Here is a 112,957-nt window from a genome sequence, read left to right as displayed (position 1 = left end):
CTTATAATGACAGATTATACAAGGTGCTTTTCAGACAAGCAAACTGCTGTATATTTAGTAGAAAAGCATATAATGATATGCGATATTAACAGACTGAAATTAATAGTCCATTAAAGCCCTTTGTAACTGTAGTTTACTGTTTAATTGACATGCTTAAGATTTCGGTGAAATGCAGGTCTGTTACGTGTCCTCTTGTACATGGCAAACTTACACTAGTACAAAACACGTGTGTTCAAGATTCAGATCTGATTTTTAATGGTGGACAGATACATGCTAAGGGAGGTAACTCCCAGGTTTGAGATAACATTGAATACCACTGACACGTAACAGATCTGTATGTGACTAAATCAACATTAAACATTTAAAAATCAGACAATTAAAATATCAGACAAGTGAGCTTTCATGGTGTCTGCTCCAATATTTCTGTATCCATTGTGGTCAATTCAAAGGTTTTGAAGTGCTTATCTCCCATTATTCGAAGGTGAAGTCTGGCCCTGTTGTCCTTGGCGCCATAGTTGATTGCAGAGTTGCCTCCCTTAGGTGTGATAGGAAGATATGATTGTGGATTCAAATTCTGGTTCACCTTAATTATTTTTCAATACTCGTCAGCACCATGCCCAGGCTCGTGGTAAGTATCAATAACCTGTATCAATTCAGGCGATTTCTCACAGGTCAAGCTGACATGCCCTGACGTAACTAAAATACTTCATAGCGACTCACTCATTCAGGTCACATGGTCTGCATTCAGAGTCAGAGTTGTTAGCTGAGAATTCCTTTTTTGGTTTTGTTCGGAAATGACCTGATCTTATTTTGTGCCCTTTACAATGACTTTCTCAACAATGAAATGAATGCCTCCAAATTTCAATGCCTGTGAAATATACTTTTAAAGAATGTTGGCTGTCTGATTTAATGAAGGAAAAAATAGAAAATCACTTTCGAGTAGGAAGTAACCCTTTCACATTTTCGAAACCACAACCCTTTTTTAATTATTTCAAGATTTCTTGCAAAATATTTTAAGCATTAAAGTTTGAATTCTTTCAACTAAGAGCATGTGGTCCTATTTAAAATAAAGATTTGTTAACAAAGTAAGTGAAAACTGACTGATGTTATTGCTTTCATGCCTGGCATCCTTGAATACTTGTTGATCATGAGAATGCTGAAGCAAAAACTACTGGAGACATTACTCGCGAATTCTAACAGATATAAAGAAGGGATGGCAAGTAGGTTTCTCTTTGTTGATTGTCTGATGTGTGTTGATTTTTACATTATATACCTACATTTATGTCTGTAGCCAGAAGTTTGCATTTGCAGAGGTTTATGGTTAAGATTTATATTTATCGGTTTCTCATATCGAGACTTACCTGTTTGTTACAGTATTGGAACATTGTTGTCGTGTTTTGTCGTGCCTTTGCTTACCCTCTTGAAGTTACTTTATGGAAGATTTTCCACAAGATTCCACAATACTTTGAAGGTAATGTTAATATTTCAAGATTCCAAAATGGTTTGATTATAACCTAAATATGTCAACAAGATTGTGAAATGGTTTGATGGTGACTGGAATATTTAGACAAGATTCCAAAATGGTTTGATGAAAACTTGAATGTCTCATGTTTCCATCAGAATTCAAATTGTGTGGAAGGGAATTGCTGTTTCAGCAATATAATATTATATTATTCTAATGTTGTTGGAAATGGTTTGGTGCCCCCTGCTGAATAATGGTGCAAGCTACATAAGCCATTACGCTCAATCATTAGACTTGATTTAAGGTTGCTGTGCAGAGTTATGGCCCTTACCCAATTCAGGATTTTATGACCATTGCTTTGATCCCAAATTTGCTTTGTTTATTATCCTTGCTGTGGTGGCACCATTCCTTGGCTTGTGGGTTTCAGTGTCAAAGACCTGCACCTCTTTTCTCACACATGTAAACAATGATTTAACAGAAATATTATTGTTCCATGCATTACTCTACCAATCTCTCTCAAATCTTAATGTATCAAATATAGAGGAAGAGGATGGATAAGAGCCCTGATTGGTCCATTGGAGATGTAAAAGTATAAAGTCTCAGATGACTTTGTTATTAAAATTATCACACTTTCTCACATGCAACATCAAGCCTGTTTATTATTTTATGAAAGTATGGTTTGAATGTCTGTCATGATATTCATAATTATGGCTCAGATAAGTGAAAAAGCCTGAACATTTGTTGCTGAAGACCAATTCTAATCAGCTTCTTTTGTAAAAAAGTAAGTACGAGCCACTGTGTCACCCTACATGACTTTTTACCAAACATTTTTAACTGTTTATACGTACATCTCCTGTGAAATCAGTTGAGTGACAGACTTGATCATGTTGTGTTATTAGAAAATTGATTACTCAAAACTGACAATTTAACCTCATGCATAATCTGAAACAATTGCTTCATTCATCACGCTGAAGACCTAGGTTCAATTCCCAACATGGACACAATGCGTGATGCCCATTTCTGGTGTCCCCCGCTGTGCTATTGCTGTATAAAACTAAACTCACTCACACGCTGAAACAATTTCTAAAGATTTGGCGCATTCAGTAGAGTTTGCAAGCCTCTGGGCCAAAAAGAGGCTTATCCTACCTCATCCTTGGCAAGATTCTTCTTGGGTCAGAATGAAATACTTAAAGGACTGTTCCATGTTATCATTGGTATTGTTCTTCATATGGTGGTTGCTTCACTGAATAAGTGAATTGATTTCACATAATCATAATAAAGAAAGTACAGCTACAATTTTAAATGTTTTGGAATTATAATAATATGAATTAAACAGACTGAATATTGAATTAAGTCATTTCAAAAATGATTTCATTAATTCAAAAAGAATGTACTGAAAATCAAGTGGGCTTATATGCTGCTTGTCCCTCCTGCATTAAAAATATCTTCTCATTAGAAATCACTGCACCAGTGAAGTTCAACCTTCACATGACTGACACCCAAATTTGTTCTAGAGGTTTGAATCTGATTTTGCAATATGGCTGCCAACTTCAAGTATGTTGCTGTATTGCATGTCAATATTGTTGATGATTAAGTATTTATACAGTTGAGATAATGTTTGGTTATTTACTAAAAGTTCATCTGTATTTGAGATCGTTTGCAAGGTTTTCAAACTGTATTTCAAATCAAATTTGGTTGCAGAATGATTTCAAAACAGTATTCGATAAGTGATGTCATCATCTCCTACTTGACAAAACCATGTCTTCATTTTGTCCAAAGCATTATGGGATTACTTGGATGACACACTGTTTCACATACAACATCGTCACCTCTGAGGGATAACGTATCTCAGAACAGAGCTACAGATAACTTTTGGGGTCATTGAGTTGTGTACTCGCTTGTGTTCATCTCAATTGGGTATCCTAATTTTCCTTTGAGTATTTTGAGTAACCAAATAAATTGTACTCACCTCACTCAAACTCAATTGGGTATTTTGCCACTTTCTATTAATTTTAAAAATATGATAAAGTTTAAATGTTAGTGTTTGTAATGTATATTTGATCTGTAATATCAGAAACGATAAGACAAACTGCAAGTTGTCAAGTCCGTGTGATGAAATAGAACCTCTCAATATACCTGTTATTTTATCTATCCGCCGGTATGCAAGCTAAGTTTTGACTTTTTTGTATGTACACATGTAAGATCACATATATTGAGTATTTACAAAAATTCAAGCATACTTGTACGCAATAGACTTAATAGGAACTGAGTTTTCACATAAATATTTGCGTAATTTACGCAGATACGCAGCTTATCTGTACCTCTGTCCGAAGCAGATTTATTCCAAACGTGCCATTATGTCTTTTCGAGAACCTGTTCCTTTTGCAGTATGAAATCATCTTTCTGCAGCCTATGATCTTTGCCTTATCTATTTTTCTATCTTTCATAACAGACATCAAAACACATTTGCCTTGTATCAGATAAACACCATTGCAAGAGTTCACATCTGAACGTTGGTTATCTGAAGGATCCAGATACAAGACAATATGATTGGTGTAGATCACATGGTGGGAACCATAGCAACAATATCAAAATGGCTGTTATTTGATATATGAATACTTAAACCAAACGACTATTTTATACAATGTTTTTTTGTCATATTTTGCTCAAACCAAAACAAATTTTCATTCACTGCTGCAGTTATAAAGAAAATAGATGTGTAAAATATATTCTCTTTGTACTTTGAATCAAACTGCCAAGATACTTTAGATGGACGTGATTATGGAGAACACCCTGTCACATGTATGGTGCTGATAGAAAAAAAATATATTTTAAAAGTCATCATTTAGATGTCAAAAATGACCTATGTTGAACATGCTGGTTGACCAAATGTATATCTACACATTTCATGATCTCCACTGGCCAATGCTTAATGGTTAGATGTTAGATGATGAATGTGATAATTTAAACCAAAGTGAAGGATGTGATTTCAAGATGTTCAAGTCCAAGTATTTCAATAACATGATGTCACAAGAATTGCATTTTAGGAATTTAAGGGCTAGTTTTTTTGTTGTGTGACCATCAGTGTCTCAATGTATTTTAAAAATATTTATTATTCATAATTTAATACCATTTCTATATTCAGACTTCTCTATTACATATCCTTAGATAATCAGACATTTTCACTAAATATATTTTTGCACGTTATAATATTTGTACACAAATTCAACAATTGTGACTTCTGCACCATGTTGTAGATTTTAAACCATCTGGATGTCCATTTTATTCATTACTTTTTCATTGAATAAAGTTTCAACAAAATATAATGTCTGTCCTCTTTTATGTCGGGAAGGTGGGGCAGCCCAGTGGTTAAAGCGTTTGCTCATCGCGCCAAAGACCCATGTTCAATTCCCCACATGGGTACAATGTGTGAAGCCCATTCTGGTGTCCCCCTGCCATGATATTGCTGGAATATTGCTAAAGGCGGAGTACTGACTGACTGAGTTTGGTTTTTCGCCGCTTTTAGCAATATTTTAGCAACATCACGGCGGTAAAGGCGGAGTAAAACCAAACAACAGTGTACACATGAACATGTAAGGATTCCTGGTTAGAACTTTTCCCCATTTTTATAGACACATGAAAATCCAGGTTAGAATTGATCTTCAGTAACCCATGCTTATTGTAAGAGGCGACTAACGGGATCGGGTGGTGAGGCTCGCTGACTTGGTTGACACGTCACTATGTCCCAGTTGACGGTACAGACCGTCATCATATAGCAGGAACATGTAGTGATATAGTGCAAACCAACCTACATACATGTGACACACACATGTGACATACATGTGACACACAGCATGTCTACCTCAGTGTATTCGTTGTAGCCCTTGTGTACAGTACCAGTGAATGACTGGTCTGGACTTGACCTGCAGGTTGCCATCATGGTATGCTGTAGGCCCAATGGACGAAGCTCTGAACAGCTTACTGCCTCACCTAGGACATCTCGTCCACCATTGTCCCAGACATATTGTCACAAAGCTCTGAACAGCTCACTGCCTCTCTGAACAGCTCACTGCCTCACCTACGACATCTCGTCCACCAGTGTCCCAGACATATTGACACGAAGCTCTGAACAGCTCACTGCCTCACCTACGACAACTTGTCCACCAGTGTCCCAGACATATTGACAAGAAGCTCTGAACAGATCACTGCCCCAGACATATTGACACAAAGCTTCTGAACAGCTCACTGCCTCACTGCCTCACGCTGACTGGTCCACCAGTGTCCCAGATATATTGACACGAAGCTCTGAACAGCTCACTGCCTCACTCACCTAACCACAACTCGTCCAGTGTCAGACATATTGACCTCACCTCTGAACACACTGTCCTGCATCACCTAAGCTCTGACATCTCCACCAGTGTCCCAGACATATTCACAAGAAGCTCTGAACAGATCACTGCCTCACTAAGACAACTCGTCCACCAGTGTCCCAGACATATTGACACGAAGCTCTGAACAGCTCACTGCCTCACCTACGACATCTCGTCCACCAGTGTCCCAGACATATTGACACAAAGCTTCTGAAAAGCTCACTGCCTCACCTACGATGACTGGTCCACCATTGTCCCAGACATATTGACACGAAGCTCTGAACAGCTCACTGCCTCACCTACGACATCTCGTCCACCAGTGTCCCAGACATATGCCTCACCTACTTTTACAACTCAAGCTCTGAACAGCTCACTGCCTCACCTACGACATCTCGTCCACCAGTGTCCCAGACATATTGACACGAAGCTCTGAACAGCTCACTGCCTCACTTACGACATCTCGTCCACCAGTGTCCCAGACATATTGACACGAAGCTCTGAACAGCTCACTGCCTCACCTACGACATCTTGTCCACCAGTGTCCCAGACATATTGACACGAAGCTCTGAACAGATCACTGCCTCACCTATGACAACTCATCCACCAGTGTCCCAGACATATTGACACGAAGCTCTGAACAGCTCACTGCCTCACCTACGACATCTCGTCCACCAGTGTCCCAGACATATTGACACAAAGCTCTGAACAGCTCACTGCCTCACCTACGATGACTGGTCCACCATTGTCCCAGACATATTGACACGAAGCTCTGAACAGCTCACTGCCTCACCTACCACAACTCGTCCACCATTGTCCCAGACATATTGACACAAAGCTCTGAAAAGCTCACTGCCTCACCTACGATGACTGGTCCACCATTGTCCCAGACATATTGACACAAAGCTCTGAAAAGCTCACTGCCTCACCTACGATGACTGGTCCACCAGTGTCCCAGATATATTGACACTACCTTTGAACGTGAACATTTCAGACATCAACCATCAATTTTGAGTGGTCCCAGTGACCAGTCATCATGGGTCTGAATCGAATATTTACCCTGATTCTGTTTCTCAGTTTAAAATACAAAAAACAACCACCCTCCACTCACTCTACACTTGAATTTCACATCATGACTGAGCGAAATATTCACAACAATTAAGGGGCGGTGGGGTAGCTCGTCACACCAAAGGCCCAGGTTCGATTCCCCATATTGGTCCAATTTGTGAAGCCCATTTCGGGTGTCCTCCGTCATGATAGTGCTGGAATATTGCTAAAAGCAGCGTAAAACCCAACTCACTCACTCACTCACTCCCTCACAACAATAAAATAACCATTCACTCACTCAGCAGTTGGGTTCAGCATCAATAAACACATGTTCACATCAATAAGAGAAAATGAACAAATAATGTATTTTTCATATATGTTTATTCCTTCACCAAAATGGCTTTGAATAAAATTGGGTAAAACATCTCAAAACTCAACAAAGTCTTCAGAACATGATCTGGGCCAGTAATGTTCAAAAGGCACTGAAATATATCTGTGCAGATAACGTTGTGGATGATATGTACAAATAGTAAAACCCACAGTGTAAGGCCATGTGGTTGATATGTACACATACTTGTTTCATAATTCAACATTTTGTCACAGTTGCTAGTCACTTTGCTCTGGAATGATACATTAAACTGACAAAACAATGCAACAAAGACACTGACTAAAACATCATGATCTTGTGCTAGAAACAATCAACCTGTATGAATTTTAAATGTTTCAACTAACAGCTAAATGGCATCTTTCATTCAGATAAACAGTGTACTATGTACAATTAATAAAACATACATGTTATTGCACATCCAGTGATTCCACTGATAAATGTATTCTTACAAAATATATTAACTGTACACAGTGAAACTCAAGAATGGATTTCTAATTCTATATCTATGAAATTCTTTCAAACCTGTGAAATCTGGACACAACTTGACAAATATTGCCAACAAAGAGTGATCTTCAGCAGTAATGGCAGACTCCCAATATGATGAGATGGACAGCACAGCGTCAATATACATGTGGGAAGTCAAGTTCACACACCCTGCAAGACTTGGAAAGGCTTTTAACTTATTCAGGTTTTGTGGGAGTCAAGCAGTATTGAGGACCTGCCCTGGAATCTAGAGGTGATGGAGGAATAGTCCTGGATATGGAAGAGCTTGAGGACCTGCCCTGGAATCTAGAGGTGATGGAGGAACAGTCCTGGATATGGAGGAGATTGAGGACCTGTCCTGGAATCTAGAGGTGATGGAGGAACAGTCCTGGATATGGAGGAGCTTGAGGACCTGTCCTGGAATCTAGAGGTGATGGAGGAACAGTCCTGGATATGGAGGAGATTGAGGACCTGTCCTGGAATCTAGAGGTGATGGAGGAATAGTCCTGGATATGGAGGAGATTGAGGACCTGCCCTGGAATCTAGAGGTGATGGAGGAACAGTCCTGGATATGGAGGAGCTTGAGGACCTGTCCTGGAATCTAGAGGTGATGGAGGAACAGTCCTGGATATGGAGGAGATTGAGGACCTGTCCTGGAATCTAGAGGTGATGGAGGAACAGTTCTGGATATGGAGGAGATTGAGGACCTGCCCTGGAATCTAGAGGTGATGGAGGAACAGTCCTGAATTGAGAGGAGACTGAAAAACAGTCCTGGATCTGGAGGTGATGGGGGGGACTCATCAGAGGCAGTTATGGCTTCATGCAGATTGTCATCTCCATCAAGATTCTGTGTCCACAGCAATTAGCTCACGATCTTGTGATGGCATCCCTTATCCAACATTTCATCTTTCCCATTACAACAACTTATACCCTGGAAGAACAGTTCAGTCAGTTGTTTCAGACCCTAACAGTCCATCATGAAACTTTGCCTATAAGCATATGAGTATATGAGATGAGTAGTACTAGGATGAAAGACTCCAGGTGAGAGGTGCATTGTCATCAATGTATGGATGCAAATACTCATTGACAAACATCAGTGTCCGTGACATGGATTAACTGTAAACCTGGAATCTATGTCTGAGTCCAGTTTCAAAGAGATCAACAAACATATCTATTGCTGCCATAATTGTTGGCCTGATCTTTGAACGTGACCTTTCCAAGTTCATTTCTTCACTCTGAAACTCTTCCATTAGCATAACAAGGTAAAAGTTGCCTCCCCTTCTACAATATCCGTTATTTCACTTAAGATCATGGATCATTCAACTAATTCCCATCAGCAGATTAAAAGCCTTCATATAATAACCACATTTAAATCCCTCCAGTGGTAATTCCTCTTACATCCCTTTCTCTAATATCTGTTATCTCCTTCATGGGAAGTCACAGTTATCTCCCCTACTGTGATATATCAGTGAGTTATCTCCCCTGCTGTAATATATTAATTATGGGCCTATTTCAAATTCAGTTTTCTCACTTCTAAATATATCAGAAGTTTTCTCCTGTGAAAATCAGTTACCTCTGTCCTGCAAGATGTCAATCAGTAAAAGCCCCTGCTATTACATCAGTTATCTCCACTCTCGTAGCAGTAACAGCCTCAGCTATCTCCCTTCTGGTAATATGAGTTATCTCCCGTCTAGTAATATCAGTTATCTCCACTCTAGTAATACCAGTTGTCTCCCCTCTAGTAATACCAGTTATCTCCCCCTCTAGTAATATCAGTTATCTCCCCTCTAGTAATATCAGTTATCTCCCCTCTGTATCACCCATTTACACATTGTCTTCTATCAAGAACAGCATCCTTTCTTCTTGATGGGCCCTCCCTCAAGTTTCAGGGCATTTTCAATGGACTTGTCCTCCTTCTCCCGTAGCATGCTGAAACACCAACCAGATGAGACAGTGAATATTTACATAATTTAAGGCTAGTGGGGGTGATGATGATGATTTTTATGGAGAAGCATGTACAACGTGAATGACCCCCCTAAAATTTATGTACAATGTAAGTGACACCCCCATTGCATGTCATGTACAAAATTGCTGCCCTCCCTCCCCATACCTCCCCAGAACAAAATGGGTGACCCACCCTTAAAATCACCCCCTAGCCATAAATTATGAGCAGTCCCTGACTGTTCACAAGTCAACATTGACATATCGCCCATTGTTGCAAGGAGGTGTGATAACTTCAATACTTGGCACTGAATATCATAGTTTCATTCTGAATGGCTATTTCATGACAGTTGTTCAGTTGCTTTCACATATCCAACAGAGATAATGCTTCTGGTTTCAAATTAAGTGTCAAGGAAACATCATCAAAACTAACTGTTTGATTGGCATTCTAGAAGCTGGGGCAGATAAGAACTCACACCACTTATTGGACCAGGATTTCTGGTTTAATGGTTAAGCAACATTTCAAGGTAAATTGTTACACTTTACTCCAGCTGTGATGTCTAATAATCTACACTGACATGTTGCAAATGCGACTAACCAGATGTTTTCAATCATAAAGCTATGTATGTGCCGTCTTACTTACAAAACTGAAAACAGGATACTTTTATATCCGAAATAACAGACTAACCATGCCAGTGCCTCCATGGTTTCCTTGACCCCGCTCCCCAACTTAGCACTGCTCTCATAGAACAGAGCATCGTGCTCCTGAAAGACAAAACAAATACATTGCAAAAAATAAAACATTTTTTTTTTTATACAAACAGAGGGTTTTACTTTTACCTTGGTCTATGTTGCATTTACCACTTGTGTTAGCTTCAATCGCAGACTTGTTTTGTAAACAGAGGCTTATGATACAGGTGGAATCGTAAAATGGATTACTTTTACCAGTCTCCTTCAAGAAGAGTGGGTGAGTGAGTTTAGTTTCACGCCGTTTTTAGCAATATCACAGTGGGGGACACCAGAAATGGGCTTAACATTAAATAAATAGTGGATATTATATGAGTGCCCATGTCATACTATGTTTACGACACGAGTGCCTAAATGTTGGTATTTCTCAAGCGAGAGCAGGGATATACCGATATTTAGGCACAAGTATATATGTTCGAATATAATATTCTGTTTATTACCGAAGTCGTCAAATTGAGGTAAATAGAACCCAAATCTACTTTCAAACATAGGCTGGCTACCTGCTGCCTCCGCATGTAGAACGCAACTTCACAGATGAAACGTGATGTCATAGCATTGTTCATGACGTCACGTCACCATGACAAAGTGAAATTTTGCCTGAAAGCATCGTATAAAAAATATCAACCCCGATATTTTCGCCCTCGAAGGTAATAATGATGGTTATGTTGCTTCATATACATCATGAGTGAGAGAAAAAGAATAAAAACATAGTTTAGTCATACAGGAATCCTCCTAGGGCCGTGACGTAGCCTAGTGGTTGAAGCATTTGCTTGTCATGCCAAAGACATGGGTACAGTTTGTGAAGCCCTTTCTAAGGGTGATATTGCTGGAATATTGCTAGAAGCAGTGTAAAACCCAACCCACTCACTCATTAATCCTAATGAAACACATCAGCATAAAGTATAGCATACTTAGATGGGTTGGCCTCCATCTTAACCAGATAGCAATAGTTGGTATTAGAATACTTTTGACAATGAAATCAAAATCATAGATCAAACTTACATCAGCAAACTTAATGCCATCCTTGGTTTTGATGACACGTTTGTTGTCGTCTTCAGTGAGATCCATCTTGTTACCCACAACCACTATGACTGCATCCTCGTCCACTCCTTCCTGTAACATGATACACAGAGTTATCTCCCTTTATGACATTGACATTATGTCCTTGTTATACAAACAGAGCTTCCATATGGCTTTCAACACAAATGTGAGCACTGGGTGTTTGGTAGTAAGGAGGACGTTTCTAACAATCTAGCAATTAATCTGTAATGGACTATGATATTCATATCTTTTAGCTAAATCCAGGTGCCACTGGATGGTGGGGTTAAATCATTTAGAATACCTTGACACTGTTCATCCAGTTCCTGATGTTGATGAAGGAGTTCTCGGACGTGACATCATACATGACAATAACGCCATCTGCCTTCCGGAAGTATTGCTTGGTGATACTCCGGAACCTGCAATGGACCAGAAAAATGCAAGGGAGTGCAGTAGTTCAAGTCATCCTTGTTTTAAAAAAAAGTCACTTACATTCTACTCAAAAAAAGTTATGGATCACCTGATTCTTGTACATAACTAAAGTGAATCTACATATATATTTTTATAGTCAGTCTATCTATCACACTTGAGGTCATCTAAAAATCTTTTGAAAATTGTGGAAATGTGAAATACACAACATGACATGACCCCCACCTTTCTTGTCCAGCAGTGTCCCATAGCTGCAGGGCTATCAGCTTCCCCTCACTCATCATTGTTTTGATCTGGAAGTCCACACCTGGGGACCGTATCAAAACACTTCAGACATGTTTGAAAGGAATACACATCCTACTATAGATGTACACTGATCTTAATACATAGTCTTTTAGGCAGGATGTGTCCAAACAAAGGGAAAAGGTGCTTGAAATAGTTGTACCATTACATCCATGCACTCAAAATTTCCTGTTAAATCATAACAACTCTTAACTGAAAGACATTAAAGGGAGTTTGCATTTGGTAAAAAGAAACCATTTTTAATCTCTGACATGCTTACTGAATCACTCAATAGGAGATAAGAAAAGCAATATATCCTTTGATCTTTAAGGTATCACCTGTGAGAGCAGTTGACAGGTAACTAACACTGAATCTACATGTGTTGACTTCACTTCCCCCTTTCCTGTAGTACAAAGCAATGTGCAGCATGTGGAGAGATGCCGTGACAGAACCTACCACTGGATGACAGCTTGAAGCTGCCTTGACAGAACCTACCACTGGATGACAGCTTGAAGCTGCCTTGACAGAACCTACCACTGGATGACAGCTTGAAGCTGCCTTGACAGAACCTACCACTGGATGACAGCTTGAACCTTGACAGAACCTACCATGGATGACAGCTTGAAGCTGCCTTGACAGAACCTACCACTGGATGACAGCTTGAAGCTGCCTTGACAGAACCTACCACTGGATGACAGCTTGAAGCTGCCTTGACAGAACCTACCACTGGATGACAAACCTTGGCCAGAACCTACCATGACAGCTTGAAGCTGCCTTGACAGAACCTACCACTGGATGACAGCTTGAAGCTGCCTTGACAGAACCTACCACTGGATGACAGCTTGAAGCTGCCTTGACAGAACCTACCACTGGATGACAGCTTGAAGCTGCCTTGACAGAACCTACCACTGGATGACAGCTTGAAGCTGCCTTGACAGAACCTACCACTGGATGACAGCTTGAAACTGCTTTGACAAAACCTACCAATAGTGGCACTGAAAGTCTGCTTGAAGCTGCTGTGACAAAACCTACCAATTGTGGCACTGAAAGTCTGCTTGAAGTTGCTGTGACAGAAGCGATATATAAAGCTGCTCTTCCCCACTCCTGAGTCCCCAACAAACACGACCTTGAATATCCTTTCAGGTCCAGACGGCTCTGCCTGTAACATGGAACGGAACATTATATACACTATGCCAGGATTCTACACATCATCATCAACACATCGGGCAGTGGGGAAGCCTAATGGTTAAAGCATTCGCTCATCACGCAGAAGACCCGAGTTCGATTCCCCATATGGGTATAATGTGTGAAGCCCATTTTTTGTGTCCCCTACCGTGATTTTGCTGGAACATTGCTAAAAGCAGCGTAAAACCATACTACTCACTCACATATTAACACATGACAGCTACATGCACAATATGTTCTGGTACTATTTCACCACTAGAACCACTGAACAGCAAGTTTCAACAAAAATATTCAATGGTCTAGAATGTCTTCTCGAGAAAGGGGAAACAGATGACAAACTGACCACCATGCTGATCATTATCGCTATATCCCCACATACTTCAAAGTGTGTGGAATATCAATGTATTTTCCTGGAGCAAGATAAACGATAATTATAACATTCTTTTCACCATATATCAATCAAGGCAACAGGTATGACAACTCAGACCCTTAACACAAGGCCACACAACATAATGGGAGCCAAAATTTGTGGACTGAATTTGAAATTTAAATGGTTTAAAGCTGCACAGACAGATATTGTCAGCAAAGATCCACATTCTTGCTGACATGCAGTCAAGTGAGAACCTGGTCACCCAATCCATTACTTTGGCTTTAATGTTTGTTTGTTTGTTTGTTTGGTTGGTTGCATGGTTGGTTGGTTGGTTGTTTAATGCTGGTCTGTAAAGAATTGAGTCTGGACCAGACAATCCAGTGATCGACAGCATAAGTGTTAATCCATGCAACTCAGATACAATGACATGTGGCAACCAAGTCAGTTAGTCTGACCACCTGCTTCTTACGACAAACATGAGTTGGCATATAAGACAAGTGTGGGTTGCTGGAGGACAATTCTAACCATAAATACATACAGACACAAAATGTAATAAGTCAAAAGCCTGGGACAATAGATGTAAAGTTTTCTCACCGGCTGAAATCCCCCACCACCACTCTCTGCTGTTGCTGTTGCTGTAGCTCCCACTGGCTGTCCACGCATACCACCCACAAATAAATCACGAGAATCCCCATTTCCTAACCTGGAAGCAAAGGAGAGTTGTAAAAATAAAAAAAATTAAAGTATACATATTCTACATAAATACCATAAGCCCTGTATGCTTAATCCAAAGACAAAAAAAGGACTTGTAGAAATGTGTTTCCACCAGTGTCATGATGAAGTCATATCAGGTGACTGAACAGAATTTTAACAAAAACTTGAATTTCAACACACTCACTAGTGGCAAAAATTACACAAATACTTCTCAGCAGTCATTTTAATCACTGAATATGCATACCAATTACACAAAATACTGCCTTATAGCAGCAAACAGAATTAGCTCACTTATAGCAAGAAAGGATCACCTAGATTTATGTCCCTTTGCTGCAACTTCACTCTCTGTATCGCTTGAGTAGACGTCCCTGCCGTTGGGCCGTCTCACATTGTATCCAGATTCCCCATAAACTAAACCAGCATCTCCTTGAGTACTATACATCTCCTCATTCAAAGATCCATTGACAGAGCTGATATTAGATGATGATAACAATGACTGACCACTGATGAAGTCATCATCATCACACTCAACATCATCCTCAATGTCTGCAAGATGTCCGTCTACATCCTCGGAAAATGACGCACCGGGCCTGGAAAATTGTAAATTGGTTTCAATAGCGAACTTAGAACTTAAGTAGTCTGGACAGATATTTCAAGGCTGGATCATCCAGTTTGCAAATAAGGGACACCTACTCTGTGAGACACTCAATATACTGTGCAGCTCAATAGGTGGCGCTACTCAATTATACATGGCACATTCGACAAGGGGAAGCTACTCAATAGGCAGTGGGAGTCACCTTCAAGTTCACCTTTACATTTTATTGGTTATGCTGTTGCTATTACTATTACTACTGCTGCTGTTACTGCTGCTACCACTACTGCTACTATTTCACCTTACAACTACTGTCTGAAGAACATGGAAAGTATGTGATGTTGTTATTTACTTTATTTAACGTCGGACTCACAACTAAGGCGACGGGGAAGTATGTGAGAGATATACCTCTGTTTTATGAATTTGTCACCAGGTGGCTCTACTCAAAAGACGCCACCAATCACAATGGGAGTTACTCACAAGGGGGAACTACGCAGTATTACTCACTAGGACAGGATTTCCAAACAGGATGCTACTAAACTAAGTAACACTACTCACCAGGTGGCTCTACTCAAAAGACGCCACCAATCACAATGGGAGTTACTCACAAGGGGGAACCACGCAGTATTACTCACTAGGAGAGGATTTCCAAACAGGATGCCACTAAACTAAGTAACACTACTCACCAGGTGGCGCTACTCAAAGACGCCACCAATTCACCAATCACAATGGGAGTTACTCACAAGGGGGAACCACGCAGTATTACTCACTAGGAGAGGATTTCCAAACAGGATGCCACTAAACTAAGTAACACTACTCACCAGGTGGCGCTACTCAAAAGACGCCACCAATCACAATGGGAGTTACAAGGGGGAACTACACAGTATTACTCACTAGGAGAGGATCTCCAAACAGGATGCTACTAAACTAACTCTTCAATAACATTGCAAAAAATAGTTTATAATTCTAATCCTGTCGATAATAAATGGTCATTTGAAATTTAATAAGTGTTTTCAGACATTGTGAAAAGTGATAGATTTCATGAAAGAATCATATGATAGATAGGCTCCTAAAATTATAGATCATTTTGATGCGACTACTGCCTGGCCGGTTTACCGGCCTACGGCGTCTGGGGACTTGTGACGTCTTGGCCGGTTTTCCGGCCTACGGTGTTGAATGGGCTAAGTAACACTACTCACCAGGTGGCACTACTCAAAAGACGCCACCAATCACAAGCAGGAGCTCCTCACAAGGCAATGCTACTTGCAAGGTGGCCACACACAAGGGGGCGCTACTCACCTACTTCTGTCTGTAGACCCGGGGAAGTAGTTAGAGAGGACGGAGCCCTGCTTTGTGAGCTTCTTCCTGACCGGCTCGGTTTCACTTGGATCACTGATGCTGACGGTTTCACTGCGGTCCGGGAGAGCCTCAATCGTTGTGAGTGCCTAAATGTTCACAACATCAACTTCAGTACAGAAGCCTCACTGAAGCAAGTCACCTACACTAAACAGCCAAATTATTCAGTGAAACACTCACAATAGTATATTGTAAATCAACATTAAATAAGTGCATGTTTCACAATACAGACATTAAAACAACCCAACACATCACAAGCTACCCTTTAAACCAACTCACTGACAAGTGCCATTCCTGCCTTAAAAGAGACAATGCATATAATTTCAGGGTGTTCACCCCACCCTGTCATCCTTGCCAAAAAGTGTCTAAATGAGATATTTTAATGATATTCCAGTTTTATTTGATTTTCTTGACACCACTGGCTTCTGCCAATGCCATCTTGAACGTTCTACAAAGCTACTCCTTCAGAAGACTTACCGTAATGGGCAAGTGCACACAACAGTTTTTTCAAGGCTTTACAAACTGATGTAGGATGAAAGACCGAAAGGATGTAGATCTTATACATGTACCACTCTGGTTAAACAAGCACAGGTATGAAGCTGACAAACTTGGAAACATATTCAGAACAAATCCAGGATTTGAACCCTATATCACAGGAACACTTCAGGGGGCAACAAATTCCAGCACCTCAGACGACAAGGATACCCATTAGACTAACGCTTAGTCTCTGAATATATATAATTTTGATAGTAACAAACAAGCCCATTTAAATTGAAAAGGAGCCCCAGGGCTGACCAGAGATTGAGGAAATTTTATTTAGGGCTTTAGCATTGCAGATAGGGCTTGGCAGTAGGGAAAATAATGTGGATCAGGGACTGTGAGACAGACTAGGATACCCATGTACACCTCCCAAGTGCTTCCAGGAACCGATGATATTTGGTAACGATCAAATACCAGCAAAGGGCACCTTATGTTGTATTCAACTCATGTAATATGGAACATGCAGGGTTTTACACAGTACTCATAGTTTACAACTGACAGAAAACTAACTGACTTTTACTGTTACCTGAATCAAGATCTACCCTTTCACCGGTGGTACTTTAACTATATGGTTAGAATACTACAAACTGTTGAAGTAGATCATCAATGCTAGATTAGAGAAATTCAAACCATGTTAGCATGATCAGCCCAAGCCCATGCACAGTTAGTATGAAGTAACACCATCCTTGATGTTCAGTGTACCATGTCTCCGTTCCATTATTATACTACTCAAAGAAGTTAAGAAACACAATATCTGTTCCATGTCATTGTAGGTAAAATGTATCACAGAGTCGTGTGTTCTTAACTTCTTTTGAGAAGTACACTTGAACATTGGGCCCTGTTTCCCGCTGACATAGTTTCGTTTCAAAGTGACGACACCAACCCAATATTTCTGATTGATGACTCACAGACTATCAGTCACCATCCAATCAAAATGCCTCATGCAAATGAGAGTTATGTATAGATGTAAATTCAAAATGGTGGCCTCATCTGTTTGAGGCCTGATTACTTCACTGAATCAGATGACTGTTCAAAATTATTCTGTTTGCATGAATTTGAGATGAATGAGGGAAGTCTAAGACATTCTGGTCTTTCTAAGACAGTATACACGTTGAATCGGCCATTTGCAATCTCAAGTCTTATTTCAAATGCTTTGTAATTTCACTTGTCGTGTATTTTAGCATTAGAAAGGGTTGGTGAAAGGGTCCATTAATCATAATAGAATGGAGATGTATTAGACTGGACAATCAAGGATGCAATAACACCTGTCCCTCTGACCAGCCGAGCACGGCCAATGCCAGCATCATGCAAAAACCATCAGTTCCAACAACAGCCAAAGCTGAAATGGTAAGTTGTAAAGAAAATAGAATCCCACCACCAGGTCACATGACCCATTAATTCATCACATGTGCCAACAAAAATGGATAGTTTAATGTACATGAATTTTACTGAAGGCTATGTCACCTTAAATGACTGTTTTTGTGACTGATTAGGAAGACAAATGGATTACATTTCTTAAAGTAAAACATATTTATAGATTTTTAAATGTTTTTACAAATTCTTTAAGTTGAATTTTCATTATAACTTGTATTTCAGTAAATCTAAATCAACCTGCACCTTAAAATTTTTCTTTGAATTTTGGCAACTGTCACGTGGAATATTTTGGTAAAACTCTGTAAAACAAGATTTGTGCCTTACTTGTTTTGTCAACCTTATCTAACTTGATAACAGATATGATTCCTAATTCCAAAATATTTGGAAATACACATACTAAAAGCCTGCAGGTACATAATTCTCTTGATCCTGAAATTAAATGGTTCCTCATAATATTCATCATATTTTCTGCAAATCCTAAAATTGCTGACAAAAATTATTTTCAAAAAGAAAAGATAAGGTATTTGTGTAAAGAAACGAAAATTGTTTCTGTAAAAGGAAAAATATCAGCTTTCTTGTAATTGAATATTGCAAAAAATGTATAAAGAAAAAGACTGAAGTCTGCAATAAAGCAAGAGCAAACTAATGTATAAAATCTGAGACTTCTAGAGAAAAAACACCCCAAATAGAACAATACAAAGATAACACACGGCCCCTCAACTCTTAGATAACATACCTTCTTTTAGTTTCCATTTGAAAAAAATAAGCATAAAAGTATACCTGACATATGTTATTAATAATTCAAACTTTTATTTAACACCTTTAAAAGAAATTCTGATCATGTGACAACATTTCAAATTTTGTCAAATTTAGGGCATTTTATAATAAAACTAAATATGTTTTGCTCAAAGGATTTATAATCCAGACAATATAGCTGTGAGGTCTCTATCCCTGTTTTAATGAAAAAACAATTTATTTTACTGTTTTCATATTAATTTTGATGTGCCTTTCACGTCACAATATAAATGCCTATGGTCCCAAACCTAATCGTAAACCCACCAATCTAGAATGTTCCTACAATTGTATTTATTGTATATTACGTGTCAAACTACAAAATCCTGTTTTTGCAACCATGGTTGGGTCTGTGAATCTTCACAACATTCAACAACAAAATGAAACTCAATGTGGGATTAACGTGGACAACAAAAGTGTAAACACCAGCGAACAACATAGAGGTGCTTCCAGCGCCCGACTACGGGGCACATGCACGTGACAAGATATACCTGCTCAGACAGTTCTCGGTCTAGCGCATTTGGGGATGGATCCTGACAAGGAGAACATGTAAGCATGTGCAGTTCATAGGCACAGATTTAGTTAGTACAATGTCCACTGCCAGAGTTATCTCCCCTCTGAGAGTTATCTCCCCTCCATGTTCCAATGATAATGTTGTAACATTCTCCTCATAGTGTAAGCTTAACTCTGATATATCTGCATGATATCGTTGCAAAATCCCTACCGATACTTTAGTCATTCATTCCCATGTTAATGAAAAGGTAATTAAAACTGAATTTATTATTTTAGAATTACTGAAAAATCCACTAGATTAAATGTTACCATATCTAAAGAGGAAAATGTTACAACAATGTCCTTGGATATCTATAACACTGATTAACTACATTAATTCATGCATGTAAACACCTTTTAAATCTAGCTATTACAAAGGCATACTTGCATCTACATGCAACAACTATACAACACCCATTAATTGCAGTTGCCATAGTTAGTTGCAGGGAAATAGTACAAACAACCATACTAAAGTTACATTGTACTAAAGCTATACACACACACTCAGGCACTCACGCATACTCGAGCACACAAACACACACAGTTATATTGTTACATATTTGCTTGAAAATTTGTATTTTAATATAACCATTCCATAAGCCATATCTTTTTGAAACATTTATTCAATGTTCTAACATTTTCATAAAAATAAAACATACCGGTACGCGAGTAGTTTATGATCATGCCACAAGCCTTACTGTTAATTATTCTTCAAACACACATAGTTGTTAGGAAACCCTGATGAGTGATACATGGACAGACAAAGCAGAGAGGAAGCAAAGCGAAAACACAATACCCGCCTTGATTCTGCTGCCTCAGCTTCATCTTTGTCGTCTCGCAACTTTCGGTTCATATCCCTGGCAAGTAAGGAATGGATTCATGTATATATAGCCCCAAAAAGTAGCCAAAAACTTTTATCAGTGTGACGAGGTGCACTAGGCTACCCCACCTCCAATCAAGGAACTATCTGAGTGAGTGAGTGAATTTAGTTATATGCCACACCCACCAATATTCCAGATATATGCCGGCGGTCTGTAAATAATTGAGTCTGGACCAAACAATCCATTGATCAACAACATGAGCATCAATCTGCACAATTGGGAACAGATGACATGGGTTAACCGAGCGGACCTGACCACCGATCCCGATCAGAAGTTGTGCCTCTTCGATCTTCGACAAGCATGGGTTACTGAAAGGGCCCTAGGCCAAAGTTCCCCATGGAAAGTTTGTACTTGGCCAAAGTTGGAAGGTTTGGCCAGGGGGAAAGTTTGGCCTGTTACACCGGATCCTCACGGGGAGGAACTATCTGAGCTTCATTGTCTGTTTGAGTGATTGTTGTCTTCTTCACAAGCCAGTTGTCAAGTAAATGAGTTATGCTGTCTATACAGTATGATGGAATATATGACAGCTAACACCAAGAATTGGCTTCACAAGCTGTACCCATGTAGGGAATTAAACCCAGTTCTTAGTTCATGGCAAGCAAACACTTTCACCACTTGACTACCTCCTCCAAGGTAAACCTACCTGAGCATATCGAGCTGCTTCACAAGACTCTCTCTCTCCATGGCAATGCCCTCAGTCATCCTCATCGCAGCTCTGATACAGATGATCATGATAGTGTTAGTTATCACCATGGCAACCAAATACTTCACCAATCAAAATGCAGTAAACATTTGGTGTAATTTCATGGTATACCAAACCCTTCAATTTGGTGCACGAAATTTTCTGAAAATATCTAAATTTACTTACCTTGTGATTTTTAAAAGATATTTTTATAAACAAATTTCTTTCAAGGCGATCAAATAATATCATATTTCGGTAATTTCTTTCATATATCAAATGTATTGTTTTTTAAATGATTTACATGAAATTCTAGGGCTAGTGAATATCTTATTCACATCCAATTTAACAGCACAAAAGAGAATGAATTAAAGTAGCAAATGTTTAATTTGAGGTAACTATAGCAACTGTGAAGCAGGTATACAGATTGCTAATACTGATGTAAAAATGCTATGAAATCCTAAGATATATGCTGTTTTCCTGTCTACTGTACATATATGTTAATATCATGCGAATCAAAGCCTTTTGTGTAATTATTGCACAGACATAAATACTGTGAGCTGCACAAAGCTTGGTTATATTAAGCAGCTTGCTGAATGTGGATGATTTGTGATTATTGAATTTAAAGGAAAATTACCAGTACCTAACAATTGCTCTATTTCTCTGGGTTAAACAAATATTTTGACATTAGGTTTTTGTTGATGACAAGCATAAAAGAATAAGCAATGAGAATGGAGGGTTACAATGTGGAAGAGAAGTTATATATTGTTGACACAAATTGTATTGATTAGGCAATATTGACTGTGCTTAGAGTTTTGAAGAAATCAGACTGTAAACAAGAATGGCATCCCTGTATGACAAAATGACCATTTTAAAGGGAAACAATACCCAACTCTCAGTGTTCTAGCCATAATTTTAATTCAGTCTAAGTAAACTTAGACTCAGTATTACTCGTTACACTGCTATACTGAGTCTAACAAAACCTCGTAGAAGGTCGTCAGCTAACATTATGGACTGACCAATCAGAACACAGCTTACCAAATCGCGAAAGTTCACATTCGCACATACCATTTGAACCTTTACCTCAAAAACTCTAATGATTCCGAATACTATTTTCCGCACGATCGATTCCGAGTGATACACTCAATGAGTAAACAGTCGCTGAAAATAGCGTTTTTGTCAATATTCAATGATGTCATCTTGCGAAAATATAAGCAAATAGTAACCATGTCATTAGAAACCCATAAGCGTATATACTGCAGGTCAAATATTTGTGTTTTATGTGGATTTTCGTTTGTTGATAGATCAATGTCAGCGACCAGGGAAGTCCAAACCCTAACAAGTAGTCATTGTCTGATTGGTTAAATCCATTCGGCCGTCTCGTGTTTGATTGGACGGTCATAAGTCGCTCAAAGGTTAGCTGACGCGACCTTCTACAAGGTTTTGTTAGACTCAGTATAGCAGTGTAACGAATAATACTGAGCCTAAGTTTACTGAGACTGAATTTTAATTATCCCATATAATCACCAGATACCAATTAGTGTCAATGTTCCGGCGAACTGGGCTTCGAACCAGCGAGGGATGACCATTTGCCAGCAACAAAAATAGTGGTAGACCCAAGTCAAACAAGTTGAGATTATAGTCCATAATGAGCAAATTCTGAATGATGAAGAAAGGGCCAATCATATCTCAAAAACCTTCAAAGTTGGAGAGTTGCTTCCCTTAAAGATAATCCGCTTCTGTTTGGTTTAAAGAAATTGGCTTTTTCTCCTTGAGAGCCATGCAAGCCTCATTTTAAATGACTTGCTTGGACCAGTGTTTTATCGTATCTGTCAGAGGACCAGCGTATTTGCTAAACTCCATATCAAACACAGCCGATTCCAGATATACAGATTTCATGATCCAAAGTTACAACAATTCTAATTCAATAATCAGAACACTATCAGAAATCTTTATATACATATATGGATGTGAAATATAGACATGTTATGATGTATTCCCAAAATTTCACTAGAGTATGTGAGTATATACTTTAAGCTTTCAGCAATATTCCAGCAATATCATGGCGGTGGACACCAGAATTGAGCTTCACGTATCCTACCCATGTGGGGAATTGAACCAGCTCTTCGTCATGATGAGCGAACACACTTTAGCTACTAGGATACCCAACCGCCATGGTTTCACTGGTAACACTATTATGCATTCAGCGGAGCATATTGTATAATGTTAGTGCAAACACCTCCTCTATATTATGTTCTACATTTTCTAAATAAAGCATCATGTATATCGATGAGCATTGTCACTATTGCGCCTTCTACCATTAGAAAAATCACCTCCTGCTATCAGAAAGAGGCTCATCATTTCCATGGAGTAGTCTCCCCTTGCGCATACGAGGATTACCTCCCCTGTGTTCCCTTACTTCATATCCTGAAAGTCTTTCAGAGAAAGAATGGTATCAAATGTTAACCTTATCCTGACTTCAGAATCTGTATATGTCAGCTCTATATAATAGGACTGAGTAAGTACCACTTTCAGCAATATAACTGCAATATTTCAGCAATATCTCAGCATTGAATATCAACACAATTATGCTGATTTGATCACTGGTCCATGGCATGACCGGCAAGTGCTTTCCCCTTCTGTCTAATATACAACAGGGTTGTCAAAATCCAAATCAATTCACCAACCAATACCAATAAAAAGCAAAGTTATCCAATATACCTGAATCAAAGCTTTCAAAATAAACCCAAACCTCTGATTATTAACACTGAAAACCATATTTGATGATGAGGAAGTAAAAGAGGAAAGGAGAAACGTAATATCAAAACTATTAAAGTCAACACTGAATGAAACTGGAGAAAATGTTCAAACCCTGACCAGTCAATCACCAGTGATTCACTATCGAACTGATTCGCAACAAACTACAGTCAACTGCACCCTTTGAATAAGCAGCTGGTTATGTATATCTGAAGATTGTGACTTTTGACACATGTATGATTCTGAAGACATATATATCATCTATGAACTAGGGCATTCATAGTCCAATGAATATCTATAGATCTAGATAGTGTCTAAGGGAATGAACACTTTGTGAATCAGGACCCTGCCTTTCACAATACTCACTTATGACTCATTGGGAACAGTTATCGCTTTTATCAAAACAGAAACTACACTCACTGGAGAGTGAGTGAGTATGGTTTAACGCCGTTTTTAGCAATATTCCAGCAATATCACGGCAGTGGAAACCAGAAATGGGCTTCACACATTGTACCCATGTGTGGCATCGAACCTGGACCTCCAGTGTGACGAGCAAACTCTTTAACCATGAGGCTACCCCACCAACCCGAAAGGGCTCTGATGTGAAACTTGATGCTTGACTGATCACAGACTTGGAGAAGTATCTATAAGATCGGCTTATCTATGGTAATATACAGTCCTACTTGACAACATAGGGATCTGTGAGTTGGACCCATCTGACTGGACATACCTGGCTCTCTCCTTGGTGTGATGCTTGTCTTGCTCCCGTAGCTGGTTGATGTATGTCCTGGATTCCTCCAGATTGTCCTGGGACGTCATCAGCAGCTCCTCCACCCTTTCTTTCTCCTGGACAACACCACATGCACAACAATGTATCATACTGTATTAACCTCTCTTTCTCCTGGACAGCACCACTGACTTTATATTTGATTGGTCAATAAGACGTTTCAAATGACAATAACATGCCTCTGATTGGATATAACTGATTGGTCAATAAGAGGTTTCGGATCATAATAACAGCCCTCTGATAGGATATAACTTATAGGTCAATAAGAGGTTTCAAATCACAATAACAAGCCTCTGATTGGATATAATTGATTGGTCAATAAGAGGTTTCTGATCATAATAACTTATAGGTCAATAAAATGTTTCAAATCGCAATAACATGCCTGTTATAGGATATAACTGATAGATCAAAATGATTTTCCCCAATCACAATAACTTATAGGTCAATAAGATGTTTCAAATCACAATAACATGCCTCTGATAGGATATAACTGATAGGTCAAAAAGGGGTTCCCAATCACAATAACTTATAGGTCAGTAAGAGGTTTCAAATCCCAATAACATGACTCTGATTGGATATAACTGATTGGTCAATAAAAGGTTTCAAATCACAATAACATGCCTCGGATTGGATATAACTGATTGGTCAATAAGAGGTTTCTGATTATGAAAACAGCCCTCTGATAGGATATAACTGATTGGTCAATAAGAGGTTTCAATCACAATAACAGCCCTCTGATTGCATATAACTGATTGGTCAATAAGAGGTTTCAATCACAATAATATGCTTAGGATTAAACCACCTGATTGGACAGACCATATGATACAGGGTTAATCACAATATTTGAAACCTTGTCAGTTTCAGATTGAATTGAGTTCAATTTTAAGAGCATACTCACATTCATCAGTTTTTCATTTTCCTGCTTTGTCTCTGCTTCTGTCGCATTGAGAACCTCCAGCTGGGACTCCATCTAAGACAAGGTAAACAAACAGTGAAACCATCAAGCAGTGTAATGGTCTGGACTATGATAGCGATATTAGATAGTAAAATACCCACTGAAAGTGTTGATACAGCCCTCCTTTATCTTCAGCAATGGCAGACATAATACAGTATTAATAATACTAGTTATTTTTGTAAGAAAAGTTTTAACTAAAATTGCACCTTGCTTTCATGAAGACCCGAGAAGCCATTCCCAAAACATTGCAAAATTACATACATACTGCAAGTGATTCCATGGCGTTTGATTGGTCTGACCAAGTTATGTTTTATGGTTATTATTGCTGTCAACATTTGTTTCTGTTCATGACTCAATAATCTGTCTGAAAGTGATTACTGCTGGGTTTATAGTATATTTTATATTCATATTATATATAAGAACTGACTTCAATTCTGACTTCATGTTTGTGTAAATTGTGGATTCATACAAAGTGTCCATTAATGAAATGGTAGGATATACCATGCATGATGGAATTACTAATCTCAATCAAAATGTGCTTATGATGAAATTATTTTTGAAAACATAATACCAGTTCAACAGTCACTCTAGTGAGTGAGTTGATTTAGCACTGATTAATGTACAAAGGAATCTCAGGATGCTCATGTCATACAACCTAGAATAAATGTCCATAAAAGTCTCTACAGGTCACCCTAATGTTTGATTCAGTGTTAGACAGAGGTTGATGACACGGGCTGCGTACCTCTTGGTGCTTCTGCAGCAACTCCTGCAGCTGTCGGTCCTTCTCCCATATCTCACGTTCCATTTCGTCACGAAGCTGTTTCTCCTTGGCCTTCTCCTGCAAGGACAGACCACAGAGATTGATCACCATATAGGGTCACTAAGTCATCATGTCTGGCTGCTAGGTCACCACTCAGGTCACTAGGTCATTGTGTCTGGTTGCTAGGTCACCACTCAGGTCACTAGGTCATCATGGATGGCTTCTATGTCATCACTCAGGTCACTAGGTCATTGTGTCAGGTCACAAGGTCATCAGGTAAGGTCAAAATATCAACACATTAGGTCACTAGGTATTCACAACAGGTCAGTAGATCATTGTGTCAGCTCACTAGGTCATGATGTCATGTCACTAGGTCATGATGTCATGTCACTAGGTCATGATGTCAGCTCACTAGGTCATGATGTCAGCTCACTAGATCATGATGTCAGCTCACTAGGTCATGATGTCAGGTCACTAGGTCATGATGTCAGCTCACTAGGTCATGATGTCAGGTCACTAGGTCATGATGTCAGCTCACTAGGTCATGATGTCAGGTCACTAGGTCATGATGTCAGCTCACTAGGTCATGATGTCAGGTCACTAGATCATGATGTCAGCTCACTAGAGGTCACTAGGTCATGATGTCAGCTCACTAGGTCATGATGTCAGCTCACTAGGTCATGATGTCAGGTCACTGGGTCATGATGTCAGGTCATGATGTCAGCTCACTAGGTCATGATGTCAGGTCATGATGTCATGTCACTAGGTCATGATGTCAGATCATGATGACAGCTCACTATAGTACTGTCGGAAATAGAAAAAAAAACTGTTTTTAGGCTGTTACTCTCTATCCCTAAAATTGACACAATTGCAAATAGCATATGTCGAAATAACCCACTTCGACGTAACTGGGCGTTCAGTGGGATGCGTAATACGATATCCAGAAAAGCATTTTTACTCATAAAATCCGGCAAAACTTAGAAAAAATATGAATAGCTGCAATAGATTAGATCAGACTATAGATGGCAATTAGTCTCATCTACTGATTAACGCTCAGCCAGGTATGGTGGCGAAGATGGACCGTCGACTCACCTGGCATGAAATGCACGGTGCTGCCTACAGGCACAAGGGGTCATCTCAAAGATATTTTGTGCTTTTTCATGTGTGTTGACTATGTCTCATCTATTGATTAACATCTTACGTGTCTTTCTTTCATAAAGTTTATGTTGAGATATGTAAGAGAGTATGACACCCGAAAACCATAGAAACGCATCGTAGTATATAGGTGGCATTACCACCCGAAGATCGACAGGACTGGATATTATTTGTAAATTGTTATGACGTGCCGTGTACCTCCCCAGTATAATTGCCCTAAAGGATTATCTTATCTTAGCTGATATCTCTATCCCCAAGCCCGAGGATGATATCAGTTCACTAGATCATGATGTCAGCTCACTAGATCATGATGTCAACTCACTAGGTCATGATATCATTTCAGTAGATCACCAAACACAGTAGCAAGTCCCTAATATCAGGTTAAGCACATCAGACCACATCATGTCACCAGGCAACACATCAGGTCACCAGGCAACACATCAGGTCACCAGGCAACACATTAGGTCACCAGGCAACACATTAGGTTACTAGGCAACACATCAGGTCACTAGGCAACACATTAGGTTACTAGGCAACACATTAGGTCACTAGGCAACACATCAGGTCACCAGGCAACACATTAGGTCACCAGGCAACACATTAGGTCACCAAACAGCTCAAGCATGGGTACTGAAGACCAATTCTAACCCGGACCTTCACAGGTTTATACCAGTCCAGACATACACCAGATATATAGTGCTAGCTCACTGAGATACCATACTAGTCTAACATGGATACCCACTGAGACAGCCACTCCATGTTTTAACCCCTAAAAGACAAGGTGAGGTGAGGTGAAAGTGGGTTTAACGTCGTGCTTGAGAATATTTCGCTCATATGACGACATGCATGCGTGTTTATGTGTATGTCGCGGCTGCTTGTACTAGCCCAGACTGAAGCTGGTTTTATAGTGCTAGCCCACTGAGATACCATGCCGCAGTGAAGCATGAATACCCCACTCAGACACATTATACTGACTCCGAGCCGACCAGTCCTTGTTGTACCCATTAATGCCGAGCGCCAGGCAGGGACCAACAAGTACCATATTTTAACGTCTTTTGGTATGACGCGGTCGGGGATCGAACCCGGGACCTTCTGCTCTCCGCCTAAAAGACAAGCACCGGGTAGGGTTACAACAAGTCCCATCTTTTAATATCTTTTGGCATAACATGACAAGATCATTACACCATCTTTTATCTGTCAAATCAGAGGCTCTATCCACTTAGTGACAACATGGAGGCAAGATCAAATATTTGATCATCTTTAAAAATTCTGAACGAAAGACTAAGGACAGATTATAAGTGCTTGGTGAGTCACCCTGAAACATACCTCTTTCAGTATTTGATCTCTCTCCTGCTTTATCTGTGTCTCCATTTCTTCATACAGTTTTCTCACCTCTTCATCATGTGCAGTTGTTTTGCTGAAACAAAATCAAGAATCAGTAAGACATTTCACGTTGCTGAAACACTGGCCATATATAAGGACTACATCTTAGCTGGCACAACCAAACCAGATACAAGGGGATTCAAACTATTGCTGACAAAATCAAGAATCAGTAAGACATTTCACGTTGCTGAAACACTGGCCATATATAAGGACTACATCTTAGCTGGCACAACCAAACCAGATACAAGGGGATTCAAACTATTGCTGACAAAATCAAGAATCAGTAAGACATTTCACGTTGCTGAAACACTGGCCATATATAGGACTACATCTTAGCTGGCACAACCAAACCAGATACAAGGGGATTCAAACTATTGCTGACAAAATGACATGTTTGTCCAGATGCTGCAGTAGAGGAGGAGGTAAAAAAAAAAAAAGAACCGGGTTAGAATTGATCTTTAGTTACTCATGCTTGTTGTTAGAGGCAACTAACGGGATCAGGTGGTCAGGCTCACTGACTTGGTTGACACGTGTCATCGTATCCCAATTGCATAGATCAATGCTCATGATGTTGATCACTGGATTGTCTGGTCCAGACTCGATTATTTACAGACTGACACCACATAGCTGGAATATTGCTGAGTGCGGCATTAAACAACAACCAACCAACCAATCAGAATCATGTTATAATATCTAGGTGTTATCAGCGCACTCGATAAGGATAATCACTATTGTTACTAACACAACAATAATCTAATATTTGTTGTACAGGGAGGAAGAAAAAACATCGAATCTATTTTGTCTTGTTCTTCATGTCGGTACTCCGTGACATTCTAGTCACATGACAACAATTTCTGTATGATTTGTTGTTCTCCTCATTCACATTTGTACTTCCTGAGGAATATTGGTGGTTACAGAAAGTTTTCAGATTTCCACTCTAATGTTCCTATTTCCACTGAGGCTAGTGTTCTTATCTCCATTCTAGTGTTCCCTGTTCCCCTGTTTTCACTCTAGTGTTCCCATTTAGTTCCACTTTAGTCTTCTTATTTCCACTCTTGTCTTCCTATTTCCACTTAAATGTTCCTACCTCCACTCTAATGTTCCTATCTCCACTCTAATGTTCCTATCTCCACTCTAATGTTCCTATCTCCACTTTAATGTTCCTATTTCCACTTAAATGTTCCTATCTCCACTCTAATGTTCCTATCTCCACTCTAATGTTCCTATCTCCACTCTAATGTTCCTACTCCACTCTAATGTTCCTATCTCCACTTTAATGTTCCTATTTCCACTTAAATGTTCCTATCTCCACTCTAATGTTCCTATTTCCACTCTAATGTTCCTATTTCCACTCTAATGTTCCTATCTCCACTTTAATGTTGCTATCTCCACTCTTGTCTTTCCATTTCCACTCTAATGTTCCTATTTCCACTCTAATGTTCCTATCTCCACTTTAATGTTCCTATTTCCACTCTTGTCTTCCTATTTCCACTCTAATGTTCCTATCTCCACTCTAATGTTCCTATTTCCACTCTAATGTTCCTATTTCCACTCTAATGTTCCTATCTCCACTTTAATGTTGCTATCTCCACTCTTGTCTTTCCATTTCCACTCTAATGTTCCTATTTCCGCTCTAATGTTCCTATTTCCACTCTAATGTTCCTATCTCCACTTTAATGTTCTTATCTCCACTCTAATGTTCCTATTTCCACCCTAGTAATCCTATTTCCACTTTAATGTTCCCTTTCCCACTCTATGTGTTCCTATGTCTTGTCTACCCATAAGTGAGAAATCTAAGTGTTGCTGTTTGTACTTAAGGAGTTTCAAATTTCCCCACACCCAAAACTGGCAAATCATCTCCAAATAAAACAACTTAATGAATTGCAAGACTGACAAACATCATAGAATATCTAGTTAACGGGAGCGCCACAGTGTTTTACATATCAAGACACCTTGTGAACCAGGCCAAACCAATCCCATCTGCACATCAACATATATAAACATATCATATTACAGCCAGCAGTGTTATTAAATTCACAGGGCAGAGCCAACACAAAGACATGATTCCAGAAGTCAGCTTCTGTCTACTTACCAATACTACAGTAAATACAAGCCTTAATCATCTTAACATTGCTTGCTACCAAACCCCCACAGCAAGGTCGAAGGTCAAGACACAGGAAATATGAAGCTTATCTCCGAGAGAGGTGTCTGGCATGTGATTCAGGACATGGTTGTGCTCCGCTGTGCACATATCACAGAGCCGGCTATGTCAATACAGGGCTAGGTAAACTAGGCTAATACAGTGTCTATTGCTGGGTTCACTTATGGGAGGACCACGGTCATTAATTCAGAATCCTACATAAAATGCAGTTGTACTTGTCTTAATGGTTATTCAACCTGGGAGAACTGGATGTAGGTTGTTTTAAGGGGCTAAATTCAGGTGGTCGGACTGGTGAGTCAGGTTGTCGGGGTAATAAAACAGGTTGTTCTGCTGGACATTCAAGTTGTGTTACAATTTCAGGTTTGCATGTTATTAAGATTGTTACTAAGTCTGGTTGTTACATTACTAAGTCAGGCTATTATATTACAAAGACAGGTTGTCACATTACTAAGTTAGGTTGCCATGTTACTAAGTCAGGCTATTATATTACAAAGTCAGGTTGTCATATTGCTAAGTCAGGCTATTATATTACAAAGTCAGGTTGTTGTATTACTAAGTCAGGTTGTTACATAACTAAGTCAGGTTGTTACATTACTAAGTCAGGCTATTATATTACAAAGTCAGCTTGTTATATTACTAAGTCAGGCTATTATATTACAAAGTCAGGTTGTTGTATTACTAAGTCAGGTTGTTACATTACTAAGTCAGCTTGTTATATTACTAAGTCAGATTTGTTATATTACTAAGTCAGCTTGTTATAGTACTAACTACTAAGTCAGGTTGTCATATTACTAAGTCAGGTTGTCATATTACTAAGTCAGGTTGTTAGACTACTAAGTCAGGTTGTCATATTACTAAGTCAGGTTGTCAGACTACTAAGTCAGGTGGTCTGTAATGTTAGCACCAAACAAGTCATCCTACTAAGTCAGGTGGTCTGTAATGTTAGCACCAAACAACATCCTTTAATTATGTGAAATAACATCTATTATCATCCTTTAATAAAACAATGTTGTGTAATTTGCAAAGGGTAATATGCCTGGAGCAAATAATATAAGCATCACTAGATAAATAATCCTGTATTCATATGAACTTCCTTAAGTCAGTGTATGGAAACAAAAACATGTAACTGATATTTTTTCTAATTTAATCTTCATATGGAAACTATAATATTCATATCTCTTGAATTTGAAAGGAGAAAAAAGAAATGAATATTTTCAACATATAATTTAGGGCTTTCCAAACTCAGCTGGACCATTATTCAGAAACACCACACACAAGTGAAAAGATTTTAGACATTCAGCTGTGAGAAACACAGTAATAAAATTATTTTTGTAACACTCCCTCCACAAAAGAACCTACAGAGGTTTATTATATTTGCTGCCAACTGTCTATGCCCTAACTGACGCACCTACACAACCCCACCCGCTACATCTCATGAACCAGCTAATATGTATTGAAGTTGACATCAGGGCTAGTTTGTATACAAATTACAAGGTCCACAGCACAATTCATCAAGCAGCCATTCAAGAAACAGGCCACATCTGAGCAGCGTAACACAACAGGTCTTACAATCAACATTTCTGCTTACCTCCATCTAAGTTGATGCTGGTTACAATGGCAAACTTACACATAATGTGTGACATTTGGAGGGAAATGGTTCACACGACCTTTCACACACTATACTGGATGCATCATTACAATCGTGACACAGTCATTACCCACGATCCTGTGTTAGCAAGGCACATAGCTGTCAACCCCTGAGAGTTCCAATGACTGAGAACCCAACACTAACTAACGCTTAGTCCCTGAATATATAGAATTTTGTTAGTAACAGATAAACTCATTTAAATTGAAAAGAAGCCCAGTGAGTTGGGACAACCTGAACTTGAGGAAATCTAGACTTGCTTCATTAAGGGTTTTAGCATTGCTGGGAGGGCTAGGCTGTAGGGGAAATAAAGTGGTTCAGGGACTGTGAGACAGACTACTGTCAACCTATGAGAGTTCCAATGAGTGAGAAGTTGGGGTCCATGGGGCTTAGACCCTGGGCCGGGTCCAGGATGACGCCCTGTTGGTGTTTTTTGGTTATGTAAAATGATTTTTATGTGATGTGGTGCTAGTTTATAAAAAATTTCAATAATGCATGAGGTTAGAGAGGTAATGTGTGGGTGCGTGACATTGAGGTAAAATGCATGAGTCTTACGCAGGATGCATTACTGTATATGACAGACTCTATCCCCTCGTCATGATTAGCCATCAAAATGAGTGAGTGAGTGAGTATGGTTTTACACCACTTTTAGCAATATTCCAGCAATATCACGGCGGGGACACCAGAAATGGGCTTCACACATTGTACCCATGTGGGGATGGAACCCTGGTCTTCGGCGTGATGAGCGAACGCTTTAACCACAAGGCTACCCCACCATCCACCATCAGAAATAGACTTTCAACAAATCCATACTGAATTACGCAAGTTAATGATGCATGAAAATAGTAAATGCCCTGTTGTGTCAGGACCTCATAACAAACCATGTTCATTGCACATCTGGCTTGACATTTGATATCTAAACAACAAAAAAGTTCCAAGTAAAAACATATCCATAAATATACGATTCTTGTGACCACAATTAACAAATTGAATTCTTGATGGGATATGGTTTGATTCAGTGAATACACAAGTGAATCATAACAGGGCAACCCAAAAGTAGTTATGCCCCCAAAATAAGCTACACAAATGTGCTTTAGACAGACTTCCACCCATATCTTTCCTCAAATATATATGTGTATGTCTATATTTGACAGTATTGAATAGGATATGGTATGAAAGATATGAATAACCATATTGGCCAAGATAAATGGAAATAAATGATATGGTGCAGTTTTCTAGTACAACCAAAATAGTAATATAGAACTTTTGTGGATAATTGGGGCAGAAGTCTCACCTATTCTTTCACCTTGACCTTCCCAAGCTAGCTCTAAGTGTCTGTTTGATTGGCATTTTAGAAGTTGATGAATAATAAGAAAGGTATGCTACTTTATGGACAACAACTTCTTTATTATATTACGATGCAACGTTTCAGTATTATTATTCTTACACTATTGTCAGGCAAGTATGGTATTTTTGTTTTACTCTTGCTTCAGTAAGACTTCCGCCCGTATACCCCTTAAATTTTAACGATGAGGAAAAAATTCTATGAGAGGCTTTTTTTAGAAGTTGGACATGTTCATCAGTATGTTCAGATACAATTAAAGAAACATGTTAAAACTCATCCTTATCAGATGAGCAATATCTATTCAGGTGATATGATTTGACTGGAATGAAATTTAAGGGGGGATACGGGCAGAAGTCTTTCCAAAATCTGTAAACCAAAAAATATAAACAATTATAGCCTGATATCTGGTTGCTGGTCACACGTCTGTATTACCAAACTTCATCATTACCTGACTGGATGGAAACAGCATGTAAAAGAGTCTTGGACAGCCATCAACACATCCTTGATGAAGAAATATGTCGACTGCATCTTGACACACTAAAAGGTGCCTAAATACTGTTCTGCCTAGCAACAACAACACTGACTAGTTCTGTCTTGATTTGTTCAACTCATGCAATCAGAGACATTCTTGTTTCTTGGCTTTCAAATAGGAATATTCATTTATGTTTGCATCTTTTTCCAGAGAAATCTGTACACAGCTGAAAATTAAACTAACAAGTTATAATACTAGACAGAAAAAATCCCTGTTCAGTTTATGTGGCAATAATATTATCATAAGGAAGTATTTTCAGTTTCAATTTTTAAGCTTTCATGTGATTTATGAATCCCAAAAGTCTCTTGAATTAGAACTTCTTTAATAAATAAAGACTCTTAACACTTCTTGTCATAATCTGTGCACATTAATCTTTTTCATGTCTCGAAGTAAGAGAACTCTCTTGTATTTTCTGACAGAATCAAAGATACCAAGATTCACAAATGATAAAAACTTCTAAACTTTGTAAAATATATATTAAAGCCTATGTTTTCTATGCATTAATGTTTGAAATATTCATGAATAATAAATTGATTAACTATATATTTGTGTCTGGTATCTTCTACTATCTTTTCTTTGATATCCAGTTTTTAAATTATTCCCTGAGGCCATCGGTCTAAACTGATAAATTATCTACATCCTGAATATATACATGATTACAGTGCGACACGACCTGCCACTTCCTCTCTGACACACACATCTCTAGTTCACCCTAAAACTCCTGTCTCCCATTAACACAACTGCATCTCCTTGATAACACAGGTCTAAAATATTTCAATTCGGCTCATGTCCTTCTCTATCATATAACGCTGTGCTCTGGTGAATTCATTCACAGCCTGTCAACACACTTTGTACTGAAGATGAGATCCAATCAAACAGTTATTTACATCATCGCTTGGGCTTATGTAATCAGGTTACCTACTGATGAAAGGGCTTACCTGTTGTTGAGGTGATACAGGTGAGAAGTGCCAGGTCCCTCGAGAGACGAGGTTACAATGAGGCAAGCAGAGGAGTTTTTCACCTCACATGTCACCACAATGGGACAGTGACACTACCTAGACTTGCTGCAGGCTCTAGAAATAGCCTCAAATATTTCCTGCTAGGCTGCATTTCACAAAGCAATCACAACGCCAGGACTATCGTATCTCCCATACTTTAACATAGAGTTACGATAGTCGTAGAACTATAATCGCTTTGTGAAAGATGGCCCTGGGTAGTATGTTAGATAAATATTTGAATAAATTTAGCTTCCTGAATTTCTATCATGATTAGTGGGGTTAGATACAAGTAAAATTTAGGGAGGGCAAGTGACATTTGTGCTTAACCACTATTACCATTAGGTAGAAGGCTTTGCTGTAGCATATTATTTTGAGGGTGAGAGAAAGAAAAAATAATTCCTAATGTTTAGTGTGCCGAGCATTTGCCCCAAGAGTGGAAGTTGAGGTTAAAGAATGGTACTTGTTGTCACCTTGACTTGTCTCAGTATGAGGGGATGAAACACGGATGGGTGGCTCGGTGGCAGAACACTGTCTACATGGGGTGTCAATGGCAAACTGTGGGATGTGGGCAAGACCCTCAAAACAGACAGACAGAGACAGACACATACTGGGATTCGAACCCAAGATGTGGCATGTTTAGGGTGACAAATCAGCACATCAAAGTATGGCACCTTAGACAATTACGACATCTACGACTGGGACACTCACCCCATAGACATAGCGTGTAGTTTATCTACAGTCCGCAATGTCACTCAGGGAAAGTATTCATATCGAGCTTTGTTGAAACAGGGGCGGTGGGGTAGCCTAATTATTACAGCATCCACTCGTCATGCTGAAGACCCAGGTTCAATTCCCCACATGGGTACAATGTGTGAAGCCCATTTCAGCTGTCCCCCGCCATGATATTCCTGGAATATTGCTAAAAATCGGCGTAAAACCATACTCACTCACTTTGGTGACACCACCAAGTACGGGTATTGTGCAGACAAATCGAGAAACCAATGGACTGTTACTAAGTTTCGGGCAAGCTGAAGGACACAACTCAAGAAAGCGAAATCATTATGTAGCATCTTGAACAACTGGGACACCTACGACTTTGAGACTCACCCCATACACTATGTGTGTGGTACAACATTTCTAATGAATGCAGTCACTTTGTCTGGCTTTGTTAGGGGCAGACAACCCACTGTTCATATAACCAACGCTTGAAGACTTCTAAACTCAGGGGCAGACAACTCATTGTTCATATATCCGACACATGAAGACATGCAAACAATAGCTCTTTCTAAGGTTTAAAAAATTTTAACATTAAACTACAAAGTCCAAATATGAAAAAAATGTCAAACTATTTTTAAATCTGAAATGACATTTGTTGCAAGGCTAGTAGCTTCCCCCAAACACATTGACCTGAGGAGGTCACCAAGCTTGACTCACATCATGGTTGAAAGAAGGGCGGGGCAGCTAGTTGAGCAGACCTGCTGGAGGAACTCCACTTAACCTCAGCGATATACACTAAGACAACAGATGTCATAAAGCAAAGGGGAAGGCCCACATAGCCTGCTATCTGGGTCACTCAAAGAGACTTGAGTATGCACTCTGAATGGTTGTCATGGTGACAGGGATACTCCAATAAATATTCAAGCTTGCATAACAGATATATCTTTGTGTGACGCTCCCTATTAGTGAATGCAAAAAGAAAAATTTAACTTATTTCATCCTCAAATATAGACTACAACCTGGTCTCCAACATGACATTATTTTAAGTTTTTGAGAAGAATTCTGATCATTCCTGCCATTTTTATTTTGGAAGAAAAGGCTAGGGTTATGGGTTACCTAACCCTAACCCTGATTTAATTAATAGCGATATCAGTTTCATATTGCTTTAAGATATGATATAATAGCATGTTTGTAATGCGCTGTTTTCCATGTACACTTTGTTCAAAGCGCAAGACATAGAAGTATATACAACACAGACACTAAGAGATAATAAATGATTAGAGATGGAAACAATATATGCTTTTGATTAAAACAAATAACATGTAACTTTATAAATTGAAGTGGTTTGGAGTGTATGAATGAGTGAGTTTAGTTTTATACCGCTTTTAGCAATATTCCAGCAATATCACTGTCGGGGGACACCAGAAAATATCTCAGTTTCCTGGTCAAAACAATATTTCACAAATGAAAGCCATTACCTGAGTAATGAAAATGTATGCATGTAACAAATCACGGAAGGTAAGAGTTCAAGTATAAAAGCACAATACGACTGAGAGATTTTATGGACAATCAATGTTCAACAAGTCATGAGGAGTTCTCTCCCTTTGACCCTGACAATTTCCATAACACTGCTGGTCAACCATCAAAACTGTTACAAAGTAATCAGAGAGTGAGTGAGTTTGGTTCTATGCCGCTTTTAGCAATATTCCAGCAATATCACTGCGGGGGACACCAGAAATGGGCTTCACACATTGTACCCATGTGGGGAATCAAACCCAGGTCTTCGGCGTGACAAGCGAACGGTTTAGCCACAAGGCTACCTCATCGCCCCTGTTAACATATGTACTTGTAGAGGTGAGGTGAGGTGAAATTGGGTTTATCGTCGTGCTTGAGAATATTTCGCTCATATGATGACGTGCACGCGTGTGTATGTGTAGGTGCGGCTGCTTGTACTAGCCCAGACTGAAGCTGGTTTTATAGTACTAGCCCACTGAGATACCATGCCGCAGTGAAGCATGAATACCCCACTCAGACACATTATACTGACTCCGAGCCGACCAGTCCTTGTTGTACCCATTAATGCCGAGCGCCAGGCAGGGACAAACAAATACCATATTTTAACGTCTTTTGGTATGACGCGGCCGGGGATTGAACCCGCAACCTTCCGCTCTCCGAGCGTAAGCTCTAACCACTACACCACGGAGGCGGTCAATTCATGTAATGAGGGACAATATATCTTCAGAACTTGGCAAGCATTTAATCTTTGAAAATACAACACTGTTTAAAAAGAAGAGAGTGAGATGGAGACTCTGTTACTGAATCATTTGTTTTAAATGTTTTCCAGGTATTTTTTAATTGAGGTGGTTAAGACATAATCATTTCAGGCAGGTGACATTCTGATTCTGCTGTCCAGTCAATCTGAATTCACAAGATGGGACCGACTATGGAGAGTTGATGGAAAAACTCAGGTGTCGAATAAAGAGTTTTTGAACAAATTTTACAACATTGCTTTTTAGTTTTCAATGTTTTAGTTTTAAGATGTGCATATTAATGTTAAAAGAGAACATTTCAATGTGTTTTTGCATATATGTAAGTACAGATCTAAAAATGGGTATGCTACTTTGCATTAAACTGCAAAGTGAATTTACACCGTGTGCACTGTCATAGCGATTAATTCAGGATAGCCATAATGCAAATATTACTAGAAACCAAAACCTATGTAGCCAAGTGGAACTTAATTGTAATTATTTATGACACTAATCTGCAGCCTTAATCCGTACCACTACCGCATTGTACATTGACTTGTCAGCCACCCTGCACCACTCTGTGACTTTCATTAATTACTGTATATGACATTTAAAACCCTAATTGGTCATCCCCCTTGGCCGTGTCTGCCATCACATCAACAGGTCCAAGGAAGTGCTATTGTTTCCTTACCTGTCCGTTGTTATGACAACTGACCGTCCGAATACTTATACCTTGAGGTGTCAATTATTATTATACTTTATTCTATCATAATAACTATAATAATATTCACTCTGGACCCATCCACCATCATGGCTTCTTTTCAAGTCTGATTGTGAGATATTTCTTGTGTACGGTATCTCAAAGCGTACATAGCATCAATAGTGATTCGACAAAACGTTAAACATAATGGTCCCCCTACAGGTTACTGATTGCCATTTTAGAAGACAACAAAGGTAACATACCGTATGTTATATCTAGGATTACACTTTCTTAGTAAAGTACAAAAGAGTAAAGATTCTAGTACTTTTGGGTTGAGTCCCATCCGGGATTTGAACCCACACCGTCAGAGTCAGGCACCTAATCGCCACCACATAAAGTGTGCCGCCTAACCCGCTCAGCCACTGTGACTTCCACAAAAATGGAAGTCGGACAACTGGTAGTCTAGACTGCGGACTTTGTGTACCCCTCTGATAAGTGTAAATTGGCACGGCTCCCACAGCCGAAAGCTATGATTGCACAATGCCATTTATATATTGTTCAAATGTAACATATGTTATATTTGGGATGACACTTTCTTAGTAAAGTAGATTCAAGTACTTTTGTTGGGTTGAGTCCTGTGCTGGCAATTACGTGCCTGATTCTGTGGGTGTGGGTGTGGGTGTGGGTGTGGGTGTGGGTTCAATTCCCAGATGGGACTCAACCAAAAGAGTACTAGAATCTGTACTTTACTAAGAAAGTGTAATCCCAAATATAGCATGTGTTACATTTCACCACTTTCTAAATAACATTGTGCATTGACAACAAAGATCTTAGCTTTTGTGTGTGCACTTATTGCTGTTGTTGTGTTTGTTTCAAACCATACAAAGTTATGTTTCGGTGGGTCTTATGTTAGACGTACCTCCTGAGAGCTGTTTCCAGACTGTCAAAGTCGTTCTGGGACTGTTTGATGTTGTTGGTTACTCGGATCAGGAAGTCCTCGAAATCCCCTAGAAGTTCCGGCTCATCTGCACGAAGCTTTACCCATAATGCCTTGATTGTGTCGTCACTGGGGAGGAAAATAAATTTGGAATTATGATTGGTCGAACACAAACAATCCATATGAGGAATCAGATTAGCAGCAGTACAACTGGATTTAGTTCACCGTCAAATGTGGGTGAGTGAGTGAAAGAGGTTTTACTCCACTTTTAGCAATATTCAAGGAATATGATGGCAGGGGACACCAGAATTTGGCTTCACATATTGTACCCATGTGGGGAATCGAACAAAGCTCTCTGGCGTAACGTACAAACACTTTAAACACCAGGCTACGGTACCTTCCTTATTCCTACAGCCCAAACAGTGTCTGCAATGAAAATGTCTAGGATAGCAGATATTATTAATTAGATATCATCCCTTATTTACTTTCAAAAGTTGTAGTCAATAGTATATTATCGTTTGGAACCTGACTATCTTGACTGGTTGACCTGACCTCTCTCATTTGAATATGCCATCAGCTGGATTCACACAATGAACATGACTGTTTGACATGACCTGTCTCATTTGAATATGCCATAGGCTGGATTCACACAATGAACATGACCATTTGACCCGACCTGTCTCATTTGAATATGCCATCGGCTGGATTCACACAATGGCCTTGATCATTTGACACGACCTGTCTCATTTGAATATGCCATAGGCTGGATTCACACAATGAACATGACTGTTTGACCCGACCTGTCTCATTTGAATATGCCATAGGCTGGATTCACACAATGACCTTGAACGTTTGACACGACCTGTCTCATTTGAATATGCCATCAGCTGGATTCACACAATAAACATGACTGTTTGACACGACCTGTCTTATTTGAATATGCAATACTGACATCACCATTTATTTTGAGTGATGTTTAACCAATGTGATTTCCATAAGACACTGTACGTAAATTTACCTACATTTGCTTTGCATATGACTGAAAAAATGCAAGAAATGGGGGCAAGAAAACAGTCATTGTGTATTTAAGAAAAACAGACCTCAACATAGTTGTTTGGTGAAATATGATGATTAATAAATTTCATATCAAGCAAAAACACCCAGAAACCTTTTATAAATACTTTGGCCTGGCATAAGACCTCACCCATGCAATTTCAGCTGCATCTTTTAAAAAAATAAGTTCATTGCATATTTTTAACACATCTGAATCATTAAGTTTAAACTTCAATTTTAAGGACCGTTCATAATTTATGGCTAAGGGGGGTGATGATGATTTTTATGGAGAAGCATGTACAATGTGAATGACCCCCCTAAAATTTATGTACAACGTAAGTGAGCCCCCCCCCCCTTTTTTTTTTTTTTAAGCACATTTTTAAATATCCATATGTACAAAATTGCTGACCCCCCCAAGAAACTTGTGTACAAAATAGCTGACCCCCTACCTCCCCAGAACAAAATGGGTGACCCCCTTAAAATCATCATCACCCCTTTCTCTCCCCCCACCTAAATTATGACGGTCCCTTAGTGTGTAAGAGAAACATTGTTCCATGACACACCACATGGAGTTATGCAAGAAACTACAGTTTTAGCCGGAATCCATCCCTCTTTGGCTTTTTCCATGGAACTTACAAGTCATATTTTTGGCAAACATGAACAGTAATTTAACCATCAGATGACTTGGGTTAAACATGCTACAAATCAATCCTGGTTCTTCATAACCATGATACAATTTCCTGCAGAGGACAGACAAAAGTAACATCACAAACATGATCTATTTTCTTTCATCTTCAAATTAAATAACCTCAAACCAAGATTTACATGAACATAAACGATTTCATATTTATCATATTTCCACCTGTGTTCATCGTAACTTCCCCATGAAATGCCATGCTGATTTCGTACATGAATGATAATCAATACAGCTCATCCCTAAGCACAGCTGTGTCATTGTGTAACATATGTAATCAACTGTTTATCTTGCACTCAGAAAGACATATACATCCTGTGTTGATCGTCAGCTGGCCAAAATGGTTATTATATCACCAGCCATGCCCATATAGCAGAGGATGGTTCTACATGACTGGGGTCGTACAGCGATCATGTCAGTATTACCTGCCATATGGATTGATTAATTAGTCATAAATTACTAAAGCCAACAAAATAAATTCAGAACATGTGATACATTCTATCAAACTAATCATTAGTTTCATAAATGAAAATCATATTCCACTTTGACACATGTCTTTGTTTGATGTTTATTCCACTTTGACATATGTCTTTGTTTGATGTTTATTCCACTTTGACATATGTCTTTGTTTGATGTTTATTCCACTTTGACATATGTCTTTGTTTGTTTGATGTTTATTCCACCTTGACACAAGTTTTTGTTTGCTGTTTATTCCAGTTTGACACAAGTTTTTATTTGCTGTTTATTCCAGCTTGACAAGTCTGTGTTTGATGTTTATTCCTGCAAAATGATGGAATCTGGACCAGACAATCCAGTGATTAACATCATGAGCATTACAACTGATACAATGACATGCAGTGACACAGCCATCATGCCTCATCCCTTGATCCTGTACATCGTCTCTTATAACAAGCATGTGTTGCTGAAGATCAATGCTAACCCGTAGCTGAGCCAGGGAGGTTATAACCTTCAAAGCCATTCGACTGGTTGATTAATGGGTTTTGTTTCTCACTTCTTCAATAGAGGTTAAAATATCAATAGATTCAGTCCCTTACAATTATGTCCTATGATTTATGGGACAAAGCTGTTACAATGGTAAACAGAATGGAAACATATTGAAATTCCAAATCTGCAATTTTTCATTTTAATTTTTTTGAACTGTTACAGTATTTTATTTGTAGGTTAAAGATAATGCAAAATAAAGATATTGGGTTAAACATAGGAGCTCTGCCCTCTAGGAGCTCTGCCCACTAGCAACTCTGCCCACAGGAGCTTTACCCACTAGGAGCTCTGCCACTAGGAGCTCTGCCGCTAGGAACTCTGCCCATGGGAGCTCTGCCCACTGGAGCTCTGCCACTAGGAGCCCTGCCCACAGGAACTCTGCCCTCTAGGAGCTCTGTCACTAGGAGCCCTGCCCACAGGAACTCTTCCCACTAGGAGCTCTGCTCACAGGAGCTCTGTGCACAACAGCTCTGCCCACAGGAGCTCTGCTCACAGGAACCCTGCCCACTGGAGCTCTGCCCACAGGAGCTCTGCCCACTGGAGCTCTGCCACTAGGAGCTCTGCCCACAGGAGCTCTACCCACTGGAGCTCTGCCACTAGGAGCCCTGCCCACAGGAACTCTGCCCTCTAGGAGCTCTGTCACTAGGAGCCCTGCCCACAGGAACTCTTCCCACTAGGAGCTCTGCTCACAGGAGCTCTGTGCACAACAGCTCTGCCCACAGGAGCTCTGCTCACAGGAACCCTGCCCACTGGAGCTCTGCCCACAGGAGCTCTGCCGACTGGAGCTCTGCCTACTGGAGCTCTACCACTAGGAGCCCTGCCCACAGGAACTCTGCCCTCTAGGAGCTCTGTCACTAGGAGCTCTGCCCACAGGAGCTCTGCCCACAGGAGCTCTGCGCACAGCAGCTCTGCCCACTGGAGCTCTGCCACTAGGAGCCCTGCCCACAGGAACTCTTCCCACTAGGAGCTCTGCCCACAGGAGCTCTGCCACTAGGAGCTCTGCCCACTGGAGCTCTGCCACTAGGAGCTCTGCCCACAGGAGCTCTGCCCACTGGAGCTCTGCTACTAGTAGCTCTGCCCACTGGAGCTCTGCCACTACGAGTCCTGCCCACAGGAGCTCTGCCCACAGCAGTTCTGCCCACTGGAGCTCTGCCCACTAGGAGTCATCACTGGGGCATTCCTCATTAGTCCATCTTGCTTAGGCAACTGAAATACTAATCAATGTGATATGTGCCCAGTATAATCATTTTCAACATTATTCAAGCAATATTTTGGAAAGATAATTAGGTAGCTTGAAAAGTACTGTTTATTCAAAGTAAGACCCTGCATGTAATATTAATAGGTGATTGATAACTGTTGTCCTATGTTAATCATTTAATATGTTTATAAATACTTTACGCATTCAGCTTCTTTGAAAAATAGTCAAGTTCAAATACTGGGTTACATTTACTGCTCTTGGAATCCTGGTGTAAAATCAGTTCAAAGATTAGACGTTGTAGTCAAATTGAGTTTTGTTGTTTAATGCAGTCAGCAATACTATAGCTACACAATCCGGTGATTGATATTATGAACATCAATCCACACATGGACATGACAACAACCAACACAGTCTCTGAGCCTCACTGCTACCTGTTCCACTGAGATCCACTCAAGGTCAACCAAAGGCAACCCAAGGTCAACTAAAGGCAACCCAAGGTCAAATGGTCAACTCCTTCCCTGATACCAGAGACCATATAATAGAGATATGGTCTCTGCTGATACTGGGAGAATGACCTAGTCTGGGAGGATTGCCTCAGCCTTTTGTTAAGTAATCCATACATAATGTTTTGGCTACTGTACGGCAATAATGCACCTGGCTAATATATATGAACATTTTAATTAAACATAACAACAGCAGTGTGTACAATATAGACAATATGTCACGAATAACTTCTCCCCTCCCATCTATCCCCTCAATACATATGCTGACATCTAGATGTATAAGTGCATATTGATCTAGCAGGGCCTTGCATCATACAAGTGTCCCATATCCTCAGTTGGGGCCAAGCCCTCCCAATCACAGGCCCTTACACAGCATAATGAAGTCATATTGTACATAGCAAGTCATGTTGCCTACAGCTGTCTACATGACCTAGTTCCACCTGATATACAGTTATGTTTGTGGAGACTGGCAACCTACATCTCACATGCACTGCAATGAAACTTATACATCCGGATATTAATAGCAGCTTATCGATAGCCATTAATGCTCAGCAGTCCTTAAATATACTACAACACTACGACTGTTTAAGTGGCATATATTGGAACCCAAATTCAGTTTGTTTCAGGCTAATTAACAATATGACTTGACTGTATTTGAGCGAAACAAAGTTTTCATTTGCAATGAGTACTTCAGTGATAACAATTAAAATATTATATATTATATTTGTTTGTTTTACATTTAATTTCAACATGATCCCAAACATTATGTTGTGAAGGGGTGCAAGAGCCTGGTGATGAGACTAAGGTGAGGTGAGGTGAGGTGAAATTGGGTTTAACGTGGTGCTGGAGAATATTTCGCTCGTATGAAGACGTGCATGAGTGTGTATGTGTATGTGCGGCTGCTTGTACTAGCCCAGACTGAAGCTGGTTATGTAGTGCTAGCTCGCTGAGATACCATGCCGCAGTGAAGCATGAATACCCCACTCAGACACATTATACTGACTCTGAGCCGACCAGTCCTTGTTGTACCCATTAATGCCGAACGTCAGGCAGCGACCAACAAGTACCATATTTTAACGTCTTTGGTATGACACGGTCGGGGATCGAACCCGCGACCTTCCGCTCTCTGGACGGATGCTCTAACCACTACACCAGAGACTAAGGAGCTAAGATTGTATGTTATACACCAATTTTAGCAATATTCCAGCAACATCACAGCGGGGGACACCAGAAATGGGCTTCACACATTGTACCATTATGGGGAATCGAACCCGGGCCTTCAGTGTGATGAACGAGCGCTTTATTAACCACTAGGCTACCCCACGCGCCCCAAGATTACAATAGAGATAAAGAGTTACTATTGTAAAAGGCCAACTGACAAAGATTATTCAGGGTCCCAGGTGAACAGACAACAAGCATGAAATACATGTACTCATATCCCCTCTAGTGAAATGTTCATGTCCAAAGTGCCTTGGACTTGTTCTCAAAGACACAGAAAGACAAAGACCACACTACCACCCAACAGGTTTGTTTGTTTGTTTGCCGCACTCAGTAATATTCCAGCTATATGGCGACAGTCTGTAGATAATCAAATCTGGACCAGACAATCCAGTGGTCAACAGCATAAGCATCAATCTACGCAATTGGGATACAATGACGTGTGTCAACCAAGTCAGCGAGCCTGATCACCAAGCATGGGTTGCTGAAGACCAGAGTGCTGTTGTACAAAACAACCTTAGCGCTAAGACTACCTTAAGTCTATGTTAAGGTATGGGAGTTACAGTCACCTTAGCACGAAGATTGCTTTGTACAACAGCACTAAGTTCAACTCGGATCTTCATAATCAGGGTCCCACCTGACAGGTACTCTTGCCATTTTGTACCCTTGTAGATGGGATGGATTTCTGTTCGGAATCTGTTTCAACAGAAAATTGAGACTGGCTTGAGATTATTTTCTCGCTTTGATGTTCTGTATTTACTAGTAAGAGGCGACTAATGGGATCGGGTGGTCAGGCTCGCTGACCTGGTTGACACATGTCATCGGTTCCCAATTGCGCAGATCGATGCTCTTGCTGTTGATCACTGGATTGTCTGGTCCAGACTTGATCATTTACAGACCGCCGCCATATAGCTGGAATATTGCTGAGTGCGGTATAAAACTAAACTCACTCACTCACTCACTCACTCACTGTATTTACTATTTAAGATGACTACTTGGAGTTACCAGTAAATGCACTGCGGTTAAGCATTTGTTTCAATGGAATGGAAAACAAATATAAAAGACAAAACATTCCAAATAAGACAAAGTAATTGATCACTTGTACTATAGGTGAGAAACATACCAATCATTGGTTCATCAATTGGAATTCATTGTCAAGGGACAAAATTCTACATAGCAGCAGATATATTCATGGCTATATTGATACATTGTTTGAGCAGAAAATATTGAATGTTATTTAGTTATTCTTCAGAAAGAAACCCATCCTCCTTTGACTCTGGTCGAATAAGTTGAACAGAAAAAAATATAATATTCAAACTTCCTCAGTGACACAGCATACCTAAACATAAATGGTAAAGTTTGACCAAGCATGAATAGGTGAGTGTACCATTGACATTCTAGGAGATGGTGAGAAAATAACAAAAACATATAACTTGGATGATGTGTCAAGCAATAACAAGTTGTTATCCATACAGTTATAACATAAAGTTACATGTTTCTTATGGTCTTTGGGGGCGGTGGGGTAGCCTAATGGTTAAAGCGTTGGCCCGTCACGCCGAAGACCCGGGTTCGAATCCCCACATGGGCACAATGTGTGATGCCCATTTCTGGTGTCCCCCACTGTGATGTTGCTGGAATATTGCTAAAAGCGGCGTAATACCAAACTCAGTCAGTCAGTCTTAAGGTCTTTGAGTTGACGGACAGAGGGACACAACATTCAACAAGGAGAGTTCTATGGATATAAAACTTAAATTTTGAAATGAGCGATGTTTCGGTGTAGCTACTAACACCGTTATCAAGCAATAATATACTACCCATCAAAAGTTTAGACTCACTTAAAGCACCCACTATATGTTATGTATATATATATCGTTACAGATTCGAGGATGAATTTCTCCACTAACTTGGGGGAACCAACTGCAAACCTTATGCAGATGAGGATCATGCGTCAAATTGCTGAAAAGCATGTGAAAATATTGTGCATGTGAACAGCTGCGTTTTGGTGTAAAGTTTTGATAAGAATTCGCCGTTTTCCCTGCGTTTCATCATTTATTGAACTCATGACAATAATCTTTTCAACGCTACGAATTTGTTGTACAATACATCAGTTCATGTGTAAACAGTACCTTTAAACAGTATAGAATATTTTGCAAAATCTAGTTTAGAACAGTTGACAGAAGTAAGTGGCTAGTCATTTACACTAGTGAGTCTGAACTTTTGATGGGTAGTATATTATGAAGTTGTATATCCATAGAACTCTCCTCGTTGTTCATCACACCAACTAAAAATGCCACTCAAAGAAGTGACACAATATTCCTGGTTGTGCCTGTCCCACCTAGTGGGAACAGTACAAGGACAATGGCTAGGGTGATTGTAATGACCAGTCAGGCTCAGTGAATGCATGAGACGGCAGCCGGCTGTACACCTTCCCAGATGTTGCCAGATCATTGAAAATGAATGATAAAATTTGTCATTCTGTGATACTTTGAGGTATAGATATATTATAGGCAATTCAGATCCATTGCACAGCACTGAGAAAAACATTTTTAGGAAATTAACATGATTATGTTGTAAATAATCCTTGAACAGGTGGGTGTTTTCTGAAAACAGGTAAACATATTGGTGTAACAGAAATTATCATAATTATGTTGTAAATACACCTTGATCGGGTTGTTGTTACTGAGGTAAATTTATTGGTCTAACAGAATTATCATAATTATGTTGTAAATACACCTTGACCATGTCAGTGATTACTAAACTAAGGTAAACATATTGGTTTAACAGATATTATCATGATTATGTTGCAAATACACTTTGATCAGGGTGGTCTTTTATCCTAAAAACAGGTAAACATATTGGTTTACAGAAATTATCATGATTATTTGATAAACACACCTTGATCATGTAACTGACTCCGAGCCGACCAGTTCTTGTACCCATTAATGCCAAAAGCCAGGCAGGGACCAACAAGTACCATATTTTATCGTCTTTTGGTATGACGCGGCCGGGGAGCAAACCCGCAACTTTCCGCTCTCTTGGAGGACGCTCTAACCATGGAGGCGGGACATTAGTGTAAGCGATACATCCCAGCTGCCATACTGAATACCCACATGTGAAATGAACATCTTGATATAATAGACGCACCTTTCTTGTCATAACGCCTTGGCACTATGTCAAACATCCTAGAGGCACAGAAATCAAAAATAATCTCAACTTACTCATGGAAGAATCTTTTGGCGCCAACATTGGACATCATCTCCTGGAAGTGTTTCTCCACCTCCACAGAATTGGTGCCATCATCTTCGTCCTCGTAAACCCGCTCATCACCCTCCTCCTCCTCCATCGACGACGTCCCTGCTGGCTTCATCCCCAAGAAACTGCCTGGAACAGCACAGAGGCCACAAGAGTTACGCCTGACCCACAGGAACCTCACCAGGAAGTACAGGACCTGGATCGGTGACATCAGGAAATGAAACTATTTACAGCTGACATACTTAAACACAAAACCTGCGGGGAATCCAGGATAGATTGTTGGTCATGATATCAACCACTGGATTGTCTGGTCTGGCATTGAACGTTATTCAACGCTGACTTCATTATTGAATGCTATCTGGGTCAGTATTGACAGACTGAGGGCAGGATTAGAGAAACAAAACTGTCAATAATCAGTTGTACGGCAGCCTGCAATTATAAAGTCTAGTTCCAGCAAACTAGTGGTTGACATTGTGAGCTAAGATTCATTGTTATTGAGATCAGTCACACATTGTGACCACCTGACATTAAACAGAGAAGAAATTTTACCAAATGTACCAAACTTTCCTGATCTGGAATTCCAACACTCTCTCCCAGCTCAGCTCACATTGTGGAAAAACATAAATTGCTAGCCATTAACATACATAAAACGATGTGTTATTATACAGATTGAGGGGCTTCTCACATCAGATGCCAGCCCAGAATGAGCATGATAATAATCTCAGGAACATGGCAGTTGGAGCTGATGTGTTTTGTCACATTGGGAGACATTTGTGGCTGTCGATCTGTCTCAATAGATCAGCTTGACACACAGAACATATTCTTCATGTCTTTGATGCAGGAAATAGAAACAACATGGTTTGTACATAAAAAAATCATCATCACTTCTCATGCCATCCTATAGAGTGAGTGAGTTGATATGTAACATCACATCGGCAATACATCCTCCACAGATCAGTGAATAATCACAACCAGAAATAATATTCATATGAAGTTTTACAATTCATGACAAAAATAAAATGTTGAAAAACTAATACAACTAAAATGTCAATTCTGATCAATTTTCAAACATGGAGTTTTACATAAAGAGTTCATTGTGTATGTTTGCGGGTAACATGACAGAAAATCAATATTGTGTAATTTGGTTTGAAAATTAATGAAACATATCGTGCATGATATTGAATCATGGTTTCTGTAGCTAATGCAAACATGAACTGCAGAATGAAAATATATTTCAATAAGTGGACTGGTTTTTAATTTATTCATAAAACTTACACGTTTCACATAGTGGCTGTATGAGGTTATTTGTCACAAACAGACAGTGCTGAGTGGCATGTACCTTTTATGAACAGAATAAGTTCCTTGGGACCAATTCTAATCCTTATCCCCATGAAGGAAGCACCGGCGTGATGCTATCTCTTTTACCAGTTACATAACACTACACACATATAATATATATACATGCATGCAGAGGCCCAGATAAGCTGCATATCCGGGTAAAATATGCATAAAAAATTTCCATTTACGCATTGAAAAATAATTGTTGCGTACCAATTACGCATTCAAAATGTTAGATACGCAAAAAGTTTAAAACAAATGCGTACGGCATATATTTATAAAAATCGCATGCGTTATGAAAATGACCTCGAATGCTATCAAGTTGTACTGTTAGTTTAGGACAAGTGTTGTATTGTCAGTATAGGATGAGTGATTTCCATTACATATAAGTTGGTTTTGATTAGGTATGACATAAGGCAGAACATACCTGCTTAGTAAACTTACTCAATGACATAATACTTAGGTGAGTAAAATGACTGAAATACGCACATATATGAAAGCAGTGGGTAACGGAAAATGAAATACCCACTCAACATTCATAATACCCACTCCAAAAATATACAGTGGGTACAGTACCCACATGAGCTAAATCTTATCTGGAGCTCTGCATGCATGTGTGTGTGTATGTATGTATGTGTGTGTGTTTTTGTATGTATGAATGTATCATAAACATAATCAAAATGAATTCAACATTGAAAAACTGAAACAAAACTAAAGGCACAAAAAGCAAATTTGCAATATTTGTGATTTCAAAAGCAAAAGTATGTAACTTATAATCATTACCTGATCCACAATACGATGAAATGTTTCCTATCTAAATACTAAGCGCAAGGCGATAAGCGGTGAGCAAACTTCAGCAACAAGACAGCAGTTGTCAAGATAGCTTCACGAGCATAGGCATTGATAAGCTTTAACAAAGAATACCTGTGCTGTTCTCTCTGGCTATAAAGCAGTTAACATTCACAATTATAGCTTTAGCTTAAACAAACTTTGCCTTGATAATGAGTACAAATTTAGCTTACACAAGATATGCTTTGATAAATAGTACAGTCTCAAATTTAGCTAACACAAGATATGCTTTGATAATTAGTACAGTCTCAAATTTATCTAACACAAGGTGTGCTTTGATAATTAGTACAGTCTCAAAGTTAGTTAACACAAGATATGCTTTGATAATCAGTACAGTCTCAAATTTATCTAACACAAGGTGTGCTTTGATAATTAGTACAGACTCAAAGTTTGCTAACACAAGATATGCTTTGATAATTAGTAGAGTCTCAAATTTTGCTAACACAAGATATGCTTTGATAATACACAATTACAGGGTTCACTAATACAGCAGTTGGAAAAACAGCATACACGAAGGCAAACTACACGAATACAGTGCTCAGACATACAGCAGACACGAATACAGCATTCATGTATTAGAGTAAGTCAGCTGCATCTACTGGTTATACATACGATGCAGGGCCTGTAATTTTTTACGCCGAAAACTGTGAGTTTTCCTTTCGGACGGATTTGATGGTTCACGCTTGACAGACACTTTATCCATTTTCATCCTAATTCTTTCTGTCAATCACAGACACATAATATGGATGATTCAAGAGACAGCCGGACAGGTGAGTCCAGCAAGCAGACAAGTTCCTACTGCAGATACTGTACTAAAACTGACGTCTGCTGCTGGAAAATTGCTGAAATATCCAAAGTGTCATCAAACTTCACTTGGACGAGGCTATGAAGTGAGTGAGTTTAGTTTTACGCCATACTCAGAAATATTCCAACTATATCGCAACGGGGTTATTAAGTAAGAAAAGACAGTCCTCATTTTGCATTTTTCAAGTAAAATCCCAGCTTTTTTGTTTGGTACAATGCTTATAAGTGAGTGAGTGAGTTTAGTTTTATGCCACACTCAGCAATATTCCAGCTATATGGCAGCGGTCTGTAAATAATCGAGTCTGGACCAGATAATCCAGGGATCAACAGCATTAACATTGATCTACGCAATTGGGATATGATGACATGTGTCAACCAAGTCAGCGAGCCTGACCACCCAATCCTGTTAGTCGCCTCTTACGACAAGCTTGGGTTACTGTAGATTTATTCTAACCTGGACCTTCACAGATCTACAATGTTTTAAACTTTAAACGAAGTGACTTGAGAAAGTGTAAAAAGTAACCTATGTGTAATCGGGTTCAAATTTCCTTGAAATCAGATCTTTTACTTGGATACAAGGTCAAGGTTTGAAGACAACTCAATAAAAGAGTCATGTTGCAATGAAAACTTGACAACTCAATCAAACTAAAAGAAGTATGGTTTCTTGATCCAATTACATTAGAACTTTTGAAAACAATTTGGCTTCATCCAATCACTGACTTGATCCTGAAATTTTGATTTTAGCCATAGGAAAATGACATAGTCAGCACAAATGAATACTAAATACTTTATCCTTCCAGGTGAGAAAGCTATGATGCTCAGAATCAGCATGATGGACAAAATATCCAAAACATTTTTGCAATCAGGTATTCTAAACTATAACAGATATATTTTCCCAGATGCCATACTGCAACATAATCACTGATTGGCTGATTAGAAAGTTCACCTGATGTAACCTGACAAGTATTGTATCATTGCAATAGATCTGATTGTAATATCAATTTCGTATTGACATTAACATTGAAGAGAATCACGGACTTCATGTGTGTGTCTGTCTGTGTGTGTGTGTGTGAGAGAGTGTGAGAAAGAGAGAGAGATATACAGTGAGACAGACAGAAGGAAAGAAAAGGAGAGGGGAGGAATGGAAAGATAGAGAGAGAATGAAAGGTAGAGAGAGGGAGAGAAGAGGGAAAGAATGGGGAGAAGGAAGGAGAGAGAGAGAGATTTGGATTTTATGCTGCTTTTGCAATATTTCAGCAATATGACAACACAGAAACTACAACAATTAGCATGTCACATTGTACTAGTGTAGCTCACCAAACCCAGGTAATCACCGTGACAAGTCAACGGTTTAACCACTGGGCTTCCTGCCCTTCATCAATTACAGAAATGGGATTCAGCTGTGATAAAACCCACACTTAGCAACAGAAACAATTCTAAAAAAACAAAAACACAAGTGAAGCAGCAAATAAAATATAACTCCACAATATGGATGAAGCTTATTTGTTATGAATATGTAAAACATTTCTGTAAACAAGGTCAACCTGGAAACGTATTTCTCATTTCAGATCAGATATAATCTTCTGGTAAATTAATGTTACCGAATCAGGCAAAATGGGATTCAAACTCACATTCATCATGTTCATAGCATCCTAGCATGCCTAAGGGAAGTAACTGTGCACAACAATATATACAATTACATTAATGATCCCAAAAGAAAAACCACAAGGCTCTGTAGCTCACTTGAACTACAAATAATTGAGAGAGTTTAGGTTTACGCCGCTCTGCATCAATATTCCAGCCATATGGCGGCGGGCGGTCTGTAAATAATTGAGTCTGGACCAGACAATCTAGTGATCAGCATGAGCATCGATTTAGGTAATTGGGATACGATGACATGTGTCAACCAAGTCAGCGAGCCTGACTCCCGATCCCGCTAGTCACCTCTTAGGACGATTATGGGTTACTGAGGATCAGTTCTAACCCAGATCTTCATGGGTCTCTGAACTATAAAGAAATACTGCTGACCATATATAAAGTCAGACTGATTTCAGCGACCATTATTTCAGCGATCCTTAAAACATAATTTCAGTTATATCATAGCATAGAGACTAAATGTGGAAAGCTGGCCCAAAAGTGATACAACATTGTGGTGTATCCACTTTGGTGACACTACTGATGGTGCTGACAGAATCATAATGAGACTAAACTTAAACCCATGATCATATTATCCTGGCACATCCAAGGGACATTATTCTGCATATGATACAAAAGTACTGGAATTTCACAAAATGAATTTACTTACCAAATCCATCAATAAATTCCTGAAGAGTAAGAAATCCATTTCCGTCGACATCTAATGAATCAAAGACCTCCTCCAACATTTCAGGAGACAAGGGGAGCTCACTCCGCAGGCGTTGCATATCCCGTTTAGAAATAACACCATTTTCCTCTTTATCACAAACTTTGAACAGTTCCGTGGCCTTCTGCACCATAATCTCATGAATCTCATCTTGATCCGGTTCCGTCATTTCGTCACTTATCTGTTGTTCCATGTTGAAAATAAACGAACGATGTTTGATACTTTTCGACAAAAACTGGTTTGCCGTTATGAATTTGAAGTATTTCGATAATTCTCAGTTAGCAGAAATTGATAGGACACTCTTCTTATATCATACAAAATGTATTCCTTGAAAAACCAAATTTGGAGATTTTTACCCATATAAACAAAAGTAAGAACCTATATCCTAAATATCTACTAGAGAATCACGCAGGACAGTTTCAAAGAGCATGCATTATTCACCTCTTACCTTTAATATTATCCAAAATTTAGTGAAAATCATAAAATCTACACAGCTGGAATTATGACATCTACATAAACAAACTGTTTACTCTTTAAATAAACAAACTGTTTACCCTTTAGTTTGCCAATAGTTCCAAATCTACTGAAAGCTGTCAAGCTAGGTGGTATAGTTGAACGGTTTGCAGCTATCAAAACTCTTCCTTGGGGTGATAATGATGGATAGCTCGGAGCAGCACTGCGCTAGATGTGCATGCATTACATTCCTATAAAGCACCAATCGCCATTCATTATTATATCCAACACCTGTTGTCACTGAACACCCCTCTGCTAATAATGGAAGTGTCCACTTAATATCACAATCAATAAAGTACGGAACTTTTAACACATAAACGTTGCATCACAATACAGGAATAATATCACTGGTAAATGTTGCAATAAAATAAAATGGACTTTTTGGCAAGAACAGGAAGACTAGTCCATTTGGAATGAAAGGGGTGTTGGGTAGACACGTATTGCACTGTTGATGAAGGGTGAATGACATTCAGGGCTCGGTCACTGATTGGTCATCTGAAAAGAAAATGAAGAAATTTATACTTAAATGTTGATTTATGGCACAACAGTTGAGTCATTTGATAGTTTTGATTTACAAGTCCTCTGCTGTGAGATAAATTACATGTAACTGCCATTGTTTGACACAGTAGTCGATAGCTGTAATATTTACCACTCACATCAAATAGAATGAGTGATAGTTTGAGAGTGAACTAGTTTTTGTTAAGTGAGTAGTTGAGTCAGTCTTATTCGTTTGATTGTTACTTCGTTTCTTATTGAATGCCGCACTAAATAATATGTCAGCTATATGATGGCACCCTGTAAATAATCGAATCTGGACCAGACAATCCAGTGACTGACATCATTAGCATTGTTCTGTGCAGTTGGGATATGATGACATGTGTCAACCAAGTTAGCGAGCCTGACCGAATAATCCCAAGTGAGTGAGTGAGTGAGTGAGAAGGTGGGTGAGTGAGGTGAGTGAGTGAGTGAGAAGGTGGGTGAGTGAGTGAGTGAGTGAGTGAGTGAGTGAGTGAGTGGTGAGTGAGTGAGTGAGTGAGTGAGTGAGTGAGTGAGTGAGTGAGTGAGTGAGTGAGTGAGTGAGTAGTGAGTGAGTGAGTCATGGATGACTGGTGGGAGTTGTGAAGGCTCTCCTACCACATCAACCTGACATGCACAGACAAAGACACAGACTTCAAGAGAACCAGTCCTTGCTACATCCCTCAATGCAGGGTCACACCAAAAAGAATCTTTCAACATCTTAAGATATGATTATTGCCCAGGGTTCATTGACCTTCTACTGTGCAAGCAGACGCTCAATCATAACATGAGAGAGGCAATCAGGGAACACTAAATCACTCATTTTTATCTTGGCTTACATGACAAAGCATCAAGATGTGTGAGCTTAAATATATAACCAAACGAATACCATCTTTCAACATCTTCTCGTATGAAGTTGTACAAGGTTCAAATCCTTGATCTACCATTGAACAAGCAGACAGTCCATCCTAATACCAATATCAGGGAACACTAAATCACTACTTTTGAACACTCGGGTTACATGACAAAAGCATAAAGATATGGGACATTCCATCTGAAGCCTGAATACAACATCGTACCTACCACAAACACCAGTAAACTTTCTCAAAATCTGGTTCCACATCACAGAACGTGAGCCAAGACAGCAGACGGCATTTCTCAACAGTGATCAGAAACAAGGTGTGATGTATTTATGTTCCACCACCAGCCCACACAATCACCAACAATATCGTACAAACACCGGGATCAATACATTGCTGCATACAACCTAGACAACATCTGGCCGTCTGCTACTAAAGGACTATCACTTTTCACTTAACAAATATATATTTCACATGAATATTCAGCTTTTACAGGATATTCATTTCTCCTGGACATCTTTAAACTCACAATGCAGGTTATGTTTTCAGACTACAAGATTTTGAGATCCATAAAGTGCTATGTTTCCAGGGGATGTGTGACAGAGCTGTTTATTCTTAGCGGCACTTCAGGGTTGGGTTTTCCCAAACTCACCAATTACAACGGCTTTGTTGGATATATTTGTTTCAGGGTCTGTATGCCAGACTTCTAAGAATACCCGTGATCCATCCTCTATCCCCCTGTTTATTCAATCTTCCAAGATTATCTTCATCTTTAAATATTATCCCAGCTCACAGTATATTTTCCCAATTATCATGACATGCAATCTTTTCACACTTTCCAATATTATCTTCATATTCCTTTATTATCCCATATTCCAATTAATACTCCATACCAAAATATTATCCTCCATCCTCAAATATTATCTTCTAAACTCAAATTTAACCCTGTCATCAAATATTATCCTCCATCCTCAAATATTATCGTCTAAACTCAAATTTAACCCTGTCATCAAATATTATCCTCCATCCTCAAATATTATCTTATAAACTCAAATTTAACCCTCTGTCATCAAATATTATCCTCCATCCTCAAGTATTATCTTCTAAACTCAAATTTAACCCTCTGTCATCAAATATTATCCTCCATCCTCAAGTATTATCTTCTAAACTCAAATTTAACCCTCTGTCATCAAATATTATCCTCCATCCTCAAATATTATCTTCTAAACTCAAATTTAACTTTCTGTCATCAAATATTATCCTCCATCCTCCAATATTATCATCTAAACTCAAATTTAACCCTCTCTCATCAAATATTATCCTCCATCCTCAAATATTATCTTCTAAACTCAAATTTAACTTTCTGTCATCAAATATTATCCTCCTTCCTCCAATATTATCGTCTAAACTCAAATTTAACCGTCATTAAATATTATCCTCCATCCTCAAATATTATCGTCTAAACTCAAATTTAACCCTCTGTCATCAAATATTATCCTCCATCCTCAAATATTATCGTCTAAACTCAAATTTAACCCTCTGTCATCGAATATTATCCTCCATCCTCAAATATTATCTTCTAAACTCAAATTTAACTTTCTGTCATCAAATATTATCCTTCATCCTCCAATATTATCATCTAAACTCAAATTTAACCCTCTCTCATCAAATATTATCCTCCATCCTCAAATATTATCTTCTAAACTCAAATTTAACTTTCTGTCATCAAATATTATCCTCCATCCTCCAATATTATCGTCTAAACTCAAATTTAACCGTCATTAAATATTATCCTCCATCCTCAAATATTATCGTCTAAACTCAAATTTAACCCTGTCATCAAATATTATCCTCCATCCTCAAATATTATCTTCTAAACTCAAATTTAACCCTCTGTCATCAAATATTATCCTCCATCCTCCAATATTATCGTCTAAACTCAAATTTAACCGTCATTAAATATTATCCTCCATCCTCAAATATTATCGTCTAAACTCAAATTTAACCCTGTCATCAAATATTATCCTCCATCCTCAAATATTATCTTCTAAACTCAAATTTAACCCTCTGTCATCAAATATTATCCTCCATCCTCAAATATTATCGTCTAAACTCAAATTTAACCCTCTCTCATCAAATATTATCCACCATCCTCAAATATTATCTTCTAAACTCAAATTTAACCCTCTGTCATCAAATATTATCCTCCATCCTCCAATATTATCGTCTAAACTCAAATTTAACCCTGTCATCAAATATTATCCTCCATCCTCAAATATTATCATCTAAACTCAAATTTAACCCTCTGTCATCAAATATTATCCTCCATCCTCAAATATCTTCTAAACTCAAATTTAACCCTCTCTCATCAAATATTATCCTCCATCCTCGAATATTATCTTCTAAACTCAAATTTAACCCCCTGTCATAAAATATTATCATCCATCCTCAAACATCATCTCCAAACTTGCCCATTATATAAATCCCATCACCACTCACACACTAAACAATGTCAGCAACATAGTAACTAGCTGCATGACACCAACACGACACAAACATGACTCCAATACATGACTCTAACACATGACACAAACACAACTCAACATGACACAACATAACACAAACATGACACAACACACGACACAACCAGGCCAGCAACCTAAACACCACCTGATAAGCAACAAACATACCTCTACTTCCTGGACACCTGTACCCATGTTATCATACATTCTTGAGACATCCTGCAGCTAAACCGACACAGGTAACCAAGTGTGACTCCCTACAGGCAAGACTGAAACCTATTCAGGAGCTGCTCGATTACCCTGCCTCAGGGGCAAAATGACAACTCTTACTGAAGTAACAAGACTTATGACCTAGTGAATAACAATGACTTAACAACCCTATGTTGGTAGACATCCTGAAGCACAATGAATACCTACTGAGATATATGATATATCCCATGCATTCAACAGTATCTGAGCTTATGTACTTGAAATGTTTCAGCCATATATCATGTGACATCCCAGAATAACAATGGTGCAATCAAGGGCATCCAGAATGTATGTTTTCGTAAATTTCAATCTTATCAGATTTCTCATCCAATTCTGCAATGAAACTGCTCCACTGTGCTTGTTGGCATCAACAGTAAGTGTGAGTGCATGAGTTAAAATTTATCGCCACATCAGCAATATTTCAGCAGTGTGAGTGAGTGTACTTTAACACCACTTTGAACAATATTTCAGCTGAATTATGGCTCGCCACTGAAGACTAAGAAACAAACTTACATGGATGGGTGCTGACAGACCTAGGATCATGATAAGAGAGACTTGGGAACTGAATCCATGATCACAATATCCTGGCAAGGTTAAGGGAGGCAACTCATCACACAAAAACAACAAAGACTTCAGAATGGGGCAAAGATATAGCATATTATTTCATAGTTAAACATATATTCCATGATTACAATGTCCTGGTAAGGTAAGGGAGGCACCTAATAATAAACAAGTAACAGAAATGTCAGCTAGGTTGAAGATAAAATCATATCATGTCATAGTCATATGTTTATTCTGTTCAAAAAGAGGCACAATTGGTCCCTAGCAACCAAGGATTGTTGTTGGAGGAAACAGGACTGGGTAAGTATTCTCCACTTGAAGACAAACATGACAACCTGGGGCCTGTTCTTCTTTGTTTCAGAATCTACACACGAAGATCTATTCTGCCCTGGTATCAACCCGTGAAGATCCAGGTTAGAATTGGTCCTCAGTAACCCATGCTTGTCGTAAGAGGTGGGTAATGGGATAGGGCGATCAGACTTGCTGATTACATGTCACCATATCCCATTTGCTTAGATCGATGCTCATGCTGTTGATCGCTGGATTGTCTGGTCCAGACTTGATTATTTACAGACCACCAACATGTAGTTGGAATATTGCTTAGTGAGGTGTAAAACTATACTCACTCAGTCTGCATGGTATCCTAAAGTAGGACAAGAATGGAGTATTTAGGTTCTCTCCTCCTCTGAAATCGGGGCGGCGGGGTAGTCTAGTGGTTAAAGTGTTGGCTCATCACGCCAAACACCCGGGTTCGATTCCCCACATGGGCACAATGTGTGAAGCCCATTTCTGGTGTCCCCGCCGTGATATTGCTGGAATATTGCTAAAAGCGGCGTAAAACTAAACTCAATCAGTCAGTCCTCTGAAATTCCCAGGGTGGTGGGGTAGTCTAGTGGTTAAAGTGTTCACTCGTCATGCAGAAGACGCAGGTTCGATTCCCTACATGGGTACAATGTGTGAAGCCCATTTCTTGTGTCCCCCACCGTGATATTGCAGGAATATTGCTAAAAGTGGAGTAAAACAATACTCACTCACTCTAAAATCCCCAGACACAAATAGGTGTTGGGAACTCGGGGCCTTGTCTGCATCAGACTACCTACAGGGAGACAGACACGGCGCACAAGAGGTCTGGTCTGCCCCAGACCCCAGGAGACATGTATTTGCCTTCTCAGATAAAATTCCCTCCATTACGGTGTAATATAAGAGGTGTGAATGTAGATATGTATAGTAGAATATGTGAAGTGGGGGTAAATGAAAATGGTATACATTGTTTGTTTGAGTGTAATGCTTACAATGTAATTAGAGATAGATATAGTCCTGTAAATGATTTGTTAAATTTAGCTGCTAACAATCACAATATATTAACTTGTAATTGTAGATATACCCTTGTAAATTGTTCTAATTACATCAAAGAATCTCTTGCTTAAAGAAAAAATGTTTCATAATAAGCCATTTAATTGAACTACTTTGTAAAGTTTTTCCTATTCTTCGAAAATGTACTCTTGTTGTATGTATTGTACATGGGCCGATGACCTACAAACCGAAATAAAAGAATTGAATTGAAGACTTATCTGCACTATACTCCCCTAAGGAGGCACAACAACCTGTTCCACACTGGAATCCCACAGATAATCAAGCATTGTAGTAGGACAAGTTCCACTCAAGAATACCATACAAGATAATGCTTATTCAGACACCTTAACAATACACTGGCTTCTGTCTGCCACTGCCGGTGATCTTAATCCCCCTAACACCTCACAGACATAATAATGGTAACTGACCCTGGTCTTGGATTAGAAACTGGTTTGCCAAATGGGTTTTTCACTAAGCTATGTGTTCCACGTGATTACCTGCAGTGCTGTAATAACATCCAATCTCAATAGAAGTCTCACAGTTTTGTTCATGGAAGCTCTTGAGTTGTCACTGTAAACTAACAATGAAGACACCTTCCTACTGAAGAATTGAAGGAACACTAAAGAAGAAGGAAGCACACCTTCCTAAATTTCTAATGAAGACACCTTCTTAATGAAGACACCTTCCTTATAACGATACCTTTCTAATGAAAGAAGCTAATGAAGACACCTTTCTAATGAAGACACCTTCCTAATGAAAACAACTTCCTAATGAAGACACCGTCCTAATGAAGACACCTTCCTAATGATCAGTTACCACATAACAATGTCTTGAAAACTGTCATATCTACCAGCAGAAATTACTTTGCAACATATTTCTATATCAAAATAAAATATATTATGAATCTGAAATTGTTCCCAGTATTCAAATATTATGATAATGTCACGCTAATTAAAAACTGATACAACCTGAGATCATTATACCCTTTAAATTCATTACCGCGATGCCCTGGATCCCTATTTTTGGTGGCCAAAGTAAAGCACAGTACTTTAAAACATACTAAATTGAAACCGAATGTCAAATACAAAGCCTATCTATTCAATTACAGTTTACAGTCTGTAATACTATCTCACTGGCTTCCTGTACATACCATATATTTTGCTTGTATCATATTCTGTCATTCACCTGATGAAGGGGCAAGAAGTAGCCCAGAAATGTTGTGTTGTAAATATTAAAGAAGTTGTAAATCCATACCATACGCTGTTGTACAGTTTATCTTGTCATCAATACATACTAAATTGAAACCGAATGTCAAATACAAAGCCTATCTATTCAATGACAGTTTATCTTGTCATCAAAGACCACATCAGTCATGCATACATTACACTCCTATAATGAGATCCATCATGCATTCACTGGGATGAAATCCCTGGGCATATACCGAGCTGTTTTACATAACAGAACATGACTCAATACCTCCTGTTTTCAAATCATTGTACTGGAGTCGTTTAACAGTTTACAACAATAGATGCAGATACAGCATTTTGAGGAGAATGAGTGAGTGAGTGAGTTTAGTTTTACGCCGCACTCAGCAACATTCCAGCTATATGGTTGTGGTCTGTAAATAATCAAGTCTGGACCAAACAATCCAGTGATCAACAGCATGAGCATCATTTTGTAAACTTGGGATACAATGACATGAGTCAACCAAGTCAGCGAGCCTGACCACCCGATCCCGTCAGTCGTTTTGAGGAGAGAAGGGGATAATGCATGTGTGTGTGCATGCATACGCACACACAATTTCTACAATTGTTCTAGTATAGATTCAATAAAGTAACTATGCTGAAATAAATATATGTAATAAATATATTTATAGATGTACTTACTATTTCATCAGGCGAAGAATACATATGTTGGAATACATTCCAAAATATGCTCCTCATCATAGAAAAGTTGACATCCATACCCCCATCCCTTTAAACTATACCGAAACTATTAGTCTGTAGCTATAGTTTGCCTCAAAGACTCTCGATAATAAGTTAAAGAAAGTGACTCCAACTCAAGTCTAGAATGATTAGGTTCAGATTGCCTCAGCACCATTGCCTGTCTTGAACTTCAGAAGTGATCTGGACACATTTTGGATAGAATATATCAACTTTTGTTGAAATATATTTATAAATAAGATAACTTTATGTCTTATATTAATTGTCTATCATGGCAGGAGTAGTTGCACATTTTACACACCTTGTCTGATCTTCTCCATTCAGTCACTAAGTTTTGGTTTAATAAACATCAAATATTTATTTGTTGCTGGTACATAGTCCAATTCTGGAATCCCTAATCATTACAGAAGCCATAAACGACTTCCATAAATACAGAGCCTTGTAAACTCAATCCAAAATATTGTCAAGACTTGACAAATTCATAAAGCAGAAGAAACAACAATTTTACCTTAACATAAGAAATGCCACCCCTCCTGCCATAACCTGAGTGTGTCCAGTACTAAAGTCTGCATATGTCTAGGCCTTGTGGCACAACAGATGATTGCTGGGGGCACCTTACTGAAAGGGTGTTGTGGCTGAAAGCCTGGCTGTGTGGATCAGTGCAGGGCTTAGTCACAAGAAGAATACCACCCTCCTCAGGGCCTGTCTGGGCAAGCTAACCATCCATGAAACCTTAGAAACATTTTTGTATATCCTTCAATCCTACTGTGTTGTGATCCAGAAAGAGGCCATTGTTGAGATGTAAATATATACTATCATGGAGAAACTACGTGAGTGAGTGTATTCCATCATCCATGCAGAAAAATGTGTCTCTTAAATTTTATGTCTGTAGAATTAGTGCATGTATATGGTGAAGGTGTGATGATAAACAGATGTTATATGTATTCAAAAAATGTACTTGTCTTTCCAAGGTGATATACCCTATGATTGTCTCCTTACAGGGATTCTTGGGCAGACTAAGTTGCTATAGTACTATCATGGAATAATAATTCATACGAAAATTCATTATTAATTATAACCACTACAAGCGATATATTAGGATTCAGATATTAGTAAAATATAAAATATAGAATATTAGTTTCATCATGTATCTGTAATAGCTTAGAGAAAGACTCCAGTCAAAAGTAGTAAAACTCATCTCACAGACATACTATTGAAAAAGGTATAAGTTACAATATCACAGATGTTCAAGATAAATCTTAGCCTAAGGTTTCAAGGACTCAAACCTTTCAGTAAGACAAAGTAATGTCTAGACGATTTAATGAACTGCTTTGATAAAGTAAACATGTCATCATCTCCATTAAAATATATTGTGCAAACACTTTAAATTAGGGTCATTAAGCCATCTATTGTAACACCATAACCACCCAAGCAACATGTCAGCACAATTAGTGCCAGTTAAATTAGGAAGCTTCCAGGACATGCGTCAACACAATTAGTGCCAGTTGAAATAGGATTAGTAGGATTAAGTACTCTCCCTGTCTGGTCATTTCATTTGTAGGACACACCCCATACCGCATATTCTGTATTTCATTGGTTAGTATAGGGAACACCCATTTTGTATCATTCAAGGAATCTTTTTATTGTTTCAATTTTAGATAAATAGTCACCAACTCCATTTGTTCATCAGTAGGGTTTAGACTCCCAACACAGGTCAGCTCTAACCCTCAGCCCAGAGGGTTGTACCGACTCTCTGTGGCCACCCCATGTTATTTTTGTTCTTGTTAATAAAACTGTAATTAGCTTCTTGTGACTTCGGACTCTTTGCTGAGCTAATTCCCCCAAGCAGACCAGCACGTCAGTTAGATAAGGGGTTTCACCGGAACCATCACTTGGACCCAAGACCCTATCATAATAGTTGGCGGAGAATCAACGATTTTCGGAACCTCGGAGCCCAGGAACTAACTACAACCAGTGACAAGAACATATGGAATAACAAGCGACTGCATCTACCTCTGATCTCAGCACTGGATTAAGGACCACCAACTCTTAAAGTCACCAACCAAAGAAGAAAAAGTCTTCAAAAATTGTAAGTACTACTTTACATTGTTGATTTCTTGTCTTTTATAGTACGGTACATACTATAAGGTGTCATGGCCAATATGGAGTCTGGTATGGAAAGTAACTTTGCAAGTGAAATTCCAACTGTGTCCTTAGTTACCTTCTTGCCAAAAGTGTAATCCAGGTAACATTTGGCACTGAAACTACTACTTGTTTAATAGATACAGGGGCATCCATTTGCTGCATTTCGTTTGCTTTTCTAAACAAAGCTTTCAACAACCCTGTACTTGGAAACTCACCTTTTCCACACATTCAAGGTGTTGGCGGCGAATTGCACAAGGTGTTGGGTTCAGTTGTGTTAGATTTTGTCATTGAAGATCAGGAATTTTCACAACAATTCTATGTCCTGCCCACATTACCACAGTCAGTCCTACTAGGTGAAAACTTCCTCAATGACAACGATGCAGTCTTAGATTATAGCTGCCATTCCCTCATAATAGGCAACAGCACCTCAGATAGGCAATACATCAATTTCATTGCCACTTCAGTTCAAGAAATTTGTGGATTAGCAAAAACAATAGATCAAATTTATATGCCCCCTCAGAGTGAAATTCATTTTAAGGTAAAACTGCCTGAGGCAAAAGATGATTCCCTCATCCTCATTGAACCAATTGCCTCCCTCAGTGCTCATTCTGAAGTAGCAGGTGGTAGGACCCTCTCAAAAGCGCACAGGAAAACTGCTACGTTTAGGCTTATGAATCCTTCCCAAGAAGAAAAGGTGTTAGACAAGGGTACAGTTGTAGGCAAATTTAGTTACATTGACAACCACTCTATCTTTGAAATTGACTGCAACCAACCTTTCATAAATACAGTTAACAATGACGTTAAGAAAACAGACAATGACACTAGGGATTATGTCAAAATTGCTCAAGATTTAGGATTCAACTTGACCAAGACTCAACTGACGCCTGACCAACAACAAAGACTACTCAGCTTTTTTAGGACAAAATAGAGACATGTTTTCAACAAGCCTTGCAGATTTAGGAAAAACTGGCATGCACGAGCATGTCATTGACACAGGCAACCATCCCCCTGTTAAGTGTAGGCCTTATCGTCAGTCTCCTCATCTCCAAAAAGTCACTGAAGAACTTGTGGAAGATTTTCTCAAATATGATTTAATTGAGGAGTCCACTTCAATGTATTCAGCCCCCATCATCTTAGTTAAGAAACGTGACGGCTCATATAGATTTGTTTGTGACTACAGAAAATTAAATTCTGTCACATTACCAATGTCATGGCCACTCCCTGTTTTTGACGATGTTCTTGATCACATCGGCAATGGCCAAGCTACAATTTTCTCCACTTTAGATCTTGCCAATGGCTTCTTCCAAGTGCCATTACACGAAGACTCAAAGCATAAAACTGCTTTTGTCACCCATCAAGGCCTTTATCAATTCAAACGTTTGCCCCAGGGTTTGTCTAATTCTCCACTTTGTTTTCAGCAACTCATGAGCAAAGTGCTAAGAAAACTGCTTTTCAAAGTTGCGTTGATTTACATTGATGATTTGATAATCTACAGCAAAAACTTTGAAGAACATCTCCAACATTTGGAGCAAGTCTTCTACTATCTCAAACAGGCAAAATTAACACTGAAGCCATCAAAATGCAATTTTGCAACAGACAAGGTTTCATTTCTTGGTCATGTTTTATCCTGCGGAGGTGTTCAAGTTGATGACAAAAAGGTCGAAGCAATTAAGACCTTCCCAATACCCAAATCACAAAACAGGTTCGTTCATTTTAGGCCTCACAAACTTTTACAGAAAATATGTGAAAGATTATGCTAAAATAGCACTACCATTGAATGCATTGTTAAAAAAGCATTCAGAGGCAGAAACTGGTAAGAAACCAAAGTTCCAGTGGTCACTTGAGTGTGATCAGGCTTTCAACACACTCAAACATGCTATGTGTAACACACCCTGCTCTGGCTTATCCAGACTTTGGCAAAGAATTTTTCTCGCAACTGATGCCAGCGATATGAGCATAGGGTTTGTCTTAAGTCAAAAAGACAAGAAGAATAATGAACACCCTATAGCTTTTGAGGCAGAGCTCTTCACGGCAGCAGCGAGAAGAACTGGAGCATCACAGAAAAGAAGGTTTAGCTTTAGTTGAAGCCATTAGATCATTTCTCGCCCATACCTTGCAAATTCCCAATTCACTGTCTACACAGACCACATCGCATTAAAATGGCTCAAATCCATCAAGGATGCCACAGGTAGGTTAGGGCGATGGTCATTAGAACTGTCTACCTATACTTTTGATATCGTTCATCGCGAGCGCAAAGCCAACGGAATGCCGATGCGCTCTCACGCAGGGAATATGAGCAAAATATTAACTGTCAGAATCAAACAGAAGAAGATGCTGAGAAACCGCCTTTACAGTAACTTCACTTGGGAAAAGAAGCCATACCAACATTTCAACAAGCCCACAACTATCCTCACACGTCACCCAATCAACTCAGACTGAGGATGATTGCATACCAAGTGTTAATCACTTAGTTAGTGGAACACAGACAACTCATTTGTCTGTCACCTTTGAATATGAAGCGGACTACCAAACAGTACCAGCAAACGTTGTTGCAGCATTACACGCTACAGGTGACGATGTCACACAAGCCACAATGGTTCAGGTAAATATTAATGCACATCCCAACTTACGTCATTTACAAAGGATTTGTCCAGATTTCACACAGATTTTCGACTACAAAGAAGATGATGTCCTTCCAGAAAATGAAAAGGATCGCCAAAAGATTCTTATTGAAGCCACTACCTTTGAAATCGATGAAGGAATTTTATACAGATTTGTCCCACAGAGACAGAAGGGCCATGCGGACAAATTCATTAAACAGCTGGCAGTTCCAAGAACTCTCAGGAATCAGGTCCTGAGATCCTACCACGATTCCGAGTTTGGCGGTTGCCACCATGGAAAAGAAAGGATGCACAACACCATGAGACCAAAATACTACTGGCCCAAGATGTACACCGATATTGCGACATATGTCCAGACATGTGAGGTATGTCAACAGACCAAGAGGCACTACCACAGCAAGAAGGCCCCTCTACGTCCACTACCTGTTGAAGAGGTCTTCACCCGATGGCATGTTGACATCCTTGGTCCTTTGCCAACAACACCAGATAAGTACAAGCACATTTTGGTCATCACTGATGCAGCATCTAGATGGTGTGAAGCCTTCCCCCTGAGAACCCAAGAAGCCACAGAGGTAGCAGATGTTCTCGTGAGAGAAATATTTTGTCGGTATGGCGCTCCAAGGACCTTAATTTCAGACAGAGGTCAGAACTTCATGTCCAAATTAATCAAGGCTATTTGTGAACTTTTGGCAATCAAATTCACTCATACCAGCCCATACCATCCCCAAACAAATAGCTGTGTAGAAAGGCTCAATTCCTACATCAATCAATCACTAAGAGCCTATTGTAACAAAACTCAAAATGATTGGCCCCGGTTTCTTCCAGGCATCATGATGGCTCATCGGATGGCTCCAAATTCATCAACCCAAAAGTCCCCTTTGTTATGCTTTTTGGCCGAGAAATGAGAGCTCCACAAGATGTTTCGTTAATTCCAAAGGAAAATTTAGGCCACAACCACAAAAGTTATCTTTCAAATTTGCTTGAGGAGTTAGAAATTACAAGGACTATTGCAGCTGAAAACACCACTGAGCAAAGGAGGTGTATTCTGAACAATACAATCGTAAGGCTAAAGAGCCAGATTTCTCCCCAGGCCAAAGAGTTTGGCTATATTGTCAAAAAGTAGAAAAAGGCCTCTGCAACAAGTTAACAAAAAATGGTATGGCAGTTACTACATTGTTCATTTAGGTCCAAATTTCACCTACAAACTACCCGAAGTTCTGACGACAAATTACACAAACCACTAGTCCATGCCAACCGCCTGAAGCCATATTTCGATCCAGCTGATCGCCTACAGTATCCGCCAGAACCATACCTCAACAACAGAAACAATATGGATTCAGACGCCGAGATGACAACGAGGAACAAGTCAATCCACCCACAGCTTGACAGCAACAACGCCCAGTCAACAAGTTCAACCAAAGATCAATCACCTGTACAACAGAGAGGTAAGAAAACCAATCCAAAACGAAAGCAGACAAAACCAAATACTCCTACTTAAGAAGAAAGCCACTCCGAAAACTCTGCTGGCCCCAGTGCAACAGTTACTAAGCAGAAGCAGAGCACCCCAGGTCCAAGTAATCCAACCAATCGCAAGGAGAAAGGAAATACAAACAAGGGAAAACGAGGAATAAACAACAAGCATCATCAGCCAAAATCGAGGCCACAATCAGAAGCAAGTCAAGTTCAACAACCAACCCAACAACCAACGTCAACAAATGATGCCAAGGTTTTCAATCCTGATGACATTCACTCAATTCTTGCTTCCAAGAGAGCAAATAACAAAATCTACTACAGAGTGAAATGGACGGATCCAGAAAGAGGAAACACATGGGAATATGGCAGCAGCATTCCAGACTCAATTCGAGAGAATTTCACGCCAAGAAAAACATGTCCGAAAACGACGAAAACGCCACTGAAGAATCACAAATTTTTCAACCAAAGAGAATCAACACAAAACGATAAATCAGTCAATGTACTGTCAAAAGTTTCAGACAGCAATCAATCATTACAGACCAAGTATTGACGTTGAACCATACCCAATGGAACCTATACACCTACGAAATCAATCCAAATATAAAGAGAGTTGTGGGCATTGAAATAGTTCAAGGAGATTGCTATGTCAAAGTCTCATATAACTATGACAAAAGTGATCATAGATATCATACAGCGATTTTGAAGCTGTTCCTTCCACCTCATACAGGATTACATCAATGAGAGCTGGGTGGATCTCTGTAAATGGTTTGATACTGACACCCCAGAGGATTATGATACTCCTGGTGAATTACCCATCTATAAATCCAAACGCTTCTTTGTACAAGAAGAAGGCATCGGCATTGTTGGCTCCTTTGAATACCGCAGTGCACACTGATTACAGATGCCATATACCTTACCAATATTCATTTCCGACCCACACCTGTGGTCGCCAGATAGTCATATTCCTGCAAAAGGTACAGTACCTCGTTAATAAATGGATCTGTTAGCTCTGGGTAACGATATTTGTCCTGTCATTTCACTTAGTGTTACCTGATATCACTAGTTGTGAGCAAATGACATCAGCCTGATCATCTGAGTTATTTACATCACAACAGATTTTGAGCATTGATCTGATCAACCAATCTCAAATGCAAAGTGAACTCATACTGAACTTAGCCAACACGAAACGAAAGCTTAAATACTCTGCAATCAAGCAGAACAAACTTAGCCAACACATGAAACGAAAGCTTAAATACTCTGCAATCAAGCAGAACAAACTTAGCCAACACGAAACGAAAAGCTTAAATACTCTGCAATCAAGCAGAACAAACTTAGCCAACACGAAACGAAAGTGAAATACTCTGCAATCAAGCAGAACAAACTTAGCCAACACTAAACGAAAACGCTTAAATACTCTGCAATCAAGCAGAACAAACTTAGAACACGAACTTACTCTGCACAAGCAGAATGAACTTAGCCAACACGAAGCTTAAATACTCTGCAATCAAGCAGAACAAACTTAGCTTAACACAAAATCTAACCAAAATTTGAGTGAAGTAAACTCAAAATAAACCAAAGCTAAAATAAAATAAAATTAAACAAAAATCCCTAAACAATTGAGATGTTTAAAAAGTTGAAACTAACAAAATCAGCCAAATTAACAAGGTACCTAACAAATGGTTCAAAACAAAATATGTATATGTATGAGCTCAATGAACCTATGCACTTGTTATATGTACTAGCACATCTATATATAATTGCTCATACACAATATTATATATCAATATATAATATACCCACGTACATTGTGTAGTCCAACGCAAAGAGTATCATTTCATTCCAGGTCACGACTGTCATTTTGTTTTCTTCTATGCATTAACAACTCAAATTTATTTGCAGGGAAATGTATCTCCATATATTTACTTCATGTACATTTCATTTATATGTACTCCGTACACTTGAAACCATCAGAATAAGTTTTCATATATTTTGACGTCAAGCTAACTCTCATTTGTTTTGTATTTTCATGAAAATCATCTATCTGCATGGGATAATTGACAAATCAACTCCAAACTCGGGATGTGGAACCATCACAAGGCATTCTTGCACCTCCATCACTTCAAGATGAACCAGTACAGTGCCAAAACCAGCCAGATTCCACATCCAGACACCCTGATGACAACAGAAACAACCTCTGCCCAAATACAAAGAGAGAATATTATATATATAATTATTATTTACTGTACTACCAGTTTCAGATGATTGTCCATCAACTAAGTTTGTACCATTGTCCATCTAAGAATCATTTTTTTTATTTTGTCCAAGTTTGGGGACCAAACTTTTTCAGACAGCGGGGAAGTTATCATGGAATAATAATTCATACGAAAATTCATTATTAATTATAACCACTACAAGCGATATATTAGGATTCAGATATTAGTAAAATATAAAATATAGAATATTAGTTTCATCATGTATCTGTAATAGCTTAGAGAAAGACTCCAGTCAAAAGTAGTAAAACTCATCTCACAGACATACTATTGAAAAAGGTATAAGTTACAATATCACAGATGTTCAAGATAAATCTTAGCCTAAGGTTTCAAGGACTCAAACCTTTCAGTAAGACAAAGTAATGTCTAGACGATTTAATGAACTGCTTTGATAAAGTAAACATGTCATCATCTCCATTAAAATATATTGTGCAAACACTTTAAATTAGGGTCATTAAGCCATCTATTGTAACACCATAACCACCCAAGCAACATGTCAGCACAATTAGTGCCAGTTAAATTAGGAAGCTTCCAGGACATGTGTCAACACAATTAGTGCCAGTTGAAATAGGATTAGTAGGATTAAGTACTCTCCCTGTCTGGTCATTTCATTTGTAGGACACACCCCATACCGCATATTCTGTATTTCATTGGTTAGTATAGGGAACACCCATTTTGTATCATTCAAGGAATCTTTTTATTGTTTCAATTTTAGATAAATAGTCACCAACTCCATTTGTTCATCAGTAGGGTTTAGACTCCCAACACAGGTCAGCTCTAACCCTCAGCCCAGAGGGTTGTACCGACTCTCTGTGGCCACCCCATGTTATTTTTGTTCTTGTTAATAAAACTGTAATTAGCTTCTTGTGACTTCGGACTCTTTGCTGAGCTAATTCCCCCAAGCAGACCAGCACGCCAGTTAGATAAGGGTTTCACCGAACCATCACTTGGACCCAAGACTCACTATAAAAGAAACAGATAGGAGGGGTCAGCTCAAAAGCAAAACCTGGGTCGGGCTTGGGGATAGAGATATCAGCTAAAATAAGATAATCCTTTAGGGCAATTATACTGGGGAGGTACACGGCACGTCATAACAATTTACAAATAATATCCCATCCTGTCGATCTTCGGGTGGTCATACCGCCTATATACTACGATGCGTTTCTATGGTTTTCGGGTATCATACACTTTTACATATCTCAACATAAACTATATGAAACTATATGAAAGAAAGACACATAAGATGTTAATCAATAGATGAGACATAGTCAACACACATGAAAAAGCACAAAATATCTTTGAGATGACCCCTTGTGCCTGTAGGCAGCACCTGCATTTCATGCCAGGTGAGTCGACGGTCTGTCGTCATACCTGGCTGAGCGCCCTAATTGCCATCTATAGTCTGATCTATTGTTTTCAGCAGCTATTCATATTTTTTCTAAGTTTTGCCCGATTTTACGAGTAAACATGCTTTTCTGGATATCGAATTACGCATCCCACTGAACGCCCAGTTAGGCCGAAGTGGGTTATTTCGACATATGCTATTTGCAATTGTGTCAATTTTAGGGATACAGAGTAACAGCCTAAAAACAGGTTTTTTTCTATTTCAGACAGTACTTTAGTACCTCATGCTTGTCTCCCTGTGTGGATTCTGATGCAGAGGACATGTCCCAGAATGATGCTCAGCCTCCCTGTTTGGCATATTCGGCAGATCAGTTTACTGATAAACCATACGTGTCTCCCTGTGGGGATTCTCCATTAGACTAGGTCGTCAGCGCTCAATATTTGTATGGATTCCAGTTCAGAATATGACCCCAATATACCCACACACTGACAGTGATTGTCACCAAGCAAAAAGGTCACTTGATTATGTTTCATATGTTTGTTTGTTTAACAATACACTGAGCAATATCCCAGCTGTATGATCAAGATAAAATGAGTGAGTGAGTGAGTGAGATTTAGTTTAACATCGCACTCAGCAATATTCCAGCTATATGGCAGCGGTCTGTAAATAATCGAGTCTGGACCAGACAATCCAGTGATCAACAGCAATTGTGCAATTGGGATAACCCCAGATAGCATTCAGACGTTGGCTATTATAATGGTTTTGCCAACATTGCCAACGTTGTCAATGTCCGAATGCTATCTGGGATGTGCCAACCAAGTCAGCGAGCCTGACCACCCGATCCCGTTAGTCACCTATTACGACAAGCATGGGTTATTGAAGATCAATATTCTGACCCGGACCTTCACGGGTAGAACAAGATAAAAAGATCCATTGATTGATATACACTTCTACAAAACTGGTGTATGATAACATGCAGCAATCAAGTTGACAAGCCTCACCACCAGATTCCGTTAGTTGCTTTTTATGACAAGTAACATAGGTTATTGGAAACAAATTTTAACCCGCCTGTTCACAGATATTCAATCATATGACGCAGCAGTTTTGAAATTAGATCTATGATAAACACTGTGCAGAAGAGTGAATTAGATATTCACGCCACTTTTATCAATATTCCAGCAATATCACAGTGGGGGGACCAGAAATGGGCTTCACACATTGTACCGAGGTGGGGAATTGAACCCTTCGGTTGATGAGGGGAACACTTTAACCACTAGGCTACCCCGACCCAGTATCCAGTAGAAACATACCCCTCCCTTTAGTTTTTGGAGAAACAACGGAAACATGCAAAATTGTTGATAAGAGTGATGGAAATGGAGATGCTGCTTCCGAAACAAGCCTATGGTCAAGGGTATCTATGAAAGCAGAATGACATTAAATCCCCAAATACCCAAGGATGAAATCAAGTTGCGTTGTATTAACGTATCCAAGATTCAAACCCACTGATCCAGCAAGCTTTGCTACAGGCATTCATGAAAACAGGATGACATATAATGCCCCAGATAGTGAGTAAGGGAGTATTGCTTTACATCGCTTTTATTCCAGCAATATAATGAGGGGGACGCCAGAAATGGGCTTTACACATTGTACCAATGTGGTGAATCAAAACTGGGTCTTCAGTGTGACGAGCGGATGCTTTAACCACTAGGCTACCAAACGTTCCCATTATCCCAGATAAGCGAGGGTGAAATCAAGTTGCATTTTACATCCAAGATTCAAAGCCACTGATCCAACAAGGATCAGGTGACATGCCTACATCTACTACCTGCTACCAAGCTCTGTAACCGCTCATGCATGTTGTAAAGTAATCAGATGAACATGGTATATAATTCCAGTGTAAGCTTATCATGTATCAAGGTTGACAGTTTAATTAATCACTGAATCAATCATGTTCATACAGCAGATGGAACACCTCAAACTTTACACAGAATTACTGTAGCTCACCTTTCACAAAACCAGTGCATGAGTGAGTGAAGTCCATGTTCTTTGAAAAGGAAAATATTAAACTGCACTGGGTACAAGCTGGTATAAATATGAGGTTTCAGAAATGCAGTTCAAAATGCTTAAATCGAGCCCTGAACTTTTATGCAAAATATTGTAAAGTCAAGGATGTAAATATTTCAAGGACAAAAAACTCAAGGATGTAATAGAAAAGTACAAAAAAAATCAAGGATGTGAGAGAGTGAGTTTAGTTTTACACTGAACTCAGCAATAGTCCAGCTATATGGCGGCGGTCTGTAAATAATCGAGTGTGGACCAGACAATACAGTGATCAACAGCATGAGCATCAATCTGCGTAATAGGGAACCAATGACATGTGTCAACCATGCCAGCAAGCCTGACCATTGATCCCGTTTGTCACCTCATATGACTGACTGACTGACTGAGTTTGGTTTTACGCCGCTTTTAGCAATATTCCAGCAACATAACGGCGGGGGACACCAGAAATGGGCTTCACTCATTGTGCCCATGTGGGGATTCAAACCCGGGTCTTCGGCGTGACGAGCCAACGCTTTAACCATTAGGCTACCCCACCGCCCCTCTTATGATAAGCATGGGTTACTGAAGGTTCCTTCTAACCCCGGACCTTCACGGGTTCTCAAGCATGTAAATATAAAGGACAAAGAAGCTCTTTTGACAAGTGTGGCATTTACCATGGATTGCAATAACTGATCCTGCTGGAACATTCGGCAAGCATCAGGACCCGGTTGTATCAAACTTTAATAAAGCTTTAATCGTTAATTAAACTATGATTAGTTAATCACTGATTATCTTCAGTTGCATGAAATCCTTAATAAAGGAATCCCTTCATTAATCCATCATTAAGCTAATGAAGGCTTGGGGGGTATCATTAACTCATCATTAGCTGTATCAACATGGCAGACAACATAATGTACCATCAACTTCGACGTCGGAGAAAAGAGAAACATTTTCGAACGGATTAATTAACCCCACACGGGTGCCACAGGGATATATATGTCCTTCCTCTTTAACACTCACTTTGAAGTTCAATAAAATTCTAAATATATCACATATTTATATACAAATATACTTCACAGTTTTGAATTCTGCGGGAAATTCCCTGTTTCTTGATACCATCCACTATTAAATCAGACAAAACTAAAGTGCTTAAAATAACCTTTCAAAATAGACTTCGTCTGGGTAGTCGCCATTGTTGACAATAATATGTAATCGCGATTCACAGAGTTATTTGCTGTAAGTTTTGAAATGTGAAAATTTGACAATTACTGGGAATATAGAATTTCAAAATAGCATAGTAATGATCACTGATATCAGTTTTTCATAAAATCACTAATGATAATTCTGAAACGTTGCCGATGAACCTAGAATCGTTGGATGTTTTCGAAAATACACTTACACAAACAAGCGTGCGTTTTCCATATTGGATACTGTTTACAAAATCACGCTTAGCGAAGGTACGGTATTGAGACACCAATTACTATATCGCCACGTTATATTTCATATTCAGCTCGCGAAATACATCACTGAATTCCCTATACATTTTGGAATCAAATTACAAATGGTCTTTGTCACCAATACCAACTGTCTAGATGAAATGAAACGAAAGATATTGGGGTGAAAACTTAACATTGTACTTTCGAAAGATTGCACTTGTAAACAAAGAAAAAATCCTGATTTTACACTGCGTAGCATTTTCTGGAATTGTCCCGACACCCAGCCGCCCATTCTTTGTTTGCAATGGCTCAATATCTTTAGAATATGCATGGAAAGAGTATCGTACAAGAAACAGGAAATTAAAACAGATACAATGCAATGATTTGATAATTCATAAGAATTTATCAAGGTTTCGTGCAGCGTGACGCCATGACTGATGCAAAATAACGCAGAATCCACAACGGTAATTATCAGCATTTCTGGCTTCTTCTCTTATTTATCCAATGAAAACTATAAAAACATATAACAATACACAGAGGTCAGAATAATTCCTGATTACTTACATCACATATTTATGTACAAATGATCCCTGAATCAAGGGAAGAGTCCCGCCAAATCCTGTAAAATTCCTTTGTCGCCATTTTGTAAGAAATCGGTCAGCTGTAGTGATGTCATACCTCAACCTTGTTGCACATATTAGGCAATTTCTTTGAGGTGAAGGTCGGCTGAACAAGAGTAAACACAATCGCCTCTATCCTTCCGATTACACTGTCAGTATTATGATGGGTATTTTTATGCATAGTTCAGATACTTTTCATGAAACTGACTTCAGTATCTACATTTAGTTTTGTTCAATATCATATCATACGTGGATATAGGGTATACATTCCATGTTTTTGAAAGTTTTGATTGTTTGAATAATATTTACATAAGAAATTGAAACATTTAGTGTAGTAGACCATATTCTGTCTGAAAACACTTTTATTTGCATTTTGAAACATGTTGTTCCATTTTGTATTGATTTCTTTGACGCTCTATTGCTTTCACCCCAATGCTATTGAGCTCAGACATTATTTTGTCCCATATCTGCTTCTTTTTGTCATTAGTAATGGAGTTTGCTGTTTAACACACTGATATAATCTTCAACTAGGCCTGTATTTCACAACTTTCAAAGTTTTTACTGCATTTCTGACGGCAGCCATTATGCAGACTATAGATGAGTGTTTACCTGCAATGCATCATGGATAATAATTAGGGGATTCCCCTAAGTTAATCATGGTTTAATGACGGGACCTTTATTAGAGGCATACTTAGTTAATGGGTGTTTAAATAAGGGTTTATACAACCGTATTTAAACACTTCATTAACTAATCAAACATTAAGTATTTAATCAATGATTAGTGTTTAATTGATGATTACATAAGTACGTGTTGATACAACCGGGTCCAGGACAATACGAAAAACAGAATGAAACCCATTAAAATATTCATTTGTCATATAATTTTTAACCTTATCCATGCTTGATACACATAATGTCAATGTCAGTGTCAATGTCACTTTAAGTGTTACGGCACCTGGTTATAACAAAGCATTTTGTTGAAAATGGCTAAAAAGAGAAAGTCAGAAATGCAAAACAAGTCATTCAGTTTAAATAGCCTGTCTCAGATCACGTTTAGTGTAATCCCTTAGTCATTCAGATAATTCTAGAAGACTGTGGGAATTTGTACTCAATAACCTCAAAGATAAGATGTTTTAGTTTTGTCACAACAGGGTTGTTATTTACTTCCATGACAGTATGTCAGTCTGCGAACTATTCAGTGTTGGACCAATAGTCCATAGCATATCATCCCCGATGATCCATCCAACAGCCACTTTGTCCAACCAATCCACATGCCAGTAATTTTCTGAACAAACATGGGAATCCACTTTCTCAGAAAATTGCCATCATGGGCTGGCTAGAAAATAAATCATGCACTTACTTACACCCTTGACTAGACTAAACATCTTGATACATTGAAAGGCAAACCAGTTGAAGTTGATATAGCATGATCCTTGCTAGGAAGTTCACAGTCAGATCTAGACAGTCAGCTCACAGTCAGATCTAACCAAAAAGCTCACATTCAGATCTAATCAGACAGCTCATAGTCAGATCCTAGCCAGTCAGCCTATAGTCGTCAGAACTTCCCAGTCAGCCTACAGTCAGATCTTCCCAGTCAGCATACAGTCAGATCTTCCCAGTCAGCCTACAGTCAGCCTATAGTCAGATCTTCATAGTCAGCCTACTGTCAGATCATTACCAGTCAGCCTACAGTCAGCCTATAGTCAGATCTTCATAGTCAGCCTACTGTCAGATCATTACCAGTCAGCCTACAGTCAGATCTTCCCAGTCAGCCTCACAGTCAGCCTCAGTCATCTCTTCACAGTCAGCCTACAGTCAGATCAGCCTACAGATCTTCATAGTCAGCCTACTGTCAGATCATTACCAGTCAGCCTACAGTCAGATCCTAGTCAGTCAGCCTACAGTCAGCCTACAGTCAGATCCTAGCCAGTCAGCCCATAGTCAGATCTTCATAGTCAGCCTACTGTCAGATCATTACCAGTCAGCCTACAGTCAGATCCTAGCCAGTCAGCCTATAGTCAGATCTTCACAGTCAGCCTACAGTCAGATCCTAACCAGTCAGCCTATAGTCAGATCATTACCATTCAGCCTACAGTCAGATCCTAGTCAGTCAGCCTACAGTCAGAGATCCTAGTCACAGTCAGCCTACAGTCAGATCTACCATTCAGCCTACAGTCAGATCCTAGCCAGTCAGCCTATCAGTCAGAGATCTTCAGCCAGTCAGATCTTCAAGTCACCCTAAAGTCAGATCCTAGCCAGTCAGCCTACAGTCAGCCTACAGTCAGATCTTTCCAGTCAGCCTTCAGTCAGATCTTCCCAGTCAGCCTACGGTCAGATCATTACCAATCAGCCTACAGTCAGCCTAAAGTAAGATCCTCGCCAGTCAGCCTACAGTCAGCCTACAGTCAGATCTTTCCAGTCAGCCTTCAGTCAGATCTTCCCAGTCAGCCTATGGTCAGATCATTACCAATCAGCCTACAGTCCCCCTAAGGCAGATCCTCGCCAGTCAGCCTACAGTCACCCTATAGTCAGATCATTACCAGTCAGCCTACAGTCAGATCTTCCCAGTCAGCCTACAGTCAGATCATTACCAATCAGCCTATAGTCAGATCTTCACAGTCAGCCTACAGTCAGATCATTACCAGTCAGCCTATAGTCAGATCATTACCAGTCAGCCTACAGTCAGATCTTCCCAGTCAGCCTACAGTCAGCCTATAGTCAGATCATTACCAGTCAGCCTACAGTCAGATCTTCCCAGTCAGCCTACAGTCAGATCTTCCCAGTCAGCCTACAGTCAGATCTTCCCAGTCAGCCTATAGTCGTCAGATCTTCCCAGTCAGCCTACAGTCAGCAGATCTTCCCAGTCAGCCTACAGTCAGATCTTCCCAGTCAGCCTACAGTCAGATCTTCCCAGTCAGCCTACAGTCAGCCTATAGTCAGATCATTACCAGTCAGCCTACAGTCAGATCTTCCCAGTCAGCCTAGTCAGATCATTACCAGTCAGCCTACAGTCAGATCTTCCCAGTCAGCCTACAGTCAGCCTATAGTCAGATCATTACCAGTCAGCCTACAGTCAGATCATTACCAGTCAGCCTACAGTCAGATCTTCCCAGTCAGCCTACAGTCAGCCTATAGTCAGATCATTACCAGTCAGCCTACAGTCAGATCTTCCCAGTCAGCCTACAGTCAGATCTTCCCAGTCAGCCTACAGTCAGATCTTCCCAGTCAGCCTACAGTCAGATCTTCCCAGTCAGCCTATAGTCGTCAGATCTTCCCAGTCAGCCTACAGTCAGATCTTCCCAGTCAGCCTACAGTCAGATCTTCCCAGTCAGCCTACAGTCAGATCTTCCCAGTCAGCTTACAGTCAGATCTTCCCAAGTCAGCCTACAGTCAGATCTTCCCAGTCAGCCTACAGTCAGATCTTCTAAGTCAGCCTACAGTCAGATCTTCCCAGTCAGCCTACAGTCAGATCTTCCCAGTCAGCTACTCACCAGACAGAGAACATGTTTTCCTCACTCACACTGAACACTGTCATCATGACTTTTCCACTTCCCGCCGCATCTGACACTGGGAGGCCATATATTCCCCAATTAGGGAAGTCCTGCCACTTAAAACAAACCATTTTTACCACAAGCTCTTGAAACTTGCATTGTTAAAACTACTGATGCTAGCATGAATGTCAAGTGTGTATTCATTGTATTCAACGGAATCAGATCCTAGAGACAAACACATGTTTCAATCTGATACCAGGAGACTCAACATGATTCGGAACTTTGACATGTTGTCATACAAATAGTATCCTATTCCGACACAAAGTTTTACCCAAATACTGATAACTTCTTCATAGGTACCCCATACGATGGTTAACATTATTTTCATGTTAATGTAATTGCTCATTAACACATGTATAAAGTTATGCTTGCAGTTAACAAGGTTTCAATGTCATCAACGATGTAATGTACAGTACACAACCCTGTGCACTTAAAAGAACCCACAAAACCGTTGGTATATGACCAGATGGTGGCCACATGAATATGTGCAAACACCTAGTTGCGGTACAGCAACGTGCAGTAAACTTGGACAAAGTACTTTGACTATGTGTCCCAGTCCAGCCAACTGTGAATGGGTACCTCGTTAGGATGAGAAAGCCACAATAACCTAGTGGCAGCACGAGTTGTATACTCCCCAGGGAGTTGAGATTGATAATACGATGTGCCGTTGAGATTGACATCCAATGATCGAGGGAAAAATACCAGCGCCTTGAGCATACACCAGTTACGTGGATATGTGCACTATATAAATATAAAGCTACTGTAGAGACGATAATGTCCTTTTGTAGTATCACGAACAATGGGTGATATCTTGTCAAACAAATTATTTGATCAGTGTTCTAGAAGTTTGTGTGTCAGTGATGAAGCCTAGCCACCAATTAAGAGAATGTATAGTAATGAATAGCATTTAGGATATCCTACTTTAAACTCCCACTTTAGGACTGAGTCACCTACAAATAGCTACTGACAGTGTTCGAAATAGCCACTGGCCCGCAACCCCGAGGCTAGTAAAAATCCAGTTGGGCCAGTAAATCTCCAGTCACTGGCCCGACTGGCTAGTGAATTTTCAAGGGGTCATTTTGTAAATACATGCATATCACTATAATACACTAATTAAATCATGCAAGATTATGGCCTGATAAAAATGTTTATCATATTAGCAGCTTAATGATGAAACTGGTGTCTAAATTCAAATTTCGGGCCAGTGAATAATTTTGTGGGCTAGTAACTTTCAGGCATAACTAGCCCGTCTGGTTTGCAAAATTTGGAAACTATTTTGCACACTGCCTACTGACAAAATAAATTAACTGGGATCATATATGTTTTTGTTTGTTGTTGAATTTTCCAGCTACATGGAAGCAGGTGATATGCAATTAGCCAACGCTAAGACCCAAAACTACAATAAACAAAGAAAAACTACTAACCCAAACAAAAGTCTGTAGCTTGCGTAACTACGACCGCTGGCACCCAAGTCACATCCAATTCAAACCTAAAGCTTAAAATCAGCTAATTGAAATTCTGGTACACACAAGATCTCACTTTGAGGTGTACGCTGAGAGCTGGGTAAGTCACCTACACTTGAATTTACCTGAAACCATTTTGCGTGTGACACATGTCAGCCAACTCAGCAGATATTTGTCACTATATCGGACACATCTATTGAACCTGACACTGCTGTTTCAATCATTGAATCGGCTCTCGGACAACCTTCCTGATGTCACCAAGATTTGATTAAATCAATCCATTGCGAGATAATTGCATTGCATTTAGACGTACATTCCCATATTTCACACTATTAACCCCTTTTACTGTGAAATGGTTTGATTTCCTAGCATGTCATCACAAATTAATTAATAGATTTTCTTACAAGTTATACAAAACAAAAATGGAAGATGGGAAATAATTAATGTATTTATTTTTATAACAAAATCACTGTCTGAAATGTCTATGTACATTAACTATGAATGGGTACGATTTGCATACAGCATGAATGTTTGGCAGTACTAGTCTTGAATCATGGCCCAGCTGGCATACTATGAGTGAGTGAGTGAGTGAGTGAGTGAGTGAGTGAGTGAGTGAGTGAGTGAGTGAGTGAGTGAGTGAGTGAGTGAGTGAGTGAGTGAGTGAGTGAGTGAGTGAGTGAGTGTGAGTGAGTGAGAGTGAGTGAGTGAGGTGGTGAGTGAGTGAGTGAGGAGTGAGAGTGAGTGAGTGAGTGAGTGAGTGAGTGAGTGAGTGAGTGAGTGAGTGAGTGAGTGAGTGAGTGAGTGAGTGAGATGGTTGGATCTCCTATTATGGTCATTACAAATTAATTAATTGAGTTCAGTGTTAGTGAGTCCAGTGAGTGAGTGAGTGAGTGAGTGCATGGTCGAGTGAGTGAGGGAGATACGATGACACGCATGAACCTTGTCAGTGAGTGATCCAGCAATTGTGTTCATGAGGCCTGTTTTAATGCAGGTCCACAGGAGCACTTAAGAACACTAAACCTTATGCAATATTTTTGTCATAGATAGTTCTGCTCATTCAAGATGTATTGCTCAAAGATGCAGATCTTTATGTTAAAGTCACGTGTGATTGTAGTCTTCCAAACTTCAGTATGATTCAGTGAATATCTTTGATAAGTTCATATAATTATATGTTTTATTTATGTTGAACAAAAAGAGACACACAGATTTTCACTTTACCATCAGTAAATAAAAAGATCTGGAAAAAATTTAAAAACATGTTCTTCCATAAAACACTAAAGTATTTTGTGATGCCTGACTTGGATAGAAGGAACATCTGGCCATTCAAAGTTAACTATTGACAATTTTTCTTAACAGTCCATTAAAGGGGATTTAGCTATCAGTATATTTATCCTTAGTATTAGCAGCATACCAGGTAAACCTAATGTTCTGTGATAAGTTTTTATTCAAAGTAAGGTATGCAGTAGCACTTGTAATATATCAGTCCCTCCTGGATTCCACGATTCTGCAGTTGCAGAATAAATCGGTTGCAGTTGCAGAAATTACCTTTTGATGCAGAAAAACGTCTGGTCTGCGGAAAACACATTTTCATGCAGAATTCCTGCAGAATTTGCCATTTTTCTGCGACAGAATTTACTTATTTTGAAAGTTGAATCAAGATTGACTTTCAACTGAAATGAAAAATAGGGGTATAATTGTGATCGGTTACATAAAAACGAACTGAAACGTTATTTTCAAAATATTCATGAATAAAGATAATTTATTTATAAGGTAATCTTTTCGTAATCACCATTCAATGATATTATATGAATTTGACACTGCAATTATGGTCACAAAAATCTTTTTGAAGATTGAAACGAATTATTTTGTTTGTTTTTTCAAGTTTTTAACTGAAGAATGTTTTGCAGAATTTTGAAAAATGGGATACAGAATTTACTTAAATTTGCCTCAGAATTCGTAAAAATTTGCCGTGGAATCGTAAAGAAAGAAGTGCCCTTGATGGTTCACTATGCAGTAAACAGATAGGTCAGGCCATATATACTGAGCAGTGCTATTGTATTCTTACCTAGGTGTGTAAGGTGCCATATATGAACACATGCCAACAAGCATCAATAGTCAGTGAGTGAGTGAGTTTAGTTTTAAGCCGCTTTTAGCAATATTCCAGTAATATCACTGCGTGGGACACCAGAAATGGGCTTCACACATTGTACCCATGTGGGCAATCAAACCGAGGTCTTCAGCGTGACGGGCGAAGGCTTTATCCACTGGGCTACCCCCCCCCCACCCCGCAAGCATCAATGGACCAGGCAAGGTTGAAAATGTGAACAAGTTTGAAGAACACGTTGTTAATGTTAATTGCAAACTGACCAGATGCTTTTAAGAAACTGGGAATTAGATTGCTATTAATAAGGGCACAAGTTGTATTTTTAATGTTTCTCATCGCCCGACCGACCTTTCTAATATTATTGCAAACACCCCCACAACTTTATTTTATCATTCCAACACCGCTGATTCGAACCTAAAACGTACCACCTCATATAAAATGTTTATCTTTTAATCAGACGCTGCCACAAGTCCAAAGAACACGAGAAATTGTAATACTGACTGACTGAGTTTAGTTTTACGCGGCTTTTAGCAATATTCCAGCAACATCACGGCGGGGGACACCAGATATGGGCTTCACACATTGTACCCATGTAGGATTCAACCCGGTCTTCGCGGATGAAACATCACAGCAGGGACAATTAAAACCCCAGATATGGGCTTCACATTCTTTTAATCATTCCACGACTGCCACAAGTAAAGAACCGACAAACCCAACGCTTTAACCACTGGGCTAACCCACCACCCCGAGAAATTGTAATAAGAATTACAATAAATGAGAATCAAGAACATTACTCAGATAATTTTGTCTTTATCAAGTTAGGCTACTCCACCCCCTCCTAAATAATGACACTGTGATTTCTCTAACTGCAGCTCCCAAAAGAACTATTAATCAACAGCTCCTAATCAACTGACTTTCACTCTCCAGGGTCCTGATTTACAAAACTTTTGCAGCGCTACGACATTCGTAAGCCTATTATAAACTATTGAGTTATGACAGGTTTTGTAAATTGGGGAGTGAGTTTAGTTTTACGCCGTACTCAGGAATATTCCAGCTATATGGCGGCGGTCTGTAAATAATCGAGTCTGGACCAGACAATTCTGTGATCAACAGCATGAGCATCGATCTGCGTAATTGGGAACCAATGACATGTGTCAACCAAGTCAGCGAGTCGCCTCTTACGACAAGCATAGTCGCCTTTTGAGGCAAGCATGGGTTGCTGAAGACCTATTCTACCCCGGATCTTCACGGGTCTTGTGGAATGGGACCCCGGACAGTTTGTTGTTATGGCTCACAATGCCTTGTTAACTTTATTACTGGCGAAACATGTCATCGATTTAAGTCATATGAAAAGCAACATTTTTACCAGTAAATGATATTGATATTCATGCAATATGTAACATCATGAATATTTGTGTGGTGTTCTTGTATATCAATAAATGTAATTGGAATGGACAAACAATAACACATACATATGCAGGTTCATTATTACATGCATTGTATACTTGATAGCAAATAGACACTTGCTGTGTTTATTGTCATCAGTGTGTGTATTATGTGAAGAATGACTGAATAAATGTCTGTATGTTCAGTGTAGGATAATGTGTGTCAGTGTGTCTATCCATATGTGTGAATGAGTCATTGTGTATGTCTGTGTGCATGAATGAGTCATTATGTCTGTCCACGTGTGAATGAGTCATTGTGTCTGTCCAGGTGTGTGAATGAGTCATTATGTCTGTCCACATGTGTGAATGTGTGATTGTGTCTGTCCAGGTGTGTGAATGAGTCATTGTGTATGTCTGTGTGCATGAATGAGTCATTATGTCTGTCCACGTGTGAATGAGTCATTGTGTCTGTCCAGGTGTGGGAATGAGTCATTATGTGTCCACATGTGTGAATGTGTGATTGTGTCTGTCCAGGTGTGTGAATGAGTCATTGTGTATGTCTGTGTGCATGAATGAGTCATTATGTCTGTCCACGTGTGAATGAGTCATTGTGTCTGTCCAGGTGTGTGAATGAGTCATTATGTCTGTCCACATGTGTGAATGTGTGATTGTGTCTGTCCAGGTGTGTGAATGAGTCATTGTGTATGTCTGTGTGCATGAATGAGTCATTATGTCTGTCCACGTGTGAATGAGTCATTGTGTCTGTCCACGTGTGTGAATGAGTCATTATGTCTGTCCGAATCTGTGAATGAGTCATTGTGTCTGTCCAGGTGTGTGAATGTGTGATTGTATCTGTCCAGGTGTGTGAATGTGTGATTGTGTCTGTTCAGATGTGTGAATGTGTCATTGTGTCTGTCCATGTGTTTATGTGTCATTGTGTATTTCCAGGAGTGTTTATGTGTCTTTGTGTCTGTCCAGGTGTTTATGTGATATTGTGTCTGTCCAGGTGTGTGAATATGTCTATCCAGGTGTGTGAACGTGTCACTGTGTCTGTCCAGAACTGTTTATGTGACATTGTGTCTGTCCAGGTGTGTTTATGTGTCAATGGGTCTGTCCAGGTGTTTATGTGACATTGTGTCTGTCCAGGTGTGTTTATGTGTCTTTGTGTCTGTCCAGGTGTTTATGTGACATTGTGTCTCTAATGGTGTGTTTATGTGTCATTGTCGGTCCAGGTGTGAATGTGTCTACCCATTTGTGATAATGTGTCTAGCCACGAGTGTGAATTTGTCTATCCCAATTTTTGTGTGAATGTGTCTAGCCATGAGTGTGAAGTTGTCTATCCAGGTGTGTGAATGTGTCTATCCATATCTGTGAATGTGTATCAAGGTGAGTGAATGTGTCTATCCAGGTGTGATTGTGTCTATCCAGGTGTGATTGTGTCTATCCAGGTGTGATTGTGTCCACCCAGGTGTGTGAATGTGTCTATTCACGTGTGTGAATGTGTCTATCCACTGTGTGTGAATGTGTCTATCCACGAGTGTGAATGTGTCTATCCATACTGTGTGAATGGAGTGTGTATCAATGTGTCAGGGTTACTGTTGTCTGAGGTGTGTGTGAATGTGTCAGGGTTACTGTTGTCTGGAGTGTGTGAATGTGTCAGTGTGTGACTGTGTGTATCCAGTGTGTGAATGTGTCAGGGTTACTGTGTCTGGAGTGTGTGAATGATTGGTGTGTGTCTGGAGTGTGTGATTGTGTCAGGGTCTGGTGTCTGGAATGTGTGAATGTCAGGAGTTACTGTTGTCAGGAGTGTGTGAATGTGTCAGGGTTACTGTTGTCTGGGTGTGTGAATGTGTCAGGGTTGTGTTGTCCAGGAGTGTGTGTGTATGTGTGTCCAAGGGTTACCAGGTTGTCTGGAGAATTGTGTCTGTCCAGGTGTGTGTTACTGTCTATCCAGGTGTGAATGTGTCAGGAGTTACTGTTGTCTGGAGTGTGTGTCTATCCAGGTGTGTTTATGTGTCTGTCTGGAGTGTGTGTGAAATGTCAAGGTGAGTTACTGTGTCTATCCAGTGTGTGAATATGTGTCTTTACTGTTGTCCAGGTGTGTATGTGACAGGAGTGTACTAATTGTGTCTTTATGTGTGAATGTCGGTCCAGGTGTGAAATGTGTCTATCCACATGTGTGATAATGTGTATAGCCAGGGTGAATGTTGTCTATCCAGTGTGTGAATGTGTCTAGGGTGTGAATTGTCTATCCAGGTGTGTGAATGTGTCTATCCAGGTGTGACTGTGTCTATCCAGGTGTGTGAATGTGTCTATCTGGAGGTGTGTGAATGTGTCAGGGTCCACTGTGTGTGAATGTGTATCAGGTGTGAATGTGTCCATCTAGGTGTGTGATTGTGTCATCCAGGTGTGAATGTGTCCACATGGGTGTGTGACTGTGTCTATCCAGGTGAGTGTGAATGTGTCTAGGAGTGTGTGATTGTGTCTATCCAGGTGTGTGAATGTGTCAGGGTTACTGTCCTGGAGTGTGTGAATGTGTCTAGTTACTGTGTCTGAGGTGTGTGAATGTCTGTCCAGGTGTGAATGTGTCTATCCATCTGTGTGAATGTGTCTATGTCAGGAGTTACTGTGTCTATCCCCATGTGTGTGAATGTGTCTATCCACTGTGTGTGAATGTGTCTAATCCATGTGTGTGAATGTGTCTATCCAGTGTGTGAATGTGTCTATCCATCAATGTGTGAATGTGTATGAAGGTGTAAATGTGTCTAGGTGTGACTATCCAGGTGTGAATGTGTCAGGGTTACTGTTGTCTGGAGTGTGTGTATATGTCATAGTGTGTTACTGTGTCTATCCAGGTGTGTGAATGTGTCATAGTGTTACTGTTGTCTAGGTGTGTCTATGTCAGGAGTTGTGTTGTCTGGATGTGTCTGTCTGTCCAGGTGTGTGAATGTGTCAGGAGTTACTGTCTGGAGTGTGTCTACCCAGGTGTGTGAATGTGTCTGTCAGTGTGTGAATGTGTCTAGGAGTGTGTGAATGTGTCAGTTACTGTTGTCCAGGTGTGTGAATGTGTCAGGGTTACTGTCTGTCTAGGTGTGTGTGAATGTGTCAGGGTGTCAGTCTAATGTGTGTGAGGTGTCAGGAATGTGTCTAGTGTGTAATGTCTCCCAGGTGTGTGAATGTTGTCTAGGTGTGTGTATGTGTCATAGTGTCACTGTTGTCTAGGTGTGTGAATGTGTCATCCATATGTGTACTGTGTCTGTCTAGGTGTGTGAATGTGTCAGGGTCACTGTCTGTCTGGGTGTGTGAATGTGTCAGGAGTTACTGTTGTCTGGAGTGTCTGAATGTGTCAGGAATGTGTTGTCTGGAGTGTGTGAATGTGTCAGGGTTACTGTTGTCTGTGAGTGTGTGAATGTGTCAGGAGTTACTGTTGTCTGAAGTGTGTGAATGTGTCAGGTTACTGTTGTCTGGAGTGTGTGAATATGTCAGGAGTTACTGTTGTCTAGAGTGTGTGAATGTGTCAGGGTTACTGTTGTCTGGGTGTGTGAATGTGTCCACTGGTGTCTGTATGTCTGAATGTGTGTGAATGTGTCTAGAGGTGTGAATACTAGTGTGTGTCTGTCTAGGTGTGTGAATGTGTCAGGGTTACTGTTGTCTGGAGTGTGTGAATGTGTCAGGGTTACTGTTGTCTGGAGTGTGTGAATGTGTCCAGGTGTGTGTTGTCTGGAGTCATGTGTGTCAGTGTCTGTCCAGGTGTGTGAATGTGTCAGGTGTTGACTGTTGTCTACCCAGTGTGTGAATGTGTCATGGAGTTACAGTGTCTGTCCAGGTGTGTGAATGTGTCCAGGTGTGTATAGGTGTCTGTGTGTGTGTGTGTCCAGGTGTGTGAACTGTTGTCTATGTGTGAATGTGTCCAGGTGTGTTACTGTTGTCTGTCCAGGTGTGTATATGTGTCAGGTGTTACTGTTGTCTAGGTGTGTGAATGTGTCATAGTGTCAGTGTCTACCCAGGTGTGTGAATGTGTCATAGTGTCTTACATGTGTGTGAAGTTGTATCCCATAGTGTGTGTCCATCCAGGTGTGTGAATGTGTGATAGTGTCTATCCAGGTGTGTGTATAGGTCATGAGTGTCAGTCAGTTACATCCCCTGGTGTGTGAATGTGTGATAGTGTCTGTCCATGTGTGATGTGTCAGTGTCAGTGTCCATCTAGGTGTGTGAATGTGTCATAGTGTCAGTGTGTATCCAGGTGTGTGTAAATGTGTCTATCCAGGTGTGTGAATGTGTTTGTCCAGGTGTGTGAATGTGTCTGTCCAGGTGTGTGAATGTGTCATAGTGTCAGTGTCTGTCCTGATGTGCCACTACTGACTGTACAGGATTTACAAACAGAATATACTTCAACACCACCAGACCTATGAGATCCAAAATGACTGATTAATTGATCTCTCTCATCGCTTGCTCAGCAACATGTGTCACACCCTATGTTGTCTGAAAGAAATATATTTTTATATTTGCTTTCTTGTTTATTACTGTTTACAGAGTCTTATCTACATTCTAAAAAGGAGCAAAGGAATTGATTGAAAATAGGGGTATGCTTAATACTTACATATGTTGTTGTAATCTATCAAATTTTTGTTACTTGTGTCTATTTTTTCAGCATGTTTGTTTTTCAGTGGAGGTAGGGAGAGAAACTAACCTCAAATTACCAGTCATGTATCTCTCATTGTGCTAACTGTTTCCATATCATATAGTCTGTTTGCAAAACACATGTCACACTTAATCATCTGATCAGTAAATGTGAAAAAGATTTTTCATTTTCAATGCCATGTTCAAATCACTACACCAAGGTACGTGTGTATTACAACACAAGCTTGATAAGTGATACAATGGCCGAACTTATGAATGACATGTTTGAACAACTTCACAGTTACACGTCAAGGTGTTTGGTAGAGATTGTGCTCTTGAAGTGTCAAACAGCCCACAGAAAATGACTCTGATGAAAAAAGGAGAGAAAAAAATCAATTCAAAAGTATTTTACTACTAAAATATAAAAATAAAATCCACATTATTAGGCATGAGAGGCAAATTGGTTTGGCATATTTCAAAAGAATTCTTAACTGATCAAATTTTAATAGGTGATCAGCATGATCACAAACATTTTTATCACAACTATTGTTTTTTTTTAAAAATTCACTTAATTGTTTCCAAGCTGCTAGTGAGTAAAACACATTGTTTAATGCTACATCAGCAATCCTGCAGTTATTCACAGCAATCAATGTTGATAACAAAACGTTTTTCAGCATGACTAAAAAGCACCACAGCTTCTATTTTATTACATCCTAAACTTGCTTGTATCATTTGGAATCATCAGTATCTGACATTAATCTCATTTACAGTAAATGTCCAGGATATCAACTTCAGAATTTTCTCCAGATGCAACTTCTGAGACAGATATGATGCGAAGATAAGAGAGGAAGTATGGAAAAGGGTTGTAAAACACACATGCATGTACACACGCACTTGGAACACACACACACACACACACACACACACACACACACACACACACACACACACACACACACACACACACACACACACATATCACTTGTTCTATCATTGGCATATTGCGGTACAAACATATACACTCACATTGTCATCATGATGACAAGAAAATCTGATCAGATACACATGTGCACATCACCTCTCTCCCTCTCTCTCACACACATACACACACACATGCATGCATTTCTTGTACAGCAGTCTCAATGACTTCACTATTGACTTAAATCTCAACTAGCTTCATATTCCAGATAAATTCATCATCATCTTATGACACCCTATTGTAACATTTTGATCAGCTCTGACATGTGAACTGAAGGTCCAGGTGTATTAACGATGTACATCTTACCTGAGACTGTGAAGTGAAGGTCCAGGTGTATTAACGATGTACATCTTACCTGAGCCTGTGAAGTAAAGGTCCAGGTGTATTAACGACGTACATCTTACCTGAGCTTGTGAAGTGAAGGTCCAGGTGTATTAACAATGTATATCTTACCTGAGCCTGTGAAGTGAAGGTCCAGGTGTATTAACGATGTACATCTTACCTGAGCCTGTGCTATCAGACATGTCAGCTGGGGTAGTATACCTGCATATCCCCTCGTGTTACAAGGTTAGTGAGATAACCACACTGTAACAGGCTACACTATGCAGGAACATGCATACCATACTTCCTGTTATGAATACTGCATCTCACCCAATAAATTAGTGGTTTCAAACAGCCACCGATTCTCTAATACATCTGAAGTATCTAATGGACACCTGGTCTCTTATAAATGTCAGTGTCCAAAAACGATAGTTCTCCCAATGGACACCAGATCTCCAGACATTAGATCTCCAACAGACATTAAATCTCCAACAAACATCAGATCTCCAACAGACATCAGATCTCCAACAGACATCAGATCTCCAACAGACATCAGATCTCCAACAGACATCAGATCTCCAACAGATATCAGATCTCCAACAGACACCAGATCTCCAACAGACATCAGATCTCCAACAAACATCAGATCTCCAACAAACATCAGATCTCCAACAGACATCAGATCTCCAACAAACATCAGATCTCCAACAGACATCAGATCTCCAACAGACATCAGATCTCCAACAGACACCAGATCTCCAACAGACATCAGCTCTATAATACCAAGAGATCCCCAAAAGATACCTGGTCTCCAAAAGATATCGGGTCTCCAATACATGTGAGATCCCAAACACACACCAGATCTCCAAAAGACATCAGCTCGCCAATACGAGATCTCCAACAGACACCAGATCCCCAATAGACATCAGATCTCCAAAAGACATCAAGTCTCCAACAGACACCAGATCTCCAAAATACATCAGCTCTCAAATAAGAGATCCCCAAGAGACCTCCCACAAAACACACACAGACCTCCAACAGACACCAGATCTCCAACAGACACAGATCTCCAACACACACTCAACAGACACCAGATCTCCAACAGACACCAGATCTCCAACAGACATCAAGATCTCCAACAGACATCAGATCTCCAACACAGACACCAGATCTCCAATCAGACACATCAGATCTCCAACAGACACCAGATCTCCAACAGACATCAAGATCTCCAACAGACACCAGATCTCCAACAGACACCAGACATCAAGACATCTCCAACAGACACCAGATCTCCAACAGACACCAGATCTCCAAACAGACATCAGATCTCCAACAGACATCAGACAGATCTCCAACAGACATCAGATCTCCACAGGACATCAGATCTCCAACAGACATCAGATCTCCAACAGACATCAGATCTCCAACAGACACCAGATCTCCAACAGACACCAGATCTCCAACAGACATCAGATCTCCAACAGACACCAGATCTCCAACAGACACCAGATCTCCAACAGACATCAGATCTCCAACAGACACCAGATCTCCAACAGACATCAAGTCTCCAACAGACACCAGATCTCCAACAGACATCAGATCTCCAACAGACACCAGATCTCCAACAGACATCAAGATCTCCAACAGACACCAGATCTCCAACAGACATCAGATCTCCAACAGACACCAGATCTCCAACAGACACCAGATCTCCAACAGACATCAGATCTCCAACAGACACCAGATCTCCAACAGACATCAGATCTCCAACAGACATCAAGATCTCCAACAGACACCAGATCTCCAACAGACATCAGATCTCCAACAGACACCAGATCTCCAACAGACATCAAGTCTCCAACAGACACCAGATCTCCAACAGACACCAGATCTCCAACAGACATCAGATCTCCAACAGACATCAGATCTCCAACAGACATCAGATCTCCAACAGACACCAGATCTCCAACAGACACCAGATCTCCAACAGACATCAGATCTCCAACAGACACCAGATCTCCAACAGACACCAGATCTCAACAGACAGATCTCCATCAGATCTCCAACAGACACCAGATCTCAACAGACATCAGATCTCCAACAGACATCAGATCTCCAACAGACACCAGATCTCCAACAACAGACACCAGATCTCCAACAGACACTAGATCTCCAACAGACACCAGATCTCCAACAGACATCAGATCTCCAACAGACACCAGATCTCCAACAGACATCAGATCTCCAACAGACATCAGATCTCCAACAGACACAGATCTCCAGATCTCAGAGTCTCCAACAGACACCAGATCTTCAACAGATCTCCAACAGACACCAGATCTCCAACAGACATCAGATCTCCAACAGACATCAGATCTCCAACAGACACCAGATCTCCAACAGACACCAGATCTCCAACAGACACCAGATCTCCAACAGACATCAGCTCGCCAATACCAAGAGATTCCAAATGTCCAACAGACATCAGATCTCCAACAGAGACACCAAGATCTCCAACAGACACCAGATCCCAACAGACATCAAGTCTCCAACAGACACCAGATCTCCAACAGACATCAGATCTCCAACAGACACCAGATCTCCAGACACCAGATCTCCAACAGACAGCAGATCTCCAACAGACACCAGATATTCCAACAGACACCAGATCTCCAACAGACATCACATCTCCCACAGACACCAGATCTCCATCAAACGTCAAGCCTCCATCAGACATCAGATCTCCCACAGACACCAGATCTCCATCAGACGTCAAGCCTCTAACAGACATCAGATCTCCCACAGACACCAGATCTCCATCAGACGTCAAGTCTCCAACAGACATCAGATCTCCAACAGACATCAAGTCTCCCACAGACACCCAGTGTATTAGAGACAATACGGTACCTACCTGTGTTGAAAGTTTACTCCACAGAGTGTTTGTTTGATAAGGTATGGGGGATAGATTTTTTTACAGCTTACTTACTGGCTTACATCTATCGATTATACTCTGCTCTGACCTGCAAGTCATATCACTTATTATCAGTGTTTCGGACTGTTCTGTAAATACACTTTATCTTGTATTTATGTTCTAACACACCAGTTTGTGTAACTTGGCTTTTTTAATGTTCTACAATCGAAGTTTATGTGATATATATGTTCTAACACACCAGTTTGTGTAGCTTGGCTTTTTTAATGTTCTACAATCGAAGTTTATCTGATACATATGTTCTAACACACCAGTTTGTGTAGGTCCGTGAAATACGCTCATAAACCATTGTGAATACTGTAGTGAGTAAATGAGTGAGTATGGTTTTACGCCGCTTTCAGCAACATCCCAGCAGCGGGGGGCTTTACACATTGTACCCATGTGGGGAACTGAACCCGGGTCATCAGCGTGATGAGTGGACACTTCAACCACTAGGCTACCCCATCACTCCCACTATTGTAGAAACTGCCTCCGTGGTGTAGTGGTTAGAGCGAGACCGCGTCGCCGCGTCATACCTAAAGACATTAAAATATGGTACTTGTTGGTCCCTGCCTGGCGCTCGGCATTAATTGGTACAAGGACTGGTCGGCTCAGAGTCAGTATAATGTGTCTGAGTGGGGTACTCATGCTTCACTGCGGCATGGTATCTCAGTGGGCTAGCACTATAAAACCAGCTTAAGTCTGGGCTAGTACAAGTAGCCGCACATACATATACACACGCATGCACGTCGTCATATGAGCGAAATATTCTCAAGCACAACGTTAAAACCCACTTTCACCTCACCTCACTATTCTAGAACAAGCATTGTAAAACAGTTGGTAGTTTATAGGTACTGGTGATTATGAAGGCTCAATTGATCACCTAGATTTAACCATGTTTACAGGCCATGAAATAAATCATTAGCCCTTGACATGTATAACCAAAAGGTATTTACTGGAACAAGGCCCTATCATATTTTCACAGGATGATAATGCAATCAATAATGCATGAGCACATGAAACTAAATAAGTGCTGTAGGAAACTTTCAACATCTATTGTTAAACAGAACTTTCAGGAAACTACTTAAAACTGAAAGGATTAATATTATTTCAAAGCCTTTGAGTGATAAAGAATCAGTAGAAAAATATAAGTATCTCATGGTTGTGAGAATGTGGCTGTTGTAAGGTTTGAGAGTTTTACATTAGATTTTCTTTAGTTTCTTAAAATTGTTTTTTTATTCATTTCTAGACCCACCATTTTAATCAAGGACACATTTTTTTGCTCATTTTAGACATACTGACTTCCCAAAAGTAGACATGGTCAGACTGAAATGCGTCATTATAATAATGCGAGAAGAGTACAGACGCATTTCTCGCATTAATTTCATGATTTACAGTATACTAATGAAAAAGTCAATCACAAAAAATATTTAATACAAATGCGTCAAGACTATTAATATGTTTCATCTTTTAGGAGATAAACAGCGTAACCAAGGTAACAGTGTAACATGGACATCTGACTGATATTTGCATTAGTTGTTGAACATCAGATATTTTCTATGATTGGTCAAAGCGCCCTACTGTCCACCACATCATTTACCATGAAAAGTGTAACGCTCTCTGACACCAACAACATGTTGCAGTAATGTGATGGTCCATATATCACGGAACCCGTGAAGATCCGGGTTCATCACAGCACAGAGTTCATCATAGATCTACTTTCAAAACTGCTGCGTCATATGATTGAATATCTGTGAACAGGCGAGTTAAAATTTGTTTCCAATAACCTATGTTACTTGTCATAAAAAGCAACTAACGGAATCTGGTGGTGAGGCTTGTCGACTTGATTGCTGCATGTTATCATACACCAGTTTTGTAGAAGTGTATATCAATCAATGGATCTTTTTATCTTGATCTACCCGTGAAGGTCCGGGTCAGAAAATTGATCTTCAGTAACCCATGCTTGTCGTAAGAGACGACTAACGGGACCACTGTCAGGCTCGCTGACTTGGTCAACACATGTGGTTTAAACATATTTTATTCTATTCAAGAAGAAAGAAAAGGATTGGCAAACAAGCCTAAATGGCTTATATTAATGCCGCTCCATAATACATGTGAACGTTCACATTTATGCATAATGTTGTACATATTTATAGTGGTTATAACAAGTTATCTCTGAATAATAACAATCATGGATATCAACAAATTATCTTGGTTTTGTTTCGTGGCCAAATAAAAAATATATAAAAAATAAGAGAAGCTACAAAACTTTATGAATCAAAACGTTTTGATTTAATAATGAATTGATGGACTGACCGTAGAATATCCATATTCGTCTGATGAGATACTGAGTTATTGCCATTTAGCACATCCCGCACGGAGAAACCTTTCACATAGAAATACGATTCGTATCGAACGGTATTATATTCGATATGGCCAGCTATAGTCAGCACGGGCATACATACATGCTGGTCAACACACGTCATCAGTTCCCAATTGCATAGATCGATGCTCATGCTGTTGATCTCTGGGTTGTCTGGTCCAGACAGACAGACCGCCGCCATATAGCTGGAATATTGCTGAGTATAGCACTAACAACTACAACAGACAAACAGCTGTTGATGATATAGTTTCATCCAATATACTATATCACTGAAGCTATTACCTAGAGACACTGTTTGATATACTGTCTGAACTCACTCACTCACCCATATATCATGCATCCATTTGGCATGCAGGTTCCATCTGTATAGCTGATTACAAATCATCTGTCCACTCAGTCTAACACCTGTGAGGTGAGGTGAACATGGGTTTAATATTTCGCTCATATTACGACGTGCATGTATGTACGGCTGCTTGTACTAGCCCAGACTTAAGCTGGTTTTATAGTGCTAGCCCACTGAGATACCATGCCGCAGTGAAGTATAATACTCCACTCAGACACATTATACTGTCTCCGAGCCGACCAGTCCTTATTGTACCCATTAATGCCGAGCGCCAGGCAGGGACCAACAAGTACCATATTTTAACATCTTTTGGTATGACGCGGTCGGGGATCGAACCTGCCACCTTCTGCTCTCCGGGTGGACGCTTTAACCACTACACCACGGAGGCAGTCCCTAACACCTGTAGCTCTGTGAAGCCAATCTCCAGTTTTGGAGGCACTCTGACCACGGTTTAGTAAGACAATCATTGTGTGCCAGTTGTTGCCCTTAGTCGACCAAGGTTTCACAAAGCTATCGTAGCGCTACGACTGTCGTAATTCTATGTTACAGTGAAGGAGCTACGACAGTCGAAGTGCTACGATAACGTTTTCGAAACAGCGCCCTGATCAACATCTGTTATCAATGTTTTCTGTCTGCTGACATTGTGATTGTAATTTACTAATAACTGACTGTGAAACATTAAAAGCTTGGGCCATAATGTTCTGTCTTGTTCCAACTTCCAAAATGCCCATTGCACAAAACCGTTTCTGAAGTGACAGCCGGTATGTGTCAAAGACATGTAAGGCCTAAAAAAGAAAAACGTTCAGATTACCCGACCGACCCTTGAATTCTGGTGCCGACCCTAATTTTTTTAAACGGTTTAAATGAAATAAGCTTTTAGATACCATTGTTTTTTCCGACAGACATCAGAAATTCTGATAGAGAAAGTCAACATGATAGCCAAAACCTTGATTGAATAAACAATTATACAATGATAAATGTGTTATTTGTTTGTACTTTACTTCTAAAAAAATGTTAAAAAAAAATCCTACCTACCTACCCTAAATTTAATGAGGTGTAATTGGAACCACAAGATTATTTTTATTTGGCCTAATTGTGTTTATCAGAGCATTTAGTCTGGTGGTTATCACTGAGACATACAGCGACACACTGACATGGTTCACTGTAAATATAGGTTATCACGCGAGTGTGTTTTGGGATGGTTAATATCCTGCATTAGGAATAATCATTGTATTTAACGAGCCTTGGCGAGCTGAATACATAGTGTTTATTCATGATGCAGGATATTAACCATCCCCAAACACACTCGCGTGATAACCTTTTTATCATACAATGTCATTCTTACTTTATAATTTTTAAAAAATGCGATTTCATTTGCCACAAATCATGAAACTAAACTTCGTGGAATGTGTCCACATATCTATGATGTCACAAATATGTGCGTAGTAATACTTGACGTCACACTCGGTGACGCAATTTTCTACTGACCACTCATTTGACTGCGTTACGTCATCTAGTTCCTGTCGCGTGTTATGTGAAAGTGCGTTATTGTTGTCAACAAATCTTAGCTTCGTTTGAAAAATCAACAAACTTCGCGTGGAACTTCAGAAACCTTGAGTTAACCTTTTGAACAACAAATACACTTTAATGTTCTCGTGACAATGTGCATCTGGATTCCTAGTGCCGTTCTCTCGCTAACACTGACAGGCGGTCGATGTTGGTATCTTCGCAAACGTATGAATTTCTATCTTCACTTTGTAATCTACTCCATCTATCATAACCAGGCATGAATTTTCAGGGATCAAAGCACTGACAGTACCGTAACCGGACACGACCGCCGACCATTGATGCCATGTTTGTTTACACTGTGAAAGTAGTCCCTAAAATCTGCATATGACCTCTCTAATTTGCATCGATATCCATATATGACCCCAACGGATACCGAAAATATCCATTGGCTTTATCCTGCCGAGAACACTATCCATTGTATGATTAATTTTGAATATTACCCTATCCATTTTGACAATGAGTGAGTGAGTGAGTTTAGCTTTATGCCACTTCTAGCAATATGCCAGTAATATCACGGCGGGGACACCAGAAATGGGCTTCACACATTGTACCCATGTGGGGAATCGAACCCGAGTCTTCGGAGTGACTTATTGAGGAGAGCAGAACATGCAAATCGCTTTAACCACTAGGCTACCCCACCGCCCCCATCCATGCACATCATAGTGACTTATTGAGGAGAACAGGGTAACATGCACATCATAGTGACTCATTGAGGAGAACAGGGTAACATGCACATCATAGTGACTTATTGAAGAGAACAGGGTAACATGCACATCATAGTGACTTATTGAGGAGAACAGGGTAACATGCACATCATAGTGACTTATCGAGGAGAGCAGGGTAACATGCATTTCTGGGTAAGAAGAGATACTTTTCAAAAGACAAGTTTCTCTAAACTCTTCGAAGTACAAACCCAATGAACTTTTCATATTAGAGCTGTCACAGTTTTGTAGACATTGATCTTAAAATATTTCACATACATTTAACCCAGCCATTGTGATGAACATGGGCTAACATTATTATTGGAAAAATGTCTAATGTTTTTAATGAGAGAAAAAATATTTTAAAATGTTAAATAACTTCTGCAGTAATTGTCATCATGGGAAGACTTCATTGACAAGGTACAGATGACGATGGGAGTAGTCCATGTTTTTAAAGGTAAGCTCAGTTTCACCTCTTCTGTTTTTCAGAAGTCATATTGTGAGTCGTCACAATGAGAGTGACCCCTGTGGACTAGCGCCATTACTCATAACAATGACACAAATATCGGACATGTCAGTCATGGAAGTCTCAGGCAGGAACAAAAGACAATCTGCACCAAATCAATTAACACATATACATTTCTGCTTCAGGTAAGTGTAACAGCTGTCGGCCATATTGTACAAAACCACCCCACATCATTAATACAATGTCGGGCTGTGTGCATGGCACTCTACTGTATACTTGGTCATGTATGTACAGTGGAGGGAACTCAGTTGAACTTGATAAACATCGATGTCGTCATCTTCATCGTCATCATCATCATCATATTATCACCATCACATCATCATAACCAGTATCACCATTATCATCATAACTAGTGTCATCATCATCATCATCATCATCATCATCATCACCATCACCACCATCATCATCATCATCATCATCATCAAGGGGAGGTGGGGTAGCCTAATGGTTAAAGCGTTGGCTCGTCATTCGCCAATCCCCATCAATGTGAAGCCCATTTGTGGTGTCCCCATGCGATGATGTTGCTGGAATATTGCTCAGTCAGTCAGTCAGTCATCATCATCATCTTCTTCTCCTTCGTCTTTTTTTTCTTCTACTTCGTCATCACATCATCATAACCAGTGTCAGCATCATTGTTATCATTATCATTGCACCACCATCACATTATCATAACTACTATCATCATCACACCGCTATCATATCATCATTATCAACATGAACGGAGAGACAGATGGACAGGCATGCAGACTAAATGCATACAACCCATGCTTGCCTCAAAAGGCAACTATGCTTGTTGTAAGATGCGACTAACGGGATCGGGTGGTCAGGCTTGGTTGACACATGACATTGTTTGACACATGTCATTTTGATCACTGGATTGTCTGGTCCAGATTCGATTATTTACAGACCGCCGCCATATAACTGGAATATTGCTGAGTGCGGCATAAAACTAAACTCACTCACTCACTCACTAAATGCATTCACACAGACAGTCAGTTTTAAAAGAATTCTTGATAAATATGTCAAAATGTGAAAGACAAACAAAAGAAATCTTGTCAGAAGAGAGTTAAGGATTAATTGTCAAAATGAATAATAGCTTTTTTAACTTGACTGTTGTTTGCGGCAGCCATATTTAAAATCAGACTAAAAAATATTTTGAAAAAGAGGTCATTACAAAAAATCATTAAAACTACAGGTGAGCTAAAACAAATCAATATTTTTATGAAACAAAACAATCTGGGCTATGAGTGTTTTCTGCATTTCTGCTTAAAACAAATATCTTTCAAATATGAATAATAATCAACATTGTGATTGCCTTGATAGAAATGACATGACTTGATGCTTGATGAAGCAGATTTTACAAAAGCCACTGCACTCACCTCAAGAGTCTTGAAGAGTATTTCCACCTGTATGTTCGCTGTGTCTCAAACAAAGGATCTCTCCCTTCTTCATCACTTGACGGTATATTTGACCAAAGCCACTTGTTTACATGTTTGTCTACAAAGGTTTGCTGAATGTTAAACACAATTTGGGATGGAAATCGTGGGATAACACTTTCCTGCCACTAACTCTGTTGTGACACCGACAAGATTAATGGCTCAGTGATACCCCCACACCAAATACCAATACAAGCAAACTGTATTGATTCATGGGAAGCTGATGTTTGACTGTGTTCCGTTCCTCTTCAGTAAATGTGTCCTTTGTCTAAATGGCTACATCAGCTGATTCGTGCCGAAATGTATCTGTGATAATGGATTTCCGCTATTTCAACAGATGGCTGGAACATTTCGTTGTCACACCTGTAATCAAGATACGGAAACTGTAACACCTGTCTCAGCAAGTTCACCTGAACTTCCTCTTCATCAGTCACTATCTGCAGGACCATTTACTGTGTCATTGTTAGTTTGGAAATTGTGAACTTTTTTGTAATGTGTGGTTCGCTGAGCCCAAAATTAGTATCATACGAAGAATATCTCTATATAGTTGTGTCTGGGCCAGATAGAGAAGTGGAGTGAGTGGGTGGGTGGGTGTGGGAGTGAGTGAGTGTGAGTGTGAGTGAGTGAGTGAGTGGTGTTAGAGTGAGTGGTAGTGAGTGAGTGAGTGAGTGGAGAGTGAGTGTGTGAGTGAGTGAGTGAGTGTGAGTGTGAGTGAGTGAGTGAGTGAGTGAGTGAGTGAGTGAGTGAGTGAGTGAGTGAGTTTGGTTTTACGCCGCGTTTCGCAATTTTCAAGCAATATCACAGCGGGGGGACACCAGAAATAGCTTCACACATCGTACCCGGCCATGTGAGGAATCAAACCTGGGTCTTCAGCATGATGAGCGAACACCTTATCCACTAGCCTACCCCACTGCCCCTGATTGACAGAATGAAAATGATTTGATATATCATTAAACATGCAAATGCACCATCATGTCGACGTTCATCTCATATTTGGATTCATGTGGATATTTAAGGTCATGTTGAGGGGTTTCTGTGTGTTTGGATGTGTGTCTGTCCGGGGGTGGGGTGTCCATGTGTTATGGGGCTTGTCAGATTGTCACACTAACTAACATCTACAGTCTGTTTGGGTCATAAAGATACTGATGAATCACAATCACAATCACCAAGATGAATCTACCCCACCTCCTGGTTTCCACCAAAGATAACATAGAAATGGTCTCTAGAGGGTTGTGACGATATCAAGAAAAGAACACTATAGTTTGTTTGGGTCAAAATGATAATGACACCGATGAATCACAATCTCCAATCGGTTCATGATCAAGCATTCATTTCAATGCAGAATGTAATGAAAACATCAGACCAACTCTGGAAAAATAGTACATAACGTTTGTCTCCAAAATAAAAAGTTACTTAACAAACAGTCATCTTTTTGTTTTGATTTTCTGTGTGATGTTTTACGTGGGTTAAGTAACAGTAGTTCTCTTGCAGGAACAGCCTCAATAGTCTTTTAAATGACTACATTTTACAGAAAAAAAACAATTCCTAAATTATTTTCATAAAATATAACAAAAGGAGACCAGAGACCTTCTTCATTTCATCTTGAAACTGCAGTAATCTAGACTTGCCACAACATATTCTAGACTTGCACGGGCTTCCATGGATATATTTGTTTCAGGGTCTGTATGACAGTCCATTGGGCTTGTGAGTATCAGTGCTTGAAATGTATAATTTAAACCAATAATTCTGTTTATATATCATGTTAGATTAAATACATATATATTAGCTGTGAGCAATCTCAAATAACTGCTCATCTGTCTGAAATATTTCAAGCCATAGGAAGCAACCAAATCCAACAGTGTCTCTAGGTAATAGTCTCAATGATACAGTGTATTGGATGACACTATATCATCAACAGCTGTTGTCTGTTGTAGTTGTTCAGAGGCCCAGATGAGCTGCGTATCCGGGTAAAATATGCATAGAAAATTTCCAATTACACATTGAAAAATAATTGTTGCGTACCAATTACGCATTTAAAATGTTGGATACGCAAAAAGTTTAAAACAAATACGTACGGAATATATTTATAAAAATCACTTGCGTAATGAAAAAGACACCGATTGCTATCAAGATGTACTGTTAGTATAGGACAAGTGTTGTACTGTCAGTATAGGATGAGTGATTTTTTATGAAATCATTTCCATTATATTTAAGTTGGTTTTGATTAGGTATGACATAAGGCAGAACATACATGCTTAGTAAACTTACTCAGTCACATAATACTTAGGTGAGTAAAATGACTGAAATACACACATATTTGAAAGCAGTGGGTAACGGAAAATGAAATACCCACTCAACATTCATAATACCCACTCCAAAAAAATACAGTGGGTGCAGTACCCACATGAGCTAAATCTTATCTGGAGCTCTGGTTGTTAACGCCACACTCCAATATTCCAGCCAGATGGCGACAGTCTGTAAATAATCGAGTCTTGATCCTGTGATCAACAGCATGAACATCAATCTACGCATCTGGGATACAATGACGTGTGTCAACTGAGTCAGCAAGCCTGACCATCCCGTTAGGCGCCTCTTACAACAAATATGGGTTGCTGAAGACCCATTCTAACCCGGATCTTCATAGGTATCAGCAAGCTGTGAAATGGTTCTCAGTATAAAAGGTTTCAGGTGAATGTCAATAAGAATGACACTTGCTTAAAACCACAAACATTAGAATACTACCACCACCCTTTGATATTATTAGTAACCGTTTTATGTCTAGTTTTATTCTTATTTTAAATGGAAACAATATAAAATATAACACCATTTTATTTCCAATATACCCGTGAAGGTCCGGGTTAGAATGAGCCTTCAGTAACCCATGCTTGTCGTAAGAGGCAGACTAACGGGATGGGTGGTCAGGCTCGCTGACTTGGTTGACACATGTCATCGGTTTCCAATTACGCAGATTGATGCTCATGCTGTTGATCACTGGATTGTCTGGTCCAGGCTCGTTATTTACAGACCACCGCGTAAAACTAAACTCACTCACTCACTTATTTCCAATAATTATCAAATAGTTCTATACAAACAAACCAAACTAATTGAAACGTTTGGACGTCTTCCATGATTGCCGATAGACCTTGCATTTGGAATTGATAGGGACCATACAAGCCGGTCATTACAGTCCTACACAAACTCTCTTAGTGACTGACTGAAGGAATCGTACAAATTAGCCACTACAATCGCTTAAATGTCCAAGGGAAAACAAAAACACCTGTGGGTGTAGCACTGGCTGAATATGAGGATTATCAGAAACTGACAAAATGACTTTATCATCATCATCATCATCATCATCATGTTGCTGCATGTCATCCAGGCTGGTTGGTGCAGTTGGTTCTTTTTCTTGGTTTTGGTTGAGAAAACCACACTTCCAATCGGGAGAGGGTCATTCTGCAAATTAATACAACCCTCCCCACACTCAGTTCCACAACAAATTGGTATGGTAGGGTTTAAGGTGTCCTTTAAGTCAGTGAGTTTGGTTTTACGCCACTTTTAACAATATTCCAGCAATATCATTGTGTAGGACACCAGATATGTGCTTTACACATTGTACCCATGTCGAGAATCGAACATGGGTCTTCAGCGTGATGAGTGAACGCTTTAACCACAAGGCTACCCTACTGCCCCAATGTGGAGGAAAGCCTGAATAAGTAATGCAGATCTCAGACATATACCACGTTAGTGATTGGAACCCCATCAGCAAGTATACCCATGATGATGGTGAAACACACAAGCAAAAATACGATGAAACACATGATGGTGGATACAGTTGAACACACATGTAATGATATGGTGAAACACATGATGACAAGTACCAGGTACAGTGCTGACAACACATTTAAACCAAGAAGTGTAATCATGCAACTCAAATCTGGGAATCGATCTAACAATCGGTCTCAGCACACCTAAGGGGAGCAGCTCTGCAAAATCTGTTGTTGCCAACACTCAATAAATGTTGTGCCTTTTCATGTATATAAAGAACAACAAAAACATTGTCTACCACATTCAATGCGAATGTGGTGACTTGTACGTAGGTGAAACATCCTGCCCCCTAAAATGAGAATCAAGGAAGATCAGTCATCTGTGAGGAGAGACTCCAAATCAACCATCTTCGACTACACTCAAACCTATCCAAATCATACCAGCCTTGGAAACAGCATCAACTGAACAACATCAATGGAATTGAATTGAAAAAGCCAACCGGTCATCATACCCCAAGGTGAGAAAACTTGTATCAACATCAAACGATTCAAACCAACCATCAACAGAGATTAAGGTTATTACATTCCCACGGCTTGCCATCATCTAATAAAGGCCAATCAAGATGTATATTTTCTCCTAGTGCATGAAGTTGTGTATTACTTGCTTGATAACAGTGTTAGCATCTGCACCGAAACATCGCACCCATTGCAATAAAGAGTGAGTGAATGAGTTTAGTTTTATGCCACACTCAGCAATATTCCAGCTATATGGTGGCGGTCTGTAAATAATTGAGTCTGGACCAGACAATCCAGTGATCAACAGCATGAACATCAATCTGTCCAATTGGGAAACAATGACATGTGTCAACCAAGTCAGCAAGCCTGACCACCCGATCCCGTTAGTCACCTCTTACGACAAACATAAGTTACTGAAGATCAATTCTAACCCGGACCTGAAAGAAGTTGTAAATATTATCCATTATAAAATAATCGTTCCTGTTGAACAAGAACATATACAAAGCCCTGTAAGGTAAAAGGATGTTCATTTAACGGGAACAGGTCAAAAGGGCCAAAGGACAAAAGGGCCAAAATTGAAAAAGTCAAAAGGGCCAACAGAAAGTCAAAAGGGCCATAGACTTAAGTCAAATGGGACAGACATTTAGAAAATAGAAAGATTAAAAGAAATTCATGACATGTTGTTGCAGTAGTAATCCTAAACATCCTAAATACATCAGAGTGCCTCAGTGTTGCTTATTTAAAAAATCTCAGAGTGGTTAAGTGTTTACTTTATACCATATAACTGTTTGTGTAATGATTACAAGTAGTCAGTAATCTAAACAAGTTTAACAGTAGTGGTTAAGTGTTTATGTTGTGGGCAACCATACAACTTTCTGTAATGATTACAACAGGTTTAAACAGTCATAGGTGTCAGACACTAGTCAGTAATCTAAACAAGATTAGTGTTTTGATTTGTTGTGAGGTTTAAACAGAGTCATGGGTGTCATTAATCTAATAAGTTGTGATTGGTCTCATGACTCACAATGCTATATAAGACGTTTGAACCACTCAACTGTTGAGTGTATGATGATCACACTAAAAAGTATTACTTTTATTACTATTTACATATTGATACAAATACTACTAATAATAAATATTAACATAATAAAACATGAAATATATATTAGTTTGTATGTTCTTTTTTTACCTATGGCCCTTTTGACTTTCTGTTGGCCCTTTTGACTTTCTGTTGGCCCTTTTGACTTTCCTTTGGCCCTTTTGACTTTTACAATTTTGGCCCTCTTGTCCTTTGGCCCTTTTGACTACAACCCCATTTAACAATGTTGATTTCACTGACTGAATATCTAGCACATACTAACAATTGTATACATAGACATTCATCGGCAGTTGTGGAGAGTATAGTGTCTAAGCAGAGACCATATAATAAATTATATGGTCTCTGGTCTAAGTAAAACTTTGGAAAGAATGGGTTCAATGCGAGAAACGTATTTCTGGTGTCGACAGTTATTGTGATATCCACGGAATACCGGCATTTTCAAATAAGTTCCATAACACAAGCTCATTACTTTTCAAAATTAAGTCAACACGTTCCTTTAGTCGAAACAATTCACATTCACAAAAGACGAGGATGAAATTCATAAATATATCCTATCACATCACCTGTTTATAATTCCTCATGACTACAATGTGGCAATACACTGATGTGCGTGTGATACTGTATCTATTCACATCCGTGCTGTTTCACATGAAGCAACTTCCGTTAACTCACCTGGAGATAAAATCATTCTCAAGATTTCTACAACCACCTGTTGACGTTTACAATTAAAGGAAAACAAATTAGAGTGACCTGCCCTTGATGATTTGGTCCAAGCAATGGGTATTTTACTAGCGCTTCACTTGGACTAAAACCTTTTAACCACAATAGTTGACCGAACCTGTAAAGTCCACGAGCCATATTATTTTCCTTTCCGCCCACTATGTATGGCCTGGACTGTGTTAACAGAAAGTCTTTGCTAATCGGTTTTGTCTCATTGCAACTGTTGAGGAAGAATAAGGTTGGACTACAAGCAATATAAACCTGAGTGGCTGTCAATCAGTATCTAAACTCACGGGCGAAAGAAACATGTTCAAAAAGCGAGGTGACGTTTCTTTCGAGGTTACATCTCAGACATCTCTCGAGTGAATAAACCGTTCTACATCTTTTCACGCAAGACAGATGGTTCCCAGAATTTTCTTTTCATCATACATTATCGTTTTCCAAGAAATTGGTCTGACGAAAGACTATTTCTTTTGTTCATGTTTGCCGCTGCAGAAATGCTGCATATGCACAAGAATATATCTTGGAGCAAGTACCGTTTTGCGGGGTTTATTGATGTTGTGGAAGACCACTGACATGGCCTTAAACCTGATCTTGTGACGATCAGACAAAATCTGAATGGACAACGACACATCACTGGAATCCCAGACAGTTGTACCACAGAAATAAACAAACAAACAAACAAATAAATATACAAATAAGCTAGAACAAGTCTTAATTTCAATCTAGACATAACCCCCTATTGTATATTTGGGTGGAACTCAGTTTTATTTATTCCTCTTGGGTCAAGGATACACGAGTCACTATTAAGGCGCCGCAATTAGTTGTACACAGTAGCGTCCCTTGTAAGGCCGGGGCGGGGTCGTTGGGGTCCTCAGTACAACCCTGCACCCACGTAGTCATTGTTTAATGACCAAAACAACATAACTCCATGATCACAAGTGGCAAATACAATGCCCGCACTACTTTCTAGCCATGCATGTATTCCTTCTGGCTTTTACATGTCTGAGCAGGGAGACTATATAACGTGGAGTGGTCACTCCTCGAAAAGCCCCTTAGCGTATGCCTCGGCTCGTCACGTGACCAGTGTAGCCAATATGGCGTTTTTAAGATTGAGCCCGGTTTATTTTGTTGTAGATTATCTCTGGTCTGAGTAAAGCTACAGTTTCAGCTTCAGTGGATGAATCACTAGTTCTATTCCTGTTTCTGAAAGAACTTTGCCAGTTGATTTACACAGTTTACACATTGGTTTTTACATCCATACCGCCGGCAACGCAAAAAACACCCTCTGCAGTCAAAACGAAAAATCTATTTAATAAACTAATTTTAAAACAGTTTTTCAGAATCCCCAAAACGAAAAACCCCTCTGGCAGCGCCCGCTACATAGAGATTGGTCAGTGTTACCACCCCACAATTCGTCATCACCTGCGTTGTTGCTGCCAATGACGTCACAGACAGCGTCACGTGACACTTCAACAATTATTGCGTCTCTTTATTGGAAAGCTTTAGAGATGGGTTTGTTTGGTGTTATACAGGGAGTGTGTAGTTCCTTGACGTTGCAACATCTACGCGATGTCACTGCTAAAAGCATCGTACAAGAAGCAGGGTAAGATATGGTCAACCTGTATTAAATGGTTCCGATTCGGTTAAGGAGCCGTCATAATGACGGGCTTAGCGACAGACCATTGACACTTGTCACTATTCATTAAAACGTAGGTGCACTATGATTAACAATTGACTTATAGAACTAAACATTTAGATACATTTTTTGGGCTGCCTTAAAAGGATGAGCCTGGTCCAGTGTTGCTGGGTGTTTTTTGAAAGCGCAAGCGCGAACGCACACACACACACGCTCACAGAATTATGTACTTATTTTAAAGAATTATATATTAATCGTGTTGATATTTTATTCGTTAGTTCCCATTTTAAGATGTATGTTTCCAGGTCCATACTCTCTAGCTTGCCCCGCTCTGTGGTACAGAACGCCAAGGTCGATCTGGGTAAGTTGTCTACATCATGCCTTTACATGAGTGAATGTTGTTTTACATTGGTGTACAAACCAGTAATCTTTATACCTTCCTGAATATTATTTCGATACAAAGGAACAACAGATAGGGTGGGGTAGGAGCCTAATGAAACTGAGTAATACACATGTCGTATTTAATGTTTTACAGAACTGAAGTCTGGATTTGCGAAAGCTGTCGTCACTGGAGGGACTGCTCTGTTGTGTAAGTAGTGTCAGTTGGTGTCATCACATCAAATCTCTAACCTATAACCTTGTGCCTTTGTCTTTACAATAGAGGAGTGAGTGAGTGAGTTGGGTTTAAATCCGCTTTGAGAGGACATGTTCGTTATATCACGGTGTGTCAGTCTGATTGGGGAGGAAAGCGGGAAGTGATGCATTTCTTTGGTGGCACCATCATGGCGCTGACAAATCTGGAAACATCATCATATAACTTAATGATTAATTTATCTGTTTAAAATGGAAGGGAAAGTCAGTAACACTCGTCAATTATGTGAAACACAATTCCACATTGGGCATGTTGTAGGAACATGATAATGATCGGGACAAAAACCTGTTTCAAAACATTGAGCAGTGGATCCTTAAACGGCCAAGGGACACAACCCTCCATCTGTCTTCCTGGTAGTATACACTATACATCTCCTGTTTCAGGTGTTGCGGGTATGACGTATATTGTGAACAAGTATGGAGGGTCAGCCCTACGACGAAAATATTTTAATAAAAAAACAGAAGTGAAAGACACGTGCTCAGTAAAACAGCATCACCCTGAGGCTGAGGGACTTGAATCGGACTCCTGTTCCAGCCAACTATATGATCCAAAGTGGTGTGTGTCCCCTGGGAGCCTGTGGTGGGAAGTGGCAGGGGATGCCTGGTCCCGAGGGGAGGGGGTTCCCAATGACCCACTGTACGGGATACCCCCATGGATGGAGGCAGGCGGGCGGGACGAAAGTGAAGATGAAAGCCTCAGCTGGGACGAAGAATTTAATATTCCAGCAGGTGCCCTGTGGGCTGACATTTGTCCTGTGGTGGACTTGGTTTCAGAGGCACCCTACTAGCTGGAGGAGGAGGAAGTGGTGTAGGAGACAAGGTGAACAAGAGGGGAACGGTGTTGGAGGAGGAGCAGCGGGGATGTATAGAAGAGTGAGTGAGTTTAGTTTTACGCCGCTTTTAGCAATATTCCAGCAATATCACGGCGGGGGACACCAGAATGGGCTTCGCATATTATACCCATGTGGGGAATCGAACCCGGGTCTTTGGCATGATGAGGGGACACTTTAACCACTAGGCTACCCCACCTCCCCTACAGGCATGGACTAATGCGACAAGCTTTGCTGAAACATCTGCCGTAGAAGAAGGTGTAGCAGGGACTCAAGGGGGGATGGGGTGCAGGAGGAGGTGTGTAGATGCAGGCTAGGGAAGGGAGGGAGGAAACCGGGTCATTCATAAAGGAGAACATAAAAAATAATATAATGAAGAAAAATATTCCTTTGTTGTTTTTGCTGCATGGACTATTTTTAAACCTTGTAAAAAGATACTTTATTAACCTCGTGTTTATATCATTTGTGATACATATATAAATACAAAAATATTTACTTTGTAACCGAATTCTTGTTTGATGTTTGTGTACATTTATTAAATGATAAAACATATTGTGGTGTTATTATAAATTAATGAAATATGTTACATTACATCTGTGGCGCCCTTACTGCATTACGTCCTAATGCACGATCTGTGAATACAACTGACAATATTACAACAAACCCTTGCAGATGGTTGGATATCATTAGAGTTAGTGTGAACTGTGAAAATCCCCAAATATTCCTTTGTTGTTTTTGCTGCTGTTGTTATCACCTGCATGGACTATTTTTAAACCTTGTAAAAAGATATTTTATTAACCTCGTGTTTATATCATTTGTGATGCATATTTAAATACAACAAATATTTACTTTGTTACCGAATTCTTGTTTGATGTTTGTATATATTTATTAAAAATTAAAACATATTGTGGTGTTATTTTAAATTAGTGAAATATCTTACATTACATCTGTGGCGCCCTTGCTGCAATACGCCTCAATCCACGATCTGTGAATGCAACAGACAATTACAACAAACCCTTGCAGATGGTTGGATATCATTAGAGTTAGTGTGATCTGTGAAAATCTCCCAGGAACTGTACACGGCTGTTGCTCCAGTTGTGGTGGTTGCATTTCAGACACTCCAGCATATATAACAAGGATTCAACGTTAGATCAAAGTGATTGAAAACGAATAACATAACTTGCAAAACTGAAATTAAAGACCATATGTTAGAGACCTATTCAGATGCACAATTCAATACCATAAACAAGATTCTACCATGACTTCAGTAAACACTGGATAGTGATTGGTTAATTAAAGTCATTCAGAGGTATATAATCCCGTTATACATGTATCTGATTTTCCGTGCGCAATCATACATGGTTTACGGTAATGCACTATTTTTGTCTGCCCAGCAACATGGCGGACACCAAACAACCTACCGATGCATCGATAAATTACGGCGATTTTGCTGTCGGAAATTACACATATGTCTTTAAAGATGGATTTAGCGATGACGGGCTCGACTCACTACTGGCGTAAATCACAGCAATAGGTGTTTATACATACAAAAGTACTTCGAAAGCATGGGAACAAATATTTAGTCGAACAAGATCAAAACATCGTCTGCTTTCCGAATAAAAATTCAGCAAAAAACAAATATGTTTACGTTGATTCTATGTTATATCAGAATAGATCCAGCAATAGACTGCTACATAATTTCCGTGTTAAATTTATTAATAGCTTTCGTCAACGATATCGCCACTGATCTTCATCCGGTAACGGAGGATGCATTAACATCGAACACCGAAGAAATTTTAATGCCTTCCGTCCACATAAATAAACAGTTGGGTTATCAATTCAAACAAAATGATATTTTGAAATTTGTACTGTTTCAAATTTAGCACTAGTAAAACACAATTACAGAATCTGCAAACCGTTCTGTTTAGCCCAACATATTTTTTTTATAAAAGTATAATATCGTTGAAAAAGTTATTTAGCTTCGTCATGATCCCTCTTATCCATTACACTGCTTGATCTAAAGTAGTCTATTAAAGTATAATTAATTACCTTACCGTGTTTATGCCAGAGGTACACCCTCATATCCTGATCCATCCTTTCGGAAATATCACCACAAATCTGGCTCTTTGTCAACAGCTAGACTCGCGAACATGCCAGCGAATCCGATTCAATTTGAATTCACTACACTTTGAAGCCACTAGGTCACAAAACACTTTCCAAAATGTAGAAAATAATATCCGTAGAATCGAATTTGATCTACACACATGAGTGTCTTTGTCAACAGACGTAGAGGTGCGTGAAGTCGTCAAGTTGACAGGGCGCAAAATTCAACAGTATCTAAATTCGGTA

At 39.6% G+C, this 112,957-nt stretch overlaps 1 protein-coding gene and 1 long non-coding RNA gene across 10 annotated transcripts; one reads left to right on the top strand and one right to left on the bottom strand.

Annotated features, from left to right (window-relative positions):
* Nucleotides 1–7,240: 7,240 nt before the first annotated feature.
* Nucleotides 7,241–107,519, bottom strand: LOC124254031 (EF-hand calcium-binding domain-containing protein 4B-like). Of its 9 annotated transcripts, none has more exons than XM_046687899.1 (25): nucleotides 107,441–107,519; nucleotides 101,333–101,752; nucleotides 55,125–55,578; nucleotides 54,514–54,751; nucleotides 52,017–52,124; nucleotides 49,184–49,346; nucleotides 40,280–40,426; nucleotides 28,960–29,050; nucleotides 26,461–26,556; nucleotides 25,662–25,733; nucleotides 24,707–24,822; nucleotides 23,553–23,654; nucleotides 21,184–21,255; nucleotides 20,456–20,516; nucleotides 19,599–19,640; nucleotides 16,345–16,490; nucleotides 14,765–15,043; nucleotides 14,334–14,442; nucleotides 13,217–13,343; nucleotides 12,128–12,209; nucleotides 11,778–11,892; nucleotides 11,438–11,548; nucleotides 10,377–10,453; nucleotides 8,042–9,676; nucleotides 7,241–7,982 (listed from the first exon to the last, which is right to left on the bottom strand). In XM_046687899.1, exons 4-24 carry the CDS (start codon nucleotides 54,737–54,739, stop codon nucleotides 9,589–9,591), a joined length of 2,430 nt encoding a protein of 809 aa, XP_046543855.1. In that variant the 5' UTR covers nucleotides 54,740–54,751; nucleotides 55,125–55,578; nucleotides 101,333–101,752; nucleotides 107,441–107,519; the 3' UTR covers nucleotides 7,241–7,982; nucleotides 8,042–9,588. The 9 variants fall into 9 exon arrangements, with proteins under 9 accessions (XP_046543855.1, XP_046543853.1, XP_046543857.1 ...); XM_046687897.1 differs by lacking the exon at nucleotides 107,441–107,519 and adding an exon at nucleotides 107,332–107,404; XM_046687901.1 differs by lacking the exons at nucleotides 101,333–101,752; nucleotides 107,441–107,519 and adding an exon at nucleotides 63,596–63,756 and having other exon boundaries at nucleotides 8,042–9,458; nucleotides 9,508–9,676.
* Nucleotides 107,520–108,994: 1,475 nt separating this feature from the next.
* LOC124254022 lies at nucleotides 108,995–109,686 on the top strand. Its single transcript, XR_006892365.1, has 3 exons — nucleotides 108,995–109,094; nucleotides 109,433–109,488; nucleotides 109,663–109,686. It is a non-coding gene; the product is annotated as an uncharacterized LOC124254022 (long non-coding RNA).
* The last annotated feature ends 3,271 nt before the right edge of the window (nucleotides 109,687–112,957 follow it).

The sequence above is a fragment of the Haliotis rubra genome, unplaced genomic scaffold (assembly GCF_003918875.1).
Source record: "Haliotis rubra isolate DU_JTF1 unplaced genomic scaffold, ASM391887v1 Scf560, whole genome shotgun sequence".
NCBI lineage: Eukaryota > Metazoa > Mollusca > Gastropoda > Lepetellida > Haliotidae > Haliotis > Haliotis rubra.
This window is presented reverse-complemented; position numbering and strand designations above follow the sequence as displayed.

What these genes read in the sequence shown, in the direction of transcription:
- LOC124254031 (XM_046687899.1), bottom strand. Translation starts at nt 54,739, where the DNA reads ATGACGGAACCGGATCAAGATGAGATTCATGAGATTATGGTGCAGAAG. An exon ending in GGAATTTATTGATGGATTTG is followed by an intron (nt 52,125 to 54,513) that starts GTAAGTAAATTC and finishes TGTGATTGACAG; the next exon opens with AAAGAATTAGGATGAAAATG. An exon ending in ATGGCATTAAGTTTGCTGAT is followed by an intron (nt 10,454 to 11,437) that starts GTAAGTTTGATC and finishes TTTGTCTTTCAG; the next exon opens with GAGCACGATGCTCTGTTCTA.